We start from the raw sequence: 122133 nt of genomic DNA, 5'->3' as shown, positions 1-122133 counted from the left end.
CAAATAAATGTTATTTTGGTTGCTAATTAAAAATATCCTTCCAGGGCAGAATTGCAGTAATGGGTAGAGTAGGATGCTTCAGTGTACAGCGATTTTTTTAGTAAAGACCCTTAGCCAGAACGGCGTTGTTACTCACTAGCGCCATCTTGTGGTGACCTAGGAATATGGTTTGCACTTCAGGAAATTACTCCCTGATACGGAACTGCCTGAAATCAAACATAAACTCTTAACATGCAACTATTCCCTGGTTTGAGGATTTCCAGGTTTTTAGAGACCCGTCATTCTCACACCAATTCTCTGCTGTTGGCTGAAAGGCTAATCTTAACACTCTTACAGAGGTTAAGTAAGCAGGGCATAAGCAAGGAAACTCACATCAATAGGTATCGTTTCTGTTAATTTGAAGGTTTAAAAAATATGAAGTTTCCTTACAAAAGAATTCTAGATAGGTGAAACTTATCCCCTCCTCCACTCCCTGGAGAATAGGTGGACTCAATGCCTCTCAAAGAATAAACCACGGAAAGGAAAAACTAGCAACTTTCCAGTGGGGAAGTCTGACAGACCAACATCTTAACCAGGTGACCTATTAATAGATGAACATCACTGGTCATGTGTGGAGCCCTGATATGAGACGACCAGAACACACTTCACTTCCATGGCATTCTTGCCCCAAATCCATTACTCCAGTTGACTCACATTCGACTAAACCATGCTGGGGGACATTCTACAAAATACCAGATCAACACTCCTCACAACTGTCAAGGTCATGAATAACAAGGGGAGTGGCTGAGACACCATCACATATCAGAGGACCCTAAGGAGACAGGACGGCTAAGTGCAATGTGGGCTCCTGGCCGGGATTTTGAAACAGAAAAAGGACACCCATAGGAAAACTGGTGAAACCCAGATGAAATCTGGAGTTTAGTCAATAGGCGATGGCACCCCACTCCAGTACTCTTGCCTGGAAAATCCTATGGGCAGAGGAGCCCGGTAGGCTGCAGTCCATGACGTCGCTGAGGTCGGACACGACTGAGCGACTTCACTTTCACTTTTCACTTTCCTGCACTGGAGAAGGAAATGGCAACCCACTCCAGTGTTCTTGCCTGGAGAATCCCAGGGACGGGGGGGGGGGCTGGTGGGCTGCCGTCTATGGGGTCGCACAGAGTTGGACACGACTGAATCGACTTAGCAGCAAGATGCCAATGTAAGATGCCAAGAGTAAGATGCCAAAGTAAGTGCTGCAATTCATGGGGTTGCAAAGAGTCGGACACAACTGAGCGACTGAACTCGAACTCAAAGATTCCAATGTGGCCTTAGTTTTGACCAATGTACCACAGTGTGTAAGATGAAAACATCTTAGAGGAAACTGAAACCGGTGAAAAGGTGTAAGGGAATACTCGCTCTTATTTTTGCAAATTTTTTGTACATTTCCGAATATTCCAAAGTGAAAAGTTTATCTTTGAAAAAGTATGAAGTATTTGCTGTGTATGCTGGATGTTCTTGAGGACACTTCATATTTGAACAACATGTCACGGATTAAAATGTGTTTTCATATACTTTCATCTAAACTTCCATGGCAGCCTGCAAGGCAGTCAAGATTGGGATTATTTCCATTGACAGTGTATGGAAAGCAGAAACTAAGAAGTTCTGTCCTCCTCAAAGTCACCCTAGGATTAAGCAGAGCCAAGTAGTGGCTCCACCTCCAAGACTCCTTTTGTACCTTACAAGTTTCTCACTTTTAAATTCTAATTGCAGTGATTCTATTGGGAGTGACTGCCACAATCACACTGGGAGTGATTGACATGAGACCGCTAGATTTTAATGTACCCATGTTATCCTGACCCTTCTGTGGGAGGATTTGTGTGTGGAAAATAGTAATGACTGCTATGATAAAAAAAATTGAAGTGGGAAAGACTAAGTCAAAGTTCCAATATTTACTCCCAGACTTCATCATGAAGTAATAAAGTTCGCTCTGCCAAGAAAAATCCTTTTCATCCTTTAAGTCTTGGCTCAAGAATTATTGGATGTTTTTCATGTCCTTTTTCCAGGCTCCCTGCTGCATCTGAACTCTCCAAACTTCTGTAGCATTTTTTCACTGCTTCTTTTCTTGTTTGAGATAAATATTAGAAATATGCATTCACATTTTTGCTGTATATAAAATGACTCTCCCATCTCTCCTCTTTTTACATCTTTTGCTATCCAAAAGTAATCCTCAAACATAATTTTTTCTAGCCAGATGGCTCATTAGGAATGGGCATGTTAAATTCTTTAAGTTAAAAATCTCAAACTCAGGGACCAGCAAAGAAATATAAATGAGTAAAGTGGATCCAAGTATAAGGAAAAGTCAACTGACTTTCTCTTTTATTTCCCCATGTTTATAAAACCAACAAAAATGGATATTTTTCTGCTATAATAAAAATGGTACTTGATGATAAATGGTAGCTGACATTTGACCTCAGGATTTGTAGGGAACAAGAGAGTGATTGGAATTGTGGCAGACAGAAAAGTCAATGCTTGATTAACTTGAGAGGCTCTGAAAATTATGAAAGGTCCTTTGAAAGACTCAGGTGTTGGCTTGATTATTCCTCAAGTCCACCACATAGGAGAAATTAACGATTCAGTCTAGCACTTAAAGGTCTAGCAGAAAAGTAGCAAGGTAAGGGGAGGTGGGAGAATAGAGGACAAATTCCCAGGGAAAGATTCGACAGTCATATTGACTTACAAGGCTAACTCTGGGCAAAAGGGCGACAGAGGCTGTACCTTCTAACCTCCTCGGTTCTTCATTTCCCGTCTGGGGCTTCTTTCTTTTCGTAGAATGTTAAATACCCCGAGGTAAGGCTGCTCATGCCAAGTTCAAGGCTTCTCAGTGAAGTCCGGCCCCTTCCACCTCTTCATTCTTTGTGGCCATTTAACATTCTCCCAAGTTCTCTCAGCTGAAATACTAACCAATGAACCTTATCTCTCTGTCATTGGATACATTTTAAGTAAGGCTCTATGTCTGTGATGTTGAGTGCCATTTTCTGTGCTTCTTGACAATGAAATAGTCTCTGCTGTGAATTTTCTGTCTAAATATTTTGCCTAGTTTCTATTAGGTTACCTAGAGGGGATTGAACAAATACATAAACATATTAGGGATTTTGGAAACCAAGTTTCTCACTGTTTGGAAGGGAGCTACAATCAAAGGAAGAAAATGAAAATGAATCCTGTATTGTTGATTGGAAATAGAAGGATTGATGTGAAGCTATGGTTTTCTGTATACGTAGATGAATATGTAGATATCCACGTAGGCAGGGGAAGGTATGAGATAAGCCCAGAATATATTATTATGACAGAAAGAAAACAAATACTCAACGATGGAATTGTATCAAAAGGGCACAGAAGCCAGTTTGAACAGCCTCCCTCTGGCCAAGTCTGAGACAATCTGAGCAGAAAGATAAATAATAATAACCACAGATGTGACTCATTGAATGAAATAGGAAACAATGAGTCCTAAACAAACAAACCAAGTTTTAAACTTGTTTGATAAAAAATGGGATATTTACATAGTTTCAAATTACTCCCATGAAACACATTAAATAGAAAGGAGAAAGTCCTAATATTACAGTGAAGAGTTCTGTAATATGATGAACCACCTAAAACAATCGAAGTGAATATCACCAGTAATTGGACAAATTAAAATTCTGTACCAGCTGATAAGATGCAATTACAGCACAGCATCAAGAACTGTGATGTTCCTACCTGTAACACATCCTGAATCTCATTAGGAGGAAAATCAGAGAAAGTGAAATAGAGGGGCGTTCTGTGAAACGACTGGTCAGTGATCTTCAAAAGTGTCAGAGTCATAAATGTGAAGAGAGGTTGAGAAACTGTCCCAGACTGAAGGAAAATAAAGAGAGGTGACAAACTCATGTGATTCTGAACTGTCTTTGGTGAAACTTGAATGGGATCTACGGATTCTTTTTAAGACCAAAAAGAATTTGTTCTTCAGCCTGCGCTGGGAAGGACCAGAAGAAGTTTAGGAAGACGGTAAACATCTGGGCCCAGGTGGCTCAGTGCTAAAGAATCCACCTGCCAATGCAGGAGACACAGGAAACCTGGGTTCAGTCCCTGGGTGGGGAAGATCCCCTGGACAAAGGGCATGGCAGCCCACTCCAGCATTCTTGCCTGGAGAATCCCATGGACAAAGGAGCCTGGTGGGCTACAGCTCATGAGTAGTTCAGCTGAGAGAACTTGGACGAAGGGGAAACGGTCACAAAGAATTCCTATTTTGGGGACGGAAGGAACTGGACTTCCCTGAGAAGTCTTGAGTATGGCAGAAGCAGCCTTACTTCCAGGTATTTAACTTTTTATGAAGAGAGGGAAGCCCTGCACTGGAAACAAAGAATCGAGAAAGTTAGAAAGTACAGTCTTTGTCGTTGTCCGTGGAGTCCCAAAGAGTCCCACACAAGTGAGCACACACGCGTACACAAGTGAGCACACACGCGTTATCACTAAACGTCTGGGACACCTCATGATAGTCCGCCTCCGTGGGAGAGTCTGCGGTCACCTAGACTGCACCCTTTCTGGCTGGCTGGGCTCCCGCGAGCCTTCTTTCCTTCCTTCCTTCCTTCCTTCCTTCCTTCCTTCCCCGCCTCCCTCCTGTGTCTTCGCCTCCTCCCCGCATCCCGCTGCTCCAGGCCCCGCGTGTGTGCCCAGGCGGGCACCGGGGACCAGCAGGGACTTCACAGTGGATGGGGCAGCCGGGACAGCAGCCTGGTCCAGAGGGCTCATTGCGCACCTTGTGCTGTCCTGGCTGGCGCGCCAGCCTGTAGGGGGCGCCCTCCGCACCACCCCGCGGGCTGCGGGGCTCCAGGGTCTTCCAGGGATCCCAGAGGGTTGAGAACCTGGGGCCAGAGTCCCAGCGGCGGTCCTGGCGCCTCCTGGTCTCGACCTCGAATGTAAGGGATGCCGTGGTCGCGGGGCACCCGTCCGGGTCGCACTTGTCCCCACCAGTACCGAGAACAAGTCTAAATTCTCACCCACTTGAGAGTTCTCACCTCTACTCCCTGTACCGGTTGTTGTTCAGTGGCTCAGTCGTGTCTGTCTCTGCGACCCCATGGACTCAGCACGCCAGACTTCCCTGTCCTTCACCATCTCCCGATGTGTGTGTGAAAGTCGCTCAGTCGTGTCCAACTCTTTGTGACCCCGTGGACTATACAGTCCTGGAATTCTTCAGGCCAGCTGTTCCCTTCTCCAGGGGATCTTCCCAATCCAGGAATTGAACCGGGTCTCCTGCATTGCAGGCGGATTCTTTACCAACTGAGCTATCAGGGAAGCCCATCTCCTGGAGTTTGCTCAAACTCATATCCATTGAGTCGGTGATGCCATCCAATCATCTCATCCTCTGTCGTCCCCTTTTCCTCCTGCCTTCAAACTTTCCCAGCATCCGGGTCTTCTCTAATGAGCTGGCTCTTCACATCAGGTGGCCAAAGTATTGGAACTTCAGCTTCAGCATCAGTCCTTCCAATGAATATTCAGGATTGATTTTCTTTAGGATTGATTGGTTTGATCTCCTTGCAGTCCAAGGGACAGTGGGTGTCCTCAAAGGTCTTGGTGATACTGATGGTGAACACACAGAGCCAGGAAATTTACCCAGCCAGTAGATTTTCAAAGTTATTTTCTTGATTCTGCTGTCTTTATTGGGGTTGTGCTGGTGGGAAATATGTACTATCTTCCCTGATAGCTCAGATGGTAAAAAATCTGCCTGCAATGCAGGAGACCCTGGTTCAGTCCCTGGGTCAGGAAGATCCCCTGGAGAAGGGAATGGCAACTCACTCTAGCATTCTTGCCTGGAGAATTCTATGGACAGACCATGGGGTCGCAAAGAGTCGGACATAACTGAGAGACCAACACTTTCACTTTGATTTCATGTGATGGGGGTCCACTTGCGATTTGATTTTACCTTATATTACAAGCTGATCAATTAACCTGTTACTATTGTGAGGATGCTGGCAGTAGATATAAGAGGCCTGGATCAGGGACAAAGTGTTTTGTTACTCATGGTACAGGAAGCAGTATGAACACCATCATTTGCATCTGTCCCCTTTCCCCCACTGATTCCATGGACATGAGTTTGAGTAAACTCTGGGAGTTGGTGATGGACATGGAGGCCTAGCGTGCTGCAGTCCATGGGGTCGCAAAGAGTTGGACACGACTGAGCGACTGAACTGAACTGAACCTTTCCCCCAAAGTCCCACAGGGGTGACACAGAAAGCCCAGATGCCACCCTCACATGCAGTGGGTTGCAATACAGGGAGAAACAATGAACTAGGGGAGCCTGCTCTTTTATGGAGTGGGTGGCCATTCCCTTCTCCAGGGGATATCCCCGACCCAGGGATCAAACCCAGGTCTCCTGCATTGCTGGCAGATTCTTTACCATCTGAGCCACCAGGGAACCCCTTTATAGCAAACAGCAAGCCTAATCTTTGCCCAGAACATTGCCTCATCCCGTAAAGTTGTTCACTGCAAACAGAACTCTGATCTATACCCAAAGGAATAGTGTGCGCCATAAGGATATTTGTGGCAGCATTCATAGTATTCTTACTACTGCAAGACCGTGACCAACTTAAGTGTCCATCAATAGTATATAAGTAAATTAGGTTGTATCCCTAACTGAATGAAAAGGAATGAACTAATGTTCCATTAAAAAATATGAATGAATCTTTCAAACCTGAGGTTAAATGATTGCATCCAGACACAGAAAATATACAGTGTATTGTTCCATTTATATAGAGTTGAAAAATGAATGAAACTAGTCTATGGAGATAGAGGTCAAAAGAGACGGGGTCCGGAAACCAGTAACTAGAAAGGGCTTCAGGGAGATGTCTCAGATGCTATGCGGTGTGTTTTATTGAGCCGAACATCCAAGATAAGTGCAGTTTCCCAGGTTTTACTTCAACAGAAGTTTTAAATGTGGAAAGAACGCTAGTGCGTGCTTCCATAAGTGAAATAATACGAAGATGCGTAAAAGAAATGCTAATAACTTTCCCTGCCTCCTAGTCTCCTGGGGTATTCATTTTTTACTAGATCAGTATGCATCCTTATATATCGTCTCCTAGTTAAACAAGCAAATACAATCACGTCTATATAAATATCTCTGCTTTCTCTTTTTTTGCTTTTATCCATTGCATAATACACTTTATAGACTTTAAACTCTAATATTTTTATTCAACAATTTGTAAATGGACTTTCTGTAAGTCCGTAGCTATAGTTAGAACCATTATATCTAATGTTTCTACCCACACATTTATAATTTTATACAAATGGTATGTATACTGTTGTCTGTTTTTAGTGACGCCTTTTTTTTTTTCTATGCCTTTTGCCACCGGTACACGATCTGTCTCACTTGACAAATCTGGTATTTTTCTCCCTACTTAAATAACCATTTATAAGTGAATAATTTGTATATTTACTCATTCAGCATATAAAATGAAAATTTATGTACATATGTATAAAATAGGCTCATATCAACATTCTCATACTTATTAATTTTATTCAAGGTTTCTGCTCTATCTTGTTCCCCAGATATATTTAATGTAGCTTTCACCTGTGTAATTAATCAAACCTCCTCAGACACTTAAACTGTTATAGAAATACACATAACTATTGTAAATACCATATTTTTAATGTAGAAAGAGTGTGATCGGCTTTACTTTCCATCACAATGTATGTATTTGGGCAAATGGTACTTTCTTTGCATTTAACATAATGCTTTATCAGGATATTTCGTTTGCACCTACTGGAAACAAAGGAAAAACCAGGGTCAATAACATGCATTAGATTTTCCATCCAATATCTGCATTTTATTCTCTTGACTCTGGTGAGGAAAAATTTCATTACTAAATCATTAACGTTATTGCTTATAAGGAGTTGTAGTCAGCTGACTAGTTGTTCTTTTGTTATACTTAATTTAAATTATCCCTTACATTTTGAAGGTCACCATAATTCCAATAAATAATTGTTTGCTTTCCATTTTTTAAGAAAATCATCCTGTATGTGGACATTTATTGCTTCAGAAATCAAGGTTAATTAACATGTGGAATTAAAACAAACTCAGTGACATGTTATGGCACTTTCATTTTTTTCTTTAAGAAAAAAAAGAATTTTTTTACAAAAAAATAATTATTTTATAAAAATTTTACACTGCTTTATATACAGTTCCATGGGACTGAAGAACATCATTTCAATGACTTTAAAATTTTTTTCAATTAAAAATCCATGATCATATATTTGTCAAGCCTAGCAAAGTATATAAACAAATACTTATTAGTAATTTTTATTTTGATGTCAGTTTCCTATCAGAGGCAGGTGATTGATAAGCTTTTGAGTGTTAATAACAAAATTAATAGCAGTGTCCATCCTTTACTCTAAAAAATAGAAAGTAGGCTCTAGAAACAGGACTTCAAGGAACAGCCTGGAGTTATGCAAGAAAAAGAGAGGATTTTTCTTTGTAAATCATTATTCATCTGATATGATTTTTGGTCTGAGGTCCAAAGAGAGATTGGGTCTGGTTTCTGCTATTTAGGCTTTGTAATCACATCTTGATTAAAGAGACTCCCCTTAAGAAAAATCTGGAAAAGAAAAAAAAAAATTGCTTTCTTTCCTCTGGGACCACACTGTTTTTGCTCCTTCAGATGTAAAGAGCAGGGCTGGCTCAATAACACATAGTCCATATTCCATCAGGCCTCTCACACCAAGACGCTGGATCTCACAAACGTTGCTACCGACCTATTGTCGCGCCTCCCCAGGCTCTTCTCTGGGCTCTTCCTTCCTCTGCTGCAAAGTGCCAGTTGGCTTTGGTGTTCCATGGCCTTGCTGAATTTCTTTTATTCGGTTTATTCTGAACTGAATTTCTTGTTCGGAATAAACCACTCTGTCTCTGACACTAGGCAGCTCTTGAAAAGGATTGGCCCCAAACTGCAAACCAAGTAACCCAGGGGTCAGCTATTCATCAGGATGGATGGACTCATTCATAATTCTATGCCAGTGGAGAGCAATTCCAATTTTACTGCACAGTCACTGTTGACAGCTCTGCTTTTGCACCTCCTATGATAAAATGTCACCTGACTTGGGCCTCACTGTTTCCGTGTGATTATTGCTTTAATCTGATGAAAATTGCACTGCATTAATATTTAAAATGAAAATCAGTGATGACTCTGTAGCAGAGTGACAGAATGCTGCTGCTGAATGCTGTTGAGTTTCTCATTAATATTAATTTGTAGTTTGTAGAGAAATGGTTTAACAATCATTGAGCTACACACATGTAATTCAAATATTGATGAACTGAACCATAAGTCTATAACCATGAAAGAAATTGCTCATGACCGTCTGTGTTTGATTTTATGGTCTTTCTTAACACTTTTAAAATTTATCATATTTCAGTAATAACATGTACTTTCTCTAGTAGGTTGGTTATTAACAAATATTTTCCAATTTCTGACTGGCATCAATTTGTTTGGTTGCCAGGAATGATATAAAGTTTCCCAATGAGATCTGTATCTGAAGGCACAATAACCCTGATATTTATATTTAATATTATCTACATTAATCATGATTTACTGAGTATATTTTAAGAACCAGGGACTGAACTAAGACTCTGATTTTCTTTAGTCTGAAAAAAGGATGCTGTTGATCTGAAATTAATAGAATGCTTATTTTGAATGGTTTTTCTTGATTGTGGCAATTAACTTCCATTTAGCTATAAGCACATACATCATGTCTGCAACATTAGATAAACATATGCCCACAGAATAATAATTAAAGATCCACCATCGTAACTGGATCTGTTTGTAAATTCCAAACAGAGAATTTGCTTTTTTATAAGAGAACAGTTTATTTGTTCATTAGCAAATATTTATTAACAGGCTTCCCTGGTGGTTCAGAGGGTAAAGCCTCTGCCTGCAATGCGGGAGACCTGGGTTTGATCCCTGCGTTGGGAAGATCCCCTGGAAAAGGAAATGGCAACCCACTCCAGTACTCTTGCCTGGAAAATCCCATGGATGGAGGAGCCTGGTAGGCTACAGTCCATGGGGTTTCAAAGAGTCAGACACGACTTCACTTTCTTTCATTTTTCACTTTAAGACATTATACTAATTCTTACTGTGTGGTATATAGGTACATATGGAGAAGGAAATGGCAACCCACTCCAGTGTTCTTGCCTGGAGAATCCCAGGGATGGCGGAGCCTGGTGGGCTGCCGTCTGTGGGGTTGCACAGAGGCGGACATGACTGAAGTGACTTAGCAGCAGCAGCATATACATACATATACATGTATACATACATGGCTACATGTATTAGCCTCAAAGTATTTTACCATAGGGCTTCCCTGGTGTCTCAGTGTAAAGAACCCGCTTGCCAATGCTGGAGATCCCACGGGTTCAGTGGCTGGGTTGAGGAGATGTCCTGGAGAAGGAAATGGCAACCTACTCCAGTATTCTTGCCTGGAGAATCCCATGGACAGAGGAGCCTGGAAGGGCTTTAGTCCACAGGATTGAAAAAGAGTCGGACATGACTTAGCAATGAAACAACCACAATTTTACCACAAGCTAGAAAATTAATGAGGCATGGATACGATAATCATAATACAAATTCCACTTTTATCCATTTCATTACAACCTCCCTGGGTTTGTGAGAACCAGAGAGAGGAACAAAATTATCATAGAGATAAAGCTTCTCTTTGTAATATTTGGATGCACTTTTACTGAAAAGCACACAGCAGTTGAACACAGCACATTTTCTTTCTTCCAGTCTTCCTTTTTAAATGTTTCCTTTTCTTTCTTCCCTTCCCCATCTTTCCCTTCCTTCCTTCTTTAACATAGATCTTCCTCCACCTCCCTCCTAAGAGATCCACTGAGTCTGTGCCGTGGATCAAAAGTCAACACCTTTTAAAAGCTTACACTATAATTTGCTGAATTCCAAATGAGTTAGTTTTCCTTTCTACTCTTCTGAGGAAAATTATATAGGGGAGAGGAAAGAGTGAACAAGGAAAGCAAACTCAATGTAATAGAGAGTGTCATACCAAGTGAAGTAATTCAGACAGAGAAGGAGAAATATCATATGACATCAAGAGTCGGACACGACTGAGCAACTGATCTGATCTGATCTGATATGATATGTGGAATCTAAAAAGAAATGATACAAATGAACCGACGTACAAAGCAGAAAGAGACTCACAGACTTAGAAAATGAACTTACGGTTCCCCAGGGGAAGGGATACTTAGGGAGTTTGGGCGGGACATGTACACACTGCTGTAATTAAAATGGATAACCAACAAGGACCTACTATATAGCACACGGAACCCTGCTCAATGTGATGTGGCAGCCTGATTGGGAGAAGAGTTTAGGGGAGAATGGATACCTGTATGTGTATGGCTGAGTCCCTTTGCGGTTCACCTGAAACTATCCCAGCACTGTTTATAGGCTAGACTCCAACACAAAATAAAAAGTTCAAAAGAGAAAAAACAAAGTTACATGAAGTGGAGAATTTTCACTCTTTGAGTTGATTCACTGACAGACACTAAAACTTCTTTCATACAAACACACAGTGGGCATCCTCAGAAATCCAAAGGGGGCAGAATTTAGAATATTCTAAAAGGTGGGTTCTGATTGCTGGTAGGCTGTGCACTCCCAGGCCCGGGGCTCATTAGGAGCCCAGGGTGGTGCACAGAGGGGCAGTCATGAGCCATGATTTGGAGTTACTCCAAATGTCCTCCACCTGCTCCACATCATTAATGTTTTCTTATTAATATTTTTAAGCAACCTCAAGGTCCCATGTCATTTTTCACCCTCGCTGTCTTTAATCTAGTAACACACCTTTCTGTTTCTCAAACTGGATGATGAGAACCCCACAGATAGGTATGAGGCACCTTCCAGGAGCATCAGTATCTTTTTCTGTTTTTACTTTTTATTTTATACTGGAGTCTAGCCGATTAACAATGTTGTGATAGATTCAGGTGAGCAGCGAAGGGACTCGGTCATACATATACATGTACCCATTCTCCTGCAAACTTCCCTCCCCTCCAGGCTGCCACATAACATGGAGCAGAGTTCCCTGTACTATCCAGAAGGCTCTTGTTGGTTATTCAGTTTAAATATAGCAGTGTGGACATGTCATCCCAAACCCAGGAGCGTCAATTTCAGTGAAAAAGTGCAACTGCCACATTATCTCCCAGAAGAGACTCTAATGCTATTCCAAGCACCACCCAATTGTGTGTGTGAATGCATGTGTGTGCGTGCATGTGTGTGTTTTATACTTTTGTGCTGGTAGGATATTAACAGTTCTGCTAATCATAAACAACGTTGGCAACTATTTCTTCTGATGGCTAAATGGTCAAAAGAGGGTGTGGAAGACAGCAATACTCGCTTTGCAATCAATTATGTAGCTTCCATCACCTAAATTGTCTTCAATATCTGTGCCTACGGAATACGGCTGGATGATATCACACTGAATTAATAGATTTCATAACTCTTTGTAACAGCCAGACAGCTAGTCCTCCAGAGGAAGCTCGGACATCATCAATTACTGAGCTAGTTAATCTGTAAAAGGAGAAGGAAACCTATCAGAACCTGAAATCACTTCTTGTTCTTAACAGGGTATGTGTTATTCACCTATCAGTCAATAAATAAGATCAGAGATGGTCAAAATAACTGAGATATGGCAGATGACTTTCAAATATAACAGCATTCTCCTTGGAAGTGGCCTTCAGAGATTTGGTGTTTCTGCTCCAAACCACAGATTCATGCTACTGAAAGGAACTTCAATCTGATGCCCCACCAAACTGAGAAGTCTCTTCTGCATCTTCCAGGGGAAGATTCTCAGCTGGTGCCTGCTTCACCCCATCTACGGAGAGTAAATGTGTGACAATTTCCTTGTTGGATAGTTTGAAACAATAGACAGATGTTTTCACCAGAATGCTAATCCTTCTTCCCAGAATCAGGTCACTTTGACTCAAAAGCCCACATTGTTTTATGGTACCACATTGTCTTTGAATGAATGTCTATTATATGCCAAAATGATTGCAAGATAATTATTAAGAATAGAAAAATTAATGAAACTCAGCACCTCCTCATAAGGTGTTTAGAACCTGCACGTAGAAGAGATAATAAACACACATAATTATTTCTAACTGAAATGTCAAAGAGAATCTTTAAGTTCTATGAACCTTTGTTCCAGTGAGGTAAAAAGAACAATGCCCAAATGGAACCAGGTTTCATGAAGATATTCTAGAAGGTATTCTAGAAACCTAGAAGGTAGCAGGGACACAGAGGTAAAGAGGGGAGAGCACTGAAGGCAGAAGAGAGGGCATGTGCACAGTGGAAATGAAAAGCACTGGATGTGTTAGGAAACAAGGGATTAAGTGCTTGCACTGCAGCACAAGTATAGGGAAGCAACGAGAATAAAATATAATGATGGCCTTGGTCCATCTGAATGCAGAGTTTCAAAGAATAGCAAGGAGAGATAAGAAAGCCTTCCTCAGTGATTAATGCAAAGAAATAGAGGAAAACAATAGAATGGGAAAGACTAGAGGTCTGTTCAAGAAAATTTGAGATACCAAGGGAACTTTTCATGCAAAGATGGCCTCAATAAAGAGCAGAAGTGTTATGGACCTAACAGAAGCAGAAGATATTAAAAAGAGGTGGCAAGAATACACAGAACTGTACAAAAAAGATCTTCACAACCCAGATAATCACGATGGTATGATCACTCACCTAGAGCCAGACATCCTGGAATGTGAAGTCAAGTGGGCCTAAGGAAGCATCACTACGAACAAAGCTAATACAGGTGATGGAATTCCAGTGGAGCTATTTCAAATCCTAAAAGATGATGCTGTGAAAGTGCTGCACTCAATATGTCAGCAAGTTTGGAAAACTCAGCAGTGGCCACAGGACTAGAGAAGGTCAGTTTTCATTCCAATCCCAAAGAAAGGCAATGTCAAAGAATGCTCAAACTACTACAAATTGCACTCATCTCACACACTAGTAAAGTAATGCTCAAAATTCTCCAAGCCATGCTTCAACAGTACATGAACTGTGAACTTCAGATGTTCAAGCTGGATTTAGACAAGGCAGAGGAATCAGAGATCAAATTGCCAACATCTGTTGGATTATTGAAAAAGCAGGATAGTTCCAGAAAAACATCTATTTCTGCTTTATTGATTATGCCAAAGCCTTTGACTGTGTGGATCACAATAAACTGGAAAATTCTGAAAGAGATGGGAATACCAGACCACCTGAGCTGCCTCTTGAGAAATCTGTATGCAGGTCAGGAAGCAACAGTTAGAACTGGACATGGAACAACAGACTGGTTCCAAATAGGAAAAGGAGTACGTCAAGACTATATTGTCACCCTGCTTATTTAACTTCTATGCAGAGTACATCATGAGAAACACTGGGCTGGATGAAGCACAAGCTGGAACCAAGACTATCGGGAGAAATATCAATAACCTCAGATATGCAGATGACACCACCCTTATGGCAGAAAGTGAAGAAGAACTAAAGAGCCTCCTGATGAAAGTGAAAGAGGAGAGTGAAAAAGTTGGCTTAAAACTCAATATTCAGAAAACTAAGATTATGGCATCTGGTCCCATCACTTAATGGCAAATAGATGGGGAAACAGTGGAAACAGTGACAGACTTTATTTTGGGGGGCTCCAAATTCACTGCAGATGATAACTGCAGCCATGAAATTAAGAGACACTTGCTCCTTGGAAGAAAAGTTATGACCAATCTAGACAGCATATTAAAAAGCAGAGACATTACTTGGCCAACAAAGGTCCATTTGGTCAAAGCTATGGTTTTTTCCAGTAGTCATGTATGGATGTGAGAGTTGGACTATAAAGAACGCCGAGCGCCGAAGAATGGATACTTTTGAACTGTGGTGTTGGGGAAGACTCTTGAGAATCCCTTGGACCACAAGGAGATCCAACTGGTCCATCCTAAAGGAAATCAGTCCTGAATATTCATTGGAAGGACTGATGCTGAAGCTGAAACTCCAATACTTTGGCCACCTGATGGGAAGAACTGACCCATTTGGAAAGACCCTGATGCTGGGAAAGATTGAAGGCAGGAGGACAAGGGGAGGACAGAGGATGAGATGGTTGGTTGGCATCACTGACTCTATGGACATGAGTTTGAGTCCAGGAGTTGGTCATGGACAGGGAGGCCTGGCATTCTGCAGTCCATGGGGTCACAAAGAGTTGGACATGACTGAGCTACTGAACTGAACTGAACTTTCTATTGATTGAGCCTGCTTCTCTTACTGTCCATATTGCAAGGCTGTAGGTCTCATGTCCTGTATAGTCCAGGAAGCATCCTGAATGAAGGGTGCATGCTCCAGAATGCCAGGATTGGGAGCGTGTCATTGTTTTCTTTGCTATTTTTCAGTGCTTAGCACATGGCAAATGGTTACTTTCCAGTGGGTTTGCAAATGTGGTGGCCCAGGTAGGTGGATTTATAGATTATATCATCTAACTTTAACTAAACATCATCACAAAATGGCAAATAGCTTAAAAAGATGCCTTCAGAGAACTCACAGATTGAAGATAATACTAATAATACAATTACAGACAAGTTGAAAGTTGCATAGCTGATATTCCTTATCCTCCAAGTATAAGATGGCATTGGCCACCTTACAGAACCAAAACAGGGATCATCTGATGAGACCTGATAAATAGTATCTGAAAATGTGACATGTGAAATATAGATAAATAGATATAGATAAAGATAATATAGATATTATATATATATATATAATATAGATAATACTTCCTTCACTTCCACAACTGTTCGCACAAATGTCTATCAGTCTCTCCCTCTAGTAGAAAATAATTCTTAAAAAAAAGAAAAAAAAAGAAATATAGATAAAGATCCAGCACTATTCATGGTGAACGTTCTCATCAATGGCATAATAGTATTGTGTCTTCGTGACATCTTGAGGGTTTTTTTGCATGATAGCCCTTGAATGAGGTATTAAAACAAACTAAACTTAGAATGAGAGCAGCAACTTTGCTTGCTGTGTCACAAAGTATTAACCACAGTTTTTAAAAATATGAAAAGTGAAAGTCTTAGTAGCTCAGTCATGTCTGACTCTTTGCCACCCTATGGACTGTAGCCTGCCAGGCTCCTCTGTCCATAGAATTCTCTCAGCAAGAATATTGGAGTGGGTTGCTATTCCCTTCTCCAGGGGATCTTCCTAATCTAGGGACTGAACCCAAGTCTCTTGTATTGCAGGTGAATTCTTTACCATCTGAGCCACCAGAGAAGCTACCAAAATATGAAGTAAATATATGTATACATAAATATGAATACATATAGAACATTTCAATATAAAACAACTAAGCAGATAAAATACTTCTAAATTTTATGCCTTTGTAAGTCAACATGTATGATCTATGAATAATAAAAATGTAGGATTTTAAAAGTTCTCTGAAAATTAATAAAAATTATTCAAAATACTTAATTTTCTCTTTATCTCAACCTTTTACCTTTTGTGCCTATTTAAGAATGAAGCATATGCCTGTTCATATCGCTAACATTATTACAGTCATAACTTAAATATATAACTATAAATATGTGTGTATCTGTACTCCACATATTCTCAAAATATTTTAGCTGTGAGGAAGTGATAATTTTGAAGTTTCACATTTTGGAATAAAGATGCATCAAAGGTTTGGGGCCAGGAAGTTGTATATCGATATTTCAAGATATATCAAGAGCTGTATTTAAGAAAAAAATCTGATGCCAAGGTACCTCAAGAGACTATTTTATGGACTATAAGAGACTATTTTATAATGAACTGTAAAAGGGAAAGAAGGGAAGGGAGGGCTAATAAATTGTTGAGATAATTCATGTCTTGAATAAGGGAAGAAGGGTTGGGACTAAGAAGGGGAAGATGGAAGCGGTAGACACGGGATTTCAGTGAAGGCAGGAACAACAGGACTTTAGGCAGAATAAGGGGAGTAGAGGACAAAAAGCAGCAGTAACCATGACTTTCTCTTCTGGGCAAAGAATGAACGGTGAAGATATTACTAATAACAGCATGCCGTGTTTTTAGTTTGGCTTGGAATAGAATGTATTTTCTATAATTTGGGTCATTGTTAACTCAAATAAATCAGCCTATTCATTTACTCATAAAATTTTTCAATTTATTCAACAAATACAAATTCCAACTACATTTCAGAAACTGCATGATATATCAAGTAGTCAGAGCTGTATGAGATGGTCTCTAGACTCAGGAAGCTCACAGGTTGCTGCTGCTAAGTCACTTCAGTCATGTCCGACTCTGTGCGACCCCACAGATGGCAGCCCACCAGGCTCCCCCATCCCTGGGATTCTCCAGGCCAGAATACTAGAGTGGGTTGCCATTTCCTTCTCCAATGCATGAAAGTGAAAAGTCAAAGTGAAGTCGCTCAGTCATGTCCAACTCTTAGCGACCTCATGGACTGCAGCCTACCAGGATCCTCCATCCATGGGATTCTCCAGGCAAGAGTACTGGAGTGGGGTGCCATTGCCTTCTCTGAGCTCACAGGTTTGCGGGAATTATAAAAACATGTCGATGATGACTTGAGGTGTGAGAGGGGCCACAAGAGAACCACCTGGAGAGTGATTTGGTAGCACAGGGAAGGGACAGCTGGCCTGTCTCAGGACAGTTTTGGAAAAGACGTCTTCTGAGAGTCTAAAAAAAGTGCTTGAAGGGAAGAAGAAAGAAAATTGAGTCCCAGGAGGAGGGATATGATGGCCAAGGCAAAGCACAGTGTGGGGGAAACTGAAGCAGGAAAGAGTTCAACAGGCATCAGATTCCGCGTGACAGGAGGACTGCTTATCTGCTAAGAGGCCATGGTCTCAACTATTCTGAAAACAAAATCAATACCAATCAATGAAAAGCCAAAAGCTGCCAGATCTATGCAGAACAGTGACAACTGGAGGCCAAATAAAAAAGAAGCGGAAATAGATCCTTCATATGTTAAAGCTGCAGTATGGAAACTGAGCAATGAAAACATTAACTGTGGCTATTTAAATTAGAGACATTACTATCTGGTGAGTAAATGTGGCATGTGTTAAATAAGAGAGGCCAGCGGGCAACCTTGTAGACAGGGACCCCAAGAATGAAAAAGTAGACACAATTGGAAGTTTGTTTCAGGAGATTATATGCACCCACACAAGGAAAGAGGGAAGGGTCAGAGCTATGGAAAGTACAGAGATGTTTACACCTTGGTATTTAAACCACGTGGAGCTTCCTAGGTGGCTCAGTGGTAAAGCATATGCCTGCCAATGCAGGAGACACAGGTTCTATCCCTGGGTCAGGAAGATCCTCTGGAGGAGGCAATGGCAACCCACTCCAGTATTCTTGCCTGGAGAATCCCATGGACAGAAGAGCCTGGTGGGCTACAGTCCAAGGGGTCACAAAGAGTTGCTGTATGTGTACATGTGTGTGCTAGATGAAACTTGAAGCTGAAAGGGGATAGGAAATGTGTGAAAAATATGTATACTTTATTTATCTGAGAATGTAGAACTGTTACATGAGACTTGGCAGGAATGGAGGATTACTGTATAGTTCCACTGATGGTGTGTGAAGTAGCCTGGGTAAATGTGACAAGTATGTATTATGGATTGATTACTTAGTACATCTTGCATCCACCTTATTTCATCTAGTCCTCATTATTCAATAACTCCGCTAGTGTTACAGCATTTTGCAGATGAGGAGACCAAGAACTACAGGCAAAATGTGAGTTGTCCAAGGACTTATGGTGGTAGAGTTGAGATTTAAATCAGGCTTTCTGACTTCAAAACCAGGGCACCAACCACTTTACCAGTGGTTTCAACATATCAGTAGCTTTTTGGAGAATTATCATTTGATGACTGAGGGTTCTTTACAAATGTATAGACGGCTTTTATGTATAGAAAGGAGTTTTTCCATGCACATTCATTTTCACCAGTAGTGTATACATTACAATTTTGATTGTAAGATACAACTTAAATATTAAGTAAATCTACTATGCCAAAGTCTTTGACTGTGTGGATCACAATAAACTGTGGAAAATTCTGAAAGAGATGGGAATACCAGACCACCTGACATGCCTCTTGAGAAATCTGTATGCAGGTCAGGAAGCAACAGTTAGAACTGGACATGGAACAACAGACTGGTTCCAAATAGGAAAAGGAGTACGTCAAGGCTGTATATTGTCACCCTGCTTATTTAACTTCTATGCAGAGTACATCATGAGAAACACTGGGCTGGAGGAAGCACAAGCTGGAACCAAGACTGTTGGGAGAAACATCAATAACCTCAGATATGCAGATGACACCACCCTTATGGCAGAAAGCTAAGAACTAAAGAGCCTCTTGATGAAAATGAAAGAGGAGAGTGAAAAAGTTGGCTTAAAACTCAACATTCAGAAAACTAAGATCATAGCATCCAGTCCCATCACTTCATGGCAAATAGATGGGGAAACAGTGGCAGACTTCATTTTTTGGGGCTCCAAAATCACTGCAGATGGTGACTGCAGCCATGAAATTAAAAGACGCTTGCTCTTTGGAAGAAAAGTTATGACCAACCTAGACAGCGTATTAAAAAGCAGAGACATTACTTTGCCAACAAAGGTCCATCTAGTCAAAGCTATGGTTTTTCCAGTAGTCATGTATGGATGTCAGAGTTGGACTATAAAGAAAGCTGAGCGCCAAAGAATGGATACTTTTGAACTGTGGTGTTGGAGAAAACTCTTGAGCATCCCTTGGACTGCAAGGAGATCCAACCAGTCCAATCTTAAAGGAAATCAGTCCTGAATATTCATTGGAAGGACTGATGTTGAAGCTGAAACTCCAATACTTTTGCCACCTGATGTGAAGAATTGACTCATTTGAAAAGACCCTGATGCTGGGAAAGGTTGAAGGTGGGAGAAGGGGATGATAGAGGATGAGATGGTTGGATAGCATCACCAACCCAATGGACATGAGTTTGAGTAAGCTCTGGGAGTTGGTGATGGACAGGAAGGCCTGGCATGCTGCAGTTCATGGGGTCACAGAGAGTTGGACATGACTGAGCAACTAAACTGAACTGAACTTACAAATCTAGTGGTTGTTAATTAATAGTCAACTTTAAATTTAGGATATTTAATTTCCCCAAGCATTTAAGTACAACTCATAAGTTTTATTCATGTATTATTTCAAATATTTTGTATTAAAGTCATGCTAGTTATATTCTCCTAAATATTTAAATTTTTGTGATCGATTTAATTATCTAAAACTTTTCAACTTAAAATGGTTTATATATCTGTTTTTCTAGTGTACTTCAAATAGACAAGCAGGTAAAATTACAAATCTAAAACACAAAATATTCTTAAGTACTTAAATGATACTTAAAAGCCTAATATTAAAGATCTGATGATTTGGATTTATTTAAACTTGTAAATGCTGTTAAAACTTATTAAATACTATTATATCTTTTAAAATTAAAATCACACAGACACAATCTTCAGGTTGAAAGTACAAGTTTAAGATGTCAGATTTAAAACCAAGATAGCCTGTATTTTTCAGATAATTATACACTGTTCAAATTTTCTATTTTCTTTTTCATTTATTCTCTGCAGTTGGGGTCACCTAGATTTGCCCTTAACATCCCAAATTGGTACAAAAATAATGATTCCAAGGATTTGATTTTATCATTATTTTCCCTATACTTATTTTTATATCTTCCTGCAGTTGCTAAGTCATTTATCATCTCTTGACTCAAAGAATTTCAGGCTGTGGTTAGAGATTCTAGACAGAGACCTTGAACCTAGTGGCAATTTCCAAAATAATTCTACCTAAGCTGCCTGTTAATATGTCAATCCTGTTCAGAAAGTTTCATCTGGCTACTTATTAGCCATTTTATTTTTACTATAATTTCTGACAGAACTTGTATTATAACCCCATCATAAATATAATTGTCTCATTTGAGTGTACAACATCTCATACCCACCTCACCAAGTCACAACTAATCTGTCTGCTCAAAGCTAATTAAAATTTGTATGACAGCCCCTTCTACCCCATGTGCTGGGGTTGAAATTAAACTTTTTACTATCTTGTTGAAATTTGTACCTTTTTAATATAGATTATTTCCTAATTATCCCACAGACCACAAATTTACAGTTATTGTATTGACCAGAATTACCTCTCCAATACTGTGCGCTCCTGGGTTTGAAACCAAGCAAGATCCTGTTGGGTCCAGGAGACAGACACCCTCAAGTCCCCTGCCTCTTCTTTGTAAAAAGCTTTAGCCTCCTAGGCCTTCCCAGAGTTCCAAAGAGCAAATTTAATCAGAGAAGTGAAAAAAAAAAAAAAAGGCAAAAACCAAGGAAAACAGTTAAACAAGACAAAATCATAACAGTCTAGCCATAAACAAACTCAAGAACCTTCGGTTCTTTCTCAAGGGCTATAGATAATATCCTGAGCCATGACCTTGAGTTGTTTTACAGATATTAATACTAACACCCCCACCAGGTAGAAGATGTTAATCGCGTGCTGACCACCAGCACATAGACCCCAGACCAGTTGGAAGGTTGATGACTAAGATTCCTGAAACATCACTCTGTTACCTCACCATCAACCAATCAGAGAATTCTGTACAAGCTGAACACACGTCCTGGGACTCTCTCTCTTAGGCTTTAAAAACCTTTCCTTGAAAGCCATGGGGAGTTCGGGTCTTTTGAGCATGCACTGCATGTTTTCCATGCTTCACCCCACATTTGGCCCCTTGCAGTAATAAATGCAGCACTTTTGTTCACTGCAACTTGGGGTTGGTAAATTGGCTTTGCTGCTCTTTGGTCAAGCAGACCAAGTCTGGATCAGTAACACATCAGAATCATAAATCATGGTGTCCTGACCAATGGATGGGCATACGGTCAAGGTGGACTCACTTTAGGACTTTGAATGTGGAGCAAAGGCAGAAAAAAGCATTAGTGGCAGTACCCTACAAACTGGCCAGTGTTTCCAACTACTGGGATCCCGAGTTGTTGCTGGTTCCCAGCTGGGTCTTCAGTCTTCCCGTCAGTTCTCTGAGCTGCCTGCTCAGCTGGTAAAGAATCCACCTGCAGTGTGGGAGACCTGGGTTTGATTCCTGGGTTGGGAGGATCCCCTGGAGAAGGAACCGGCTACCCACTCCAGTATTCTGACCTAAAGAATTCCATGGACTGTATAGTCCAAGGGGTCGCAAAGAGTCGGACACCACTGAGCAACTTTCACTTTCCCTTTCCCACCCTTCCAGTAAATTACTGTTTCTTTGCAAACCCAAACTCCAACTGGTACAGGCAGCCAAGGGAGGCTACACATATGACAGACACACACACACAGAAGTGTACCTCTCAAAGAAACTAGAGAAGGAAATGGCAACCACTCCAGTATTCTTGCCTGGAAAATTCCATGGACAGAAGAGCTTGGCAGGCTACGGTCCATGGGGTCACATAGAGTCGGATGCAACTTGCGTGACTTCACTTTCTTTCTTTCTTTCTTTATCAAAGAAAAGGCTTTAGGCCTTATCCAGGCTCCAGTCAGACCAGCCATACTGTTATTCGTTCTGCAGATTTCATTTGAAGAAGATATGAAATCGTTTTATCACTAAAAAGGTCTGAAATCATCACATTCATGACTGTGAAGGTTTCAGTCATGAAACCTTTAAATTGGATAATTTTAAGGACAAACTGAAGGATGAGGACTATGGCAGAAAATGTCTGAAATAAAAAAAAAAGAAAATGAAAAATTGGAAGCAGCTTCAAAATTCATAAGGTTTCAGAGGAAAGAGAGATAACAGGAGTTATTTTCATGTGAAGACCCTCAATGCCTAAAAACTGAGTTCTAGGTAGTACAGCAAAGAACAGAACATCCAAAGAAAAGGCTCAGGGAGCCGTGATTACAGACAGGTAAGAAACGTGGGATCCATGCTTCAAAGTCCTTGAGAGAAATACACAGGAGAGACAGCACGTTACAAGGACTTTTGCAGAGAAATTGAAATAACTGAAAATGAAAGCTAAAATTCGTATTCCATTTCTCAGCTTTTCTAGAAACTAGAGCGTGGACATGTATTTTAGGTTCAATTAACTGGACATATAAATGTAGAAACACCATCTGTGGATACAAAGAAACTGGCACTTCAGGGAATCAAGAGAAAGTGATACAAAAAGCATACACAGGGAGAACTCTTCAGGAGGTGACAGCAGTTTAAACAAGTCTCCAGAGACAGAGCTGCGCTGTGGAGGCACCTGCAGTCGAGGGTCAGTTGGTCAAGTGACCCGTCAATCCAGGCTTCAGCAGTAATACCCATGTGGTCCCACTGGTAATGTCTGAGGGTTCGCTTTTCTCCACACCATCTCTAGCATTTAATAACTGTAGAATTTTCAAAGATGGCCATTCTGACCTATGTGAGGCAATACCTCCTGGTAGTTTTGCTTTACATTTTTTAAATAATTGGTGCTGATCACCTTTTCAAGTGCCTGTTGTCCATCTGTATGTCTTCTTTGGAGAAATGTCTCTCTAGGTCTTCTGCCCATTTTCTGCTTGGGGTGTTCATGTTTTCGTTTTTTATACTAGGCTGTATGAGTTGTTGGTATACTTTGGGTATTAAGCCCTTGTAGATTGCACCGTTTGCAAATATTTTCTCCCATTCTGTAGGTTGTCTTTTCATTTTGTTCATGGTTTCCTTTGCTGTGCCCGAGTTTATAAATTTGACTAAGCCTCATTTGTTTATTTTTGCTTTTATTTGTCTTGGGAGACTAATCTAAGAAAACATTGCTATGATTTATGTTAGAGCATTTTTGCCTATATTCTCTTCTATGAGTTTTACAGTTTCATGTCCTATATTTTCAGTCATTGTGAGTTTATTTTTGTATGATCCAACAATCCCACTCCTGGGCATATATCTAGATAAGACGAAAACTCTAATTTGAAAAGATGCATGTATCCCAACATTCAGAGCAGCACTATTTGCAATAGACAAAACATAGAAGCAACCTAAATGTCCATCAACAGATGAATGGAGAAAGATGTGGTCTATTTATACAATGGAATATTCAGTTCAGTTCAGTCGCTCAGTCGTGTTTGACTCTTTGCGACCCCGTGGATCGCAGCACACCAGGCCTCCCTGTCCATCACCAACTCTCGGGAGTTCACCCAAACTCATGTCCATCGAGTCGGTGATGCCATCCAGTCATCTCATCCTCTGTTGTCCCCTTCTCCTCCTGCCCCCAATCCCTCCCACCATCAGGGTCTTTTCCAGTGAGTCAACTCTTCGCGTGAGGTGGCCAGAGTATTGGAGTTTCAGCTTCAGCATCAGTCCTTCCAATGGACACCCAGGACTGATCTCCTTTAGGATGGACTGGTTGGATCTCCTTGCAGTCCAAGGGACTCTCAAGAGTCTTCTCCAACACCACAGTTCAAAAGCATTACTCAGCCATAAAAAATATTGAAATAATGCCATTTGCAGCAACATAGATGGACCTAGAGAATATCATACTAAGCGAAGTAAGTCAGCCAGAGAAAGACAAATATATAATATCACTTATATATGGAAACTTAAAAAGGATACAAACTAACTTATTTATAAAACAGAAACAGACTTGCAGATGTAGAAAACATGATAAAATCCATGTTATCCAAGGGGGAAGGGGGAGGAATAAATTAGTATCTGGGATTAACAGGTACATACTGCTATATTCAAAATAGATAAACAACAAGGTCCTCCTGTATAGCACCCCTGGAGAAGGAAATGGCAGCCCACTTCAGTATTCTTGCTTGGTAAATCTCATGGTCAGAAGAGCCTAGTGGGCTACAGTTCATGGGGTTGCAAGAGTCGGATATGATTTAATGACTAAACCACCATTGTATAACACAAGGAACTATATTCAATATCTTGCAATAACCTATAATGGAACAGAATGTGAGAAAAATTTGTATTATACACACACACACACACACACTCTGCTGTACAGCAGAAACTAACACAACACTGTAAATCAACCATGTGCATGCATGCTGTGTTCTTCAGTCGTGTCTGACTCTTTGTGACCCTGTGCACTGTAGCCCTCCAGGCTCCGCTGTCCATGGGATTCTCCAGGCAAGAATACTGAAGTAGCCACGTCCTCCTCCAGGGGATCTTCCCAACCCAGGGACTGAATGCTTGGTTCTATGTCTCCTGCTTTGGCAGGTGGGTTCTTTACCACCAGCACCACCTGGGATTTCACTAAAAAAAAAAAAAAAAAAAGAACTCTATCACTTATAAAACCATAAAACTTCAATACTTTTCACTCAATAAGCCTCTAATAAGCACATATACTGTGTAAGATACTATGCTGAAGATCTAGGAAGGCAAAGATTCCCATCATCCAAGTACTTAAGAGTCTAGTGGAGGAACAACAAACACTTAAATTTTAAAATAATAGAATGACAGAAGTTAGAGATGCCGTATATTATCTACTATGGAATTTGCATGACACATCAATTAACTCTGCCCAAGGACAGATGGGGAGCTATGTGAAGGTACAGAGAAGTGATATTTGAGTGGAGTCGGAAGGACAAAGAGGATTTCACCTGTTTCACAGGAGCAGACATTTCTGGGGAGTGACTTGTATGTGCCAAGGTATGGAGACTTAGAAATTTGCGATGTGTTTGTGGGTCAGAAAACACAGGTGGTTTGAGCATGGTAACCATAAGCAAGTGCCTAGAAATAAAATAAGAGGGATACTCTGAAATCTCATTATGAAGGTGCATGTACACCATCTTCCCTGGTGGCTCAGAAGTTAAAGCGTCTGCCTCCAATGTGGGAGACCCAGGTTCAATCCCTGGGTCGGGAAGATCCCCTGGAGAAGGAAATGGTAACCCACTCCAGTATTCTTGCCTGGAGAATCTGGGGTCACAAAGAGTCGGACACGACTGAGGGACTTCACTAACTTACTTACTTACTTATGTACACCATACTAAAAAGTTACTTTATTCAATAATTGCCACTATGGTTTTTAAAGCCACAAAGTGATAGGACCAAATTTACTCTAGAAAAATAATCTTGGTGTCAGTGCAAGAGTAGTAAGAACAGGCAACGCAAACACAGAACACACTTAAAAGTTTAGCTGCTAAAGTTTTTGCCTATATTCCAAGTGAGAGGTGTACATAACTCAAAACAAAAACCGAGGAAGCAGAAATAGAATTTGAAAACTATTGCTAACTTGGTAAGTAAGTACGTGGTGTGAGGTTAGCCTTATATCCTTGGGAAGGATTCCATGGCCTTGGATTACTTACTCATTTACTCATCATAAAATACTAACGACATGATAACATGGTAATGATTCTGATGTTGCAGAATACGCACAAAGAACAGTGCATTAAAAGGATCTAGCACTGAGCCTGATTCTCAATACATTTGGATGCTAAATAATAGAAGCTGTGGTTTTTTTATGGACTTCCCAGGTGGCTCAGGGGTAAAGGACCCATCTGCCAATGCAGGAGCCGCAGCAGACATGGGTTTTAACCCTAGGTCAGGAAGATCCCCTGCAGAAGAAAATGGCAACCCCCTCTAGTATTCTTGGTTGGGAAATCCCATGGACAGAGGAACCTGGAGGGCTACAGTCCTTAGGGTTGCAGAGAGTTGGACACAGCTGAAAACGCACTCGTTGCTTTTAACAGAAGGAAGAATGTAGAGGATTGAATATTCTATTTTATTCTATGATACACCAGATATGGCTTTAATAAATGCCATATTATATTTTGATAAAGTCACAGTGAACAATATGGTGTGACTTCCACCTATTTCAGAAACTAAAGAGCCAGAAAGCTTTAAAAAAAAACCAAAGTGGGAGACAGGGAAATTGATGAGGCTTTTCTTTCAACTGCTACTTGGAAGGTAAGAATGTCCACATTTTACACTTCAGCATGGTTCTTCTGTGGTTATGTAAAAATGCTTTACTCTTTTATATATAAGTCTTTGTTCTCTCACTAAATTAAAATATTTAGGTCAGAGCCTGTCTCTAATTCTTTCAGTGTCTATTATCATAAGGCGTTTAGTATACATAAATACCTTTACATTTTCACTAAAATAAAACCTTTATTTTATCTTCAATAAAATTTTATCTTTATCTTCAATAAAATTGTTACATATAAATATTATACATACACATATTAAAATAAATACATATATAAAACCTACATCTCTGATGAGGCTTACCTGAATATTCGTTTTTAACTGCTGGAAAATATTGAACTGTTTAAAAGTATTGATTTCTAGCCCTTAACTTAAAATTTATAGTTAGCCTTATAAAAGAATAATAGGTGAATATTAAAAAGCATATAAATTGCTTTAAACATCCTTAAATTTTACAGTAATTTTCCTGTCTTCATCCTACTATATTTCTAATTTCCAAATTAGTTATGACCAACCTAGGTAGCATATTGAAAAGCAGAGACATTACTTTGCCAACAAAGGTCCGTCTTGTCAAGGCTATGGTTTTTCCAGTGGTCATGTGTGGATGTGAGAGTTGGACTGTGAAGAAAGCTGAGTGCCGAAGATGCTTTTGAACTGTGCTGTTGGAGAAGACTCTTGAGAGTCCCTTAGACTGCAAGGAAATCCAACCAGTCCATTCTGAAGGAGATTAGCCCTGGGATTTCTTTGGAAGGAATGATGCTGAAGCTGAAACTCCAGTACTTTGGGCACCTCATGAGAAGAGTTGACTCATTGGAAAAGACTCTAATGCTGGGAGGGATTGGGGGCAGGAGGAGAAGGGACGACAGAGGATGAGATGGCTGGATGGCATCACTGACTCTATGGACGTGAGTCTGCGTGAACTCCGGGAGTTGGTGATGGACAGGGAGGCCTGGCGTGCTGCGATTCATGGGTCGGACACGACTGAGCGACTGAACTGAACTGAACTTTTATTACAATGGCAAATTCAGAGAAGTACAAATAAACACAGAAAAGTGGGCCCCCTACCTTAATGTACTCAGTTAATATATTCAGTAACACATGAGGGAGATTAGAAAATGTCAGTTTGGAAAGGTACAAAATGAAACGTGCAAACCTGTCTGCCAAAGGAATGCCATCCTAAAAAAGAAAAAAAAAAGCCCAAATTTACACGTACGGGTATTTCACACACACGGTGATCACACTACACACACTGTAACGCATCTTGCTTTTTTCACATACTGTATTTAGGAATTCTTTGCGCATCCACATTTAAATCTCCTTCATAGCGGAAAAATGGCTGCACAGTATTAAGTGAACTTAACTAGAATTAGCTTTAACTGAACATATTTGCCCAGGCACAGGTCTCAGTATGTGTAAGTCTAGCTCAGACTTTCACAGATTGAGGATTACGAAATCTCTTTAATCCCATAAATCGTAATACCCCAGCTCTACACCTGATTTGAATTTCAGTCCACTTTGCAAACGCAGTCTCACGTGAGTCTCCTCCTCCCAGCCTGAAGTCTTGCTCCGCCTCCCTCGATTTCTCCACCCGCCCCGACCAGCTTCCTAGGAGCCAGGCTGAACAGGAGGGGACGGGGCACAGGCGTCCGAGGGCGCATGCGCGGCCTAGGCAGCGCATGCGTGCTACGCGGCTACTGGCGCGTCCCTTTCCTGGGCTGAGGTGGCCGGCGCCTGTCCAGGGGCGGGACGCCAGGCGCTATGGCCGAGGGCAGCGGGGAAGTAGTCGTAGTGCCCGCGACTGGGGCTGCCAACGGCCTCAATAATGGGGCCGGCGGGACCTCGGCGCAGACCAGCAACCCGCTGTCGCGGAAACTGCGTAAGATCCTGGACACCCGGCTGGACAACGACAAGGTGAGCGGGGCTGGAGGGGCCGAGGGTCGCGCATCCCTGGGAGCCGGAGTCGGGGGGTGGTCGTCTGTCCGGCGACCTCGCGCTTGTCCCTTGTCTTCGCCTCGAGGTGGGCACCCAAGGCCCGCGGGACCCCTCAGGCTGCGTTGCCGACGTGGGGCAGGTGAGAAGGGGGAAGCCGAGGAGACCCAGGAAAAACGAAGTTTCCAGGGTGTACCTCTATTTATTTAAAACGGTTCCTCGAAGATTCTGGGTCTGGACGGCAAACGGTGGAAGAGGGGTTCTCCCTGACCCCGACAGGTGTTGATCGTGCCTTAACGGCATAAAGAAAAAAAATGTAGAAGTGAGAGTTTTATAGGTAAATGTGTAGACACCTGACAGTAAGGTATCGATAAGAATTTGTGTGTAAAAGATAACATTATACTATGATGAGTTAGAAAGATGGTCCACATTATACTATGACTAAGAAAGGTGGTCTTTAGGACCACCACTTATTAGATATAACCAGCAAACTGGTGCATTCTGGTTTAAGTCCCTTAACTTCTCTAAGCTGATGTTAAATCTCTTAATTGGGAATACCGCAAGTTACTTTCTCAGGGTTGTTGCGAGGGTTCAATGAGAGAAACCAGGTGAAATGGTCAGCACAGCGCTGCAGGAGTTGTTTCTTGTTAATTCTCAATAAATGTTAATTTTATACAGTTTATTAAGGGTTTAAAGTGTCTGTTATTGACATGAATCTTCTCTTTCAATACAGCTGCTCTGGTAAATTAACATTATTTCTTTTTTACTCATGAGAAAAATAAGGTATGGAGAGAGGGTCTCTGGGTTAAGACATATATCTAGTAACTGGAGAGCTGTCCTTTGCCCCCTAGTCTGTGCTATTTTGTTCATTTAGCGTTTACTGACCACTCATTTAGCCTCGACTCCAGGACGTATCAAGGCTGTGTTCCAAAAAAAGAAATAGCTTTATTTTATCTATTTTTTGCCATAAATATTTATAGCTATTTTTTCTGTCTCTTAAATATTAAACTGAATTTAAATAGCCTTACAGTTTTTTTCATTCCAGCCATTTTAAAAAATTGAAGTATAGTTGATTTGCAATATAGTGTTAGTTTTAGGTGAGCAACCAAATGTGTTCAGTGTTTTTATGATAACGTAATCAAAACATGGAAAGTCCAGCCTGTTTGAACATGTATTAGTTCAGGTGTAGGAATTTCTGTCTGTAGGATTTAGGGTGTTATTGGACACAATGGGCTTGGTCCTCTGCCCTCTCTACCCATGTTCTCTCTGTTAAAGACCTCTTTTAGTCTCATAGCTTTTTAAATAGTAAAAAGCATGATGATGCTCTAATTTCTAACCCTGTTCCTGACATCTCTACCAAGCTCCAGTTGTCTACGTGACACCTCCAGTTGGCTACCTGATCCATATCACACAGATAGCATGGCCAGAATTCTTGATTTTCCTCCAAACTGGTTCTCTTCCCCTGTTAGTAAAGAACATCACCATTTACCCTTCATGCAAGAAGCATATAAGTGTTTTTTTTTATTCCTGTTGTTTTCTTTTCCCGCACATCTCACATCCAATTCATTACAAATCCTATAGGCTCAATCTTGAAAAATATATTCTAATTTTTTTTGGATTATCTCTTTTTTTATCTGCTTAAACCATCTTGGACTAAGCCACTGGCCACTGTCAAATCTTGCTTGAATTATTTTGGTTCAGAAGTCATCTCAGAGAGGCCTTCCTCTCTTAAGTCTAAGTTCGGCTCCCAGTTATTCAGTTCCCAGCCTAGAAACTACCGTTAGTTCTTATTTTTTAGATAAGCCTTCCAGAGTTGGTTTATGCAGGTGCCAGTAAATATGCATGTACTGTACATAGTCCTTTTTTTTTTTAACACTTGTTTTCACTTACTTATATCTTGAAGCTCACGCTATGTAAGTACATACAGAATTTCCACTTCTTTTCAATGGCTGCATCACAGTCTCTTTAACCAAGCCTTTTTAGAGGAACATTAAGGTTCTTTCTAATCTTTGCAATTTCAAACAATCCTGCAATGAATAACCTTGTATATATGTCACGATGCACAAGTAAATATGTCCTTACTGTGTTTCAGAAATAAGTTTGCTGTTCAGTACTGTGAAGGTCTTCCGGTATTTTTTGGATTGTGTAATGGAAATAAATTCTTGGGAAATGATTTCAGTAAGTTTTTGCTTAAGATTAGAAAAACATTTGAAAATTGGTCCCAACAATATTCTTTTATTATCAATTATGTAGGACATGTTGGAAGCTCTTAAGGCACTGTCAACCTTTTTTGTTGAAAACAGTTTGCGGACTCGAAGAAATTTACGTGGAGATATCGAACGCAGAAGTTTAGCCATCAATGAAGAGTTTGTAAGCATTTTCAAGGAAGTGAAAGAAGTATGTAAACTCTTTTCATTTAGCATTTATTGAGCGCTTACTGTATGCTTGGCTTTGTGCTAAGTTTTTTTATGAATAGAGTTGATACGCTTGCTATTTGTGTACCATGTTCAAATAAAAAATTTAACTATTAACAATTCCTTCAGCAGCATCATTCTTTGGATTGGTGTGATTTCTAAATCCATAACCTCCACAAATGCTGCGTCTTAGAATGTTGAAATATTTGCTCTGGGAAATTCTTTTACAAATTTTAGCATTTTAAACAGAAACAAAAAACCATTTCTCTGAGTGATTTTCCAGTAGAAATAGTCTCTTGTTGAATACATCTCCCTTGGATAACTATTTTTCCACTGGAGATTAATAGGGACCGAGTAACCTTATTGCATCTTAAATTATGAAATTTTCAGATTAATTGCAATCAGTTACTTCAGCTAATAAATAATTATTCATTATATTTGAGTGAGCAGTCTACTCACCATAGGGTGAAAATGAATTTTATTTATTATGTTATAAATTACATTAAATTAGAGTAATATTACATAGTTAATATTTCTATGGGAGTTGTATGGAAGTGTCATACATGGTACCAGTGAGTGCTTAATAAACACAAGGCTATTTTTTTTTTTTAAGATTTATTGTTTATTTGTTTGTGGCTGCGCTGGGTCTTCATGCTTCACGTGGGCTTTCTCTAGTTGCGATGGGTAGGAGCTACTCTGCATTGCAGTGTACAGGTTCTAGGTGCTCAGGCTTCAGTAGTTGTGGTGCATGAGATTAGTTGTTCTGCTGCATGTGGGATCTTCCCAGACCAGGGATTGAACCCCGTTTCCCCTGCACTGGCAGGCAGATTCTTAACCATAGACCACCAGGCAAGTCCAATGTAGACTGTTTTTAACTGTGCAGTAGGATTTCATTGGCTGAAGTCTAATAATCTGAAAGGTTAAAAGGGAAGTTTGGTAGTGTTCATAAAACTAGGGAGAGATAGTAGTGATGAGCACATCTAAAGTGTACTCTTTAAACACCATTTCCCACTGAAAAGAAGTACCAAAGCGAGGAAGCCATAAAAGACCACTGGGAAGTGTGAAAAGGACTATGGAGCTAAGTTAAGGGGTTTCCACTGGTCAAAGATAGGATGATTTGAGGATCAGTAAAAATGACTGCAGTGGACTGAAGCTCGTCAAGCATATTTATGTCCATGAGGGATACTACATTATTTACAAGTCAGATTCATTCAGTGTACTGGAGTGCATGCTTCGTCCCTCAGTCGTGTCCAACTCTTTGCAGCCCATGGACTGTAGCCCGCCAGGCTCCTCTGTCCATGGGATTTTCCAAGCAAGAATACTGGAATGGGTTGCCATTTGTTAAAGTAAATATTAGAAATAAGTTTTTCTTGACCTAGTTGGCTAATAATATAGTGCTAGTCTCATTAGATTATACAGTGAGATTTAAGGAAATAGATTAGTTTGCCTATTTGTACCTGTTTGCTGTTGCTGATATTAATTGCTATTTTGAAATCATTCTTTTATTCACTTCAAAGCTGTTTAGGATAAACAGTAAAGGTCAGAAATAGAACTATTACTTATGATTCTATTACACAAAAATAACCTGTCAGTATTTTATTGTGTGGCCCTTCAGGACTTTTCCTGTGTTCTTCTGCACACATATATGTGTATTTTTTCTGAAACAAACAAACAAACAAACATGGGGAGGTGTTGTATGTGTTTTATGAGCCCTTTTTTAGCCTTATGTAGACATTTTTCCATAATCACACACACACAGATACTGTCATTGTTAATGGATGCACAGATTTCCGTTGTGTGGTTGGAAATGGTTCACACTTGCCATTTGTTTTAGGCAACTCTGTGTTGATCATCTCTTACATATATTGTTGCACGTTTATTTGATTAATTTCTTAGGATAAATTCTTAGTATGAGAATGTGAATAAACACGTATTCATATTCTTAAAAATTTTCCATTTTCCTATTGTCAGACCCTTTCTAAAAAGAAATATGCTAGTTTTTTAAAATATCTTTTCATATTCTAGACGTTATTCTTTTTAACCATTTTCAGTCTTAAATACAGAATCTTTTGTCATGCTTTGGTAAAAGAATATCATGGAACAAAAGTAAAGATTTGGCTAAGATAAGAGAAATTTCTTTAACTATACCTAATGCTTTAACTATACCTAATGCTTTAACTATATCTAATGTTACTTTTTTCCTTTTCAGGAACTTGAAAGCATACATGAAGATGTTCAAGCAATGAGCAGCTGTTGTCAAGATATGACAAGTCGCCTACAGGTCCGGTATAATGACTGCATTGTAGCCTAGTTCCTGATAAGACAGTAAACTTTCAGAAATTGCTAGTTAAGTCCACAGAATGTGTGGATATCTGATACATCATGCCCTGTAGTAAGTTTGAATGTAAATTTTTAAAAATTATAACTCCTCGTGTTTCTTCAGTGATGGTTTGCTAATATTGTGTAGTTAACTCCAGAAACCTTTGTATTTTGATCTTGCCAGTATAGAGATAACTGTGTGAAGTTTTGATAAACTTTTGAATTCCATAATATTCCACAAATGCAGCACAAATAAATTCCTTAGTAGAAAGCCTTAGGAATACTTTCAGACTAAAGCTATGCCCAGTGAAGACCCAGCTTAATTATGATTTATACTCACTCTAAAAAATATCTCAGGAAAATGTCTCTAAGTGTAGGGCCGTTTATTAAAGCTGTCTAAACCCCTAGTTTGGCTGCAGAGTTAGCATTGATCTACATACTTCTGATTCACTTTATGCCTTTATGTCTCTACCTGTCTCCAACCACTGACTTGTTTCTCCTCTCGTTACTGACTGCCTTATTTTATAGGATTGCCCAGTTCAGGCCACTGAGAGAGAATCTCATTGGCTACACTTGTTGTTTGTTTCAGTTCACCTTATAAATGTTTTCCTAGTCTTTGAAATACCTTTTCATCAAGTTTTCATTCCTGATCCTTTCAGCTCTGGTTCAGGGGAGAGAGGATTGCTTAGTATGACTTAGTATGACTTGGTCAGGAACAGCACTCTGTCTTGTAGATGGGGCTATCTCTAATCTTCACTAGAACCCTCTATGAGGGGTATTTTTTGTATATTGAGTTATCATTGACTTAGCTTACAACTTCATTCAGAGATTCCCTGGTAGCTCAGCACAGCCATAACTGAAGCCATGTTTTCCATCCTTCAACTGGCCCTGCCAGTGCCTCTGTTTCACTAAAAAGCATCAGGAACTGTTAAATTCCATCATGGTGACACCTTTTTCTTTCTTGTAAGCCTTATGTATGTAGTATTATGTGTGTATTGAGAATTCTGAGTTCTTCTTTTTTAACATTTATTTATTTTTCTTTAGAGGATAATTACAATATTGTGTTGTTTTCTGCCTGAGTCAGTTCTTAAATGTAGTATGTGAGCCTTAAAACATCTGTTTCAATTTTTTGGGCCTTTTTTATATCTTTGTGTTCTGGAGTGTAATCTCATTTGCTGTTGAACTCCAGTAATTGGCAATGTTAGTTTTCTGAAGTATAATAGAATTGAAATGTGCTAATATTAGATATGTTTATAATTTTAGGCAGCAAAGGAACAGACTCAGGATTTAATAGTAAAAACCACTAAGCTTCAAGCTGAAAGGTAAGCTTTTCTTTATATAATCAATTCTTCATTAATTTGGAGATAATTCAAAAACTATAAATAACTTCAAAGCAGAGATAAAATAATCAAAAAAGTGATTCAAAAATGATACAAAATATGAGGTTTTAAGCTATTATCCAAGAGTAAAACAAATACAAACAGTGTTTAGGAACATTGATAGCTGGGACTGAGATTATACCTTTTTGGAAGTGATGATGTGTTGTTCGTTTGCTGTATAATTCAAAACAAGCAGTAGATTTTTAAATTTTTTAGTAATTGTATTATGTTTTTTCACAATTGCCTTTCATTTTTAACTTAATGATTATGTACGCTGCTGCTGTCAAGGTACAGAACTGCTCTGCCACCACACGTCTCTTTCCCATTGGTGCATGGACCATGATGAGGAAAATTGCACACTATGCTGAAGAGATGGTTGGGTTCACAGAGCAGTCAACTCTAAGGAAAAGCAGGTGTTGAATTTCTGTATTCAGAACTAAGCATGTGCCTTGAGCATCAGATTAGAATGTTTTTAGTATCACAACACATCTTTTGAAAGTTTCCTTGCAGTTAGAGACCCACCTGTGAATTTTTCTCTTATGTTTTTGTTGGCTGACGTGAGAACAAGTGTGGATTCAATTGAAAATTATGTCTAAAACCAAGAGAGAAACATCACCAATCCTGTATACAAAGTTTATTCAAACCCTTTCTGCTGCTGCTGCTAAGTCGCTTCAGTCGTGTCCCACTCTGTGCAACCCCATACATGGCAGCCCACCAGGCTCCCCGTCCCTGGGATTCTCCAGGCAAGAACACTGGAGTGGGTTGCCATTTCCTTTTCCAATGCATGAAAGTGAAAAGTGAAAGTGAAGTCGCTCAGTCGCGTCCGACTCTTTGCGACCCCATGGACTGCAGCCCACCCGGCTCCTCCGTCCATGGGATTTTCCAGGCAAGAGTACTGAAGTGGGGTGCCATTGCCTTCTCCTGGCCTGAGTTAAATCTTTGTCTTGCCATCTTTAGTATGTAGTACAATCTCCTGTAACTAATTGTTGGTTTGATTGAGTCTCTTATCTACAAAGCTGAGCTCCTTGAGAAGTGACAGCCTCTTATTCTCTTTTTATGTCTCAGTGCAAAACACATTGTAGATTCAGTAAGTGATTTTGAGTGAATAAATATGAACTTTGTTTTTTAATATTGGTGAAATCACTATTTATTATGTATTTTTTTGGTCTCTTGGAAAGGCCCATCAGCCAGATTTCTCTCTGGTGAATGTTAATGTTTTTCTTTGAGGTGTAGTATGTTATAGTGGAAAGGATGTAGACCTTGAAGAGCTGAATTCTAATCTAAATCTTAGGTAAGAGCTCGTTAGATTTTTAATCTTACATGAGTTCTTTGTTAACTCCCTCAGGCTCAGTTATCACATGTGAAAAAAAGGAATAATAAGCTACATTGCAGGGTTGTTGTGATGAATAAGTGATTTATATTGAGTGCTGAACACACTGCCTGACTTACCTCAAGGAGTACTACCCTCCATATCCCTCTCCGCTTTTTAGACAGAGATGTGTAGTCCATCTTGTTTCTTCATTGGCTTTGGCAACTAGAAACAGAAGCTATTCTGTACTTAATTAGATAGTTTTCCTCAGCTGTGTTGTTTATGTTCTCATTCTTTCTTATTTTTTAATAGGTTTTATTTTGATTGTGTTATTTGCTATAAACCTATATCTTAGGTTTTGATATTATAGCTTACATAAAAATATAAAAGCAATTTATTTTGTCAGAACATATGTGATACATATTCTTTTATTGCCCTATAAAAGGTTAGGAGAAGGCAAGAAAAAATCACTTTTTTCTGCTTCTCCTTTCATTTACATGTGTGAAACTTGAAGAAAATTACAGTTAGATTAACTTGAACACCTAGATACAGCTATTGTTAACAATGTGGTGTATTTTCTCTCAGTTAGTATGTGTGCATACTGAATTAACAGCTGACCCTTGAACAACACAGGTTTGAACTGCACAGGTCCGCTTATATATGTGTTTTTTTTTTTTTTGTAGTCCTACACAGTCCACAGTGGGTTGGAGCTTCTACTCCAGAGGGCTGGATGTAATATATGCAGATTTTCCTCTGTACAGGGTAGGGTAGGAGTCCCCAACCCACACATTATTCAAGGGTCAACTGTGCTAGATTCAGTTAAAACATAATGAAAAAGTAAACTAAAGAGATTAATTTTCCTTTGTGCCTGGTAAATTGACTGTGAAGATAGATCCAAAAGAAACTCCCAAAAGATTTTCATTGAAATGGTTAATTTGTATAGTCTCAAGGAATTTTATGAGGTGTTATCATTAATTTAAATCCAGTATGATAATGATTTGAGCTTCTAAAAGTATAAAACAAAACATGTTAAGGTAACTTGTAGATATCAGTACTTAATAAGATAATTAAGGACATAGGTTTTTTAAATCTGTATAGATTTAAGTAGGTGATTTACATTGTCATTTGAGAAAAATAGAGCATTACTGCCACCTGGAGGACTTTTTCTTTTTAGCTCTTGTCATTCAGCAGGAGCAGTTGACATTGTGAACTTAAACCTGGAAACCCAAGAGTCCAAACAAAACAAAGATGACATGCGTTGTTCTGTCTGTTCAGATACTGTTTGTTCAGTTTCATTTGAATATTTTGAAATTGGAGAATATTACTTCCCTGTGAACACTATTAACGAAACACTTTAATTTTATTTGTATATCTTCAAATCTAAAATCTAGAAGGCAGGAATGTTGAATTTCTGCTCATGTGGTTTGTATTCCTGACTTGCCTTTCGATTGTGACGCAGCTCAGTCCTGCAGGTCCCTGCAGGTTGAATTGCAGACTCAAGTGTGCTTTTTCCTAATGGTCAGCTAGTCTAAGTTGGCTGCATTCAGGTAATATAATTTGAAAAGATGTTTTTTGTTTGTTATGATAGTGTGCAGAAAAAGTGGCTAAGACAAAAGAGAGGAGTGATTTTTTTTTTTTTTTGGATTAATGAAGAATTACAAGATGAGTTCTTGGCTTCAATTTCTAACCTAAAGTAAATAATAGGCTTGATTTTTGATTTGTTGTGTACTTCATGGACCAGCTTCAAAGGCTTAAAACTTTTTAGTGACTGAGAAGAAATTAATTGGCTTATGTCTCTCTCACAACTTTGTTACCATAAGGTGAACTATTCACATACATATAAGTGGCTAAGGATTTGTATTGCCTGTACCATTCATGAACTTATTTCCCCTTTTGCATAAAGGTTAGTTCATCATTTTACTGTGGCCTCTTACTGTGCCCTCTGCAGAGGTAGGACAATATCAGCTAATTGATCACCTACGTGCTTGATGAGCTGCTAGTATTTGAGGCAGAAATGAGGCTTCTGAAGATACTGAGACAGTTTCACGTCTTTGTCTTAAAAGTTATGAGAGAAGCAACTTGTTTTAAAGCTATGTAAAATGCATAATGTGCTTGATTTTCTGTTCCCTTTTTAAAAATATTACAGTCAAAGGTTAGAAATAAGAGCACAAGTGGCAGATGCCTTCTTATCCAAGTTCCAGCTGACTTCTGACGAAATGAGTCTTCTCCGAGGTACAAGGGAAGGACCCATCACTGAGGTATTTTTGCTTTCTGTTGAAATCACTTAAAGCATAGCAGTTACAGATGTTAAAGAGAAATCACTCTTTTCTAAGGCTTTATTTTACCACCTAAATTTTTTTTTTATTTAAAAATGTTTTTAAGCTTAGCAATTTAAGGTACAGATTTTAAATTATCTTATTTTTTTTTAAACAGTACGTGTACTTCTTTTTTGTTTTTTAGGAGTCAGAGTACAATAGGGCTTATAAGGAAAGCCTACATCTCCTCATCACGTATTCCACTCCTTTCCATCTCTAAGTCCTTTGGCAACCATTTTCAATCTTGTTAATTGCTTCTTTTGTAGATTCTATATTCTGGACCTTTGGTGAAAAGGAGTATGCTTTGGATATCCATGTTAACTATTTGCTATGGATGAGCTACCATGGACTAAGTAATTAGCCTCTCTCTCCACGGCTCCTTTCCCTCCACACATACATGTTCTCTTTTCTTCTGCCTCACAGTGCAGTTATATGGCATGTTCTGTTTACACTGCAGTGATGTTGCAGTGATTACATGTTCTTTCTCTCACAACTTTTGGTCTTTCCTGAGATTAGAAACTTCTTACCTTGTCATCTGATTCTTTTCTGAACCCATGCCATTCTTTCTAAAACTTCAAAATGCTAAACAACAAGGAAAAGTATCATTTCTCTTTTTTCCCTCTTGAAAATACTCAGTTTTTCTTGAGAAGAATCCTTCAGTGTCCTAACTGGGAGGAACTGCAAACCTGTGCCTGGGGTCTGAGGGCAGGAAGAGTTCCTGAGGGGGCCCAGGGAGGGGGGCTTACTGAGTGACTCTTGATAGATGTCACCGTTATCTTACTGCCTGGGCTGGGATGGAACCCATCCCTTGAGTGTAGGGTGTTAAGTAGGTGAGAGAATTGTAGGTGCCTTACCTATTGGTATTTATTGCCCTTATAGTTTGAGGAACTTGGCGCATTTTAAATATGTGACATCGCACCTTCCCTCCCCCCGCCTCAGCAGAAATAATCAACAGTATTAGGGATTTTAAAACATTAAAAAAGTTTTTTATTCATCAAAGAAAAATAACTCATCAACTGCTTTTCATGGTTGGAACACTATTGGTGGCTATCTGGAAACTAAGGCTCCAGTACCTTTTTCGAGAGGGAAGAAAAGCTGGGAGTTCAGCGTCAGTCAGCTCATGTATGTTTATACATTCAGCTTTGCATTCTGCTCCTGGATGAGGGGCAAGAAAGGGTTATATGGTAGACACATAAACCATCATCTCCTGTGGTGATGAAGCCATGCTGGGCTTTCTGTGTCTTAGATACGTAATACATAGCATGTTTTCCTTTGTTATAATCTTCAGGTTTACATTACTCTTTCACAAAACTGTATACGTCTTGAAGACAGAGATTTTGTCTTTATAAACTTTTAATCTCCACATCTTAGTACACTGTTTGGCACATACGTTTTAAAATGTGAATAATGGGCTTCCCTGGTGGCTTAGCTCATAAAGAATTCACCTGCAATGTGGGAGACCTGGGTTCGATCCCTGGGTTGAGAAGATCCCCTGGAGAAAGGAAAGGCTACCCACTCCAGTATTCTGGCCTGGAGAATTTCATGGACTCTGTAGTCCATGAGGTCGCAAAGATTCTGGGGGATGCGACTGAGCAACTTTCACTTCACTAAATATCTATCATACATTTTACAAAAATTTAGAGAAAGTTGAGATCAGTATAAGAAGGCTTCATTAGAGTAGGTAGAATAATTTCTTTGTTATGATATTTCAATTTAGAGCAATATAGTTTTACCTGAAAACATGGAAACTTTAAAGTTACATTCTTAATTTTAAAGGATTTTTTCAAGGCACTGGGAAGAGTAAAACAGATTCATAATGATGTTAAAGTTCTCTTGCGTACAAACCAACAAACAGCGGGGTGAGTAGCCTTTTCAATTCATGACTGTATTGCCACTTGTGTTTCCAAAATTTTAAAGATTTTCTAGATTCTTAAAGTGTATGGCATTATGTGAAATAGAAGTTTAATCTTTATGTGTCTTTGGATAAACAGGAAGTTATACCCTGGTGTTTAGCATAAAACAGCAGTTGAGTATCTAAGTGATGGTATTAAAACTTGGCAAAGTTTATTTAATTATTAAAAAATTACTAAAAAAATTATTCCACAAAATGATAAAAAGTTAATAAGCTATAACCAAATCATTCTGTAATTAAAATAATTAGATTCTTAGATTTAGCTATTGGCTAAAACTTTTAAATAAATTATAATCGTTAATTTTTTTAGTTTAGAAATTATGGAGCAAATGGCCTTGCTTCAAGAAACATCTTACGAAAGACTTTACCGGTGGGCTCAAAGTAAGTGGTCTCTTTGATGCAGTCTAGATTCATGAATGCTTGATTTTATTTCACTTAGTATTTATTTGATAGCATATTTTGATTTTAGTAATAAAAAAATTTGAACATACTGTCTTTGTGTTTGCCTCATAAGTATCTACTATAATTCAGTACTATATATAATTAAGGATGGAAATGAAAAAATAATAAGGTCAGTATCTGTGCCCCAGATTATCTTAAGGTTGATTAGACATCCCTTGTTGTTAATGTAATCGTTAGGGTGAATTAATTTTCTGTTGCTGCTGTAACAAATTTATTTCAGTCTTAATGGCTTAAAACAAAAGTTTATCATTTTATAGTTCTGTAGTCAGAAGTCACCATGCTAAAATGAGAAGATGTGCATTCATTTCTGGAGGCTCTAGGGAATAATCTGTTGCCTTGCTCATTCACTTTTTTGGCATGACTTAGTTCTTTGAGTCGGAGGACTGAGCTGTGAGTTTCCTTGGCTACTATCACAGGGTTTTCCTGCTTCTAGAGGCCGCCTGCATTGGCTTGTGGCCCCTTGCTCCATCTTTGAAGCCAGCAATGGGTAGATGGAGTCGCTTTCTCACTTTGAATCTCTCCTGCCTCTTCTTCCATCTCATATCTCTGACTTTTCTGCTAGCCTCTTCCACTTTTAAGACATAGATGATTACCTTGGACCCACTTAATGATCTGGGAAAATGTCCCTATTTAAGGTCATCTCACATGCTAGTAAAGTAATGCTTAAAATTCTCCAAGCCAGGCTTCAGCAATATGTGAACCGTGAAATTCCAGATGTTCAAGCTGGTTTTAGAAAAGGCCGAGGAACCAGAGATCAAATTGCCAACATCTGCTGGATCATCGAAAAAGTAAGAGAGTTCCAGAAAAACATCTATTTCTGCTTTATTGACTATGCCAAAGCCTTTGTCTATGTGGATCACAATAAACTGTGGAAAATTCTGAAAGAGATGGGCATACCAGACCACCTGACCTCCCTCTTGAGAAACCTGTATGCAGGTCAGGAAGCAACAGTTAGAGCTGGACGTGGAACAACAAACTGGTTCCAAATAGGAAAAGGAGTACGTCAAGGCTGTATATTGTCAGCCTGCTTATTTAACTTCTATGCAGAGTACATCATGAGAAACGCTGGGCTGGAGGAAGCACAAGCTGGAATCAAGATTGCTGGGAGAAATATCAATAACCTCAGATATGCAGATGACACCACCCTTATGGCAGAAAGTGAAGAAGAACTAAAGAGCCTCTTGATGAAAGTGAAAGAGGAGAGTGAAAAAGTAGGCTTAAAGCTCAACATTCAGAAAATGAAGATCATGGCATCCAGTCCCATCACTTCATGGGAAATAGATGGGGAAACAGTGGACACAGTGGCTGACTTTATTTTTCTGGGCTCCAGAATCACTACAGATGGTGATTGCAGCCATGAAATTAAGACACTTACTTCTTGGAAGGAAAGTTATGACCAACCTAGATTCCATATTGAAAAGCAGAGACATTACTTTGCCAATAAAGGTCTGTCTAGTCAAGACTATGGTTTTTCCAGTGGTCATGTATGGATGTGAGAGTTGGACTATAAAGAAAGCTGAGCACCTAAGAATTGATGCTTTTGAACTGTCGTGTTAGAGAAGACTTGAGAGTCCCTTGGACTGCAAGGAAATCCAATCAGTCCATCCTAAAGGAGATCAGTCCTGGGTGTTCATTGGAGGGACTGATGTTGAAGCTGAAACTCCAATACTTTGCCCACCTGATGTGAAGAGCTGACTCATTTGAAAAGACCCCGATGCTGGGAAAGATTGAGGGCAGGATGAGAAGGGGATGACAGAGGATGAGATGGTTGGATGGCATCACCGACTCAATGGACATGGGTTTGGATGGACTCCGGGAGTTGGTGATGGACAGGGAGGCCTGGCGTGCTGCGGTTTATGGGGTCACAAAGAGACATGACTGAGCGACTGAACTGAACTGAAAGTCCATCCCCTTAATTCCATCTTCAAAGTCCCTTTTGCTTCATAAAATAGCATATTCACAGGTTTCAGTGATTAGGGCTCTTGGGAAGACCATTATTTCGCCTACCACAAGTGGTTTATGTATTTAGTTTTAAAATGTTTCAATAGTGTGTTAGTAGAATTACCTGTTAAAAACAAAGGAACATGAGGTCTTCACCTAGCAAAGGTTGGGAATTTCTGAACATGTCCTGTTTTTTGAACAGAGTAGACATTTAATCAGTATTTTGTAGACAGAATAATCAATATAATTTTACTAGTATGTATTAGTTACCCATATAAACATTCTAGCAAACTGCTTGAAGATTGCCGCTGGGGTAAAGAACTGGTGATGAATAGTTAGTATTCCCTTCCCTTCTTGACATTGCTGTGTGTATAGCAGTTATTGGGAGAAGGCAATGACACCCCACTCCAGTACTCTTGCCTGGAAAATCCCATGAATGGAGGAGCCTGGTGGGCTGCAGTCCATGGAGTCGCTAAGAGTAGGACATGACTGAGCGACTTCACTTTCACTTTTCACTTTCATGCATTGGAGAAGGCAATGGCAACCCACTCCAGTGTTCTTGCCTGGAGAATCCCAGGGACGGCAGAGCTTGGTGGCTGCCGTCTATGGGGGTCGCACAGAGTTGGACACGACTGAAGCGACTTAGCAGCAGCAGCAGCAGCAGCAACAGCAACAGCAACATAGCTGTTATTTAGTGCATATTTGTTCATTGATTGGTTTCTTCAGAACTCTGGTTTCTTATAATAATAAAATATGTTGTATACCTCATAGCAGATGTGGTATATTGAAGTTAAATAGATATTTAAGCTTGAATGTTTAGTTTAGCAGCATTAACTAGTTTTTTATTGGTATGTTCTCTAGGCTTTTCCAAGCATTTTTTAAATGTGGTATTTAGACTCTGGTTGTACAATGGACATAATAAGGGCCTAATTGTATTTTAACCAGTGTTACAATGTTAACCCTTTTTCAGGTGAATGCAGAACACTGACACAAGAATCATGTGACATATCTCCAGTGCTAACTCAGGCAATGGAAGCCCTGCAGGACAGACCTGTCTTATATAAGTGAGTGACTTTTTCCTAATTAATAAAAAAGCAAATCTACTTTTTCTTTGGTAATTTATGTTGACTTTCAGTGTTAATCAAATTTATATACAATAGTTTGAGCAGTATAATAATGTACAGTGATATTTTTATCTCACCTGGGTACCACTGGAGCATCTGCCTAATTGCATATTCCATGCTATAGAATGCAACACAGATATGAAAACCAAGATGTCCCAATATCTAGACTGCCTCTTATTTATGCAGAGGTTAAGGTCTTTCCCGCATTCTGCCATCTCGTTAATTACCTTGGAATTGTATGTAACTAAAACTTCTGTATTAACACTGCCCTGAAAGGGTGGAGGTCAAATAGACTAATAAATAATAATTACCCAGAGATGAGAAAAGAAGATTTAAAATTAGAATTCCATTAGTAGGATTCCAGAAAAGAAAGAGTTCAGGTTTTTAATCCTGTAAGTTATGGCAGCCAGGTGCTATGTGATAATGCTTTGGATAAGAACTTCATGCATTATTTACTTATATTTTTTTTATTTTTCTGTGTTTTAGTTTTCTTTTACTTTTCAAGTCCTTTTTTTGTCTTCAGTCTTTAAACTTTTTAGTTTGTGTTGGGGTATAGCCAATTAACAATACTGTGTTAGTTTCAGGTGAACAGGAAAGGGACTCAGCCATACATACACATGTATCCATTCTCCCCTAGGCCTCCCTCTCATCCAGGTTTGCATGTAAAATTGAGTAGAGTTCCATGTGCTGTACAGTAGGTCCTTGTTGGTTATCCATTTTGAATATAGCAATGAGTATATGACCTTCTCAAACTCCCTAACTACCCCTTCCCCCTCATCAACCATAAGTTCATTTTCTAAGTCTGTGCCTCTTTCTGTTTTGTAAGTGAGTTCATCTGTTCTCATTTCTTTTTAGATTCCACATATAAAGGTTGTCACACGCTATTTCCCCTTCTCTGTCTGATTACGTCACTCATATGGCACTCTCTAGGTCCAGCCATGTTGCTGCAAATGGCGTGATTTCTTTCTTTTAATGGCTGAATAATAGTCCATTGTAGATATGTACCACATCTTTTTTATCCATTCCTTCAAATCCTTTTTCATTTTTAATGTCTGGAATAGTATGAAAATGGGAAGACCAAGTAGGGAGTTAAAATTTGGGAAACAGAAAGCCAGAGAACTCATGCATTCAGTCCTGCTCTGAGTCATGTCTTTTATCTGCTTCTATATTTTTAGAAGATTTCCTTCTTACTCTGTTTTCTGATTAGAACATTACTTGTCCTGTGATAAGATTTTAGAACACAAATGCTGGGACTTGACAGATACATAAAATAATCACACCCCAGTGTTACTTACTGAGTACTCACTATATGTTAAGCACAGTTCTAAGTGTGAAAGGCTTACCATCAATAAAACATCACCTTCAACTTGCTTTACTTTATGGAACCAGACGTAAACAAATCCACTTTAGCGTATACATTAAGTGCTTTTCTAAAAGTCAAGTCTCAAATGCTTTGTGGCTCAAGTAGTCTGTGGTGGGCAAAGGGGTGTACATTAGTGAAAGTTTCTTCCGGGAAGTAGGTATAAAATGAGTTCTGAAGGTTGATAAGCATTTTCCAAGATGAAAAGGGAGGAGAGAACATCCCAGATTTAGGGAACAGCAGGTGCTAGTGCATGGGTTGAGGAGGAACATGTACCTCTAGGGACTCGCAGAAGCTGGTTGCTGGGTTAGTAGCAGGAGCTGGATCACAATAGATCTGCATGTTATACGGTTTCCTGGGATAAGCTGATGCTCATTATTGACCATCGGCTCAGTGGATCTTAGCGTCTTTGAAATTTCTTTCCCAGTTTTTTCACTGTAAGGTATTGGTGTTTGGTTATGATTATAGTACCTGAAACATTTGGTGCTTGTTTAATAATGTGTAACAGTATCCACAGATTCATATTTGTTCACAAGGTTAATTGTTTTTTTTTTTTTTTTTTTCCTGTGGCTCTTGACTTTTTTTTTTTTTTTTTTATTCTTCCAATTTTATTTTATTTTTAAACTTTACATAATTGTATTAGTTTTGCCAAATATCAAAATGAATCCACCACAGGTATACATGTGTTCCCCATCCCGAACCCTCCTCCCTCCTCCCTCCCCATACCATCCCTCTGGGCCGTCCCAGTGCACCAGCCCCAAGCATCCAGCATCGTGCATCGAACCTGGACTGGCAACTCGTTTCCTACATGATATTTTACATGTTTCATTGCCATTCTCCCAAATCTTCCCACCCTCTCCCTCTCCCACAGAGTCCATAAGACTGTTCTATACATCAGTGTCTCTTTTGCTGTCTCGTACACCGGGTTATTGTTACCATCTTTCTAAATTCCATATATATGCGTTAGTATACTGTATTTATGTTTTTCCTTCTGGCTTACTTCACTCTGTATAATAGGCTCCAGTTTCATCCACCTCATTAGAACTGATTCAAATGTATTCTTTTTAATGGCTGAGTAATACTCCATTGTGTATATGTACCACAGCTTTCTTATCCATTCATCTGCTGATGGACATCTAGGTTGCTTCCATGTCTTGGCTATTATGAACAGTGCTGCGATGAACATTGGGGTACACGTGTCTCTTTCGCTTCTGGTTTCCTCAGTGTGTATGCCCAGCAGTGGGGTTGCTGGATCATAAGGCAGTTCTATTTCCAGTTTTTTAAGGAATCTCCACACTGTTCTCCATAGTGGCTGTACTAGTTTGCATTCCCACCAACAGTGTAAGAGGGTTCCCTTTTCTCCACACCCTCTCCAGCATTTATTGCTTGTAGACTTTTGGATCGCAGCCATTCTGACTGGTGTGAAATGGTACCTCATAGTGGTTTTGATTTGCATTTCTCTGATAATGAGTGATGTTGAGCATCTTTTCATGTGTTTGTTGGCCATCTGTATGTCTTTTTTGGAGAAATGTCTATTTAGTTCTTTGGCCCATTTTTTGATTGGGTCGTTTATTTTTCTGGAGTTGAGCTGTAGGAGTTGCTTGTATATTTTTGAGATTAGTTGTTTGTCGGTTGCTTCATTTGCTATTATTTTCTCCCATTCTGAAGGCTGTCTTTTCACCTTGCTAATAGTTTCCTTTGATGTGCAGAAGCTTTTAAGGTTAATTAGGTCCCATTTGTTTATTTTTGCTTTTATTTCCAATATTCTGGGAGGTGGGTCATAGAGGATCCTGCTGTGATGTATGTCGGAGAGTGTTTTGCCTATGTTCTCCTCTAGGAGTTTTATAGTTTCTGGTCTTACGTTTAGATCTTTAATCCATTTTGAGTTTATTTTTGTGTATGGTGTTAGAAAGTGGTCCAGTTTCATTCTTTTACAAGTGGTTGACCAGATTTCCCAGCACCACTTGTTAAAGAGATTGTCTTTAATCCATTGTATATTCTTGCCTCCTTTGTCGAAAATAAGGTGTCCATATGTGCGTGGATTTATCTCTGGGCTTTCTATTTTATTCCATTGATCAATATTTCTGTCTTTGTGCCAGTACCATACTGTCTTGATAACTGTGGCTTTGTAGTAGAGCCTGAAGTCAGGTAGGTTGATTCCTCCAGTTCCATTCTTCTTTCTCAAGGTCGCTTTGGCTATTCGAGGTTTTTTGTATTTCCATACAAATTGTGAAATTATTTGTTCTAGCTCTGTGAAGAATACTGTTGGTAGCTTGATAGGGATTGCGTTGAATCTATAAATTGCTTTGGGTAGTATACTCATTTTCACTATATTGATTCTTCCAATCCATGAACATGGTATATTTCTCCATCTATTAGTGTCCTCTTTGATTTCTTTCACCAGTGTTTTATAGTTTTCTATATATAGGTCTTTAGTTTCTTTAGGTAGATATATTCCTAAGTATTTTATTCTTTCCGTTGCAATGGTGAATGGAATTGTTTCCTTAATTTCTCTTTCTGTTTTCTCATTATTAGTGTATAGGAATGCAAGGGATTTCTGTGTGTTGATTTTATATCCTGCAACTTTACTGTAGTCATTGATTATTTCTAGTAATTTTCTGGTGGACTCTTTAGGGTTTTCTATGTAGAGGATCATGTCATCTGCAAATAGTGAGAGTTTTACTTCTTCTTTTCCAATTTGGATTCCTTTTACTTCTTTTTCTGCTCTGATTGCTGTGGCCAAAACTTCCAAAACTATGTTGAATAGTAATGGTGAAAGTGGGCACCCTTGTCTTGTTCCTGACTTTAGAGGAAATGCTTTCAATTTTTCACCATTGAGGATAATGTTTGCAGTGGGTTTGTCATATATAGCTTTTATTATGTTGAGGTATGTTCCTTCTATTCCTGCTTTCTGGAGAGTTTTTATCATAAATGGGTGTTGAATTTTGTCAAAGGCTTTCTCTGCATCTATTGAGATAATCATATGGTTTTTATTTTTCAATTTGTTAATGTGGTGTATTACATTGATTGATTTGCGGATATTGAAGAATCCTTGCATCCCTGGGATAAAGCCCACTTGATCGTGATGTATGATCTTTTAATGTGTTGTTGGATTCTGATTGCTAGAATTTTGTTAAGGATTTTTGCATCTATGTTCATCAGTGATATTGGCCTGTAGTTTTCTTTTTTTGTGGGATCTTTGTCAGGTTTTGGTATTAGGGTGATGGTGGCCTCATAGAATGAGTTTGGAAGTTTACCTTCCTCTGCAATTTTCTGGAAGAGTTTGAGCAGGATAGGTGTTAGCTCTTCTCTAAATTTTTGGTAGAATTCAGCTGTGAAGCCGTCTGGACCGGGGCTTTTGTTTGCTGGAAGATTTTTGATTACAGTTTCAATTTCCATGCTTGTGATGGGTCTGTTAAGATTTTCTATTTCTTCCTGGTCCAGTTTTGGAAAGTTGTACTTTTCTAAGAATTTGTCCATTTCTTCCACGTTGTCCATTTTATTGGCATATAATTGTTGATAGTAGTCTCTTATGATCCTTTGTATTTCTGTGTTGTCTGTTGTGATCTCTCCATTTTCGTTTCTAATTTTGTTGATTTGATTTTTCTCCCTTTGTTTCTTGATGAGTCTGGCTAATGGTTTGTCAATTTTATTTATCCTTTCAAAGAACCAGCTTTTGGTTTTGTTGATTTTTGCTATGGTCTCTTTTGTTTCTTTTGCATTTATTTCTGCTCTAATTTTTAAGATTTCTTTCCTTCTACTAACCCTGGGGTTCTTCATTTCTTCCTTTTCTAGTTGCTTTAGGTGTAGAGTTAGGTTATTTATTTGACTTTTTTCTTGTTTCTTGAGGTGTGCCTGTATTGCTATGAACTTTCCCCTTAGGACTGCTTTTACCGTGTCCCACAGGTTTTGGGTTGTTGTGTTTTCATTTTCATTCGTTTCTATGCAAATTTTGATTTCTTTTTTGATTTCTTCTGTGATTTGTTGGTTATTCAGCAGCGTGTTGTTCAGCCTCCATATGTTGGAATTTTTAATAGTTTTTCTCCTGTAATTGAGATCTAATCTTACTGCATTGTGGTCAGAAAAAATGCTTGGAATGATTTCTATCTTTTTGAATTTACCAAGGCTAGCTTTATGGCCCAGGATGTGATCTATCCTGGAGAAGGTTCCATGTGCGCTTGAGAAAAAGGTGAAATTCATTGTTTTGGGATGAAATGACCTATAGATATCAATTAGGTCTAACTGGTCTATTGTATCGTTTAAAGTTTGTGTTTCCTTGTTAATTTTCTGTTTAGTTGATCTATCCATAGGTGTGAGTGGGGTATTAAAGTCTCCCACTATTATTGTGTTATTGTTAATTTCTCCTTTCATACTTGTTAGCAGTTGTCTCACGTACTGTGGTGCTCCCGTGTTGGGTGCATATATATTTATAATTGTTATATCTTCTTCTTGGATTGATCCTTTGATCATTATGTAGTGACCTTCTTTGTCTCTTTTCACAGCCTTTGTTTTAAAGTCTATTTTATCTGATATGAGTATTGCTACTCCTGCTTTCTTTTGGTCCCTATTTGCATGGAAAATCTTTTTCCAGCCCTTCACTTTCAGTCTGTATGTGTCCCCTGTTTTGAGGTGGGTCTCTTGTAGACAACATATGTAGGGGTCTTGTTTTTGTATCCATTCAGCCAGTCTTTGTCTCTTGGTTGGGGCATTCAACCCATTTACGTTTAAGGTAATTACTGATAAGTATGTTCCCGTTGCCATTTACTTTATTGTTTTGGGTTCGAGTTTATACACCGTTTTTGTGTTTCCTGTCTAGAGAATATCCTTTAGTATTTGTTGGAGAGCTGGTTTGGTGGTGCAGAATTCTCTCAGCTTTTGCTTGTCTGAAAAGCTTTTGATTTCTCCTTCATACTTGAATGAGATCCTTGCTGGGTACAATAATCTGGGCTGTAGGTTATTTTCTTTCATCATTTTAAGTATGTCTTGCCATTCCCTCCTGGCTTGAAGAGTTTCTATTGAAAGATCAGCTGTTATCCTTATGGGAATTCCCTTGTGTGTTATTTGTTGTTTTTCCCTTGCTGCTTTTAATATTTGTTCTTTGTGTTTGATCTTTGTTAATTTGATTAGTATGTGTCTTGGGGTGTTTCTCCTTGGGTTTATCCTGTTTGGTACTCTCTGGGTTTCTTGGACTTGGGTGATTATTTCCTTCCCCATTTTAGGGAAGTTTTCCACTATTATCTCCTCAAGTATTTTCTCATGGTCTTTCTTTTTGTCTTCTTCTTCTGGAACCCCTATGATTCGAATGTTGTAGCGTTTAATATTGTCCTGGAGGTCTCTGAGATTGTCCTCATTTCTTTTAATTCGTTTTTCTTTTATCCTCTCTGATTCATTTATTTCTACCATTCTATCTTCTAATTCACTAATCCTGTCTTCTGCCTCTGTTATTCTACTATTTGTTGCCTCCAGAGTGTTTTTAATTTCACTTATTGCATTATTCATTATATATTGACTCTTTTTTATTTCTTCTAGGTCCTTGTTAAACCTTTCCTGCATCTTCTCAATCCTTGTCTCCAGGCTATTTATCTGTGATTCCATTTTAGTTTCAAGATTTTGGATCAATTTCACTATCATTATTCGGAATTCTTTATCAGGTAGATTCCCTATCTCTTCCTCTTTTGTTTGGTTTGGTGGGCATTTATCCTGTTCCTTTATCTGCTTGGTATTCCTCTGTCTCTTCATCTTGTTTAAATTGCTGAGTTTGGGGTGTCCTTTCTGTATTCTGGCAGTTTGTGGAGTTCTCTTTATCTGGCGTTTCCTCACTGTGTGTGGGTTTGTACAGGTGGCTTGTCAAGGTTTCCTGGTTAGGGAAGCTTGTGTCGGTGTTCTGGTGGGTGGAGCTGTATTTCTTCTCTCTGGAGTGCAATGAAATGTCCAGTAATGAGTTATGAGATGTCTATAGTTTTGGGGTGACTTTGGGCAGCCTGTATCTTGAAGCTCAGGGCTGTGTTCCTTTGTTGCTGGAGAATATGCTTGGTATGTCTTGCTCTGGAACTTATTGGCCCTTGTGTGGTGCTTGGTTTCAGTGTCGGTATGGAGGCATTTGATGAGCTCCTGTCAATGAATGTTCCTTGGAGTCAGGAGTTCCCTGGAGTCAGGGTTTGGACTTAAGTCTCCTGCTTCCGATTATCGGTCTTATTTTTACAGTAGTTTCAAAACTTCTCCTTCAATAGAGCACCATTGATAAAACATCTACATTAAAGATGATAAGTTTCTCTACAGTGAGGGTCACTCAGAGAAGTTCACAGGGTTACATGGAGAAGAGAAGAGGGAGGAGGGAGTTAGAGGTGACCCAAATGAGGTGAGGTGAATCAATAGTGGAGAGAGTGGGCTAGCCAGTAGTCACTTCCTTATGTGCACTCCACAACTGGACCACTCAGAGATGTTCACGGGGTTATACAGAGAAGAGAAGAAGGAGGAAGGTAACAGAGGTGGCCAGAAGGATAAAAGGGGGGAATGAAAAGGAGGGAGACAGATCCAGCCAGTAATCAGTTCCCTAAGTGTTCTCCACCGTCTGGAACACACAGAAATTCACAGAGTTGGGTAGAGTAGAGAGGGGTTAGGGAGGAGACACAGGCGACCTGGTGGAGAAAAAGGAGGGTCCAAAGGGAGAGAGAGCAGTCAAGCCAGTAATCTCACTCCCTAGTGAAAAATGGGTCCTGAAGATTGGGTCCTTAAAGGTACAAAATTGGTAACAAATACATAAAAGCAAAAATTAAAAATCTAGAGTAGAGTTTGGGATTTCAAAAATACGATGTTAAAGAAAAGAAGAAGGAAAAGAAAGAGAGAAAGAACGAACAAACAAAAACAAACAAGGTCGCGAAAATTATAAAGAAAGTACAGGTACAAAATTGATAACTAATACCAGAAAGCGAAAATTAAAAATCTAGAGTAGAGTTTGGAATTTCAAAAATACGATGTTAAAGAAAAGAAGAAGGAAAAGAAAGAGAGAAAACAAACAAACAAATACGAACAATGTCACAAAAATTATAAAGAAAATACAGGTACAAAATTGATATCAAATACCAAAAAGCATAAATTAAAAATCTAGAGTAAAGTTTGGAATTTCAGATATACAATGTTCTATAAAAGAAGAAGAGAAAGAAACAGAGAAGAAGAAAAAAAAAGGAAAAAAAAAAAAAAGTCACAGAAATTATATAAAAAAAAACTATAGGTACAAAATTGATAACATATACCAAAAAGCGAAAATTAAAAATCTAGAGTAGAGTTTGGAATTTCAAAAATACAATGTTAAAGAAAAGAAGGAAAAAACAAAAACAAGAACAAACAAAAAAAAAAAAAAACAAGGTCAAAAAATTATAGAATATATATATATGAAGTTTGCTGAAGAAGAAAAAAATAGGGTCTTTTTTTTTTTTGCAAAGTAATAGGTTATAAAAGTGAAAATTAAAGGAACAATAGAGGACTTAAAATTTTTTTTTTTAATTAAAAAAAAAAAGAAAGAATGATCGTAAAAATAATAAAAATATATCTAGGGCTTTTTTTTTTTTTTTTTTGGGTGTTGTGGGTTCAGTTCATTTTTGGCTAGTTCCTTGGTCAGATTTATATTTCTCAAGATCTATAGGCCCCTTCCTATGTAGTCCGTAGTAACCACAGGGTTTTGATCTATTGCCTGTAGCTTCCAAGGCGTTTCCCTCTGTTGTATCTTCTTCTGTTTGTTAGTCTCTTCAGTATCTGGTTTCCGCCCTGACTCAAAGGGCACGGTGGAGGACACTTTTTTTTTTTTTTTTTTTTAGGCTTACTTGTTCAGTCGCGCTGTGGGGAGGGATGCTGCAAACAAATAACACTCCTTTCGAAGAGTTGGGTTGCTTTTCTGGGTGCCTGATGTCCTCTGCCGGCATTCAAAAGTTGTTTTGTGGAATTTACTCGACGTTTAACTGCTCTTTTGATGAATTTGTGGGGGAGAAAGTGTTCTCCCCGTCCTACTCCTCCGCCATCTTGGCTCCTCCCCCAAGGTTAATTGTTTTTTAAAAAGGCCTTCAGGTATTTTGGGCCTCTGAAAAGGTCAGCTGACTTCTACCATATAAATGTATTTTTTCTAAGTTTTGATTCTTGATCGACACTTGGAAAGGAGCAGTATTGCATAATAGTTTAAATGGTGGGCTCTGAGTTAGACTGGGTGTTTTTTTTTTTTTTAGATTTTTTGATGAACCCACATACCTTTATAGGCTTCGGTTTTCTTGAGCTGTGAAATGAGGATGAAAATAGTGCTTGTCGTGCTGGGTTGCTGTGAAGATTAAAATTGGAATGTTCCCATAAGGTGTTGAGCATCATGCTTCACTCATCACAAAGTACTGGCTATTATTTTTATTTTGAAAGCAGATAAAGTGGAAAATTTTCAGCTAAAGAGAAGTGTATTTAAGGCCTACCTGACAGCAAGGCAAAATGCTTGAGAGACAATAGAACTGAAATAGGCAAAGAAGATGTATCTTCACAGGAAACACAGGGGATGGGGGCCATAGTGCAGTGTGGATGGTTAAACACTTGGATGTTGAGTGCAGAAGGAAGCTTTTAGTGCCAGTTAAGTACCATAAGATGAACACTGAAAAAGAGAAATTTAGCCTTTCATCTTAAGTAATCACCTCTTTCAAAGTGGTGGTTTCTTAAAATTTAGGGAAAAACTTTATAATGTATTATGTTAACCACCAGATGGCACTATATGAACTTGATTTAAATAAAGTAGAGAAGCTACCCAAACATTATTGGGTCTCAAATGTATAGGTATCACATTTAAGAAAATGTCAGTTATTGAAGTCTTTGGGGAAAATTGCCGTACTCAGATTTTGTTAGGTCTTATATAACTGGAATGCTAATGCATTATTAACTTTTAATACATCAATTACAGAAGTGTTTTCAAAAAGAAATTTATTCCAAGTAGAAATGGACAAATTCATGTTGTCTTCTTTACTGGTAAACCTTCAGCATGTCAGTTATTAAGGATATAGTAATATATACAATGCTGATTTTTTTTATTCTTTATTTGTTGTATTTCTTAGAAAGGCTTTTACGTTATTCTTCTATCTTTTAATTTTTTTGGACAAATTTTTTTCATTTTATTTGCTTTTTGACCAGAATTTTTCCTTTTCTACTATGGATAAACATAAAACTGGGGATTTTGATTTTTTTTATTTTAACTAGAGGCATTTTAGAATATTTACATAATTTTGACATTCACTTTTATAAAGCTACATTTTCAGTTTTTGACCTTTGTTGGAAAAGAATCTCTTTTTGGTCAAGGAAATTTTCTTTTGTCTCTGGGAAAAGAGATTTCATGTCTTCGGATATCACTGAAGGTTCATTTTAGCTCATGCTCTTCTTGCTTCAAATTATATCTATTGCAGGAAAATTTAACATTAATGTTAATGTTTATTTATATTTTACAGTAAAAAGGTTAGATTCTGGTGTTTGTCAGACTTTTAAAATTGCCCCTCCCCGCATTTAAAATGCCAGTGGATTCAGTGGTTTCTGATATAACCTGTGGCCACAGTGAGTAGTCCTAGAAACAGAAGTTACATTGTTTCTGTTTATTATGCAGTCATTTGGGTCCCCAGGGGAAGATTAGGTTTACATATTTAAAAAGTTTGTGAATTTTGTGCTGTCATAAATCTGATCACAAGTCACTTCATAGAACTGATGGTCTTTAAAGGAAGGCATTCTGTACCCTAAGCATTTATATTTTTAAGAGCATGAGGGAAGAAATAGAAATAAGCACCTTGGTTCTAATTTGTTAAAAAAAAAACAGAGTGAATGTAAAGCAACTGTGCACTTTTGCAAAACTTAGCTTGATAACTGCATTTTCATCTTGACGTATTGCTGGTATGTCACTGCATGGAATTTCAAAACCATTTCCTTTTAACTAAAACCAAAAACCACACACAACCATGATCTGGTTACTGGTACATATGAATGCTCAGAGTCCTAACAATTTATTGCTATTGATTGCTTTACTACACTTTTATTTAAAAATATGCCCCCTTTCTAGCTTTCTTCTGTTAAAAAAAAAGTGGGTTTTTCATGAAATCAATAGCATATTAAAGAAAGCAGTGTAGCCTGAGAAATTCTTTTGAAAACTTTGGTGAAATTTTTGTAATTTTTCTTTATAGTAGGGTAATGAAATAATTCTCAACATTTAGTAGAGTACTGTTCAGAGATGTAAAAGTTCATGGATCTAGAATCTGCTGACATAGGACTACGAAAAAATAGTTTGTCTTCCTGTGTACCTTTAAAACAGAACTTTGAGTTGGGCGACAGTGGCGACAGAGAGAAACAAAGGCTGATTCTAGTCAAGGAAACAGGGACTCTTGGTAGCTTTAAGCCATCCTATCATTTGACCCCAAATGGTCTGATCGTCCAGTTCAAAATCTTTTTTCCCTAAAAATTTCCTTAGCCTTGAAAGTCTTCTCTCCTGCCCCACCAACTGTAATTGATAACTTGTAAATATATGTAAAAGAAAGTATTTGCTCTTAAGGCATAGCTGGTCAGTAAATTCAAGTAGCATGTAATATGTTTAACATTGGAGTCAAAATAAGCTTTTAAATACGAATAGTATATTTTGGTGGTATTTGGTATAATTTGGACAAATTTTGTTGGTATTGTAGTAATATACATGAGAGTTTTTTTAGTGTAGCAGGAAAAGTCTTATATTTTGGATTACAGAGTTCTAACTGTAACCAGCCTCTGAGAACCATATACTAGGCCGCCTGTGTGCAGTGGAGTGTCATGTTTTGGACGAGGGGTGGGACAGGACAACCTGTAGAGTTCAGGGTTTCCAGCTTGTCTCGAATTTTACTTTTATCAAATCCCCTGCTCTATCCTTTATTGCCACAACCTCTGTTACTGATTGTAAATCCCTGCATTCCTTCTTAGACATAAAAAGATGCACCTTAGGATTGGATTATCACTATGATAAATTTATTTATTAAATATTTTTTGTTTAAGCAGTATTGCTTGAGAGAATTGTGTAAAAAAAGGTGTTAGATAGCTTATCTGAGAAAGTGCATGAATAGTTTGATATAGCCATTAGGAAGAAAAACAATTGTTTGTTAATAACCTGTCTCTTCTAGGTATACCTTAGATGAGTTTGGAACAGCCAGAAGAAGTACAGTGGTTCGTGGATTCATTGATGCTCTTACAAGAGGGGGCCCAGGAGGTACCCCTAGACCCATTGAAATGCACTCCCATGACCCTTTGAGGTATAAGAGCAGACAGTATTGGGGTATTCAGTGTTTTTCTAAGGGAAATTTTCACCAACATTTAGTTTTTCCATTAGATACGTAGGAGATATGTTGGCTTGGCTCCATCAAGCTACTGCTTCTGAGAAAGAACACCTCGAAGCTCTTCTGAAGCATGTAACTGCACAAGGTGGGTCAGCCGGCGGCTCCTGCTCGTCTGAGAGGTAGCACATCACACAGGATGTCTCTGTTTCTGTTCTCGCTGCTGTTTTTCGTGGAGATAAACTCTTTACCTGAGGTGGTTCAGTAAGCGGCCTAATTAGTCTTCCTTTCTCTAGTTTCCCTTTTCCGGTGAATTCCTCTCCATCACTTTAACTGATAACATTTTTATACTGGACCTTTGGGGCCTTCCCTAGTGAGCCAGGACCCCTCTGCTCCGCTTTCAAGGTGCCTCTGGAGTGCCTGGTGTACGTTGTCTCAGATCTTGTACAGCACTATCCTCTAAAGGCAAAAGGGGATGTTGTCTCTGTGTTGTCTGCAAGCACACAGACTCAGTGACTTTTCTTAAGGTCATGAAGCTCCTACTTCTTTCTTTTCTATTAATACTACTCAGCCCCTTTTTTCATTCTCATGCGACTGTTTCACAATTTTTTGAATAATTGCCTATGTACTGAATGTACTTAAAATTTTTGTCATAATTTCAAAGAAGAAAAATGATTATTTTTGAGTTGCTAACATCTGTTTGCAGAATTTCCAGTCTTTTTAGTTGTGACTATCTTGAGATGCCTGTGATAGACGGGGTTAGTGGATAATTAAGATGTTCTGGTTTTGATAGGAAGGGAAGGGACGTGTTGCGGGGGGTGTCACTTGCCTGTCTTGCATGGCGTGGCCCCACACCATGCTGGTTCATCAGGTCATCTTCCAGGAGAGGCCGGTGTGCAAAGGGGTGCAGGACTCAAGCTCCTCATTGATGCTGAGACTAGATTCAGCATCTGTGATAGACTGGCACACAGTCTGCACTGTTTAAAGTTGTTTTCTGTTATCCTCATAACCCAATTTAAAAGAATGTATTTCTTAAAAGCTGTTAGTAAAGTATACATGAGAGGCTGCCTTAAGAGGCAGGAAGAAAATAATTGGAGTTAGAAATAGGTTCTTCCGTGGGAATGGCATGAATTCTTCTAAACTTCAGTTTCTCCATCTGTGAAAATGAAGGTGGTTACAAGCTATACATGTCCAAGTACACGGTACAGCCCTTGGGAAGTGGTCAGTAGTTAGTAAATGTCAGTTTTTCCATTAAATTGTAAGGTGTGTTTTCCATCTTATACCTGCAGTTTGTGTGCTTAGTACATCTGCCTAGAATAAGGAGTTTGTGGAACAGATCCTAATACATCTACTCATCACCTCCTTCAGTTAATTAATTTCACAATCTTTTTTCATTAATCAGCAGTCAAATGAATTGATAAAGCTTTAGGTTCAGATATTAATATAGTTAGTAATATCCTAAAAGATATTGAACTTAATAAAATACCATTAATGATTATTTTAAATGTTTATCATTAATCACAGATATTAGTGATTGTTGCTTTTTTTGTACTTCTGTGAAACAGTGCTATATGAAAAAAATTTCAGTTATGTTATAATTAACCGTAGGTGTTGAAGAAAATATTCAAGAAGTTGTTGGCCATATCACTGAGGGTGTGTGCAGACCTCTAAAGGTAAAATACTTTGATATATTATATAAAATATTTTATATATGTTATATGGTTAAATTATTGCCTTATTTGGAGTTTAAATAGCCACTTGAGCTGTAATTTTGTCAAATTAACACATTAATGTCAGATAATAAAACTTACTTTAAAATAATCATTGCCAATTTTCTATGCAAGGTTTTTGTATACTATTACATGTATTTATAATGTAAAATATTTTAGCAGATCATGTTCATTGGTATTACGACATACTCCAAAATCTAAATGCTTTCAAAAGTGTTTATTGAACATCTCCTACATATGTATTATTCTTCTGAGTGCTGCAGAGATGTAAAGGGACTAGAAAATACAATATCTGTGTTTAGAATCTAATTAGAAAATAAGAAGATATAATGTTTTCTGCAGCTTAAGCATAGATGTAGTGTAATATGTAAGTAAGCACATTCAGTGTAGTTTAAATTGTATTTGTTAGTTAGGGAATGTGAAGTAAGGGAAAGATTAGTGAAGGATGGATTTTAATTAGAAAGATTCCCGGTAGTTAATCTTGAGCATTTCAAGTTAATTTTGAACTAGAGCTGAGATACTGCCCTGGTAGTAGTATAATTAGACAAATATGTTGGAGCCAACTCAAGATCCATCCGCTTTCCTGTTCTCTAATTAATATTAAAAGAAACTTGGTTTAGTTGTTTAAAGGTAAAACTTTTTTCATTTTTTTCCCCTTACTATTGGTTCATAGAGCAGTACCTTTTTACTGATAATTTTAGGCATGTAATTTTAGTTCAGTTTATTGCTGAACTAAATTCCATTATATGCTGGTTAGAAAAACCTCAAAATGATCTCATTGTATGGATTATTTCTGATAGCGTTGCCTTGAGCCAAATTCTGTAGGTAATGGATCATTTGTTCATAGAGTATACCTGTGTTAAATTTTTTGTGTTGTTACTTAAAGAAGTTTGTGATTTCTATAATCATGAAATTTAATCTCTTTAATGCTGTTCACACCACATGTGATTAATGAAGAAAAAGTTACACTTTTAAGAAATGTTTAATTTTTTGTCACATGTTTTAATAGGTTCGAATTGAACAAGTAATAGTTGCTGAACCTGGGGCAGTTTTATTATATAAAATTTCTAACCTCCTCAAATTTTACCACCACACAATCAGGTAAGTGGAATGGTTAAATGTGCTCATTAAATCCCATGTCGTACTTCATTTCCGTTGGAACACAGTGTAGTAGTTGTGTGTGTGTGTGTTCTATTTGCTGACTAAGTGTAAACTAGTAGAACCTCCACACCATGTGAGTCAGTATTTGCATATTATACATGTTGTAGTTTGAGTCCGTTATTTCCTTTTTCCTTTCTTTTCCAGGTGTAACTGTACACACACACTCACAAACACACATTTGCACTCGCACAGCTTATGTAGCAGTATAAGTCTATAATAGAAGTATTTTTTGAGTCCTTCTGTATTCGAGATCCATGGCACTTAAAGCAACTCTATATTATACTCAGAACAGGGCATAATTAGTAAAATGTCCTATTCTGGATGTAAATAACATAAATTCTTCTTTAACATTTAGTTTTCCATTAGTGGTAAAACAGAATCATAGCTTTATCTTCTCTAAGTAATATTAATAGCTATCTTATCTTCTCTAAATTAAAGTGATTTTATCTGATTAGAAACCACTTACTTATCTAAAATACAATCTTTGACTCCAAAATTTGCATTCATTTCACGATGCATATATCTTTTGACAGCATATGTACACTTGAGCCCTATTGTAAATGTAAGACCATGTTATATGTGAGTTGTGGTAAAACAATGGTGTTCCAAGCTATATTTTTGATAGTCTATTAAAAAATCATTTTAGATGACTTTTTATAAGCATGCCAGTATCAGGAACAAAAGAATCACTTTCAGTACATGAATAGAATAAAATTGCAAATTGTTTTATATACATGGTTGTGTTACAGTCTGCAAAAAATGAGAAACCCCACTGGACAAGTCTAAGAAATATCCTTGTAGGAGAAAATTGAGAATTATAGGATGTACAGTAGTTATTTAAAAATGTTACCAAATTTTTCATGATTATTTTAAATATACTTTTTTGGCAGCTGTATAATCATAATACTTTATAATTTGAAGATGTGTTACTGATATGGCATAAGTTTTATTTAAAAAAGCTCAGTATTAATAATATTTTCTCTATAGAGCTACTGATGGAATGGCTTCCTTTAAATTAAAAGCAGATCTTCTTTTAATCTTCAGATAATCAAAACATGCATTTACTGTAATAGCGGAAAAATAGCCACATGGATTTTTGCATGCTATAAGGGTTTAGTCTAACCCACTGCTTTTCTAAGAGATCATGAGATATTGAAAACACTGTAGTTTGCTTTCATTTGTTCGTCACCTAACCTAAAAGAAAAAAAACTCATTTCTGTATGAAACTAGAGTAATTGTTTTAGTTCACAGGTTATATTCTATATAAAAACTTTTATTTAAATCTAGATCTTTTAAAAGAATTCTACCCAGTTATAGAGCTAAATTGTTTAGACCTGCTTTGCAACCAGAAATATTCTTTGCTTTTAGTGGCATTATTGGAAATAGCGCAACTACATTGTTGACTACCATTGAAGAAATGCATTTGCTGAGCAAAAAAATATTCTTCAACAGCTTAAGTCTTCATGCCAGTAAGTTAATGGACAAGGTATGTTTGAAAAATGCAATTCTTACACTGTGTGAGTCTTTCACATTTAAAAATGCTGTTTTACTGTTTTTACATTGGTGACAGTTTTTTCCCATTTCATTTAGTGTTCTCTTGAGTTCTTCCTGTGAACAAGAAAGTTCATTTCGGGATGGCTTACTGGATGTAGGCTTATAGTCTGTTTCTGCAACAGTATAACATCGAGTCATAGTTGGAAGTAGAATCTCAGAGCCCTAGTTTTACTACCATTTTTCAATAACCACAATTTGTAATTAAAGCAGACTTTCTGTGTTTAATAGGTCAGAACTAAAATGACATACAGATTGAAAAACTGGGACTTTTAATAAATACTTTTTCTAAACAGCTGGCATATATTTTTACACTGGTGGTCTAGCTTTTTCCTTATGGAATTTATGTTCCTTTGAGTTATATACTACAATTATGAAACAAGTAGGATAATAAAGAATTCCATAAAAGCAAAGGAAAAAAAAAGAAACAACAAACAAAAACCTGAAAGAGTTCTGTAAGAGCTAGTATTTTACACTGAGCATTGCGTTGTGCAAAAGTAAATTGGTGCGACCATAGGGAATGGGTTTATAACAATCAAATCCTTCTTTGTTTTTGTTTCATTATTAACGACTCAGGTTTTTCAGGGATGTATCACAGTCACCATTTTTGTTTTAAATTATGCTGCTCTATCCAATTGCCTGGTTATATTAGACGCAGGTTTGTAGTATGGTGTTGAGCAGTCAGTAGCAATCCAGTTTAGAGGCCCTGGATTTTACATTCCTAAGCTGAGGGAAACTTTTAAGAGTCTACTGTCTGACCCTAACATAGGATTCAAATTTTCTGGAAAAGCAGCATGAATTTGTGGAGATGAAGTATTTCACTTATGTGTTTTCCTGTATCACCAGAAGTTTACTAACAGGTAGTCTGTTCTTGTTTTAGATACAGTTATATAAGTTATTATTTAGACACAATTTTTCTAAAATCATTCATCCATGATACAAAATGTTGCTTGCTAATGAGAGCACAAGGGCAAACAGTGAAGGTCTGTTGGTCTCAGATTGCTCTTCCATTCATGGAAAATAGTCTGATAAATCAGTGCTTACTGTAGAATCACGTGCTTTATGGAAGACATCCCCAATGTGTTATGCTGGCACGTGAGGGAAGGATATTAGTTTAGCTCAGTCGCTCAGTCATGTCCGACTCTTGGACTGTATGGACTACAGCATGCCAGGCCTCCCTGTCCATCACCAACTCCCAGAACTTGCTCAAACTCACTTCCGTTGGGTCTTGATGCCATCCAACTATCTCATCCTCTGTCGTCCCCTTCTCCTCCTGCCTTCAATCTTTCCCAGCATCAGGGTCTTTTCCAATGAGTCAGTTCTTTGCATCAGGTGGCCAAAGTATTGGAGTTTCAGCTTCAGCATCAGTGCTTTCAATGAATATTCAGGACTGATTTCTTTCGAGATTGACTGGTTTGATCTCTTTGAGGTCCAAGGGACTCGGAAGAGTCTTTTGCAACAGCACAGTTTAAAAGCATCAGTTCTCCGGCACTCAGCTTTCTTTACACTCCAACTCTCACATCCATACACGACTACTGGAAAAACCAAAGCTTTGACTAGATGGACCTTTGTTGGCAAAGTAATGTCTCTGCTTTTTAATATACTGTCTAGGTTTATCATAGCTTTTCTATGATAGCTTTTAATTAAAAGGAGCAAGATCTTTTAATTTCATGACTACAGTCACCATCTGCAGTGATTTTTGGAGCCTCCAAAAAATTAGTCTCTCGCTGTTTCCATTGTTCCCCCATCTATTTACTGTGAAGTGATGGGACTGGATGCCATGATCTTGGTTTTTTGAATGCTGAGTTTTAAGCCAACATTTTCACTCTCCTCTTTCACTTTTATCAAGAGACTCTTTAGTTCCTCTTTGCTTTCTGACATAAGGGTGGTGTCATCTGCGTACCTGAGTTTATTGATATTTCTCCCTGCAATTTTTATTCCAGCTTGTGCTTCATCCAGCCCAGCATTTCTCATGATGTACTCTGCATGTAAGTTAAATAAGCAGGGTGACAATATACAGCCTTAATGTACTCTTTTCTGAATTTGGAACCAGTCTGTTGTTCCATGTCCAGTTCTAACTATTGCTTCTTGACCTGCATATAGATTTCTCAGGAGGCATTGTAAGGTGGTCTGGTATGCCCATCTCTTTCAGAATTTTTCAGTTTGTTGTGGTCCACACAGTCAAAGGCTTTGGCCTAGTCAGTAAAGCAGATGTAGATGTTTTTCTGAAATTCTCTTGCTTTTTTGATGATCAATGGATGTTGGCAATTTGATCTCTGATTCCTCTGCCATTTCTAAATCCGGCTTGAACATCTGGAATTTCACAGGTTATGTACTGTTGAAGCCTGGCTTGGAGAATTTTGAGCGTCACTTTGCCAGCATGTGAGATAAGTACAGTTGTACATTTGTTTGAACATTCTTTAGCTTCGTCTTTCTTTGAGATTGGAATGAAAACTGACTTTCTTCAGTCCTGTGGCCACTGCTGAGTTTTCCAAATTTATTGACATATTGAGTGCAGCACTTTCACAGCATCATCTTTTAGGATTTGAAAGAGCTCAACTGGAATTCCATCATTTCCACTATTTTTGTTCATAGTGGTGCTTGCTAAGGCCCATGTGACTTCGCATTCCAGATGTCTGGGTCTAGGTGAGTGATCACACCATCATGGTTATCTGGGTCATGAAGATCTTTTTTGTATGGTGGTTCTATGTATTCTTGCCATCTCTTTTTAATATCTTCTGCTTCTGTTATGTCCATGCCACTTCTGTCCTTTATTGTGCCCATCTTTGCTTGAAATGTTCCCTTGGTATCTCTCATTTTCTTGAAGAGATCTCTAGTCTTTACCATTCTGTTGTTTTCCTCTATTTCTTTGCACTGATCGCTGAAGAAGGCTTTCTTACCTCTCCTTGCTAGTCTTTGGAACTCTGCATTCAAATAGGTATATCTTTCCTTTTCTCCTTTGCCTTTAGAGGAGGAGTATATGTGTCCATAATAATATACAAATACAGAGGGGTAGCTTTCCAGAGAGGGAGTTACAAGAATTGAACTTTGAAGAACATAGGGGATTAGATAGGTGAAAAGGTGGGTGAGTAGAGGTCATCCTAAGTAGAGGAAACAAAAAGAATATGTAACTCTTTGTTTAATGAGACAGGATGGAATGTAGACAGAGAGGTCAGGTTGCAGACAGGGTAGTGAAGGGATTATCATTGAAGTAGTTTTTATGAAAATACATACTCTAAGGGAAGAGCCATAAGGGGACAGATTCTTGAAGGGTAAAGGTAAGTCTTCAAAAGTTGGTGACTGATAGAATGTGGTTAAATCAGAGGAAAGAGTTCAAAAATAATTCCTAAGTTCCCAACCTGGGAATATTGATACTAATTACAAGTATCTGGAATAAAGAGAAAGTGCAAAATCTAGGGGATAAGATGACGATATGGTCTAAATTAGACAAGACACACGTGGGATATCCTCTTATATAGTCAGTCTCATCCAGCAGGGAGCCGTGCATTTGGATTTACAGGGTTTTGTGTGTAAAGAGTTGAATCCATGGGTTTGTATGAGGTCACTAGGAATCATGTTTAATGAGAGTAGGGCTTCTAGGACACAGTCTTGAGAAACAGTAGCATTTAAGAGAAGAAGGTAAGCCCAACAATGGTGGGATTCTGAAGAAGGTTGGAGAGGCAGGAGAGAAATGAGAAGAGGATTTTATCAGAAAAGCCAGGAGAATAGAGGGGAAAGCATGGTTGGTGGCACATATTGTAGGAAGAGTTCTGTTAAAAAAGAGGCAGCAGGTGTGTTATCTTTGTCAATATTAGGTGATCCATGACTTACTGAGGACAGTTTTATTCATGTGGTGGGGGCAAGAGCCAGATTGCAATATGGGAAAAGCACAGGAGAGTATTACCCAAAGCTTTACTAATTGGAAAACATAGGAACTAAAAAAAACTAAAAGCAAAATGTAGGAGGCATTCTTATCGTGAAATCTGAAAAGAGAATAATAAAGCAGAATGGTAAAAGGAAAAATGGACATACATTTCTACAGTCAATTAGAAAACAAAAACAAAATTGATTATTTGTTGAAAAGATCAACAAAATTGACAGCCTTCTAGCAATTCTTTAAGCAGTGACAAAATTTAAAATTATAATATCAGAATTGGAAATAATAACCAGAGAGGAGGACTAAAACTTATTAGATATTTAATCAAATTATTGAGGGAAAATATTAGTAAATGAGAAAGTAGAAGTACTTCCTTTACCATATAAAGATTAATAAAACTAACAGCCAATATCATGATTAACATAGAAGCACTATTACTATGTTTCTGTTTAAGTCAAGAAAGGACACAACAAGAATACTTGCCAAGAACTGCTTATTTAAATAACAGTCCAGATAAAGTAATGAGAGATACAAACATTTTAAAGGAAGAAATAGGGGATTATTTGTGATGCTCTGATTGTACTTCAAAAACTCAAGGAATACAATTGGTGACAAGATCAATATACAAGGATAAATAATTTTCGGGGAATTTGGCAATGTAGAAATCTGGCAACCAGGGAATTTGGGGAATTTGGCAACTAGGAATCTGTCTTTACACCTTAGACAACTGCATTAGCAGAATTTGTCCACTGTAACTATTTTGGGACTCTGGAGTCTACTGAAGAATTGCAAATTCTAGGGGAAGGCTTGAATTATAAATTGCAGTCAGTTTTGGTCAACTTCAACTCTCAGCACACTTGCAACTACCCATCTCCCACCCGCAGGGCTGTGGGGCAGCTGTGCACTTGTTCCTTGAGTGCCTTGCACACAGCTTGTAGAGCCAGGGTGGATAAAAAGGACCCTGTCTTCTGTACCTCTGGGATCTGCTCTCATCCCAGAGTTGTGAAGAGGAGGGTGGCCATTGTTTCTGCACCTCCGCGTTGTGACAGACTCCTCCTCCTAAATTGGTCAGTTGGCTAAATTGACTTCCTGGTGATTTCAAAGGTTAGCGCATTTTTTCTACCTGCTTAATGTTTTTTCTTTTTCCCATAATGGGAGTCAGACATTAAAAACATTCAAAAACAACTGTATATACAAGGAAAATTAAAAAGTAACCACATGTTCAGGGAAAGGAGCAGGCTCAGAAAGACCTGAGAACTTTAGTTTACACCTCAGCCTGATCCTTGGCACAGAGATAGCCTACTAGTTTAAAAAAAAAAAATAGTAAAAAGAAATGGCACCCCCTGGAGAAGGGAGAGAATTTATTTCCAGGGTTAACAAATAGTGTTTTCAGCAAAAAATCACAGGGCACACAAACAGGGAAATGTGGCCCATTCAAAGCAAATACCTTCCTGCAAAAGACTTGCTGGCACATCTACCAGCCAGACTTGAGAACAGTTATGTTAAACACGAGTCAGGAGAACAGTGTGTGAACAAAATGGAAATACCTGCCAAGAGTTAGAGAATCTCAAAAAGAAATTCTGGAGTTGAAAAGTATAGCTAGCAAACCAAATGAAGTCCTCAGAAAAGATTATACATCCTGACCAACTGGGATTTATTCCTGGATTGGAGGGATAGTTCAGCAAGTGAAAGTCAGTCAGTCATAATTACCACATGGATTGTTTTTTCAAGTCCTTTGCCATTTTCCTACTAAGTTGTATCTTATTCTTGTTATTTTCTGATATTGTTATACATTATGAATATTAAGTGTCATATGTATTACAAATCTTTTCTCCATGTCATCATTTACCTTTTGATTTTGCCTGTAGTATATTCTGATACATCCCTTTTAATGTTTATACCATAAAATCTAACATTTTTTTTTCTCTATTGTTTCTCCTTTGGGAACTTGCTATAAAACATACTTCAAAAACTTTCCCACATCAATAAAATATATATAGAATTTATTATATGCTAAAGCTAATATCTATTAGTGGGAAAGTGTTAGAGTATTTAATAAGCATGTTCTTAGGTTTTTCTGTAATTTCACTTTTATATTGAATTTTTTAAATACATAAAGTTTATTTTTGTCCATGTGGGGAAAGAAGGATCACATTTATTTTTCTCAAATGGTTATACATTTATTTTGTTTTATTTTCATTCAAAAAACCCACTAAGTTCTGTATTTCTCTTATAAAGTTAAAATGAAAGTTGCAGGAAAATACAATGGTTAATACAAGGAAAATTTTAAGTGTGGTGTCTTCCAGCTAAATTCTAGAACAGAATAGGATAAAAACAGGGAAAGAAAGAATTGTAATTTGAACATCAGATCAGATCAGTCGCTCAGTCGTGTCCGACTCTTTGCAACCCCATGAATCTCAGCACGCCAGGCCTCCCTGTCCATCACCAACTCCCGGAGTTCACTCAGACTCACGTCCATCGAGTCAGTGATGCCATCCAGCCATCTCATCCTCTGTCGTCCCCTTCTCCTCCTGCCTCCAGTCCCTCCCAGCATCAGAGTCTTTTCCCATGACTCAACTCTTTGCATGAGGTGGCCAAAGTACTGGAGTTTCAGCTTTAGCATCATTCCTTCCAAAGAAATCCCAGGGCTGATCTCCTTCAGAATGGACTGGTTGGATCTCCTTGTAGTCCAAGGGACTCTGAAGAGTCTTCTCCAACACCACAGTTCAAAAGCATCAATTAAGTACCAATTAATACTGCAGCCTATGTGAGATTAGGTGAATGAAATTATTATTATTTATTGTTATCAATAATTATGCCCTGAAATGTTTTTCTTAGATATGAATTGGGTAATAGGCATATTTTAACATTACATTGAGACTGGAATATGATACTGTTTATAGCTCATGTGTTACTTATATGTACACAACCATTTCAGGTTTCTTTCAGAAAATCTTACTTTCTCCAAATTTTAATGTTCCATATTTTATGTTAAGTATACTATCATCTTATTCTGCCTCTTATAAACCATTCATCTCTTCCAAGAAGATATAGCCTTATGAGGAAAACATGTATTGCAGAATGGTCTTCACTACCAAAGCACCCAGTTTTTGTTAATAGAATTTTAAAGTGGATTATAAAATTGTTAGGAAGAATAGCTTTTATATAAAGATATAGCCAGAAACGAACTCTTTTATGATTCCTTTTTTGCTTTTAAAAAGACACATTTGGGAGCTAATTCTTTATCTGGTATGCTAAAGGAAAATTCAAGGACATTATTTAATTGAAAGATGTACCTTTTCCCTAACAAAGTGTTTGAAGCCCTTCAGTAGTCAAGTGTGTGTACTCCCTTGTTTATCAGGCTCTCCTGAAACATTCATAGCTGTGCATCTAGCAAAATCTAAAGGATCCCCTAAGAGATACAATGTCATATCAGTTTTAGCTAGAGAGGCATTTTCTGAAAAGTTCTTTTCACTATAGTAATTCAATACTAATTTAAAGGGTATATTTTATCATAAATGAAACCCATATCAAATTAATAGTAAGCAGGGTTGATTTGCCTAGCACTCTGAAAAGAAAATCTAAATGGTCCTTTAAATTTTGATTTAAATTCTTGGATATCACTCCTGTTTAGAATGTCTTATTACTGTTCAAATTGTAGTTCTTGGAGGAGTAGCTTGGGCATCATGTCGGAGTTTATTAGTTTAGCTGAGAAGAAGAACCTCAGGCACCTGAGATTAAGATTCAGACCTGCTGAATCAGAATGTGCATTTAACCAGATTCCCTGGTCATTCGTTTGCATCTTAAAGTTTGAAAAATGCTTTTTAAGAGGAATACTTCGAGATTTACATTATTCCTTACAGATTATTCTGCCAGGAAAAACAGACAAAAACAATGTTTTCAGCCAAAATGCTTTTGAAATTTTAAATAAAACTGTGTGAAAAAGTTGTAATTTTTTTGACATTTCAAACATTAACTTGTACTCTTAAATTTCTTTTGAATAATTTTATTGACTTAAAATTGTAATTCCATAAATAAGTAAGGTAAGAGGAAGCTTTCAGAGGAAATGGTTGTGGTATAGAATGTGGTGATAGTTTCAGTGTGTGTTACCGAGAGGGGCCTCATGTGCCCACAGGGCTGGAAAGCCAAACTCTGACCGTGGGTGTTTGGACCGAAGTAAGGGTTTATGTCGTCTAGTCAAGGCTATGGTTTTTCCTGTGGTCATGTATGGATGTGAGAGTTGGACTGTGAAAAGGCTGAGCGCCAAAGACTTGATGCTTTTGAACTGTGGTGTTGGAGAAGACTCTTGAGAGTCCCTTGGACTGCAAGGAGATCCAACCAGTCCATTCTGAAGGAGATCAGCCCTGGGATTTCTTTGGAAGGAATGATGCTAAAGCTGAAACTCCAGTACTTTGGCCACCTCCTGCGAAGAGTTGACTCATTGTAAAAGACTCTGATGCTGGGAGGGACTGGGGGCAGGAGGAGAAGGGGACGACAGAGGATGAGATGGCTGGATGGCATCACTGACTCAATGGATGTGAGTCTGAGTGAACTCCGGGAGTTGGTGATGGACAGGGAGGCCTGGAGTGCTGTGATTCATGGGGTCGCAAAGAGTCGGACACGACTGAGCGACTGATCTGATTTGATCTGAAGGGTTTATTTGCAGAGTGCCAAGCAAGGAGAACAGGCAGCTAATGCTCAAAAGATGGGAATTCCTCGATGGCTTTCAGGCAGGGTTTTTAAAGACAGTGTTAGGGGAAAGGATCTTAGGATGCATGACCAGCTTGTGGACCTTCTGATTGGTTATTGGTTATTGATTACTTTATTGGTGATAAGGTAACAGGGTGATGTTCTGGGAATCTTAACCTGCTGGTTCCAGCAGGAGTCTGTGTGTTTGTGATCAGCATGTAGTCACCATTCTCTGCCCGGATGGGGGTCTTACTTTCTCCAGAACAACTCAGAGTATGCATTGGATTGTTATCTATATCTTTTCAGGAGGAACTAGGAGTCCTGTGAGTCTGTTGTAATCATTAACCATTTGCTTCTGCTCTTCGGAACTCAGGAAAGGCGTAGGAGACTAAAGCCTTTTGTTCCACAAACAGGAAATGGGGGACACGGAGGGGCTTTTGTACCTCGGAATGTCCTGTAGGGTCCTGCTTGGTTTCAGTCTCCCCTTTTCTTTGATACTCATCAGTCCTTAGGGGAACAAGGGCAGGACAAGAAAGGGAGTCTGGTTTTGGATAAGAGATTACTCATAAACTCAGTGAGGGAACTCAGTTGTAGGGGGACTTAGTTTCAAGTATATAGACCCTGAACCTGTACATATTGGGCCACAATATCTGAGACTGGGGCATGACAGGGAGTGGTGATTCTCAATTATAGTTGGGAAGTGCTGGTCTCTCTCTGAATTACTTTTTTCTTAAGACTAGGGCTGAACAGAATAGGCCATTTCAAATCCATATGAAAATATAATCCTAAATTCAAAGACTACTAAGTTTTTCCTCATAATTTTTTTTTTGTATTTTAAAAGTACAATTTCTACACTTCTGATATATTAATTCTGAGATAATCTAACAAAAACTTTTGTGTTACTTTCTGTGATTTTCATTAGTACAATAGAGAATAAACGATAGATGATAGATTTTGTAATGTGTCAACCAGTGCTTTATGTCTTTCATATGAATGATTTTACTGTGAACTGGCATTTATTTAGACACTAAAATTTAGTAGAAAAATATAAGCAGTGTATAGGTCATCCTTTATTTTAGGTTGAACTCCCACCACCTGATCTTGGACCAAGTTCTGCCTTAAATCAGACGCTCGTGTTGCTGCGTGAAGTTCTAGCGTCTCATGATTCTTCAGTTGTGCCGTTAGATGCCCGTCAAGCTGATTTTGTGCAGGTGTGTTGTAAATTCACTCTTAATGACCATTGCTCCTTTAATGTAGATTCTGTTGGAATTCTGGCATTTCATAACCCATGTATCTTGACACCCCTTCTCAATGTTTTTTCCTTCAAATAGTAAACCATTTCCCATTAATTTAAAAAGTAATATATATTCAATGATGCTTAAGAGTTATAGTTTTTATGCCATTTAATCTCTTTCATATGTGCTTCTGTAAGTTGGTCCCTTCCTCTTTAGTTTGGCATTCACTGTGAAGTGCCGTTAACACAGACCTGTGTCCCTGGTACGGAGATGAAGGGTCTGTTTAATTCTATTTCTCATTGTAGGTTTTATCGTGTGTCTTGGATCCTCTCCTCCAGATGTGTACTGTATCAGCCAGCCATTTGGGCACAGCTGATATGGCCACTTTCTTGGTCAATTCACTATATATGATGAAGACGACATTAGCTCTGTTTGAATTCACTGACAGACGTCTGGAAATGCTGCAGTTCCAGGTTAATTTTGCCATAACATGACTGCTCACTGTGATAAAATCTTCTTTTTCCATACATGATCTCAGTTACTGGCTATAAGCTAACTTCAGTGACCTGATTTCTATGAATCCCTTGTTATAGTCTGATAATACCTCCCTTCCCCCCAGGCATATTCAGTATTTTAGTTTAGTTTGGGAGAAGCCAGGGTATGTAATGAGTAGGATATTTTATTCAAACCATAGTATGTGGTGGTAGACTGGAGCTTTTCTGACTAATTTGAACCATTACCCTGTATGCAGATTTCAGTTTCCGAACTGTGAATAACGTGCTATATTTTTCGAACTGCGGAACTTGTGCAGAAGGTGTTGCAAAGGACAGATACATTTTTATCTATGTGTAAATCAGTGTTAGGCACAACATTACAATTTGTTAAATCAACCATGCTGGTCCTTAAGCCACATGGTCTCACTTAAGAGTCACAACAAAGCCATTTATAAAATTTACCAGACACTTGACTTCTGAGTTTGAAATAGTGATTTGGTAGATAAAATGTTTTAGAAAAACACAAAACTCTGAATCTTCTTTATTATCACAAGAATATAAACAGTTGGCAGTGGCTGCAGTAAAAATATATTGTTTTTGGTTTTTCCAAGGAATGAGTTTTGAGACCTCTAAATTCATGATATTTCCTGCTCTTTCTTTCTTTTCTTTTTTTTTTTTACAAAATATGAGGTATGATTAATTTTTCTTTCTTCCATAATTGTTTGTGTATAATTAGTAAAAATCTTTTTAAAAAATTCATTGGTTTTTAATGTATTTATCACTAATTCAACCCCAAACTGCCATTTGTCTAAATCTGTTCCTGAAATGTGCAGATATATATCAGTTGTCCAACAATCTGTTTTATCATTAGTTATCCTTGTTTCTTAAATATCCCAAAGTTATTTTTTGCATCCCAAGAGGACACACCCTACCATGTGAGTGCTTATTAGGTCTGCATCATGCTTGCTGTTAGGCGGTGGCCAGTGCTGGTCTCATGGGCCAGACCAGAATCAGTGTGGAAGGACTGGGCAGTGGTGTGGCTGCTTGCTGGGAGGCATGCCCCTGCAGTAATGGTTTTCCCTGTTTAGTAAAAGAGTCTTGATTTTCAGATCTTTTCTATCAATAGCCTGGTAATTTTCTTCCATTCTTAAACACTTCTTCCAGTGTTCTGAGAAATCCAGGCTAGTCTGATTCTCTTTAGTTTTGCAATAAACCTGTTTTATTCATGTGGAAGCTTATAAGGATTTTCCTTTGAGTTCAGATATTTCCTCGGGATATTTTTTAGTATGTCTCTTTTTTTGTTACTTCCATTTTGGACTTTGCAGAGCCATTTCAGTCTGAAGATTCAACCTTTTTTTTTTTTTTGCTCAAGGAAGTTTTCTGTTATCTTTAATTAATTATCACTTCTCCATCTGTTACTTTTTATATTCTGAATATAAAAAGCTTCTGTCCTTAGTTGGCTTTATCTCCTGAACTTGTCTTTTAATTTGTGTTTAAACCTCTTCACTTTAATATATTTCTTTGATATTTATTCTGTATTACTTATTATTCTTCATTTTTCTTTCAGACACTAATTTGGTTCTTAGTGGTAACTCTTTCATTAAATATTTATATTTGCAATCTTATTTTTCTTGGATTTTCAAAGAGACTAGTAAGTAAAGGTTCTAATTGTACTTTCTTGGGCATTCACTTGAAAAAAATTAAAGTGCCCTGTGTCTTTCAATCTACATGTGTTAGTCGCTCAGTCATGTGACTTTGCAACTCCATGGGCTGTATCCCACCAGGCCCCTCTGTCCATGGAATTTTCCAGGCAAGAATACTGGAGTGGGTTGCCATGCCCTTCTCCAGATCTTCCCAACCCAGGGATCGAAGCTGGGTCTCCCACATTGCAGGCAGATTGTTTGCTGTCTTAGCTACCTGTGTTACCTCAAGAAAAGACACTTGTTTTCGTTACTCTGGTGGCTTTCCTCTTAGAACTTATCACCTTTTTTAAACCAGTTTTAAGTTTTTTAAAGGGAGGGCCTCAGCTTCTGTAGAGGCTTGGACAATGGCAAGCATTCAGGTGGGAACATCATCTGTTAATAGTGAACTGTGTCATTGGTAAACAGGTTGATAACAGTGAGGGAGGAACAGCAGGAAGAGCTCCAGGCTTTCAGGCCTGTACTGGTAAAGAGGAGGGAATTCCCTTCCTGGGAATTTGTCATCCCACAAAGGCAGTCTCCGCCTGTGACTTCTGCCCCCATTAGCCGTAGGTAGCTTCCCCAAGAACAGCAAAAGCAGGTAAGCGCATACAACTCCCACCTGCCAGCATAGTCTCTGTAGGCAGCCCCTGACTCTGACGCCTCTGACTAGTCTTCTGCTGGGTCCTCAGCCATCCCCTAGTTGTCCCAGATCTGCTTTCTTCAGGAGAACTTACAGCTTCAGCCCCTGTGGGATTTCCTCCGGGGCTCTCCAGATGGCATATCTGATTGGCTGAGTCAGTCCAGTAAGTTGGGAGCATGAGGCCGTGTGGATGTGAGGAACAGCGAGTCCTCATCCTCCCAGAATTCTTCCTAAGTATTTTATTTTACATTGTTGTTGTTGATGAGTAGTTTTTGTTTGTTTGCTTCATACTAGCTTTTAAAAGAGCTAAGAAGCAACTCAGTTTTTTTTGACTAGTCCCGGAATCCTCAAAGAAGACTTTCTTTCCATTTGTGAGAGGACTTCCTCTTTGAGGAAGGAAAAATCTTTATATAAGAGCAGTCCCTGTGCCTCAGCAAGGAACACGATGAAGAGCTAAGAGTCCAGGCTAGTCTACTTCTACTCTCATCAGTCCTATTCTTCTTTTAAAATGTTTTCTTTTAATTGTATTTTATTTTAGATTGAAGCACATTTGGACACACTTATAAATGAGCAAGCTTCTTATGTTTTAACCAGAGCAGGCTTGAGTTATATTTACAACATGGTACAGCAACATAAAGTTGAACAGGTAAGTACGTGGCTGTTTCTAACTAGAGAGAAATACCGATTTAGACTGTGTCTTCTAGAGCTAGACTCATTAGAATCTTGGCTTTGCCACTTAAAAGCAGTTTTTCACTGGGAAAGTGACCTGTCTCTGTTTCCTCATTTGTAAATTGAGGGTACTAATATCTGTAACATAGGGTTATTCTGAAGATTAAGTGAGATAATGCCTGTGTAGTGCTCAGATGACTACCTGAAATATGGTAGAGTGTCCCCAAATGTTAACTGTCCTTTTTACCATAGATAGTTTGGGTTAAAAGTAATGAAAATATACAAAAATTAGTATAGAAAAATGTATAAATTAATACAGTGGTAAATTTTTCAGAGTCCTTCATCACCATCAACTAATTGAATGCTTAGATTACTATATATAAATATCAGTCATTCCCCACTTTAATTTAGCAGATCATGGTCTATTATTTGGAAAGGTAAATACTTCTGGGGCATATGATCTTGTTCAGTTACGGAACTCCAGTAGAATTAGAACACGGAGTGGGAGAGAAGCCTAGGAAACCATGTAAGCATTTTTCTTTAAAAAGCAAAAAACTCTTTTAAATAACATTAAGATGAAGAATATTTTATAGCCCAGGAACTCTTAAGTGACACTCTCAAAGATCACAGGTTTTGAATTTTTTCTTTTGATAAGGTAATACGTTTCCACCAGAAGGAGCTGATTCTGCTACCTTTTTTATACTATCTAAAATTGTCAAAATGAGACTCTTAGAGTCCCTGTTTCTCACTGCCGTTTCTCAGTACTTAACTGCCCTTTTTTCTTGCTTATGATTTAATCTGAAGTATCCTGCCGTTTCATTGTTCGTAAACGTATGTGCTCCTCACTCCAACACCTATTATTGAGGACCTTCATGCTAGTTATACAAAAATTAACAGGTCATAGTCCCTCTTTTAATTGAGGTTGAAGATGGGACCTTCTTTGGAAATAAACTAAATTTTCAAATTTTGGAAGTCTGCTAATGGACTGTATTTCATAAGTGAACTGTAACATATAGCACCTGTTTTCATCTTGTTTTTGGCCTTTTGTTCCCTAAGGGCCCTTTAGCTAATTTGCCCAACCTAGATTCTGTGGCACTGAAGGCTGCAATGGTAAGTACACAGTAAAGCATGTCAGTATACGTTTCCTTACGGAATGTTATTCTTACTCCTTCTCATGTGATAATTTGCTGTATTCACAACTGGTTCTGGGCATAATGATTGCACATGTATTCCTTTAAAGAGGTCTGATCAAGACAGACATTGGTAGTAATATCTCACTGTGCCCTAATAGTCGTATTATTCCTGTTTAAGTTTTCTTCAGTTTCAGAATTTTACTCCTAACCTAATGAAGAAACAGGAATGACAACATGAAGAAGTTAGGCTATATATCATTAGAGAAAACCACCAATAAGAGCTGCATTTATCATGCAACTAAATAAATGTATAAAGAATACAGTTGTGAATTGTGATAATGCTGTGAATTAAATTATGCAGGTCCAAAATCTCAGAGTCAACCCCTTCATCCCATTTACTAGTAACCAAATCGTGATGATTTTGCTCTCTAATTTTCTCAGATATCTTCTCTTCTTTCCACTCCTGTTGCCCTTGTCTGAGATGCTGCAGGAGCTACCCGTTTGTTGCCCTTGCATCTGCTATGTACGACCTCCCCTTTGATTCTTTTTGCTGTGGCCAGAGTTAGCATCTTAAATTCAAATCAGATGATTTCCCCCCTTTCATTATTTCCCTCCTTTAATGGTTTTCATGATGCTTTTACAGTAGAAATTAGAATCTGTTAGAAAATCTTTCAAGTCCTACATGGACTGAGCTCTAGTAGCCATTCTTTCTCACCTAAGCCTTCATCCACTGTCCCCACTACGCACACACTTAACCTAATGTCAGTTCATCTTCACGATTTCACTTAAAATGTCCTTTGCTCAGAGATGCTTTTGCCAAACACAAAGATTAGATCTGTGTCATCCTGATGGATGCTTTTGTAGTATTGGTACCTTGGTTTTTCCTTTATTTGCATTTGTTTACTACCTCTCTCACTAGACCATGAGCTCTGTGAAGCTAGGAATTGTCTTTTTTTGCTCACCATTATATTTACATTACGTTATAAGGTACCTTACCAATAACAGGTACTCGATGAATATTAATAATGAATAGATGAGCGAATGATTAACAGATACTCTGGATTTTAAAAAGTAAGGCAGACTTGAAATCTGATGACTTAACATCTTATTAATATTATTACCCAGAAGTTTGGTGAGGGAGATCAAAATGAATGGCTTGGATTTAAAATTTTAAAAGTAGATATTGCTGATACTGAGTACCTTAAAGAGTTGACACTTGCAGTCAATTTAGTTGGAATATATAAGAAATAACTCATTTTGATCACAAAGACCTCGTTATTTGGAATATGGGGTTTTTCCAAGGATTTAATCCTTAAAAAGGAATGATTACTAGGGAGGTCTGTTAGCAGATATGTGCACTTTGTGTTTTGAATTTCTCTGTTTCATTTAGGTTCAGTTTGATCGCTATCTGTCAGCTCCTGACAACCTGTTAATGCCACAGCTGAACTTTCTTCTAAGTGCCACAGTGAAGTAAGTATTTATTGGTCCCAATTATTAATAGTTGGTAAAGATTCACATACATTTCTTAGAAAAAAATTGTTTTTTAAAAAAGGAGATTTAATCATTGAGGATTTATAGTTCTCAACCTCTCAGCACCCCTAAGAGATCTGACCGTACCCTGTTCATACTTGTTCCTTACATGTTTGTAGTTTGAAAGTGTCGGTTTAGTGAATGCTTTTTTTAAAAATAATGGGACTTATATAATTGAAGCTACAATGTGATAATATGAAGTTCCATTGTATTAATATAATGTCAAAATTGCACTGAATATGTGATGAAAAATTAGTAGTATGTTCATTGTGCAACATAGATGTCCTGCTGTTTAGATCATTTTGGACTCTGGAAGTTTCTATAAATATATTATAAAATTGTTCGATATCATGTATTAGAAATGTGTTCAAGATGAAGGACTATACATTAAAATATAAGGATATTACAATTAGAAGAAAGAGAAATAATACTGGGTGACTTTTCTTGATTTTAGCAAAAATATTGACAAAATTTTGTACAAGTAGGAAATGAGACATCTGTACTTTTTTTCTTTCCATTCAGCTAGTGTATTAAGTGCCCTGTGTACCGGACACTGCAGAGTAAGATTTAAAAGCCAGTTTTACTATCTTAATAGAGATTATAGTCTGACATGTCAATTACACACTTGAACAAATATTTATGTTCAGTTCAGTTCAGTCGCTCAGTCGTGTCCGACTCTTTGCGACCCCATGAATCACAGCACGCCAGGCCTCCCTGTCCATCACCAACTCCCGGAGTTCACTCAGACTCACGTCCATCGAGTCAGTGATGCCATCCAGCCATCTCATCCTCTGTCATCCCCTTCTCCTCCTGCCCCCAATCCCTCCCAGCATCAGAGTCTTTTCCCATGACTCAACTCTTCGCATGAGGTGGTCAAAGTACTGGAGTTTCAGCTTTAGCATCATTCCTTCCAAAGAAATCCCAGGGCTGATCTCCTTCAGAATGGACTGGTTGGATCTGCTTGCAGTCCAAGGGACTCTCAAGAGTCTTCTCCAACACCACAGTTCAAAAGCATCAATTCTTTGGTGCTCAGCCTTCTTCACAGACCAACTCTCACATCCATACATGACCACAGGAAAAACCATAGCCTTCACTAGACAAAGTACAATAAAGAAAGAACTATGCAACTTGAAAAAAAATGCTTTAAATATCTGAAAGGATGTCATGGTACAGAGGTGGTCCACTTGCCTTCTGTTGTTCTGAGGAGCAATATGTAGAGCAAGGAGGCAGCTTTGGGCTCAGCATGACGAAGAATTTGGTGTCAATTAGAATTGGCTGGAAATGGATTCTCTCAGACATAGAGTTAGGGTTCTAACTATAACTAACCTAATGAAGAAATTGGAATGACAATGAAGAGGTTAGATTATGTATCATTAGAGACTTCCCATCTGTCAATCATCCTTGGCTTATAGTTCTTGACTTCTGAAATGGATTCCAGTCTTAATATATTACTTTTGAGTGTGACACTCACCAACCTCTACTCTATTACCTTCTTAGGGAGTTCCCACATTAGTTGTGGTCAGTGTAATTGATTTTCTTTTTTTTTTTACTTTTATTTTTTTTTATCTTAAAAGATCTCATACTATCAACATAACCAAAATTCTAAAGAACTGGGAGACTATAAAACAAATTCCTTTATGCCATAATTCAGATTGTTTGTTTTTCTTAAGTTATTTACTTTGTTTAATCAAATACCTGTAACTTTTTTATATTTAACCAGTTGTTTTAGTACTTAGTACTATATAGGCATGATATGCATTTGATCTTACTTATAAGGCATTTGAAATATTAGGAGGTAACTTTTATTCACTTAAATTTTGAACCTTTTCAAAATGGTAATCTGTTTTTAAATAATTTAAAATAATTTCTGTCTAAAATAATTTCATATCCATATCAATTTCTATTCATAGTCTATTTAAAATATCAGTTGTTTCTTTGAAATAGAGCTTTGCAGTGTAAAACTTTCTTTATTCCTGTCTTGTTCTGTTAATGTTCTATTTTTTGCAGTGTAAAACTTTCTTTATTCCTGTCTTGTTTTGTTAATGTTCTGTTCTCTATAACTTTGCTTGTCTCCGTGGTTGTAGTACCTTGGGGACCCCTGTCACTCTTCTCTTCTTTTTTCTTGTCTTGTGTTGACTGCCTCTCAAAGTGGGTTTTGATTGAATACTTCAGCCTTGGAATAAACTATGGAATGAATTTAAGTATCCAGGAAATGAGCTTGTATTAAAAATTAAAAAGTAGAAAATTAAAGCATTTTTAAAGAATCCTTCCTTCCTTGTGATGAATTGGAAGGGCCTTGATCTTTTTTCAGTGCCAGACTCCAGCATTTATCTTTTAATAGCATAAAAATAGAGGTTGGACTATAGAAACCACAGTCATGCATATTTATAAAATATTCTGTGTCTTCTCTTATTGATTTAGAGTTCTTTGTATGAATAATTTAAGAAATAGAGACTATAGATGCTTCTTAAAGTGAGTGAGTAGAAAAGTGGATATGATTTGAGAATTCTTTGATTCAGGAATCTTCATCTGTTGCATATGGTATAAACAAAGCAAATTTCTTTAAAAGTAATGACTTTGGTTTTTTTGTTTGTTTGTTTTTTGAGGTAAATGGAATACTTTTCTTCTCTTTCACTGCCTCCTTTTAAGCATCTAGGGGATTCTCCAGGCAAGAATACCCGAGTGGGTTGCCATTCCCTTCCCCAGGGGATCTTTCCAACCCAGAGATCATACCTGGGTCTCCTGCATTATAGGCAGATTCTTTATACTAGTGCCCCTCAGGAAGCCCTCCTTTTTAAGCCACTATCTTTAACTATCAGGAATACCAGTATAAACACAAAATAAAGCAGATTTGGTAATAGGGGCAAGGGTGAGCCTACCAAAGAAATAGTGGCTACTGGAAATGTGCAAACTGATAAATGGCTGGGACTCAAACTGTGCTTTAGAGACCTGGGAAAGTCTAAGCCTTAAAAGTGAGGCTAATCTGTCCTACAGTATAGGCTACTTAAGACTCATAAAGAAAAGACAAACCTCTAAAAGATCATGTGGATCTTTACTGAATTAACTGCCTTCCAGAACAAAACTTAACACTCCTAAATATGGCAAAATACAATCAACAGTGTAACATTTATGGTGCTGGACATGCAATAAAAACTACTTGGGTATAGTACTAGGAAAGTATGAACCAAAACTAGAACCAAATCTGTCAACAGAAACAGACTCACCGACACAGGTTACAGAATTAGCAGGTAAGATCTTTAAAACAGCTATTTCAGATGTGTTCAGGGACTAAGAGGAAAACTCACTGGGTAGAAATAATCACCAGTTGGACATTCTAGAGGGAAGGATCAATCAGCTTGCAGAGAGAACAGTAGTAATTGCCCAGACTGAAGCTCAGGTAGGAAAAAATTAAAAGCTGTAGAAAGATGAAGAATCTTAGGTGGTGAATTGTGAGACGATAACAAGCATTGGAATATAAGTGAAGTGTCATAGTGAGATTAAGGCAAAAAAAATTGAAGGCATAAAAGAATTTTTTTCAAATGTGATGGAAAACATGAACCCACAGATTCAGGAAGCTAAATAAATCACAAGGAAAATTATACTAAGGTACACCATAATCAGATTATTGCAAACCAGTGATAGAGAAAAAAAATCTTAAAAAGCAAGATTTTAAGGGGAACAATGATATTATTTGTGGGAGCAATGATAAGGCTACTACTGACTTCTTGTTAGAACAGTTCAAACCAGAAGACAGTAAATCACATCTTTTAAAAAGCTGAATGATAAAACAGTTTCAACTTTGTGTATTCGTCAAAAGTATCTTTCAAACTGAAAGCAAAAAAATACATTTTGAGATAAGATAAACAAAAGTAGAGAGCATTTATCACCAGTATACTTCACTGCAAGAAATGATAAGGAAAGTTCTTCAGGCTGAAGAAAAATGATACTACAGGAAAACTCATGTCTACACCAGGGAATGACAAGCGCAGGAAATGCTAAATATAAAAGATAGTGGACCTTTAAAATAAAAATACTGACAGTGAATGTGGGATTCTTAACACTGAGAAATAGAGTTTATGGCTACAAAAAACATAAAGGATGAAGTGGGAAGGGAGTAGAAGTACACTGTGGAGATGCTGAAGGTTGCTCATGAAGTGCTTAATATTGTGTGAAGATAAATTGTAAACCCTACCGCGAGCACTAGAATCAATAATATGCCAGTGGATAAAACGGAATGTTAAAAGGACAGTTAGGACAATTAGATTAAAATAAGGCGGGAAAAGAGAAAAAAAGAACAGGTGGTGTAAATATAAAATGAATAATAGGATGATAAACCTAAACTCAGCCCCAAATGTAAATATATTAAATGTAAAAGGGCTACACACTCCAGTTAAAAGGCCGAAAGTATTAGATTGGGTGTAAAAACCTGGCCCAACTGTCTGCAGTCTATAAGAAATCCACTTTAGGGCACGTTTAAAAGATCATATTGTACCATGCAAATAAAAATTATAATAAAGCTGAAGTAACTATATTCTGATGTTAACATCAGAAAAATTAGGCTGATGGGAAAATGATGCTACCAAAGATAAAGAGGGATATTTCACAATAATAGGATCAATTCATGAAGAAGATATAATAGTAAATATGTACAACTAATAGAGCTTCAAAAAACATGACATATAAGCTTATAAACATGACATATAAGCTTATTCTTACATAAGAAGAATAGATAAATTGGCATTCATTTTGATATTTCAACCCTCCTCTCTCAATAATTAATAGAAAAAGTAGAAAACTACTTGTTTGGTGTAAAGGAACTGAACAGTGTCACTAATCAGCTCAACCTAATAGAAAATATCACACACAACTACAGAAAATAACATTCTTTTAAAGTGCATATGAAACATTCACTCAGCTAACATAAGAGCAAATAGATGTAAGAAAGCCACTAGTGAGTATTCCTGTCTATGAGCATGGTATACCTACCTGTTTATCCAGCTCATTTTTTAGAATTTTCAGTAAAGACTTAGTTTCTTCATGTAGTTTTCCATGTATATTGTTAGGTTTATTCCTAGGAAACAGTTTTGTGACTCCTTTGATAAGGTCTTTTATTTTCCATTGCATATTCTCATTAGATGTTGCTGGTAAATAGGGAAAAATACTAAATTTTGTACATTAATTTTGAATCTGACCAGGTAATTAAACTCTTAGTTCTATTAGTTTATCAATTGTTTGCCTTGATTTGTTTTGTTTGTTTGTTTTTGGTACAGACATCTGAAGTTAATGAGTCATTAATTTTTTTCAGTATTTATGATTAAACTTACTATATTGACTAGGTGCTCCAAGTAAATAGTAGATGTAATGGTGAGTGTACATATTTTATTTTGAACTTTACTGAGAATGTTTCTGATATTTCATCACTTAAGTGTGATGTTTGCTGTAGATTTCCAGTGTTCCAATGTGGGCACACGATATTCTTCTCTAACTGGGTATGTAATGTAGTATTCTGTAAATTCTCAATGTAGTTCCAATCAAAATGCCATGGAACCAATTTATTAAATATTAACCTAGAAAGAAATGTATGAGAGCAGACTCCAGTCACTTTTGACTATCTCCACAGTTACCCCTCTGGTCCAAGGTAATATCATCTGTGCCTGGATTATCACATTAGCCTTGAAACTATTCTGCTTTGACCCTTGCCCTCTCTACCATTCCCACACCAGCCTCTACAGTCTAAGTTTAGCATCTCAGCTAGAGTGATCCTTGAATGAATTGCTTTACTTAACCCTCTCGGTAAGTCTGTACATTAGTATCTCCATTTTACAGAAAAGGACATTTTTTTTGGAAAGGTTAAATAATTGAAACAAGGTCAAACAGTTAGCAAGAAGCAGAGTCAAGATTTTCAAATCCAGTATTCCAGAGCCTGTTCTCTTTAGCTCGTACTATATTTTTATTAACTCTTTCTCTGCTGAGATTATATTGTTTTACTGTTTTAAAAGGAAACTTGAAAATGTTAGGCCTATGTGATAGGCTGTATGAGACATATGTGAGATCTGTGCCTTGGTCTCACCTCAGATATGCTTTAATTTTTACTGTGAATGACAGAAAGCTGACCCGCTGTGGCATCTTTGGTATTTATATTGTGATAAAGAGAAATCAAAATGTTCTTTTTTTTTTTTAATGTTCATTTTTAAACCAATCTATTATACATAAGTATATTTTTTCCCCTTAGTTTTTCGGGAATAGTTAAACTGTTAACACCTTTTCTCCTATGGCATGTTTGATTGCTTCTTAACTGTGGTGCTGTAATAAAGCTCAATTTTAGTGATCACAGAACCTGAATGTTGAAATAAGTTATTTTTAGAAGTGCTGGGTTTATGGTAATGTTGAAAGTTTTATCATGTTGTTATGGCAACCAAAATCTTAAAGTACTGATTAATGACAAGCTCACTGATTCTGGAAGTTAGCAGTTCATTTCTTATCATGGCTCAGTACTTTAAATAATTATTTAAATTGTACGTAAGGTAATTTCAGTGAACATGTTTTAAAACGAGAATGGTATCTCTATTTAGTTGTATAATAATGTTTATTAGCATTTTCAGAATTTATAACTGTAGTTTTATGTTACTGTTGACATTTATAACTGGACAAAAATAATTTCTTAATGTCTGGTATTCTCACGGATAGATAACTAAAATTCTTTGCACTTCTGTAAAATTGTGTAACAAGCTCATCTTTATTTTTTCTCATAGCACATTAGCTACATGATTATTATCTTTGATATTGATATACTAGAATAGCAAACTATACGGTGGGGAGAGAGGGGGGAAACAGCAACTATACTTTGCAAAAGTAAGAAGACTTTCCAGACCATGGAAATAAGGTGTGTAGGGTCTGGGAGACCAGCATGTCTTTTTCATGTCATATTGAAACATTGTTAACAGACCCATCAAAAATTATTTAGGGGAGTGTACCCTTGTTTGATTTTCTGTTTACTATTGATTAAAAGGTTCCAAGATGAAACTTCCCTGCTCTATGAGATGTTAGTTCATTTTATATGTAACCTCATTTATTCTAATCTTCCTTTTCAAATGCCTGTAAATGACCAATTCCTCAAAATGTTTTGTGAATCAACTTTACCATCTTAATAATTTCCTATATTAATGAATTACTTGTATGAGTCATGTTTTAAATTTTTTGAAATTACAGTGAGAATGTCATGTAAAGACATGTAAAGAGACCAAGAAAGTTAATGATCTAACTTTATAGATGAATCTTGGCTTACATTCAAAAGCTTTTCCCTTTTAACTGGCCTTTTGCATATCTGCAAAAAGCATATCTGTGAAAAGCGGGATTTATCTTTGGAATTTTAACATAGAGAAACAGTTCTAAAAGTATTACATCCATCAGGTGTGTGATTGGCTGTGATTGATCAAAATACAGAAATTAAAATCTGAGGTGGGTACCCATACTAGAAAATAGCATACAGGACTGGGAAAAAAAAAAAAAAAAGTACTGCTTTTCTTTACATGTACTTGAAAAGATCAGTAGATAAAGGATATTCCACGTTTTCAGAAGCAAATGACTAGACTGAGATGATTTGCTGGTCATTTTGTATTTATACAGTTCTTGAATTTTTCTACTTTGGACACTGATTTTATTTTTCACTATAATGATTCATCATTATTTGACCTTCATATTTCACACATAATATTAGTGAATAATTTGGACCAAGACACCAGGCAGGCAGAAGGCAGACAGATAAGATATATATGATAACTTTTTAACATAAGGGGTGAACTTACATAGTAATTAGCATTAAAAATAAAAAGGAGGAGATAGTAAAATGGCAAGAAAATTGCTTTATTACTTTAGAAACACTACCCATTTATGTAGAAGTCACTGATACGTTTCATTACTCAGGGAACCCAGTTCCACAAAGTGATGTATGTGGATGCATATATGTGTGTAAGTGTATGAATAAGCATATATAGGTTTTTTAACAGCAGTTCATTAAAAACTCTTGGCTCAATGAAATGATGCAGTTTTAAAGCTGAAGGTATCTAGTAAAGGTTGTCAAGGTCAGTATTTTGTTTTATGACATTGGAATTAGCCTTGGAAAGGTTAAATTACTTGTTCAAGGCAGCGGTAAGTAGCAGGACTTGAGCTAGAGTCAAGATCGTCTGACAGTAATGGCCTTCCCTGTACCGTTTTACCTCTGCCATGTATCACTCATTAGGAGAACATTAATGAGTATGAGCATATGGACCTGTACCTGGCTTGGGTAGTAATAAGTGAACTTCTAACGTTTGTCCAGAAATATGGAATCACTATCAGTCTCAGTTCTTGCTCTTTACAGTTTGGATTTGACTCGGATTCACTTGGAGAATCTCCATTTCCGTTGCATTTCTGTCCTATTGACTTTAGAGGACCACTTCTGTTCCCTTCCCTTTTTCCTTTCCACTCTGTGAAAGCCTTTTTTGTCCACAGGCTTTTGTATCTCTCATCTTGTTCAGTGCAGCCATGTTCATTTTTTGATCCCTCCCTTGTCTTGGTGGCTTCTTAAACTGGGGAGTGGAATGAGGAAGCCCTATACCATCAAATACAAACATTTAAAGTGAATTACAAACTCTTACTTGGTCTTATTGGCTTGGTTTTATTTAATTATTTATCTTAGCAGTATTGCTTTATTCTGGTTTTCTGTGTTGCAGATTTATAATGATTTTCAGCTGTCTTGTGAGTTGTGGCTTATAAGTGGAAATGTGCCCTGAGTTACAACTAAGCTTTAGTAATGTTAAAAGTTTTCACTGCATGGATTTGAAATTAAAATTTTAAATTGATTATTTCAGAATTTTCAGTAATTTATTCTACATTTACTAGTTATTAACTCTGGATTTTTAAAAAATGTGTTTAATATTCATTTTTGTACCTTATTCTGATTTTAAACTTATTGTAAGAAGGAATAGCCTTGTTTGTATGTTTCACATGTAGCTTAAGTACACACTGTGTTCAGACTGAGTACAGATTTTAGAGTATGAGGTGTGAGTAATGTTTTATAAACCTCCAAATATCTTACTGCTTTCAGTAGGGGAGGGAGAGGGATGCATTGGGAATTCGGAGTTAATTGATGCAAGCTGTTTCATTTAGAATGGATAAACAAGGTCCTACTGTATAGCAGTAGGGAACTCTCTCCAGTCCCCTGGGATAGACCATGCTGGAAAAGAATATTAAAAAAGAATGTATGTATGTGTAAAACTGAGTCACTCTGCTGTACAGCAGAGATTTGTACAACATTGTAAATCAACTGTACTCCAATAAAGTATTAAAACAATTCAAATAAAAAATTTTACTGATTTTAGTACAGAACTAGAAGTGCTATATCTAAAATTCATTACTTGTTGCAAATGAGTATCAAATATTACAATTAACAGATTTTTTAAATGCTAATTATAATATTTTTCAGCTATGTCACTTATCGAAAATGATTGTTGTATCATTTTGATGCATCTATTGTTATGCTCAGTTAATTATAGGAGCGATCACTAATCAGCAGATTAAAAAAAAAGTCTCCAAGCCTCATCTGGTAAAGTAGATTACCAAATCAGTTTCTACCATCCTCCCTTCCAACAAAAAGGTAGTACAGCCAATAGCCTTACTCCACTCTGCTCAGAAAAGTTGCTCAACGTATCTGCCTTCTACCCAGTCTCATTCTGGAAGCTTTAGGGAAATGTCCGGTTGTTTTAACAAATCACGGTTGCTCAAATCGAGAGTTTGGAGACCCCATCGGAACAGTGTGCGATGACCCAAGACCATAAGTGGACTCCCTTCCTCATTCCATTCAACCAGTTTTATTCTTCTTTAGACCAGTGATCCCCATATTTCCACAGATAATCTTACAGAGGTATAATTTTGGTCATGGATGTTCTAAGAACTGGTTATTTCTAGCACTGAAGGACAGGGAAGTCTTCGTGGATGAGGGAGTCCATTTTTCCTGAGAATTAAGAGCATTGAAAGGTGGATGAGAGACATTGCAGGCTAATGAAGGTATGTGAGGGAGCAAAGGGCCTGAGGTCAGGAAGAGCAGGGCAGATAGGCCAGTCAGGGGTTGAGCTGGACTACAGAATTAGAGTAATGATGCAGATGGTATTATAGAAGATTTTGAGTGAAAGGGTAAGAAGTTCTGACTTCTCTGAAATTGGAAGAAGACATTGAATCGCCTTGAAGGGTCCTGGGTAAGGGGGAGACATGATAAAAGTTACGCCTTAGAAAGATTAATCTAACAATGCTTCAGTTGCTCAGTCATGTCTGACTCTTTGCGACCCCATGAATCGCAGCATACCAGGCCTCCTTGTCCATCACCAACTCCTGGAGTTCACCCAACTCATGTCCATCGAGTCGGTGATGCCATCCAGCCATCTCATCCACTGTCATCCCCTTCTCCTGCCCCCAATCCCTCCCAGCATCAGGGTCTTTTCCAATGAGTCAATTCTTTGGGTGAGGTGGCCAAAGTACTGGAGTTTCAGCTTTAGCATCAGTCCTTCCAATGAACACCCAGGACTGGTCTCCTTTAGGATGGACTGGTTGGATCTCCTTGCAGTCCAAGGGACTCGAAAGAGTCTTCTCCAGCACCACAGTTCAAAAGCATCAATTCTTCCACTCAGCTTTCTTCACAGTCCAACCCTCACATCCATACATGACCACAGGAAAAATCATAGCCTTGACTAGACATACCTTTGTTGGCAAAGTAATATCTCTGCTTTTTAATATGCTATCTAGGTTGTTCATAACTTTCCTTCCAAGAAGTAAGCGTCTTTTAATGCAGTCACCATCTGCAGTGATTTTGGAGCCCAAAAAATAAAGTCTGACACTGTTTCCCCATCTATTTCCCATGAAGTGATGGGACCAGATGCCATGATCTTCGTTTTCTGAATGTTGAGCTTTAAGCCAACTTTTTCACTCTCCTTTTTCACTTTCATCAAGAGGCTTTTTAGTTTCTCTTCACTCTCTGCCATAAGGGTGGTGTCATCTGCTTAAGCTACACTAAATGTGGAGGAGACTGGCTGGAGAAAGACCAATGGGATTTCACTTTCTCCTCCCAGCAGGAGTTAGTTACGGTCTGAACTGAAGTGATGGCACTTAAATATGACACTGACAGAGACAGGAAACAGAAGTAGGTTTGGGAGTAAAGCTTTAAAGACACGTTTTTAATTTAGTTACTGTGAACATCAGAAAAGTGTTTTCATCAGTGCTTGTGTGCTCAGTTGTGTCTGACTCTTTTTTTTGCCTCATGGACTGTAGCCTGCCTGGCTCCTCTGTCCATGGAATTCTCTAGGCAAGAATACTGGAGTGGGTTGCCATTTCCTCCTCCAGGGAACCTGCCCATCCCAGGGATCTGGGATGTCCTGTGTCTCCCACATCTCTGGCCTTGGCAGGTGGTTTATTTACCACTGAGCCCCCTGGGAAGCCTGTGTTCATCAATACGTATAGTGATATAGGAGTAGAAATAGTTGGAGTTGATGAACTAAATGTCATGAAAACTATTCAACAATTAATGCAGATTTGAAGAACCCAATGCTATTTTTTTCTAAAGACATTTACTTCAGTTTATTTAAAATTATTTATCTTCTTTTATGTGCTTATATAGGAATGTGTGTTTGTAAAAATGCTGTGATTTGTTGCAGACAAGTGTCACCTTTGTGGGAGAGATGAAAAATTAAGGAGATGTGATTATTAGTATAGGAGCTGTAGGTGAAAGGACTGTATATTGTAAGTTATTCTGAGATTTGAAGGACTGATACATTTGAATGGTTATAAGCCTCTTTACAGTTAATGAGTTGTCAGTTGCATTTGCAAAATCAGTGCATTGATAGTGGGTTGCAGTTTCTATTTCTTGTTTAGTAATTCACAATGGTATTAGGCAATGTTCCAACCTAAACATCACAGTTCTACAGAGTGAGCAAAACACTGCCCCTGCCCTTCTGCAACCTACATACTAATGGAGAAGATTTCATAAAGAAATAATAAATATAAAAAAACTTTTTATCCCCAAACTAAGATAACTTGTGTAGTTGTACAATGATTTTTAATAAGATGTGATAATTATGAAATACTTTGGTTCAAGTATGGAGCTTTCTTGGAATGCTTAGTCTTTCGTTTTCAGATTATATGTTAACACAAATCTGTTTGTCTGTCAATAGAGAGCAGATCATAAAACAGTCTACAGAATTAGTCTGCAGAGCCTATGGGGAAGTGTATGCAGCTGTGATGAATCCGGTCAATGAGTACAAAGATCCTGGGAGCATTCTACACCGATCGCCACAGCAAGTGCAGACACTTCTCTCCTGATCATCGTCTTTGAGTGTGGTAGCAGAATACTGCGTTCCTAAAACCCTGAAGGTTTTCTTGGTTTTTAGTCTGTTCATCTTTACTTTGAAATCTGATGGTTGCAGTTTTCTTTGTATCATAAGAATTTGAATCCCAGTAATTGCTCTGGTCACAGTAATGTGTAAGTAGCATGTTGACCTGGGTTATTAGCAGTTGTTCTGTATCTGCTCTCCACACAGGACTCTCTTCTTTGCTAACCCTGTCTCTAGCTCTGCCATTTTGCCTCAATTCTGGAATACACATATGTGGAAAAAGTAGAATGAGAGGTTTCAGGGATTTTTGTTTTTAAACAAGATTAGTTCTAAATTTAACTGTACATTAAAAATTATCTAAACTTAAGAGTTAGTTTGAAGATATGACCTAATATTAATAAACATCTCTTTACTTAAAGATTCATTTGCTTCCTTATTAGATATTGTGAGTAGGTATGCTTAAACGGAGGAGCAGAAATATACATTCAGCAAAAACAGAGAGCAGTCATTTAAAGGTGGCTTTCACTCTGTGTCTGCCCTGGACTGAATTCAAGGTGAAATTCAGCATCAGCTAGGATGTCATGTGAGGTGTGTAGACATCCTGTGCTGCATGTCAGTCTGGTGTTTAAAGGAATGTGTTTGTTGTACCATGTGGACTCTAAATTCAACTGTCTGTTCATTTTGTCTGGTGTTTAAATCAACGAAAAACTGATGTATTCTATCACTGGAGGGAAAATGCCAAAGTAGCAAACTTCTAATTGATGACATATCTCTTCATATGATGCCCCTTGCAAAGAATTGTTTGGGCTCTGACTTTGAAACTTGACCAAAAATGAGATTCAAAATCAGTTGTTTTTTTTTTTTAAACAAATCTAAATGTATTTGATGTGACTTGACTTTGTTGGTAAGATGTTGAGGACAGTTCTTATTAGCAAAATCTTAATTTCTGGTAGATCTATAAAAAGAGGTATGTCCCCAAATTACAAATGAGAGAATGAGATATAAGGAAAACCTTGGTTAGGTTAAAATGTTTTGAAAAGTAGTAAGATAATATTTATTTGGCAAATACAGAATATATAACAAATTAGTATTATCAGAATGGGGCTGTTCTATCTGAAATTTACAATTGTATTAATATGATTTTTTTGGATCAAGAATAATTGGTTACATATCATCTCTTTTGGTGTTTGATATGTATTTTAATCTTTTTCCTTCAATAAATGTGGTATATTAAAGAAAATAAAGTATGATGTAAGGCAAGAGCTTAAATTTTATATAATTTATATCTATTGTGAGAAAATATTGCTTGCTTATCATTAGTGAATTCCTTTGTTTTCTAGGGGAATAAAAATATATTTATCTTTTTACCTAAGTTTTTCAAATAAAATACTAAAGTGTTTTTAGAACAGCGATCATCGCAGTATTTTTGTACATCTTATCAGTGTGTTTTTAGAAAACAGGCTAATGGGAAGGAAAGTACAATACAGGGCCAAATTGATAAAACCAATGGAAGGTGGGCGAGCACAATGTGGTGTCAGTGTGACCTTGAGAACTTAGTTAAAATAAAAGACTGCAAGCGTTAGTTGAATAGCTTAACACTGTATTTGCTGTTTACTTCATAGTTTACATCTTGAGCTGTTAAGTATAACCTTAGGTGATGCAGGTAAGCCTTCCCTTTAGAGAGAGAAGTTACTTGCCTGACCAAAGCCTTCTCTGGTGGAATGTTTCCAATTCTTTTTCTGTGCTTGTACTCAGACCAGTGAATGTTACCTGAGAAAAACCACGCCCAGTAGACTGACTGACTTTTTAAATTCATGAGCACAGTTTCAAATGATACTCGGTGTTGCTTGGTGTTGCTTTTCTGTCTCAGGTGAACTCAGCTCCCTACTTTTCAGGACGACCTTCACCCTCACTTGGTTAATGACCTTCATGATTCATCGAGATGGAAGCTGTCAGATTTATCTCCCTCGTTTTTCTTCTACCCCCCTAGTTTATTCATCGTCTTCGTCTTTCCTCCTTTTGTGTTGGAGACGGCGTCCTCCTCCTGTGATAGGCAGTTCCCTTCCTCTGGACTCCAGGTTCCATTCTCTCCCCTTCTCAGAGACTTTTGTCTCGAGTTAACCCTTTATTTTGCTTCAGCAACTTGTGACTTCTTACTCTTGACAGCATACACAGTGCTCTAATATTGATAACATTTTTTAAAACTTGCCACCTCCCGGATCCTAATACCTCCATTTCTCTGCTGTGTTTTATGGTTGTTTATGCATGTAGTCTTAACATTTCTGCTGCCATTGTGTCCTAAATTACCCCTGTATGGCTGGCTTCAGCATCCCCACACCACTGCAACACAGCCAGTCGTGATGAGATCCCCATAGCATTGTGTGTTGTCAGATCCAGTGGATTCTTCTCATTCCTTCCTTTATTAAACTTTCAATAGCATTCCACACATTTCTATCTGAAATACTGTACTTTCCAGGCTTTCACAGCACAACTTTCTGCTAGTTTTCCATTCACTTCACTCACCAAACCTTCCCTGATTCTCTTCTTTGTGACCTTTAAGAGTTGGCATACTCTAGGGCTTGATCTTCAGTTTTTCCCCCCCTCAGGAGTATTTTTTATTATCTCAGCACAGCTCAACTTTCTCTGACTACTATTAGCTCACATTCTTAGATCCATCCATTCAGTGGAATACTCTACAGTAGTGAAAAATGAAACAATTTCCAAATACATAATGTTGAAGAGAACAATCACAGAATAGTATGAGTCCATTTATAGAATTTTTAAATAAAAGATAAGGCAAATTTGCACATTATTCATGGATATGTATGTGGTAAAGCTGTAAGGAAATATGGGAAAGGATTAATGCAGACTTCAAGATTACCTCATAGGATCCTTAGAAGTTACTAATGTTCTGTTCTTATGCTTGATTGTTAGTATATGTGTGTTCATTTTTTTATTTTCTAAAATATGAACTCTTTATATATTTCACAATTTTTTAAAAAAAGGTTAAAAGATATTGTTTAGCACAGGGCCTAGAGTAAAGTTAGAATTCAGTAGAATTTATATCTTACCAAATAGAGAATATCCAGAAAGAGGAAGAAATTTCCAAAAGGTTTTTATGGATATGTTTATAATTATAAAAATGATAAAGTTATAATTTGATAAAAATTATTTAAAAATTCTGGAGTTGAAAAGTATAATAACTGAAATTAAAATTTCACTATAAGAGTTCATCAAATTTGACCAGATAGAAGATAGGTCAACTGAAATTATTTAGTCTGAGGAACAGACAGAAAAGAATGAAATGAAAGAAACTCAGAGATTTTGAATATTGTCAACAATATTCAGACAATGGGAATCTCAGAAAAAAAGGCGGGGGGAGGCCGAAAGAATATTTGAATAAATATTGGCAGGAGACTTCACACATTTGATGAAAAGTTTAATATACACACTCAAGAAATTCACCAGATTCTATGTAGGATAAATTCAAAGAAATACACACAAAAGTACATCATGCAATCAAATTATCAAAAAAAAAAAAAAGCCTAGGACCAAGAGGGAATCTAATACATGAGTGTGTGTATAGATGTGTTTGAGCACATATGTAAAAGGGACGTTTCAAAAGTTATTTCTTAACACGGTGTGTTGAAACTATATCTGAGACTGGCTGACTTGTGTAATGCATGCAGACAGGTGTTTAAAGACATGTAAGAAGAGGTTTCCAAGAGTGCTCTCTGCTCATTATGTTAAGAAGAAGAATGTTATTTCAGTTATTGGGTGTGCTGACCATTCAGCATCATGTGGAGAGAGGTGTTTATGTATGTAAAAATACAAAATGCAAGTGCGAAAAGTGGGTTCTTTGAAAAGACAAAAAAATTGACTACCCTTTAGCTGGATCAAGGAGAAAAAAAAGATACAGGTTACTAAAACCAGGTACAAAAAAAGGGACATTACTGCTTTACAGAAATAAAAATGATAAACTACAAATAAATATGTCAACAGATAATATAGATGAAGTGGAAAAATATCTAGAAAAACTGATTCAAGGGGAAAAAGAAAATCTGAATAGACCTTTAGCAAAGAGACTTAGCAGTACAACACTTCTAGTTTTAAAAAAGTCTAGGGCCAGATATCTTCACTGATGAATTGTATCAAGTGTTTGAAGGAGTAACAGTAATTGTTAATCAAATTCTTCCCAAAAAATAGAAGAGGAGGGAGCACACCCTAACATATTCTGTGAGGCCAGCATTTGTTTTTAGTATAAGCAAAGCCAGAAAAGGCACCACAAGAAAACTACAGACCAATATCCTTTGTGAATACTGACACAAGTCCTTAACAAAAGACTAGCAAATGGAATCTAGCAACACATTAAACAATTATATACTACGATTAAGGGGATTAGTTCCGGGTGCAAGGTCAGTGAGACATGGAAGTCAATGCACTATGCAGTATTATCAGTATAAGTAAAGGAAGAAAAATGCATGGTCACTTCAATAGATGTAGGAGAGTCCAACAAACATCCTTTCATGCTAAAAAAAAAGAAAATGGGAATAGAAGAGAATTTCTTCAACTGAACAAACATGAAAAACAAGCTAGCGTTACTTAATGCTGAAAAATTGAAGGCTACCATCATTAAAATTATGAACAAGGTTAAGGATGGACTCTTGCCACTTCTTTTCCACAGCATACCAGAAATTCTAGCAGAGCAATTAGGCAAGAAAAAATTAAAAGGCACACCAACTAGAAAGGAAGAAGCAACACTGTCTATTTGCGAATTGATTATGGCCATATATAAGCTTCTGATAGTTCAGCTGGTGAAGAATCTGCCTGCAGTGCAGGAGACTCCGGTTTGATTCCTGATTCAAGAAGATACCCTGGAGAAGGGATGGTCTACCCACTCCAGTATTCTTGGGCTTCCCTGGTGGCTCAGATGGTAAAAAAAATCTGCCTGCAATGCAGGAGACCTGGGTTCGATCCCTGGGTTGGGAAGATCCCCTAGAAGAGAGCATGGCAACCCACTCCAGTATTCTTGCCTGGAGAATTCCCATGGACAGAGGTCCCTGACGATTACAGTCCATGCAGTCGCAAAGAGTTGGACAGGACTGAGTGACTAAGTACTGCACGGCACACAGTTACATATGAGTTTCCCAGATGGCGCTAGTGATACAGAACTCACCTGACAGTGCAGGAGACACAAGAGACGTGGGTTCAGTCCCTGGGTCAGGAAGATTTCCCTGGAGGAGGGCATGGCAACCCACTCCAGCATTCTTGCCTGGAGAATCCCATGGACAGAGAAGCTTGGCAGGCTATGTTCCATAGGTTGCAAAGAGACACTACTGAAGTGACTTAGCACAGCACATGGTTATATATATATATGTAATGTGTGTATATATATATATATATATATATATATATATATAAATACTGAAGAATAAAAATATTAGAATCAATAGTGTAGCAATGTTGCAGTATACAAGATCAGTATGCAAAAGTCTGTTGTGTTTCTAAACATTAGCAATGAGCAATCTGAAAATTAAAATAATTCCATTTATAGTAACACTGCAAATAATAAAATTCTTAGGAGTAGATTTAACCAAGGGAATGATTCTCCGTGGAAAACCACAAAACCCTGTTGAAAGATGTTAAAGATGCCTAAATAAATGGAAAGACATTTCATATTCATGGATTGGAAGACAATATTGTCAAGATGGCAGTAGTCCCAAAATTGATCTATAGATTCAGTGCAACCTCTGTCAAATTCCACCTACCTTTTTGTGTCCCAGAAATAGACAAGCTAATCCTAAAATTCATATGGGCATACAGCAGACTTTATGAATAGCCAAAACCATCAAAGTGAAGTGAAAGTCACTCAGTCGTGTCTGATTCTTTGCGACCCCAGGGACTATACAGTCCATGGAATTCTCCAGGCCAGAATACTGGAGTGGGTAGCCTTTGCCTTCTCCAGGGGATCTTCCCAACCCAGGAATCGAACCAGGATCTCCTGCACTGCAGGCGGATTCTTTACCAACTGAGCTATCTTGAATCTTCCCAATTTCAAATTTTATTACAATGCCACAGTAAGCAAAACAGTGTAATATTGATTGGCATAAGGATAGACATATAGTTCAATGGGACAGAATTTAGAGTTCAGAAGTAGACCCATACATCCATCATCTGTTGATTTTTTTTAACAAGGCTGCCAAGACTGTTCAATGATGAAAAAATAGTCTTTTTAATAAATGGCATTGGAACCACTGGAAAACCACATGTGAAAGATTAAAACTGAACTATATCTCGTATCTGAAAATCAACTCAAAGATTTAAATGTAAAAGCTAAAAAACTCTGAGGAGAAAAAAGTGAAAGTGTTAGTCACTTAGTCATGTCAGACTCTTTGCAACCTCACGGGCTGTAGCCCGCCAGGCTCCTCTGTCCATGGAATTCTCCAGGCAAGAATACTGGAGTGAGTTGCTATTCTCTTCTTCAGAGAATCTTCCTAACCCAGGGTTTGAACCAGGTCTCCTGCATTGCAGTCAGATTTTTTACAGTCTGAGCCATTTGTAGGTATAAATCTTTGTGGCCTTGTATTAAGCAACAAATTTTCATCTTCCATGCAATATAATGGATTTTTCAGTATAAGTAAAAGTGCAGTCACATAATACTGTTGAATACTTGCAGGAGGTCAATTTATTTTTCCTAATTATTAATAGTTAATAATATGCTGTTAACAATTGTAAATAGATAGGCCTTACATATGATTACTTTTGGACTATAGTTGTGTTTAAGCACAACTGTCTTGAAAATACATATTTATTCCTCTTTAATATGCTTTTGGAGACAGATGACGTAAAACAATCATAAGTTGGCTATGAAATGAATATAGTAATCATACTAATAATAGCATGCTAGTCTATCAAATTCAACTCACATTAATGCCAGTGAATGTTAAAAACTTTCCTAGCACTGATAATTTAATAAGTAAAAATGAATGGTCTAAGTTTATGAAAGAGTTGAATTGGGGAAAATTTTTGATGGAGCCAGAAATATCCATATGAAATATTTGCTTGCTCTGAGGGGATATATCATTTTTTGACAAAGTATTCTGTCACTGTGTATTTTAAACAGGGAAGGTCCAAGCCAATCTGGGGTTTTCGAGGTTTATTACTTTGCCACCATGAAATTAATTTACTTGAGTATGCTCTTCATTTCCACTAATGTCAAGATCTGAATTTCCCTTGGAGGAAGCATTAATTTTTTGCCCACTAACCACAAAATGACAAGAGACAAGAGTGATTTTTCTCATGCAAAGCCATCATCAGAAGTTGGGTCTCCTGGGTTGAGCCCAGCCTTTCTAGGGGTGTCGTCTGTTATGAGCCTAGTTTGCAGGATTCAGACAAGAACTGGCCACTGTTGCTAGCCGGGCCTCAGATGCAATGTAAAATGGTAATGGAGATGAAACTGAGGTAGAAAAGCGCATTTGCCGTAGAAGCCAAGTCTTAAAAAGGAGACCAAAGATGTGATTCATATTTCACAGACTTGCAGTATGTATTTAATGGGAGATCAGGAATCTTCCTTGCTTAAAACCCATGTTAGTTCCTTTTCATAAACAAAGATGTAAGTAAAGCAAGCATTCAAAGGCCAAAAGGCCATCGTTAAAAACAAAGGTAAACAACAGAACACCAAGTTTGAGCTCCCTGCATCGTACAGCATAGTCCTACTGGCTGGCTGTTTTACATATGGTAATTTATGTGTTTCAATGCTCCTCTCTCAATTCATCCCAGCCTTAGAGGGGTGGGATGGGGTGGGAGGTGGGAGGGGGTTCAAGAGGGAAGGGACACATGTATAACTATGGCATTCATGTTGATGTATGGCAGAGACCAACAATATCGTAAAGCAATTATCCTCCACTTAAAAATTTTAAAAAAGGTAAACAACAAAAAGAAAAACATCAAGGTACCCTGCCTTATTCTGAATCTTACACAGAAGAAAACCACTTATCCACTGAGTATTAACAGGTTAAAAGTGAATCATGCAATAATAAACCATAATGGCATTTGCAGAAACCAAAAATGTGCAAATTCACTCTTATGATTTATCAAAAGACTCTTTGTAAGTGGTAAATCGTTAACTGTGGTGTTGCTGTTGGTAACCGCAAATCTTAGGGGGTGGTTCAGAATTAGTATTGCTTCCTACTTTCTGTGTGTCATCACGGTGGGGTGAGGCTGTGCCATTCTGTCATATATCTCAAATTTCCTTATATGTGGACACATTTCTGGCTCTTTCTTTGCATTCTTTTCATGGGTTCATTTATTTCTTACACCTATAACTGATTTTTGAATTGTTTAAGTTTTATAATGTGTGTAAGTCGTTCAGTCATGTCCAACTCTGCGACTCCATGGACTGCAGCACACCAGGCTCCTCTGTCCATGGGATTCTCCAGGCAAGAATACTGGAGTGGGTTGCCATTCCCTTCTCCTCGGGGTCTTCCCAAGCCAGGGATCAAACCCAGGCCTCCTGCGTTGCAGGCAGATTCTTTACCGTCTGAGCCACCAGGGAAAAATCTTGGTATCTGGTAGGGTGTTCTATTTTATTTTCTTCACCTAGAGTGCTTTGGGCATTCTTGGCTTTTTGCTATTTCACTTAGGTTTTAGAATCAACTTTATATTTTTCAAACAACAGTTGGGAATATGGTTGTGATTACTTTGAATCTATGTATCAACTTGGATAGAATTAATATTTTTATGATATTAATAATCCAAGTTATGAAGATGTTGAATTTTCCTTATCTAGTTAAGGTAGTTTTAGTGTCCCTTAGAAAAATTGTATCATTTTCTCCATATAAATCTTAGAAAATTTTGTTGCACTTTTTTCCGAAGACACTTACAATTCTTATTTATGGTGTAAATGCTATTCTTAAGGTGCATTTTTAAATCATTGGTTGCTGTATATAGAAATGGAATTGGTTTTTGTCTGTTGTTTATATTAGATCCAAGCATTAACTCATGTATGATGATTTTGCTTTGGATTTTCTGTATAAACGTTTGTATTATGTGAGACTAGATAACAGTTGTGTTTGTTTCCTTGCAGTCTATGTGCCCTTTATCTCTTTCTCATCTTAATATGCTGACTTGGACCTCCAACACAGTGTAGCTAACAGCAATGATATGGGACACGTAATTCTGACTTTAAAGGTGATGCTCACAGTATCTCACCACTGACAAGAGAGAAAGTTCTTTTGATCTTCCATACTCTTCGTTATTAATTATGAATGTGTTGAATTTTATTAAATGACTTTCACAATCCATTGAGATGAGCTGAGCATGTGGCTTTTTTCTTTTACTTGTGGTAAATGACATTTATATTTTTTTCTGATGATAAACTATTCTTGCATTCCTGGGATAATCCTAAATGGATCATTTTATTTTCTCTTTTTTGTATAAAACACTGGGTTTTTATATATTTTTGTATGTTGACTAGTGACCTGACTAAATTTACCAATTCCAAATTTTCTCTGTAGATTCTTTTGTAAACTTTTATGTATATATTCTATCACATAGTCTGTAATTAATGGGAGTTTTGATTCTTCTTATGTTTTCCAGCTCACTGGTACTGTATGATGTTTAACCAATACAGTACTATAGTGTTAAATAGAAGTGGTGAGAGTGGTCAGTCTTCTCTTTTTCTAAAATATGGGAAAGGAGGGAAAGCTTTCACTGGGTAGATATTTTGTAGATGAACCTGGAGCTACCCCATGTCCAAGGTCACGGGCAGCGCCCGCGAGGAGCAACCCCATATCCAAGGAGCGGTGGCTGCACGGGCGCAGGAGGGCCGAGAGGAGCTATTCCACGTTCAAGGTTAGGAGGGGCAACCTTGTCCAAAGTAAAGAGCAGTGGCTGAGCTTTGCTGGAGCAGCCGTGAAGAGATACCACACGTCTAAGGTAAGAGAAACCCAAGTAAGACAGTAGGTGTTGCGAGAGGTCATCAGAGGGCAGACACACTGAAACCATAATCACAAAAAAAGTAGCCAATCTGATCACACGGACCACAGCGTTGTCTAACTCAGTGAAACTAAGTCATGCCATGTGGGGCCACCCAGACTGACAGGTCATGGTGGAGAGGTCTGACAGAGTGTGGTCCACTGGAGAAGGGAGTGGCAAACCACTTCAGTATTCTTGCCTTGAGAACCCCATGAACAGTATGAAAAGGCAAAATGATAGGATACTGAAAGAGAAACTCCCCAGGTCAGTAGGTGCCCAATATGCTACTGGAGATCAGTGGAGAAATAACTCCAGAAAGAATGAAGGCATGGAGCCAAAGCAAAAACAATACCCAGCTGTGGTTGTGACTGGTGATAGAAGCAAGGTCCGATGCTATAAAGAGCAATATTGCATAGGAACCTGGAATGTCAGGTCCATGAATCAAGGCAAATTGGAAGTGGTCAAACAGGAGATGGCAACAGTGAACGTCGACATTCCAGGAATCAGCGAACTAAAATGGACTGGAATGGGTGAATTTAACTCAGATGACCATTATATCTACTACTGTGGGCAGGAATCCCTTAGAAGAAATGGAGTAGCCATCATGGTCAACAAAAGAGTCCGAAATGCAGTACTTGGATGCAATCTCAAAAACAACAGAATGATCTCTGTTCGTTTCCAAGGCAAACCATTCAATATCAGAGTGATCCAAGCCTATGCCCCAACCAGTAATGCTGAAGAAGCTGAAGTTGAACAGTTCTATGAAGACCTACAAGACCTTTTAGAACTAACACCCAAAGAAGATGTCCTTTTCATTATAGGGGACTGGAATGCAAAAGTAGGAAGTCAAGAAACACCTGCAGTAACAGGAAAATTTGGCCTTGTAATACGGAATGAAGCAGGGCTGCCAGGAGAACGCACTGGTCATAGCAAACACCCTCTTCCAACAACATAAGAGAAGACTCTGCACATGGACATCACCAGATGGTCAACACCGAAATCAGATTGATTATATTCTTTGCAGCCAAAGATGGAGAAGCTCTATACAGTCAACAAAAAGAAGACTGGGAGCTGACTGTGGCTCAGATCATGAACTCCTTATTGCCAAATTCAGACTTAAATTGAAGAAAGTGGGGAAAACCACTAGACCATTCAGGGATGACCTAAATCAAATCCCTTATGATTATACAGTGGAAGTGAGAAATAGATTTAAGGGCCTAGATCTGATAGACAGAGTGCCTGATGAACTATGGATGGAGGTTTATGACATTGTACAGGAGACAGGGATCAAGACCATCCCCATGGAAAAGAAATGCAAAAAAGCAAAATGGCTGTCTGGGGAGGCCTTACAAATAGCTGTGAAAAGAAGAGAAGCGAAAAGCAAAGGAGAAAAGGAAAGATATAAGCATCTGAATGCAGGGTTCCAAAGAATAGCAAGAAGAGATAAGAAAGAATTCCTCAACGAACAATGCAAAGAAATAGAGGAAAACAACAGAATGGGAAAGACTAGAGATCTCTTCAAGAAAATTAGAGATACCAAGGGAACATTTCATGCAAAGATGGGCTTGATAAAGGACAGAAATGTTATGGATCTAACAGAAGCAGAAGATATTAAGAAGAGGCGGCAAGAATACACAGAAGAACTGTACAAAAAAGAGCTTCACGACCCAGATAATCACGATGGTGTGATCACTGACCTAGAGCCAGACATCCTGGAATGTGAAGTCAAGTGGGCCTTAGAAAGCATCACTACAAACAAAGCTAGTGGAGGTGATGGAATTCCAGTTGAGCTATTCCAAATCCTGAAAGATGATGCTGTGAAAATGCTGCACTCAATATGCCAGCAAATTTGGAAAACTCAGCAGTGGCCATAGGACTGGAAAAGGTCAGTTTTCATTCCAATCCCAAAGAAAGGCAATGCCAAAGAATGCTCAAACTACTGCACAATTGCACTTATCTCACACTAGTAAAGTAATGCTCAAAATTCTCCAAGCCAGGCTTCAGCAATATGTGACCCGTGAACTTCCAGATGTTCAAGCTATTTCAGAAAAGGCAGAGGAACCAGAGATCAAATTGCCAACATCCACTGGATCATGGAAAAAGCAAGAGAGTTCCAGAAAAGCATCTATTTGTGCTTTATTGCCTATGCCAAAGCCTTTGACTGTGTGGATCACAATAAACTTGGAAAATTCTGAAAGAGATAGGAATACGAGACCACCTGACCTGCCTCTTGAGAAACCTATATGCCGGTCAGGAAGCAACAGTTAGAAACTGGACATGGAACAACAGACTGGTTCCAAATAGGTAAAGAAGTACGTCAAGGCTATATATTGTCACCCTGCTTATTTAACTTCTATGCAGAGTACATCATGAGAAATGCTGGGCTGGAAGAAGCACAAGCTGGAATCAAGATTGCCGGGAGAAATATCAATAACCTCAGATACGCAGATGACACCACCCTTATGGCAGAAAGTGAAGAGGAACTAAAAAGCCTCTTGATGAAAGTGAAGGAGGAGATGAAAAAGTTGGCTTAAAGCTCAACATTCAGAAAACCAAGATCATGGCATCTGGTCCCATCATTTCATGGGAAATAGATGGGGAAACAGTGGAAACAGTGTCAGACTTTATTTTTCTGGGCTCCAAAATCACTGCAGATGGTGACTGCAGCCATGAAATTAGAAGACGCTTACTCCTTGGAAGGAAAGTTAGGACCAACCTAGATAGCATATTAAAAAGCAGAGATATTGTCAACAAAGATCCGTCTAGTGTAGGCTATGCTTTTTCCAGTGTTCATGTATGGATGTGAGAGTTGAACTATAAAGAAAGCTGAGCGCCAAAGAATTGATGCTTTTGAAGTGTGGTGTTGGAGAAGACTCTTGAGAGTCCCTTGGACTGCAAGGAGATCCAACCAGTCCATCCTAAAGGAGACCAGTCCTGGGTGTTCATTGGAAAGACTGATGCTGAGGCTGAAACTCCAGTACTTTGGCCACCTCATGCAAAGAGCTGACTCATTGGAAAAGACCCTGATGCTGGGAGAGCTTGGGGGCAGGAGGAGAAGGGGACGACAGAGGATGAGATGGCTGGATGGCATCACTAACTTGATGTACATGAGTTTGGCTGAACTCCGGCAGTTGGTGATGGACAGGGAGGCCTGGCATACTGAGATTCATGGGGTCGCAGAGAGTCAGACATGACTGAGCGACTGAACTGAACTGAACTGACTGAAGTTCCCTTCTGTTCTAATTACTTTAAGTAATGCATGATTATTAAATATTATACAATTTTTTTTCTCTATTTATTTAGATAACCATGTGATTATTTGCTCAGTGTGGCGAATTTCAAACATCAAATGTTGCCTTCCTGGAATAAACTGCAGTGATCATAATGTACAATCTCTTTTTCTGTATCTCTTGACTTGATTTATTCATATTAGAATTTTTGCATATATGCTCATGAGAGAGATTGCTCTGTTATTTTCCTTTGTTTTTCTGTGTCCTTGTTGGGTTTTTGTCACAAAGTTATACTGACCTCATAAAACTAAGTGGGACATATTCTTTTTTCTCTAATCTGGAATAGTTTGTGTAAGATTGTTATTACTTCTTCCTTAAATGTTTAGAATTCCAAGTGAAGCCAACTTATCTGGTGATGTCTTTGTGGGAAGGTTTTAGATGACAGAATCAGTTTAAAAATAAATATAGAGCTATTTGTATGGTCCATTCATTCTTATATTAGTTTTGATGAGTTCTTTTTTTCAAGGTGTATGTCCATTTCATCTAATTTGTTGTTAGGTTATCTCTTGATATTTTTTAATGTCTGTGAACCTGGTATTAGTAATTTGTGCTTTCTTTCCTTTTTTTTTTTGTCTTGTTAAGAGTTATGGTCTTGCTAGTCTTGTCAAAGAAATCTGTTTTTGATATGGTTGATTATTTTCTATTTTGTTGATTTTTTTCTCTATCTGTGTTATTTCCTTCTTCCTGCTTTCTTGGTATTTTATTTGCTCTTCTTTTCCTGCCTTCTTGCAGTGGAAATTTATATCATCAAATTTAAAATTTTCTTTTGTAATATATTTATTAATAAATATGTCCACCTATATATCCACAGCTTTTATGTCATATTTTTATAATCTTTCACTTCAAAGTATTCTCTCATTTCCAGTGTGATTTTTTTTTCTTTGACTCATGGATTAATTAGAAATGTATTTCCAAATATATGAAGATTTCCTAGTTATCTTTTATTACTGATTTAGAGCTTAATTCTGCTGGAGCCATAAAATATGTGTTGTGTATCAGTCCTTTCATATTTGTTCATACTTGCTTTAGGGTCCAGCGTATGAGCTATGTCAGTGAATGGTATCCTCCTTATACTGGAAAATGATGTGTTCTGTAGTTATTGGGTACAATGTTCCACACATTACGAGGATAAATACTGTTAATCTTGTTGACATTATCTGTAGTCCTGATTTTCGATCTGCATGTTGTACCGGCTCCTGAGAGGCTCTTTTTGAAAAATGTTAACTGTGATTGTGGATTGGCTTCTGTTTCTTTTTAGTTTTGTCGGTTTATACCTTATATGCTTTGAAGTTATTTCTTGATATTTAAGTTTTATTCATTATATTTTTTGAACCATTAGTTACTTAGAAGTACGTTATTTGGATTTTTTGCTGTTAAAGTTTTTAGCAAAGGCAGTAAAATTTATTTCTTAAAAAGAACAATTGAGGGACTTCCCTGGGGGTTCAGGGGGTGCAGGTTGATCCCTGGTTGTGGGGCTAAGATCCCACATGCCTCACGGCTTGAGAACCAAGACACAAAACAGAAGCAATAATGTACCAAGTCCAATAAAGACTTTAAAAATGGTCCACATCAAAAAAAATCTAGTTTTACAAAGAATAATTGATAACGAAGTGGATCTTTTTCTGCCATCCCGTGCTTTAGAATCCTGTTGGCTGTCTCCCACTTCCAAGTTATTAACTGTGGACTCACCAGTTAAGCTGATTATAAGCTATTGGCAGCACCAGTCACTTTGATCCCATGATAAATTAAGCTAAATTTTCACATTCGTATTGCTCAGTTCTTTCCTTCTCTTTCAAACTCTGGGTTGGGTGACTTGGATTCTGTTGGCTCTTACTGGTTTTCAAATACTACCCTATGACTGTAATCTCTGCGATCCTGATATATACTAGACAGAATCTGATCTAACCTCGAATGACCTCGTCCCAAAGTGATTTAGGGCACACAATCACAGTCACAAGCATAAGCTAGCATGCCACATTGTTTTCCAGCTCCCAGATTTGTTTGAGAATAAAAACATGAATCCTTTATATCACTGAATTTTGCAATATGCATTGTAGATGGTTTCTTGAACAAAATAAGGAGGCAGTTTTCTTGCTTGGTGGCCAATCTGCCAGCTATAGAATCATCCGTAATCTGAAGCATAAATTTAATGTAAAATTCAGTTTGGTTTATATCCAGCAGCTTCTGAGAATTTTCCATGGAATTTTGGTGGTCGGCAAAGAGGACTTGCTGGAGTAGAAATATCACAGCTTCTGTGCTGTGTGCAGATAGTTACTGAGTGTGATGAAGGAGCCACTCTCCAACTGAGCCCGTATTCTGAGCAATTAGGCCATGGGCCAAAACCGTGAAGGCTCAAATGCCAAGTTGCCTGTAGGGAGATTTAGCAACCAAGCCCTGGCTCACCTACCAGCAGGGGGCGCTCCAGGTTCCCTGATCACCGTGCCCGCCTGGCAGAGCCGCATCAGCTGCCAGCCCGGCCGCTGCTGGCATCTCCGCACTCTCCCCAGTGCTGCCTCTGTCCCCGTCGTCTTGCCCATCGGCCCTCCATCTGGCTGCCCCTCGAGTGGTGGGCGCACAGTTGGGGGCACCTTAGTAGTTGAGTCCTGACACCAGCTGACACATTGCATTCACCTTTCCTGTGCCTCCTCCCGTCTCCTCCCTCCCCCCTGCTCAAGCCCCTTCTCCAGCTTGGCAGCTTGAAAGGAAAGGATTGCCAATTCCTGTTTCATAACATTTCAAGGGCTCCATTCTGAGGCTCTGGAGTATCCTGGCACTCAAGGAAGCTGAGCGCGGGGGTGGGAGAGAGAGAGCCACATGGGGGATTATGGCATCCAGGCACCCCTGCCTGCACCCAGCAAAGCCTGGGGAAACCGTGAACAAGAGTTGCTTTTGTAACTCCAACATTTTATCAAGATGAGCCGAAATCTGGTTCTGTCACTTTCTCATTCTCCTGTGTCCCACAACCCCCTATCCATCTACCCCCTCCACACACACACACAAAAACCCCAAAAGAGAGTAGTGCAATTTCTTAACAATTTGACTTTTATCCAGAACTGAGGCTCTTTATTTGTTTGAGCTAAGCATTTGGTCCAAGATTCTCTAATTCTTTCTGTGGGAACTTGAATTAGCACCCCCTTCCCCAAGCCCCCACAGAAGAAGCAGATGGGGATCTTGGCGAGGTCCGGAAGTCCGTCTCAACTTGGACAGGTTGAGAGTTCTGTTTGCCAGGCTGACTTGCTTGTAATTAAAAAGCTTATCCTCCTCCTTTTTTGCACTTCTGAACTTATCTGAGGCATCAAGAGAGTATTTAATCATGCATAGAGACAAATCTGTCTGTCGAAGTGAAAATCTGCATTTGAAGGCAAGGGCTTACCAGCAGCGGTGACTCATGCAGGCTGGTAAGAGCGAGGGGGCGCCTTCAGTGTTCTCTGCAGTCAGGGCTGGGGCCTGCAGCCCCTTTCCCCTTCCTGTCTTTTTGCATCTCCAGTCCCTCAACTAAAGCTATGCATGTGAGCTCAGTTGCTAAGTCACGTCGATTATTTCCAATTCCATGGACTGTAGCCCACCAGGTTCCTCTTTCATGGGATTTCCCAGCAAGAATACTGGAGTGGGTTGCCATTTCCTTCTCCAGGGAATCTTCCCAACCCAGGGATCGAACCTGTGTCTCCTGCATTGGCAGATGGATTATTTACCATTGGAAAGTCCCCTGGAAAGTCCTCACCTAGGCTGTGCCTACACCAGACACCTGTGGACTTTGGGATTCTAAAGAGGGTTTTGGGTCTTGTTAGTGACACTTAACGAACACCAGATTGTCCGTGTTTATCTGCTTTCTAATACTGAAAAGAAAATAACTCATTAGTCTCGACATCTTAATGTGTGAGCATTCTGAGAAAAAAAAAAAACTTGCTCTTTTGGACTAAGTTGTGCTCATTGTCAGATTGAATGTGTGTTAGAAACGTAAGAACAAAGTGAGGTATGACCTTTTGCAGCTGTTGAGGCAATAAGAACTCAGAGTTGTTTTCAGAAATACCTGTTTTTTTCTTTCAAATATTCCAAAGCAGGTGAGGAGCTGGGTCTTCTCCCTTGTGCTCCATTGTGTGCATGCTAAGTCGCTTCAGTTGTGTTTGACTCTTTGCGACCCTATGGACAGTACCCTGCCAGGCTCCTATGTCCATGGGATTGACCAGACAAGAATCCTTTGGGGAGCTCTCAAATGGGGCTTTGGCGATTTAGAGGGGTGGCTTTGGAGGGGGCAGTGGCAGGAAGCGTTGCAGTTGGTGGCCCCCCTGTGAGGGAAGAAGAGTGTTATTTCTCTGTGTGTTGATGGCGGGAGTGTTTGATGATCTCATCAGAGTTGTGTCCACACTTCTGGGGCAGGAGGGGAAGATGGCATTTGTAAGGGCTTCCTTACAGGTTGGCAAGGACTGTGCTGGGAGTGTCATTCTCTGATTCTTCGGCATCCTTGCCACAGACAGCTCCCATGCCTGCTCAGAATTCTGCCAGGAAGGCATGAGAAGTTCCCATTGTCCACCTTGCTTGGGTAGCCATGCAGGGATGAGCTCTGAAGATATAGTGGAAGGACAAAGATGCCTTGCTACAAGACCAGAGCTTCATCTTCCAAGATGGAGACGCGTCAGCAGGAGATGAGACCTGGTCTGAGTCAGCCCCACTCTGAGCCATCTCTGCCCGAAGCAGCCACTAACGACGGGCTTCACCAGTCCTTTGGACGACCCCGCGGACACCGGGGTCTCCTGTGGAACCTGGTGGTACAGTCAGGCACACTCAGACGGCTTCCGCTCACATTCATTTATGCTGTTTTGTTCTAACTGCAGTTTAACACACACATCTCTGTCTCTCTCTTTCACACCTAGGCACAATGAGATTTAGTAACCCATTTTAATGAGGCAATTATATTTCAACTCTATCATGTGCAATTATCCACTCACTTCAATTGCTTCAGCTGGAGAACCCCGTGCTGAGGTCCCACTGGCACTGGCTTGCTGGCCCCTGGGTGCGGCGGGGTGGCCAGGCCCCTGAGCGCTGGAGCATGGACACTCCCCCTGCCCCCCACCCCTCCCCGTGCTCTCTGCAGGTGGCTCCTGTGGCCGCAGGTCAGGGATAACTGCAGTTTCTGGCCCACCCAGCAGAGCTCTTGATTGCCACCTGGGTGGCCCAGCACTTTCTCATCTGCTCTGCTGGGCTGACAGGGTTGTTTACCGAGGCCCTGGAGCCCCAGGTAGCCATCAAGTTTGGAGGGCCCAGAAAACAGACTTGGATAATCAGAGCCATGTCCCCTCGGTCTGGTGTCTTTTCCTGGAGTCGTCTAGGCTTCAGGTACCTAGGGGAGGGTGTAGAAGGTGGAGTCTTTCTGTATGCCCATCTTACCTTTGCAGATAAGTCCCAGGGGTACCTTAAAAAAAAATAAGATTTTCATTATATCTGTGAAAGTGAAAGTCCTAGTCGCTCAGTCATGTCCGGCTCTTTGGGACCCCGTGGACTGTAGCCCGCCAGGCTTCTCTATGAGATTTTCCAGGCAAGAATACTGAAGTGGGTTGCCATTCCCTTCTCCAGGGGGTCTTCCCAACCCAGGGATCAAACCTGGGTCTCCTGCACTGCAGGCGGATTCTTTACTGTCTGAGCCACCAGGGAAGCCCTCATTATATCTACTTCATTTAAAGTAATATATCTAATTTATATGGTAGTGTGATACATAACAAAGTGGTGACCCATGGATTTAACCCCCAATTTAATAACTAGAGTGTTCCCAACACTTTTGCATCTACCTGTGGCCACTGGGACTTGCACGGTATGGTTCAGTGGTAAAGAATCCGCCTGCGATGCAGGAGTTGCAGAGACGTGGGTTCAATCCTTGGGATGATCCCCTGGAGAAGGGAATGGCAACCCACTCCAGTATTCTTGCCTGGAGAATCCCATGGACAGAGGAGCCTGGCAGGCTACGGTCCATGGGGTCACAAAGAGTCGGACACGCCTGAGGCGACAGCACACGCACATAGCCATTTATTCCACCCTTGACTGCATTTAGAGGGAATCGTTTGCTTGAGCTTGGTCCCTACCTTTCCCCTGATTTTTTAGCAGTTTTATCAAGGATGTATGTATCCACATTCATTATTTGTTAGTTTTACTTGCTTTGAGTTTAATTGAAACAGTGTCATTCTATAGGTAACCCTCTGTAACTTACTTTGCATAGTGTGATGTTCAAGATTCATCTTTGCAATTGTGTTGAGTTGCAGTTAATTTATATTCACTGCTATGGAATGTTCCAAGTTATCTGTCCATCCTCCTGTCAAAAGAACTTTTGGCTTTTCCAGATATTTTATTTTGTTGTGTTTTGCATTACGAACAATGCTTCCATGCCATTCCTATGTACATATGTAATGCATGAGAATTCCTCTATCTTGGAGTGAAATTTCTGGATTGTAGAGCATGAAAATGTTCAAGATTATAAGAGAGTGCCAAATTGTTATCTAAAGTAATTGAACCAATTCATAGCCCCTCCATCTAGGCAGTATTTTTTTTTTTTTTTACAATTTTCCAGATTCCTAAGTGTTCTATGCCCAATGTGACACAACAGTTACGAGCATTTTTGGATGCTCATTTTGGATTCATAACATATGAATTCCAGATGTTGGCTCTGGGACCTTTCAAAAATTAGCTGTTCTCCCTAAGCTCAGTTTTCTCATCTGTAAAGTGAGGGGAAACTTGAGTACAGTACCTTCTGTCTAGTGGTCACTTTGGCAAACTCCTTGCCTTATGAAAATGCAGCATCCTCCAGCAAACCAGCACCTTAACGTTGCCAAGTGAAGCTAACCAAAATCCCTTGTGCTGTTATTGAGGATACACGAAGCCCCCTAGATACGAACAAGTTCTGCTCTGAGAGCCCATTGTCATTGTTGTTCAGTCGCTCAGTCATGTCTTTGTTACTCCATGGACTGCAGCACGGCAGGCTTCCCTGTCCTTTGTTATCTCCCAGAGTTTGCTCAAACTCATGTCCATTGAGTTGGTGCTGCCTCCTGCCCTCAATCTTTCCCAGCATCAGGGTTGTTTCCAACGAGTCGTCTGTTCGTATCAGGTGGCCAAAATATTGGAGCTTCAGCCAGCAAAGCTCGTCTAGGTGACCAGCTAACACAGACGGCAAGCTGCAATTTCACTCACATCTGACCTCAATGGAATGCACGTTCACATCTTTGGAAGTTCTCAACTTAAAGGTTCATACGTAGGGGGCTTACTATATTTGCTATTCAGTACCATTCACAATTTAAATCTGTCCTGCAAAAAGAATGAGAGATCAGTAAGCTATCAGAAGGTATAAACATTTTCTGGTTTGTATCAAAGGTGGTTATTTGGTGATTTACTTAATTAACACCTACCGCTACCACTGGTGTCTTTTACACGTTAGTTGGGTTTTCTCTTTGGGCTGCCAGTGAACGCCTGTGCCCTCCAAGCCCAGTAAGAAGCACGAGCTACACCAAGGCTTCCTCTCACTGGAGCTGCCCTCAGAGTCAGCTGATGATGCTACAAGCCGTAACACTAGGTCGGGGCTTTTTACAAAGCACATTTCCATAAGATCTATGTTGTCTCCCCACCAACGTCCTCAGAGTTAAATATTACTTCTATTCCCATTTTTACAGATAGAGAAACTGAGAGTAAGAGGCGACTAAGTGGCTTGTGTTATGTAAATTGCAGAAGCTTGACTGAGGTCAAGTGTTCTGTCCCTAGACCTTGAGTTTCCCCACTTTCTTGCCATGTCTCGATGTGTCATGCTCCCTAGTACATGTGTTTATTCATGTCTCCTTTCTATGTTATATGAATATATAACATATATTCAATATATATGAACATATATTAGATGTTCAATATAATCCACTTGATTATTTAAAAACAAAAGGAAATCTATTTGTGTCTTCGGAGGTATCTGTAGCCAGTAGCCAGTAACCAGAATACTGAAGAAAGTTTGCTATCAAATTTGCTTTAAGAACAGTTCAAGAATTAAACTATAAAAGGCGTATTCATAATAAAAACGGCTTAGATCATGCCCTTTATTAACTCCCACTGAAGTTTTAATGACTGAAAAGTTTGATAACAACTGAAGTGTGTAGTTCCTGCATATGTATTGCTGGGAGGTTTTTTCACCAGTTTCCACTGCCTCACTGTCTTCTCCTCCTTTCTACGGGACCTCACTTGGTAATGTTGATCATCTTTTTAACGTTCACTTTCACCCCCTGTCGTTCTCTGGGCTCAGGCATTAGCTGCTCCTTGGTGACTGCGTTTCGTGTTTGTGTCGCTGCAGCTCAGATGGCGCGGCCTCAGCTGTGGTACAGCCCAGAAGAGGAAACGGTGCCACCGGCTGGGTCATTTCACTCAAGGCTGAGAGATGAGAACCGCCTCAATCCCCAGTGACTCAGGGCCTGTCCTGCCCTTTGGAGTCTCACTCAGCAGATCACAGACCCAGCAGTCTTTCTGTCTTACTTTCCAGGGATGCCGAAAGGCACTTGCCTCGCTCAGGTCTCACTGCAAGCTTTCCAAGCATGTCCTTTGTGCGCCGTCTCAGTGGTGTGCAAGATCAGCCAGGTGTGTTTGTCCCGGAGGCATCCAGATGGAGGTAGAATGAGCGGGGAGGCTCAGCCTTCCCCCAGGTCTCCCCAGCGAGACCCAGTCCTGCTGTCAGTCCTGGCACAGGGTTGTCACTGAGAACCGTGACTGGACCCTGGAGCAAGGAGTGGAGGAATAGCATTGGTCCAGTGCCCTTGGTTTCTGCAGGACAGTCCTGACTTAAGTCCTGACTTGGGGTGCTCTTTTGGGGGAATCACTGTAATTTCACTGACCCTTACCTTCCTTCCAGACAAGGTTCCTGCCCTCAGGGAGCTTGTCGTCTTTACTTCCTCAGCTCTCCCCTGTTTGAGGGCAAGAGCTGGGCCTTGGTTTGTGTTCTTTGCAGGGACACCTGCCCCTGAACTGAGTTGGTCGCTGAACATCAGAGGCGTTCCAATAAACACCTGAAATAGACTTTCCTAAAGTTACTCCCTGGCGCTGTGGGTTCGCATCATTTACCATCTATTTCCTGGCTTAGGGACCCTTCCCAGACTCCCCTTCCTGGCCTGAGAGCTCAGTTCTTGACCTCTTATGGATGGTTCCAGTAGGCAAGCCTTTGACCCTATTTACACTCTCTTTTGAAAACCGAAAAACATCCCTCTGGCAATTACCATGGGCTCCCTTGTCCCTGCTGAGGAACTGAAGGGTTTTCCAGAGCATCCATCTTCTAGCCAGAGGTCCTAGTCTCAGACCAGCAACCAACTGGGCCCAGCCAACTGCTTCCCTCAGTGTGCTAACAGGAGGCAGGCTTGTGTTAACAAGCCCAGGCAGGCTATCCATAGGGTGCTCACCAATACGCCCCAAGTTCATACCTGCTAAAGGAAACCTTAGTCTCAGCTTTCAATGTCTTCTGTATTCTCTGCTGCTACTGCTGCTAAGTTGCTTTAGTCGTGTCTGACTCTGTGCGACCCCATAGACGGCAGCCCAATAGGCTCTGCCATCCCTGGGATTCTCCAAGCAAGAATACTGGAGTGGGTTGCCATTTCCTTCTCCAGTGCATGAAAGTGAAAAGTAAAAGTGAAGATGCTCAGTCGTGTCCGACTCTTAGCAACCCCATGGACTGCAGCCTACCAGGCTCCTCCGTCCATGGGATTTTCCAGGCAAAAGTACTGGAGTGGGATGCCATTGCCTTCTCCTCTGTATTCTCTACTTTTCCCCAACTTCATATAATTTTAAAGCTTTATAAATGTAATGCACATTTTAAGACTCCTTTCTCCTATATGGTTTTGAAAAAAAATCTGAGAACTATATTTAGTGTTTTGTACAACTTTTGTTATTCTCAAAAGCTCTTCTATTTGATTTGTGGATTTAGGTGGCAAAGAATTTCTTTCCTATAAATTTTTATACTGGTCCTGTCAATCTGCTTCTTTATAATTATTTTTATCAGTGGTTTGGGGCCAACTTTTTAAAAATATTTTCACATCTAGAAAGTTTACGAAGAGGCAAAATTTGCATTTTCACGTTATTGAGAAATCCTCATTGTTATATTCAGGAAATTCCAAGGAATGAGATTGGTACCAAATTTATTGGTAATGGTGACATAAAATAGGAATTATGAAAACACAAAGCCACAGTGATAACACTGGAATAGCAATGAAATATCAACACTTATCAAATATTTTTTTAAAAAATAAAGCAAATATCAGCACTTAGACTGGGGAATAGGCACCTCCATTGCTTTCCCAGCCCCCAAGGAAGATCTGCTTTTACTGAGAGGTCTCAAGTGTAAGGATGGGGCAGCGTCCCCAGGACGCGGGCCTCAGGGTCCCTCCTCCCTCTGTGTCCTGTTGCCTAAGGCAGGTTACCCTGGGGAGTCACGCCGCCTTCCAGTGCCTCGTATTCCTCACTGGTGAGATGGGGATAATAGTTTTGTGACTCAAACTAAAACACATAAAAAGTGTAGGATAACACAGTGCACAAAATAAGCATTCACAGGATGATGATGTTCAGTCGCTAAGTATCTGTCTCTCTGTGACCCCATGAACTGCACGCCAGGCTTCCATGGCCTTCACCATCTCCCGGATCTTGCTCAAAGTCATGTCGGTTGAGTCAGTGATGCCACCCAATCATCTCAGCCCTTGTCAACCCCTTCTCTTCTCACCCTCAGTCTTTCCCAGCATCAGGGTGTTTTCCAATGACTCAGCTCTTTGCATCAAGTGGCCAAAGTATTGGAGCTTCAGCTTCAGCAGCAGTCCTTCCAATGAATATTCAGGGTTGATTTCCTTTAGGATTGATTGGTTTGATCATGAAATTTTAGTTGTTCTTATTTTCATTACAGTTATATTGCTGAAATTTGGATTGAAGGAAAAGAAAAAAAAAGTGCATCCTCAGTGATCACTACTCATTTCATCCTTGGTATAGCAGGCAAAGTTCTAGACAAAGAGTGAAGACATGAGGTGGATGAACCTAGAACTTATTATGCAAAGTGAAGAAAGTCAGAGAAAAATAAATATTGTATTCTAACACATATATATGGAATCTAGAAAAATGGTACTGAAGAATTTATTTACAGGGCAACAATGGAGAAACAGATGTAGAGAATAGACTTACAGACATGGGGAGAGGGGAGGAGAGGGTGAGATGTGTGGAAAGAGTAACATGGAAACTTACATTACCATATGTAAAATAGATAGCCAACGGGAATTTGCTGTATGGCTCAGGAAACTCTAACAGGGGTTCTGTATCAACTTAGAGGGGTGGGATGGGGAGGGAGGTGGGAGGGAGGTTCCAAAGGGAGGGGATGTATGTATACCTATAGCTGATTCATGTTGAGGTTTGACAGAAAACAACAAAATTCTGTAAAGCAATTGTCCTTCAATAAAAAATTAACTAATTAAAAATAAAGAGTGAAGATATCTGGATTCCTGGCTTTGACTCACTCTGGCTTTGTACCTCCAGAGACTTGGTTTCCTTAGCACTAAAATGAGAGGGCTGTCCTGGAGACCCTGAACCCTTCACCTCTAACATCAAAGAGTGCTCGTGTGAATCAAAAAAACCCTAGGAAGTTATTTTTTTAATGTAGTGGTACATCTTAATTCATCAGAAGAAAATAAAGCATCCAGGTGCCAGTTAAAGTGAGACATGGAAATATTCTAAAACCATCTTTTCAGAGATATTTCTGAAAGATATTTTTTAAGGCAAAATTTTGATGAACAAAGAGTTGGGAAAATATGACTGTATTTGGAAAGCTAAAGAAAACAACTGCAGGAGAATAGTAATATCAGCTCTTTTATTCTAGCGTCTGTCTTTGTTTCTAGGAACCATTAAATGAAACAAAGAAGCAGAGGAAGGAGGAGGCAGTAAGGGAGCAAGAGAGAGAAAGTACAATGTGTGTGTCATGTGCGGTGGTTATTTTAAGAAAATGTATTTCTGACCAATTTTATTCAAAGAATAAATCAGCACACACCCAGTAGCAATCTGCCCCAAGATGTTTTCCCCCAATATAGACCTAATCAAAATAATCAAGTAGTGTCAAAGAACATTTCCAGTGAAATGACGGTCTCGAGCATTTCCAATGTTATTGTTCAGTTATTAGCCATGGTGGAGTTGCACAGTCCCCTTGCCTGGTAATCTTAGCTGAGTAAATATTAATACTATGCATTTTCCCCTTGGAAAAATGAAGGCCAACAATGGGAAAAGATGTCACAAATGTTTTGCAGCTTTATTATAAATATTTTATGAATGAATCAGAGAAAGTAGATGAAACAGCCCACGAACTCTTGCCAGTACCCTGATGTGTACTGCTGTATACTTTTAAGTGGTTTGTCTGATCTCATTTTCAGTGACTCAGGTTATAGGGAATTTGCCACTTCCCTTAAAGCCACTTTCCAAGTGGAGACTATCTCGCCTGCTAGGAAAGTTTGACAAATTCCCCTTGCTTTGTTTGATTTTCTCATTAATCTCATTTGATTTAGGCTATTTAACTGCATATCTTTAGTGTCTTTAGATTCTCCATTGTTTTCAATGTGTTTTCTGTTTCTTTCCTTTATAAAAAATTTAGATTTCATTGGAAGATGATGACAATATGGTGTTAGTTTCTGCCATACATCAACATGAATCAGCCGTAGTATACCTATATCCCCTTCCTCTTGAACCTCCCTCTCACCTCTCACCCCATCCCATCCCTCTAGGTTGTTGCAGAGCACCCAATTTGAGCTCCCAGCATCATAGAGCAAACTCCACTGGGCCATTTATTTTATTTATGGTAAGGTACATGTTTCAGTGTTATTTTTTCAATTTGTCACTTCCTCTCCTTCCCCCACTGTGTCCACAAGTCAGTTCTCTATGCATCTCCACTGCTGCCCTGCAAATAAATTCATCAGTACCAACTTCTAGATACTATATATATGCATTTATACACGATATTTGTTTTTCTCTTTCTGACTCACTTCACTCTATAATAGGCTCTATGTTCATCCACCTCATTAGAACTGACTCACATGTTCCTTCTTATGATTGAGTAATATTCCATTTTCTTTTCTTTTCATTTAGCCTTTTTCTCTTCACTTTTTGCCTGGAAGAAAGCAAACAATTTTTTTTTTGCTTGTGGATAGATGAGCAGTAGCCATTGGTTTCATTAACAAATTAACAACAGCAGCAATGACAACATGAATTGATCACTTACTATGTCAGGTGTTATCCTAAATACTTTGAATGCATTGTCCCATTTGTTGAGCACCTACTATTTGCCAGATACCAGGAATGCAACGTTAAATATGATCCTGCAGTTTTTGACAAAGAGCTTATAATGTCCTGGAGGGGACAGACATTCAGGCAGTATGCTATACTGTCCGCATAGCATACCCCATACATGGGGCTGTCTTCAGGGGACTGTTGGAGAGTGGAGGATGAGTGTTCACTCCAGCAGTGAAGAGAAATGCCTGAGGGAAGGGGTCAGGTGGAGTGAGGGATGATATCCCAGATGAGACGAACCCCAGGCCCTGTCCTCAAAGAGTCAGAAGTGGTGTGTGGAGTCAGAAATTGCATAGAGTTCAACGATATTAAGTTGAAAATCAGGAGGATTGTTGGGAGGTAAGCTAGGCCAGGGTCAGATTATAGAAAACTCTGTATTACCTGGCAGAAAACTTGGAATTTGTTCTAGATTTTAAGCAGAGGGGTGTCATGGCTGCTGCGTGGAAAAACCTCTACAGAGGCAGAGCTACTGTGCCTGTGGCAGTCTGCCCTGGTGAGACGTAGTGAGTGTTGGGATTCTGGGGCCAAGTTCGCTGTTCCTTTTGCCTTTTCATTCTGTCTCTGGTCCCCATACATGGGCCTCTGGAGAGGCTGCCTGAGAGTCCCGAAGCCAGTGATGACTGGCTTTCCCCAGGGTGAGCGACCCAAAAGAGAGCTGGGGGAAGGGGCAATGTCGTTTATCCTCACTTAGGAAGCATATTTCCTCACTTACACCACATTCTACTCATTAGAATGGAGTCTCTAAGTCTGATTCAAATCAAAGGAAGAGGAAAATTATACACCACTTCCCTGGTGGCTCAGATGGTAAAGAATCCAACTGCGATTCAGGAGACCCAGTTTCAATCCCTGGGTTGGGAAGATTCCCTGGAGAAGGGAATGGCTACCCACTCTGGTATTCTTGCCTGGAGAATCCCAAGGTCAGAGGAGCCTGGCAGACTACAGTCCATGGGGCTGCAAAGAGTCAGACACGACTGAGTGACTAACACTTTTTGAAAAGAGACTTTCAAAGAATTGTGCCCATACTTTTACACCATCACACTGTGTAACCTTGAGCAATTTATTTCTTTATTTTTACGATTTTCTGATGTGGACCATTTTAAAAAGTCTTTATTGAATTTTTTACACATGGCTTCTGTTTTATGTTTTGGGTTTTTTTGGCCCCGAGGCATGTGGGATCCCTGATCAAGGATGGAACCTGCACCCCCTGTGTTAGAAGGCAAAGTCTAACCACCAGACAGCCAGGGAAATCCCCAGGCAATTTATTTAAAATCTCTGTGCTCCAGTTTCTTCATCAGTAAAATAAGAATGATATTAGTATCTGCCCTGTAGAGCTGTAAGAATAAAATGAATTAATGGGAAGGCCTGGAAACAGTCCAGGATACATGATAAGTGCTCAGTAAGTATTAGCAGCTGTTACGCTGATTACTAACTCTATTCCAGACCTCTAGCCTGTGATGGAGCTAATCTGGAGGCAAGAGCAATGTACACTGCCACCAGTGATGGGTTCCCCTTAGACTGGTCCTTCTTCCTAACCAGAGTTATCTCCACACCCTTCAGCTGGGCTTTGACAAATGTAGATGCTGTTCTTACCTAGGCTGGGGACCCAGGATAGGCCGTATGCTTTCTTCTTTGTTATAAAGACTCATTCTTTTCTCACCAGAGGAAGTGGGTCTAGAAAGGTGCCAGCCAGATTATGTGACTTCTCAGGTTCAAAGGCACCTAGCAGTCCTGCTGAAATCAGAGGTATAAATCTCAGCTGAGCCGCAAGAAGCCACCCAAGAACCCTTGAATAGATCCTTTCAGATTCTTAGGGTGGCTTCATTGAAGAAGGACTCCTCCACAGCTCTGTCCTTAAGTCACCTCAGAAAGCTGTGTCTCTGACATCATAAGAAAGGGACCCAGGGTGGGAAATCCCTGCAGTTTCACCCACCTCAGTTCCTGAGAACTGAGCTACCAGGAAAAAAGTAATGAAGGAATGTTTGAGAACCTAGCTTCCCAATAGTCCTTAGAGATATCCTAGATCAAATCAAATTAGTAAACATTTACTGGGTATCTAGTATGAGCAAGACATGATATTTTCTAAACTGGAGGCAACTTTCGTGTATGATCTTACTGAGATTAACTGCCATTTGTGACAGTCAAAATTCACAGTGATATTCCAAGAACATGTGTCAGGAAGTTTAATAAGGAAAAAGTTTTGAGCTTTTTACTTACAAACGCACTGTTCACACTAGACACCCAGATCGCTCCCTACTCATCCCAGGGATAGCCCTCAGACCATAAAGGCTGCCTTCAAAAGGAGAGAAGAAATTTGATAGCGTGTGCAAATAGTTCAAGTGTTAGTTGCTCAGTCAGGTCCAACTCTGAGACCCCAGGGTAGCCCCCCAGTTTCCTCTGTCCATGGAATTTTCCAGGCAAGAATACTTCTCCCGGGGATCTTACTGACCTGGGGATCTTACTGACCCAGGGATCAAACCCGGGTCTCCTGCTTTATAGGTGGATTCTTTACCATTTGATTTCCCAGGTGGTGCTAGTGGTAAAAAAAAAAAAAAAGAAAAGGAAAAAAAAAAAAAAAAAACCCACTTCCCAATTCAGGAAATCTAAGAGATTCGAGTTCTATCCCTAGGATGGGAAGATCCCCTGGAGGAGGGCATGGTAACCCATTCCAGTGTTCTTGCCTGGAGAATCCCATGGACAGAAGAGCCCGGCGGGCTACAGTCCATGGGGTCACAAACAGTCAGACATGACTGAAGAGACTTAGCCCACAGGTAGCCCAAGTTCTGATAACTAACCAAATTAAAGTGAAAAGCTACGAACTTTTCTTTCAATATATAAGGCAGCATAATGACTTGTTCCAGGTAAGACAAGACCACCAAGAAGCAGAAAAGTCACCCTCAGGCATGCAGGCCTGGTGGCTGACCCTCCCCTGAAAGAAATGTGCCTTCCATTCAAAGGCAGTATGTGGGGTGAAGTAACTTACAGATTTTAATGCCACAAATGAAAATTATTATTTCTGGTCAGGTATTCTAGTAATATAGTTTTTCAAAGTATTTCACTTTCAGCTAATTTAATAGAACACTCAGCTTCAGGGTCAATATTTGGATATTTTATATATGCTATTACTTAAGGAGAGCTGAAGCTATTTGGACATAGAATATTATGATCAAGTTCAAGCGCAGAATTTTCAAGCAAAATTTACCTTTTGGTTTTTTCATTTTTAAAAATTTTTATTGGCGTATAGCTGCTTTATAATAATGTTGTGTTAGTTTCTACTGTATAGTAAAGTGGATCAGCTACACATATACATATATCCCCTCTGTTTTGGATTTCCTTCCTATTTAGGTCACCACAGAGCAATGAGGAGAGTCCCCTCTGCTCTACAGTAGTTTCTCATTGGTTGTCTGTTTTATCCATCTTATCAATAGTGTACACATAACCTGTGACTGATTCATGGCGATGTGTGGCAGAAACCAGCAGTGTTGTAAAGCAGTTAACCTCCTATAAAAATTATTACGTATGTCAGTGCCAATCTCCCAGTTCATCCCCCCACCTGCTTTCCCCCTTGGTGTCTATGCGTGTGTTCTCTATGTCTCTCTCTCCATATCTGTTTTGCAAATAAGATCGTCTGAGGACCTAGAGACTGTCATATAGAGTGAAGTCTGTCAAAAAGACAAAACAAATATCATATATTAATGCATATATGTAGGTTCTAGAAAAATTTACGTTTTTAAAATGGATGATGAACTACATAATTTCCCCTGGTGTTTATTCCCACAGAAGAACGCCACACAAGGAACCAGGCAGAGACACAAAAGGAGTCTTTTCCTGGCACAAAAGTCTACACAAGAAAAGGCGGGTGGTTCCCAGCCCCACGCACAGATGTGTGGCTGTGAACCACGACCCCTCTTTTCTTCTTGGAAAATGTTCTCCAATTAGAGGAGGACAGAAGGTGAACCTCTGCTAAGTAAGTAAAAAGTCCGTTACTTTCTGCAACAGTGAATGCCATTGAGTTCTAGCAGCCATGCTGAATTCTTTTTCCTGCGAAGGCCCCATTTGGCCTCTAAATCTCTTTCACAACCCCTCCTCCCCTCTCTTAAAAATGTTTCCTATTCACTGTGAGGCTCTCATCCAAGGAAAATAGATGGTGATGAAGGACCTGGGGTCTGGGGGCTCTGAGGGAGCTGTTTCAGAGAAGGGTCGATGAGGGCTTGCTCCCTGCAGAATCCACGGATGCTTATTATGGGGCCAGTGGATGCTTTTGGCAAACATCAAATTAGGACCAAGCATTCACCCCCATTCACCAGAATGCGCAAATTCGGTTGATGGGTTAGAGAAGAGAGGTTTGAAAAAATTAAATTCTTTCCGCTGAAAATGTGAAATGACTTTGTGCCACAGAAGAAAAGTGGTAGCTAATGAGGACTTTTTTGTAGCAGGAGAAGCAAAGAGGCTGGAAGAGAACTGTTTCATATTTGAGATGCAGTCTGCAATAGCTGAATAACCTTCTTCTTTTGACTCACAGCTTCACACAATGCAGGCTTTCATCACATGAAGAGCCACAGCAGAGAGTTTTGGGCCATTTTCTCTTTGTATTCCTTTTCTAAGCCCCACCCCTCCCCCAGCCTCCATTCCTCGTTTCCTCTATCTGGGTTTGAATGGCTGAAGTGTGCCCACAATGTGTGCGCACTAGACACATTGTTACCTCACTTTTACCAAAAGCACCTGGCAGGTCACTAGCCTCCAGAACCGCCCCGCCCCCTACACTCTGGCTTAACTCTTTGAGTGACAGATGTCCAAATATATAATTTACAATGATTTTTACACAAATATTAGAAACAGACTAACAAACGATTTTAACAAATACATTAAAGCCTAAAAAGAAAACAGATCCTGGCACGTTTTGTTCAGTTTTATAATTTCCCTTCCACTCTTCCTGGCTCGTGTCTCCTTTCCCCTTGGGTTCTTAACATTAAGCTGTGAATTCCTTCTTTCCCAGCTGAATCAGGGGGATGGTTAATTGTTTTTAAGTCTGAGCTCGACAATATCTACAGACTTTGTGGTCACAAAACAAGCAGCCACACATATGTGGTCAAGGGGGAAAAAAAAAACAGGACCCATTACAGAGCAAAGCATAAGAATAATCAAATGCTTTGTGTTTCTCAAAACCTATTCTTCTCAAGAGGCTGGAGGACTGTCGGAGAGTAATTTTTCAGATTTTTACTTCCAGCCAAGAAGGAATAACAGGGACTGGGTGTACCCTCCTGTCTTAAATGATCCCAAGTCCAAAAACACCATATGGACTAAGAGTTTTGAGACACCGGACCAGAGGCAGCTTACAATAATTTAAATCAGATGGAGATTTATTTTATGTGGAAGTTGTAGTTTGGGTCATAAACACAGGAGTTTCATTTCTGCCTTGGTATGGGTGTAGAATACTGGCCACGCTGACCTCTACTGTGACCAGCGGGACCTGGGGGACCTCTACTCGTCCACAGCAGAGAGGAGACCTCCCCACATACTGCATGCCCAGATTCTGGAAGAAGTACACAAGAGAGGGGTTTTCTGAGGACAAACCACAATCTGATTAACTTTCATCAAGACTTAGCTTCATGTAGACAAGGACAGACCTATCCTTGAACATGACCATGAGCTGATCGTGTTTGTTTCTTTTTTGGTGGGGTGGGGGGAGTTCTTACTGTGACTTAGAAGCAGAATGCTTGCTCATTTTATAGCAACCAGTATAAAAATCCCTACAGATCATTCTTTTTCAATATGTATTTTGATTTATTTATTTGGCTGCGCCGGGTCTTACTTTCGACATGCAGGATCTTCAGTTGCAGCATTCGGGATCTAGTTCCCTGATCAAGGATTGAACCCTGGCCCCCTGCATCGGGACTATAGAGTCTTAGCTGCTGGAGTGTGTGCTAAGTCGCTTCAGTCATGTCCGACTCTCAGTGACCCTATGGACTGTACCCCGCCAGGCTCCTCTGTCCATGGGATTCTCCAGGCAAGAATACTGGAGTGGGTTTCTATGCCCTCCTCCAGGGGATCTTCCTGACCCAGGGATCGAACCCATGTCTCTTCTGTCTCCTGCATCGGCAGGTGGGTTCTTTACCACTGCCGCCACCTGGGAAGCCCCTAAGCTAGACGCTGGACCA

General features: G+C 38.9%; 1 protein-coding gene across 2 annotated transcripts; it reads left to right on the top strand.

The window, feature by feature from the left end:
• Positions 1–28587: 28587 nt before the first annotated feature.
• COG6 (component of oligomeric golgi complex 6) lies at positions 28588–90823 on the top strand. 2 transcript variants are annotated; one of them, XM_027557349.1, is made up of 19 exons: positions 28588–28820; positions 31092–31235; positions 33462–33533; positions 34835–34893; positions 38406–38517; positions 40351–40433; positions 40797–40867; positions 43860–43953; positions 56515–56643; positions 56721–56812; positions 58273–58337; positions 59404–59495; positions 60924–61041; positions 70752–70883; positions 71213–71380; positions 74262–74369; positions 75449–75502; positions 76916–76995; positions 89253–90823. In XM_027557349.1, the coding sequence occupies exons 1-19, from the start codon at positions 28668–28670 to the stop codon at positions 89398–89400; spliced, it is 1974 nt and encodes a 657-aa protein (XP_027413150.1). In that variant the 5' UTR covers positions 28588–28667; the 3' UTR covers positions 89401–90823. The 2 variants fall into 2 exon arrangements, with proteins under 2 accessions (XP_027413150.1, XP_027413151.1); XM_027557350.1 differs by lacking the exons at positions 70752–70883; positions 71213–71380 and having other exon boundaries at positions 28589–28820.
• The last annotated feature ends 31310 nt before the right edge of the window (positions 90824–122133 follow it).

Source organism: Bos indicus x Bos taurus, chromosome 12 (genome assembly GCF_003369695.1).
Source record: "Bos indicus x Bos taurus breed Angus x Brahman F1 hybrid chromosome 12, Bos_hybrid_MaternalHap_v2.0, whole genome shotgun sequence".
NCBI lineage: Eukaryota > Metazoa > Chordata > Mammalia > Artiodactyla > Bovidae > Bos > Bos indicus x Bos taurus.
This window is presented reverse-complemented; position numbering and strand designations above follow the sequence as displayed.

Coding starts and splice junctions, on each gene's coding strand:
- COG6 (XM_027557349.1), top strand. CDS start 28,668: ATGGCCGAGGGCAGCGGGGAAGTAGTCGTAGTGCCCGCGACTGGGGCT. Junction 31,236..33,461: donor TTTTCAAGGAAGTGAAAGAA/GTATGTAAACTC, acceptor TTTCCTTTTCAG/GAACTTGAAAGCATACATGA. Junction 38,518..40,350: donor GGGAAGGACCCATCACTGAG/GTATTTTTGCTT, acceptor TTAATTTTAAAG/GATTTTTTCAAGGCACTGGG.